This window comes from Ceratotherium simum, chromosome X (assembly GCF_057802395.1).
Source record: "Ceratotherium simum simum isolate JZ-2026a chromosome X, ASM5780239v1, whole genome shotgun sequence".
In the NCBI taxonomy this organism is placed as follows: Eukaryota; Metazoa; Chordata; class Mammalia; order Perissodactyla; family Rhinocerotidae; genus Ceratotherium; species Ceratotherium simum.
In genome coordinates this window covers 127,143,713-127,287,891 of record NC_141940.1, presented here as the reverse complement: position 1 = coordinate 127,287,891, position 144,179 = coordinate 127,143,713, and the positions used below count along the sequence as shown (strand labels likewise).

The 144,179-nt window shown below is 43.0% G+C and overlaps 1 protein-coding gene across 1 annotated transcript; it reads right to left on the bottom strand.

The window, feature by feature from the left end:
• Positions 1–30,325: 30,325 nt before the first annotated feature.
• LOC147912036 (cAMP-dependent protein kinase catalytic subunit PRKX) lies at positions 30,326–134,416 on the bottom strand. Its single transcript, XM_087426690.1, has 9 exons — positions 133,887–134,416; positions 101,137–101,305; positions 82,684–82,947; positions 61,087–61,206; positions 54,344–54,439; positions 49,677–49,734; positions 39,980–40,057; positions 36,996–37,144; positions 30,326–34,782 (listed from the first exon to the last, which is right to left on the bottom strand). Exons 1-8 carry the CDS (start codon positions 134,050–134,052, stop codon positions 37,019–37,021), a joined length of 1,077 nt encoding a protein of 358 aa, XP_087282816.1. The 5' UTR covers positions 134,053–134,416; the 3' UTR covers positions 30,326–34,782; positions 36,996–37,018.
• Positions 134,417–144,179: the final 9,763 nt, after the last annotated feature.

Genomic DNA, 144,179 nt, shown 5'->3' with positions numbered 1-144,179 from the left:
CAAGGCAGACATATGCAGAGACTGGGATGCTTTGGGGGAATTTTATTTATATTGCCTCATGGCGTGGGGTCACAATTTTTTGTCTCTGGTCCAACAGCTCTCTCCATTGGTGTATATAGAAAGCACCATATGTAGACTTACTTTTCATCTCCTATTCTGTGTTCTCCTTAATTTGTTCAATTCCTACTGTCTGATTGGAGGCATCGTGACTTAATTTTCCTAAAAACTCATCACCAGATTTCAATCCTATATGTCTTTTAAATATCTCCCTATGCCAGGAAAAAAAAAAGGTTAAAATTATCACTTAGATTATTTATACGTTTTTGAAATGTTTTAATGAGGTTACATACGATAATATGACTGTAAGGAAAATCAGTGCATCATGTAAAACTGAATCTTATGCAGAGTGAAGAAAAAAAAAGTGGGGACATTTTGTGCAATGCAGGGAGTCAAAATCTGATTTTCCCCTAAAAGAAAGAAAGTTGGGAAATTCTTTTTCCCAAGTTTAGAAACCATTCAAACTTCATGAGTTTGCTGTTTTGATAATAATTTAAATGTCTTCCAGATTTCTACTCTCAGAAAAAAAAATATGTCTTCATACTTTCAGTGAAGAAAGATCAAAATAGTATATTAAATACTCTCAGAAGACTTCTTGTACATATAAAAAATATTCAGTGAGTTAATATAAAATAAATCAGAAACAGATAGACTGGCTCTCCCTTAGATTGTACAAGCATTAAGCATTCTGAAGATCAGGGATAAAAACTAGAAGAACAATGGAAAAATATAGAGTGCCCAAAGAGAAACATTTAAAAATCTTGATTACGGGTCAGTCTCGCTACTCGCAATAAATGTCAAAGTGTTACATACAAACAAATAGCATCATGTCTTTGTTCTTTCCACAATGTAGACTCTTAACCATGTACATTTTCAGTGCTTTGTTGGAAAATCCAAGGAAGGGGTAATGTTTGAGTAACCACTATGGATTAGGCATCAACCCATTTTACCATACCTAAGCCAAGTGATACACAAACAAAATCCTGTCTAAAACAGAAAAATTCCTTTCACTGTGTCCAACTTCCCTTATTCTAAGGGAATTCCCTTCAGAAACCCAAGCTGACCTTGGCCCAGGTCCACAACTTAGCCACTTAGGAGGAATACGCCCTTGCAGGAATGTTCTCCAGCTAAAACTAGCTACCACCACCCACAGGCTCCCCATTACCCTCATGTCACTTCTAGCCCCACAGAACCAATGGTGAACTCCTCCTCCATGTTAGAATTAATTATAAAGGTGGACGTGAGAGCTTCCAGATTTCAATGAAATAAGCTATTTGTTAGTTAAGGACCTATTTCAGTTATCATTGCTGTGTAATAAAGAACCCCAATACTTAGTAGCTAAAAACAACCACCATTTTATTTGCTCGTGTTTCTAAGGGTCAGAAATTAAGACTGGGCTCAACTAGGTGGTCCTGTTGGTTTTGCCTTGTCATGTGGCAGCAGTCAACCAGCAGTTTAATGGAGGATGGATGGATGACCCAAATTGGAGCCTACTCACATGCCTGGCCATTGGTGTTGGTGTCTGCTGGACCTCTCTCTCATGACCGCTGACCTCAAGGAAGGTACCCTGGCTTCTTCACCTGGTGGTCTCAGGGATCCAGGCTGATGGACAGGCCCACCCAGTAGGCATGTGAGTGAATCTACTTTAGACTATCCAGACCATCCAGATGATGGCAGCTGCATGAGTGACCCCAGAGCAGACCAACAGAAGGACGTCCCAGCAGAGCCCAGCCCAAGTTGCCCGATTCACAGAATAATGAGCAAATTCAATGGTTGTGATATTGAAGCATAAAACTTAGAGTTGATTTTATATGCAGCAACAGAGAACTGACCCAGAAACTAATACCTAGAGGAGGAGGCTGTTGCTATAATGAAGGCTTAAAACATACCGTATTGGCTTTGAAACTGCTTGGTGAACAGAGGTTGTAATCCTGGAAGCTAGAAAAAAAATTGGCTACCTGTGGTATATTGTGTTGAAAGATCAAAACTGTAGCCTGCAGTAACTTGGAAGATAAAGTTGTGACTAATAATCTTGGCTTTGGAGAGGTAGTGTTTTTCAACGTGGCCATTATTGACATTTGGGGTCAGAAAATTCTGTCATAGGGTGCTGTCACATGCATTGGAGGATTTTTAGCAACATTCTTGGCTTCTGTGCAGTAGACTGAGTCCTACCTGAATTGTTGACCCACAGAGCCATGAGTGTATAACATTTATGTCATTTTAACCTACTACATTTTGGGACAATTTGTTACATGGCAAAACATGACTGAAACAGCCTCTTGCATTGTTACAGGAAGAGACTCTGCTCATAGAGGTTCTTTTTCCAGCTACAATCAAGGGCCTTGGTTCATTCCATTAATATTTTCAGTGTATTCCATGGGATAAATATGACATTCAATAACCTTAGTTGACTTTGATGACAATTCTATGAGACAGATACCACCTTTATATGAGCAAACTGGTGGTAAGGGAATTTAAGTAACCAGCCCATGGTCACCAGTATAGGAAGCTATATTAGTTTCTGAGGGTTGCCATAACAAATTGCCATAAACTTGGTAACTTTAAACAACACACAGTTATCCTCTTGCAATTCTGGATGTCAGAAGTCCAAGATAGTTCTCACTGGGTTGAAATCAGGTGTAGGCCTGGCTGTTCATTCTGTAGGCTCCAGGAGAGAAGTCATTTCCATGCCTTTTCCAACTTCTAGAGGCCACCTGCGTTCCTTGGCTCATGGACCCTTACTTCGTCTTCAAAGGCAGCAATGGTGGGTTGAGTCCTTGTCACATCTCATCACTCTGATCTCATCTGCTGCTTCTATCTTCCGCTTTCAAGAACCCTTGTGATTACATTGGGACCACCTGGATAATCCAGGCTCGTCTCCCTATTTTAAGGGTCAGCTGATTAGCAAACTTAACTCCAACTGCAACTTTAACTCCCCTCTGCCCTACAACCAAATATATTCACAGGTTTTGGGGATTGGGATGTGGACATGTCTGGTGGGGAAACCATCATTCCACCTACCACAAGAGCAAAAGAACTGAACAAACTCCAAAGGCAGACCACGAGCTGTGTTATTTATTGCCAGGCACTGATAGGGGCAGGGATGTAGGTCAGAGAAGAACTAGGAGAACCAACTGTGCATATCTCTTCCCACCTCCCTTTTCCTCAGGCTGGTGTCTTGGAATGGCTATGGTGGAGGAAGTATTTACACAAGGGAAATTGGTAGATGCTTTCTGTCCTGGCTCCCTAGCACCTACTGAGAGTAGGTGCTAACATTTATCAGCATGCTACTGGATGTGATACAGAACAGGAGAGCAATACAGTGTTATGGGGGAAAGGACTTCTCAGAAAAGCAGAAGATGCCAAAGAAACTCAAGGGAGGCTGCTAGCCCTGTCTGTGAAGGTTTTGTGGAAGAATTACACTTAAGTCAAGAGCTGAAGGAGGGGAAGGAGTTAAACAATGGACGGATGTGTTGAGAGAGGAGGTGAGAACATGGCGGCACTTTTGGAGAATGCTCCTTGGTTCAGATTGACAGAAGTGGCCAGTAGAATACGTAGCTGGAGAGTAAATGAGGATCAGGAAGAGAAGAGCTACATTAGCCCTCTTTAGGAATTTGGGATTAATGAGCTGAAAGTTTGAGTTTTCATCATGGTGACCTGAGTGTACATGTTTAATAAAAACTCATTTAAACTCCATGGTAGACCAAGTGTCCTGTGAAAAGGAGGGAAAAGAAATCCAGGGTAGTTGACTAAGGCTTGTGGGTTTTCCATTAAAGTTTGGGCACTCTAATCAGGCCAACTCTATTAAATTCACAATTGTCATGAATACTAAGGCTGTATGGTTCCCCACGAAGAATTCGATTTTGCTCGAGACTTATATACACACATACATATATATTCTTGTCTGGATTTTAGTCTACATTTTGGTAAATCTTTTTCTTGACCATGAGATGCATTATGCCACAAAAAGGGAGAAAAATCCCATAAATAAACCCAACACAAAACCCACACGGCTCTTGAAAGAGAAAGGAGAAGGAATGTTTTGTTTTTTGTCAATATAAAGAGGGACTTCTTTACAGGAGGCTAGTCAGAGGCTATCAAGGAAAGAGCCTCCACGTGGCAGAGGAAATATCATCAGGGAGGAATCTCTCGGCTGCCCCACACAATATCCCGTGTCTGTGCTCATGTATTGGGAGGGCATGTGTATGTTTCACGGATTAGGTCATCCCTCTACACAGCTGAACCTACGTTTTTGGCCATAAACAGGTTCCCCATAAGCTTCAATCATTCGAATTTGAATTTCTGCAGTGGAAGCAAATGTTTAAAATGTAAGTGCGAAAGGATGCTCCATCTGGGCACCATGTGTCTAGAAGAATGACTGTTCTTAGATATGGGTTATGTCATCAATGGCTTCAGTGGGTGTAACTTTCACGGTTGTCCTATTATTTGTGTACACGTGGGGTTCACAGTCTAGTGGAGAAAGAAGGCAGAGTGGGTACTAGAAGCTGGCAGGTGATGTTGGAGACATACAAAATGGGAACTAGAGAGGAGGTTTCTTGGGACGGGAACCCAAGAAATGTCTATGGAGGAATACACATTTATGCCCAGTGTTGAAAAAATGGGTTTTATCTGTACACAAAGACATGGAGAGTCAATAGGATGAGTAAAATCATGTTGTGAATGAAGTAAGGCATGAGGCAGGTACCTGGAAAAGCAAACCATTTAATTTGCATGTTGTAGAGGGTAGGTGACTGGAATAATAAGTCAATAATAATAATAATAATAAAATAATATAGGAAGGGATCCGTTTTCGAGGACTTTGTTACTAAAACTAAGAGATGCATACTTGATTCTGTTGAAAACCAGAAGCCACTGAAGAATATTGATCAAAACTTTAACATGACCCTGTGAACTTCTAATACAGGGTTTTTAAATATTAATTCTACACTGGATACTAACATATTGTGGGTGGGGTTTTTCTTTGTTTTGTGTTTTACCTCTATTGAGATCGTCTTTGATGCTGGAGACCCCATTTGAAGGAGATATGAGCTTACAGCACAGTCAAGTCCACATAAAAGTTTTCGGTAAGCATCGTCATTATGACACTGTGATGTTCCAAGCATTTTAGGATTTATGCATATATTCCTGGACAGAATTAGGGAAAAGATGACTTGGCCCAAGATTCTTTCCAGTCCTATTGTTCTATCAAGGTAAGCAAATATATTCAATTCTGTTTAGGGCAAACCAAATTTCAAATGAGGTATTCACAACTCAAGCTCTCACCAGTTTTAGTGAAAGTCGCTACCATACCTTGCAAGAGGCTTGGCCGTATGTCTGCTGAATAGCCTTCGTTACGTGGATCCATGAGTCCAGGCAACTGTAGCAAAAATGTGGGCTGCTCCTCTTTTGTCTGATGTTGCACACTTTGAATCGTGACAAAACGGCAGTGTATGTTCTCTTCGAGCTGGGAAGAACACATGTGGTTGCGCCGTTCTGATTTCCACTGGCTTAATGTAATGACTCTCATATGTTAATGTCTCAAGCATCCGAGCTGGATGGTTTAGCACATCATATATGAAAACTGGGCAATAAAATGAGAGATCGTGCTAAAGGAAAACAACGGTATTCCAGACAAATCTTCTTATACCTATATAAAACCCTGTTCTAGTCCATTATTCCTCTAGAAACCCATACCCTAGATATTTGTTTGTGTAGACTGATCATGTTACAATCAGCCCCAAAGGCACACTCTATGCACGAGATAAGCAAAAGGGCAATTGATAATTGCCTTTTTAAATACATTTTTAATATTTAAAATATTTAAAAGTCTTCCCCAAGTGTAACCTTCTTGAAAGAAGTGAGACGTGCACAGCGATTGTAAACTCATTAACACCTTCCATCTGGAAAACCAGCACTACTAATAATGGGTTTATTACAAACTGCCTCTTGAAATATTTTAGTGAATTTTACTTCTCGTACAGATGATATCTAGCAATGCACGTTTCTCTCTGCAGATGAGAATCCATATCTCCCAGAGCGGTGAATGGATTCAAGTTTTTTGTGTGATCTGGAGCCTCCTGCAGCCTCGGATGAAGACTCCCGTGGGCTTCATGCTCTGAGGCTGCAGCTGATGGGGAAACAGATGGTGTGACTCTAGCCATCCTTAGGAAAATAAAATAGCTGCAAACAACACAAAGCAGAGTTAGGGGAATATTTGAAATCAGTGTGAGATACAGGGTCTTTCTCTTTCCACGTGGCCTTTGTCCTTTCTCGAGACTAGTTTATAATCAAGTCAGCATGCTGCGTTTCTCTGGACGAACCACACCCAAGATTTGCAAATTGATGACCATCACCCAGTGGTTTGCAAAGGACAGCTGTCTGCGGTTCAAGGAATCAACCACATTTACATGTGTGTAATCATTTTATTGGGGATTCATCCATGCAGCTGGTTTTCTCAAGGTTACGGATCAGTCTTTATGTCAATGTCCTAGCCGCAGAGGTCACCGAAGGCGACACTCAAAATTACATTTATATTAGATCAGTTTGGAGGGAAGAAGAATATTCTTCCAAAAAATTTTTTTGGTTTCACTCTTTCTTCAGCTAATTGTCTTTGTTTAAGTAATTTCCTCCCTCATTTTTGTTAACATCAGCAACTTTTTACCCAGAAGGATCTCATCAAAAACATGCCTTATTTTCTCTCCAGTACAAGAGCCAAGCACAGTTTTTTCCTGTTTGTTTTGTCTGTTATTTACTTTTCAAGAAAACTGCATCTCTAAGTTGAACTAAGAGACAAATAATTATGGAGTCTTACCATACCTTGGGCATAAGTGTGAAATAAATGTAACAATAGAAATTCACATGATTTATAATACATATAGGGAGACATTCCTATAAAAGTATCAACCAACTTCCAGGTAAAATTTTAGGAAGCACGAGATTGGGTATATAAGTCCACAGATCCACAAAGGATTGCATTGGGCAGAATGCAACAACTTCACCAAAATGCCAAAGAACTTATAGCATTCAGAATTTGGCAGATCGAAACAAAATGAAGGTGGTATGGGCAAGTTGTGAGGAAGGACCAACCACTAGGTGACCACTCAGACACCCAAAGGCTGGAATAGTGGTACAGTGGTCCACCTTTATCCCTGGGGGATACATTCCAAGACACCCAATGGATGGCTGAAACCTCAGATAGTACTGAACCCTATATATACTATGTTTTTTCCTATACCTACATACTTATGATAAAGTTAATTTTATAAATTAGGCACAGTAAGAGATTAACAACAATAACTTCTCTTTGTTATATCTGAATTGCCAGCATCACTACTCTTGCATTTTGGGGTCATTATTAAGTAAAATAAGAGTGACTTGAACACAAGTACTGAGATACTGCAACAGTTGATTTGATAACCAAGGTGGCTACTAAATGACTAACGGCGGGTGGCGCCTACAGTGTGGATCTGTAGATTCACATCCCAGGCAGGATGGAGCAGGATGGCGAGAGATTTCATCACGCCTCTCAGAATGGCAAGCAATTTAAAACTTACAAATTGTTTATTTCTGGAATTTTCCATTTAATATTTTTGGACCTGTGGTTAACTGCGGGTAACCTAAACCTCAGAAAGTAAAACCGTGAATAAGGAACACCTACTGTATATACTTTCTGAGTGAAGACAACACCAGCTAAGCTTCCTTTTCAACCAATTCTGTAAACACACAAAAAAAACACTGCCTATCCAACGAAGGCAGTTAGGACTCCTGAAACACAGGAAATGGCTGTTTCTGAAACATATCTATTCAAAAGCATGAGAAATATTCTGAAATCAAGATGGAGTGCACAGACATGAAAACCTAGATTGACGAAGGTGAATGTTCTTAGGAGGCGACACATCTCAGATCATGCCCTGCAGAATATCAAGTCCGAGAAGCAGAAGACAACCTCAGGAAATGCAAAGCTCAAAGGAAAATTTTAATGCTGTGAAATGGTAATAGATTTGTCATCGTCGTTTTGTTTTAATACAGAGAAGAGATCCAGCTCACCCACAGAAGAGGATTCATCAAGAAGACAGGCCTGTCCAACCAAAAGAAATAACAGAAGAAAGCATAAAAGAAAACTTTTCTGAGTCGATAGAAGACCAGAGTCAACAGACAAAAGAAGACTATTGAATTTAAAGAAAAAACAAATAAATGAGCCATTAATTCTGAACCTTGACTCAAATGACAAAAATAACTATGATGGAAAGGCTATTGACACAGCATATTTGAAATTATAAAATAACAAGCAGAGCCTAATATACAATGTTGTATTGATAAAATTTGGATGGTGAATGGAAATGGTTGAAAGTCTGCACACTCGAACTCCCACTGGGTCCAGCAGGTAAGTTTGTGACTGAGGCAGGTTGGTGAATGAAATTGCAGGTGTGAACGTTAAGACCTGGAGTTGCCTAAGTCACGATGAACAGGTTCCAAACAAGAGTTCTTGTGTTGGGATGCTGACCGGAGGTGCCATAATTTTTTGACAATATAATTATAATTTACAAGATGATAATGATATATAATTAAATTTATAATTTATATAATTATATTTATAATTTATAATTTATATAATTATATTTATAATTTATAATTATAATTTCTAGACTCCAAAAAATTTTACTCAATTAAAAATTAAGCACCACATTATCGTCTGGAAAGTCCTGTTTCACCCACACACTACTGGGTTATAAGCTCTAACTCTACCCTTGTCTCCCCCAAGCCCCACAAAACCGGCAAATGCTCAGTCCTCTTCCCCAACCCCATCCCTCAACTTGGCTTTTTTCTTCTGTTCTCTATGCGTCGTATGTTTTCTCTCTTTTTGGCTTCTTCCATCCGGATTCCTGTCTCCCACCTGAATGCATAAGCCCAAGGCTAGCAGAGTGAAGAGAGAAGTGAAGAAAGATATATCCAAGATTTGTATCCCAGTGTCTATGTTAGGAAATGCATGTGAAAGGGGCAAACATACTTTGCCCAATAAGTAAAAGAATTTGCGAGTTTTTGCCCGACAACATGAGATGACAACAGTCCTGGAAAGGGAAGAAGGTACATGGGAAAAAGCCTTAATAGGGTGACCAGGAGCCCCTCAGTGTTCCAGGTCTTAAGGAGGAAGAGGGAGAGAGAGATTCCTCTTGGTGCAGATGGCTAAGGGATTTTACAGTGAGTCTGATGTTCAAACTTGACTTGTCTACTCTACTCTGACTGTGTCACTAACAAATCTGTGGTGTCTGTAGCACACACAGCTTTGATGGGGAAGGAATAAAGAGGAAAAGGAGGAACGATGAAGCCAGGGCTCTGTGCACAGATCATACAAAGCAGGAAGGACAGAGTGGTGGAGCCAAGAGCAGAAATTTGGGGAAGACGGGTCTTGGAGCATATAAGCACCACCACTGCCAACTTGCGCCTCCAGATATCCTCAGAAATATTGAGAAGGATGTGAAGAGTCCTGGTTGTAATGGAAACACTTAAGTTATTCTATTTGGGTTTCCAAGGGAAAGATGACCTCAAATATTTGGAGAGCTGGAAGCATTCAGGCGACACTTCCCAATACCTATGCGATGAAGTCCCTTCTTGGGCGCTGTGGATGGCTCAGATATGATCCCAAGAATTTTGTAAGATGCTCAAGACTTTACTCACCTCTTCATCCACCTCCCTCTCTCACACCATCTTGCTTTCCTCTCAATTAGTCATCCTGAATGGGAGCGATTGTGCCCCCCTCCTTTCCAGGGGACAGGGGGCAATGTCTGGAGATATTTTTGGTTGTCACAACTGGGGATGCTACTGGCTTCTAGTGAGTAAAGTCCAGGGATGTTGCTCAACACCCTACAGTGCACAGGACAGTCTCCCACAACAAAGAATGATCCAGTCCCCAAATGTTGAGTCAAGATGGAGAGACCCTGAACTAAATCCATCATGTTGTCTTAACCTCCAACCTTTGCTTGGTTCTTCCTGTCTTCCTCATCCTGTGTGTTTCCCTGGCTAAATTCTAGTTATTCATATATTTTTGTTGTGGACGTTCTTACCCGGACCTCCATACCAAGAATTGAGTTGACTGTCTTTCTTACTCCCAATCGCCATCACCCATGGCAAGCCCCATCACTTGTTAATGCGTGTCATTCCCCTTCCCCCAGATCCCTGCTCTCAATCCTGACAACCCACGTCCCCCAGTGCAATCTGTTTGACATATGTCCTTAACTATGCCTGTGACTTGTCAACTAATTGTGTTGCCTTGTGACGATGCTTTTATTTATATACATAGTATTTCGCTATAAATCTCATTCTGTTTCTGAATATCTTTCACTCAACAAAATGTTTCTAAGACCCAATCGATATTGCTGAATATCCAACTATTCTGCTGTATATCTGTCCCCGGTATGCATCTGCCACATCTTACAAGCTTTAGGTGACAATGACTATCTAAGTGGACCTTGATTTCCCAAAGCCATGTGAAATATCCTGGATGTGTCACCTTACACACTTCTGTAAGAATTTCTCTAGGACTTAAACCCACAAGGGATATTGTTGGGCCATGAGATGTCCATGATGTATTTAGTGAAAATCTCAATTCTGTCTAGAAGACTCTTCAGAATGTCAGCCCTGACGCTGATCACCACTATCAGGGCAGGAAAGCTCCCATCTTCTCCTACTCTTGAGAACACCAAGTATATTCCACTTTATAGAACTTGCAATACTGATGCACACAAAAATGTCTCTCATTGTTGCTTTCATTTGCGTTCTCTGATCATTAACTAGTTATTTGTGAATGGGCTTCCTCTCTTTTGCATTGCCTATTCATATACTTTGCCCATTATTTTCTATAGAGTTTCCATTGTTTCCTCCTAACTGCAGGAGTCCCATCTATATTCTAGATAAGAATTCCTTTTTTGTATATTTGGATATTACTGCTGCCATCCTCTCAACCACCCATTAAACTTTATCCACGATGCCCTTCACAGAAAGCCTTAATTTTGATGGAGTGAAATTTCTCTATTTTTTGCCTATGACTTTTGCTTTTAGGATCGTATTTAAAAAATCTGTGCCCATTCCTAGACCAGAAAGATATTCTCCTTCATTTTCTTTGACTGGCCTTATCATGTAATCATTAACACTTGAGTCTTTCATCCGTCCAGACATCATCTTTGTAGGCGGTGATAAACTGGAGACCAGCTTTATTTTCCTTCATACAGTGAATTAGTTTCCCCAACACCATCTTCTAAACAATTCTTCCCTTTCCTTATTAATGTGTGATGTCCTGTTTCTCATACACGAAAGACCATATCGAGAAGGCACTAATTTGGGAAACCCCACTCTATTCCATTTTTCTTTTGCCATCTTCACAACCATCAATTCCCTTGCCTCATTTGGCATTTAAGTGCACTATAATATCCCCACTCTTTGTTCTTTCTCCCATGACAGACTTAGCTTTCTTCAGATTTACTTTTTTCATGTATCTTTTAGAACTAGTTTAACCATTGTTCAAAAAATGGGTATCTTAATTGATAGTGTATTGAATACACATTACTTTTCCAGAGAACGCTCTTCTTTATCATAGCCTGGGGTCCCCCAAAAGGAGAGTGGGAGACAAAAGCCGTGTGTAGGTAAGTTATTGAAGGATGTGGTCCCAGGGATCAGAAGTGAAGACCAGGGAGGGACAAAGGGAAGGAGGAAGCCCCAGTCTAAGGATGTGTTATCTGGTGCCTGTCACCGTGACTGCACCTTGAGGTGGAACGTTCTGCAGAGCTTACTGGTTTCTGCCATTGACTGTATTATTTTCTTCCAAGGTTTGGGTATTACCTCCTTCTTTGTGTCTCACCCCACTCCATCTGGTCTCCTAGATGATGCTTTAGTTGTAGCACACACCCAACCCAAACCAGGAGTGGGGAGTTGGCAGTTTTAACTCCTACATTACTTCTTCCCACAAATTCCCCAAAGTCGCCAAGCACTGTACACGTGTTCCCATGAAAAGTCCTGAGGTCTCCTCTCTTCTCCAATGAGGCATACCCTTCTTCCTATAACCAAGCACTTGAAATCTCTACGGAAATGCTCTCCCCCCCCCACCACCACCAAAGTGCACTCAAGAGCCAATCACCATCATTTCTCTTTCTTCCCAGACGACTCTATTAATTCTGAGTTTCTTGACTGTCATTTTGCTGGACCACAACTGTTGTATTCTTACACAGACAAGAGCCTTTCATACTATTTTGTACTGTAGAGCCACACACATGCACAAACTGAAATGTGCAATATACGTGTTGTTATGAAAATAGGAATTAAACCTGACTTTGTCGAGTTTCTTTAAATCGTTTTGAGACTATACCATCTCTTCCACCAATATATGTATGTGTGGTGTGCTCTCTCTCTTACACCACATATTTCAAAAAAGGGTAGGGATGTAATATTTTTATTATCTTCCTCTGAAATTAGGGCGGGGTCAACCCTCCCGCATCCACAGCTCACGTCTTCTCCTCTGTGTGACTCATTGATTCCGCCTGTTTTCTCTTGTGCTTACACCAGTCTCTAACACACAGTTCTCTCCGTCTCTAGCATCCGAAACCACCTGGTCATCTCTTAATGCCCCTCTCATCTCCATCCTTCCTTCCTCCTTGACCTGTGCTGATGGGCCTCATAATAACTCAGTTCTGTGCTACGGCTCATGGCCCCATCTGCAAATAAAGTATCTTAACATTTTTGTAAATTTATATAAAAAAAAATTGACACAGGTGATCATCAGTTGGAAGGACTTTGATGTGAACATGGAGCCTACAACTGGATTCAAGGTGTTGAAATCTTGAATCCATAAAGGGAAGTTCTCTCAGTGGTCACACAAGCTTTTACCACTAGCAAATTTACGTGATGTGTCCTTCTGTACATCCTCTGGATTCTGGCAGGTTTTGGTCCTTCATCATCATTTTCACAGGACTCTGGATACGTCTCACAAATATTCATCTCCTGACCATTTTTTTAAGAGCAGAAAGGCAGGCAACAGACAATAGGAAGGCATATGATGGTTTGCCTTTTCTCTTTTCTAGGATCTCAATAAAAAATCAGTTGTCCTCAAAGTCCTGTGGATGCATACATTTTTATTTGTTGCAACTATTTCACCTGCAAAACAAATTTCACACACACATTCCACATAATGTCGTAACCAGCACTAATTGCACGCCAGCTGTGTTTGCGGTGACTGTGCTGGGTGCTTGTTTCAGGGAAAAGCAACTTTAGTTAAAGCTGGCCTGCCTTTGCCATGTTGGCCAAACTTGGATTAAATTTAGACTTTTGCTTTGTAGGTCATTGTTTTACCGAAATACAACGTCACAGAGAATGGAAAGCCATTGAATTTATTAATTCAATATGCTTTCCTTCTCCCAGAGAAATAAACTTCACCTGTATAAACATTAGATGGTCAGGAAAGAACTGTTTACTTATTATTATAAAGCCCGAAAGACAGTAGGAAGTGAATCTTGTGTTTATTTTTCAACACAAAATAATATTTAAATCCACTGTAATGGCAGGATGAGAAGGGAGAATCTAAACTGATGTGAATAGAATAAAACTTTTACTAAAATTGCACAGATGTATCATTCAGTAGTTACTCTACATAATGGCGAAATCATTAGAGTTTCTCATGTGTAATGTTGTATATTTGCAGAGCATGGGGTCAATGACTGGCCAGCCCTGACACAAGTACAAGTCCAATATATCTTTTTCTCTCCAACATTAAGAGCTTTGCCAACTCCAGGACAAAAGTTGATCTGGAGGAGAATATTTCATTGTTAGCAAAGGACTATTAGGACATCTTGGGCAGATTTACGTATGGAGTCATTCTTTGGGCAATTTCAAAGTACAATTTCTTTTTCTGCCAATCCCCTCTCTGTAATGAGTGAGAGGCTTATTCTCTTATTTGCTAAGAGTTGTTTTCTTTAAGTCAACACTATTTAGACTTCTTTTTGAGTATAAAAACATATGGAGATCACTAGATGGTTATTCATCTGTCACAATTTGTGACAGCGTCCTTTACACCCGGCTGCCGGTTCAGCAAATGAAAACACAGGTTGCCCGCTAGTACAAGTATGTCCCCAATTCACGTGGGACATACTTATATTTTTAAAAGTTATTCACTATTTACCCAGAATTCAAATTTAACTGGGCGTGCTGTATTTTATCTGGCAACCCTACCTTTACGAGCTGAAACTATAGCTTTCTTTTTCCTTGTAAGTGCAGACGGAACTATAATAAAACCGTTTTGGTCTTGAGGAAAGAGTGCATCATTGTCCTTGTGAGGATACTTTTGGAAGTCAGACATTATGTTTACTTAACCCTATTCTCACTCTGCAACAGCAGTAATTTGCTAAGGGGGGTATCCGTAGCATTGCGAGTCCATGCCAATCACGTGTCCTCGTGGAATATGACCAAGCCATATTCACGAATTATTCACGAATCTGCTATTTCTCATTGGAGACACTTCTGAATAATTAAATGAATAATTTAATGTGAATAATTAAATGTCCTCAGCCATTTAAATTCTCCGGGATAGAGCCCACAAGGTGAGAACTGGCAAAAATAAGTCTCTGGAGGCCTCCAATGGCTGTCCCATGAGTTTGTACTCAAGTCATGCTCTACTTTCCTGATATCTCCATTCTCAAGACATCCCTGATTCCTATTCCTCCAGCAACTCCTTTAGGAGCTCGCATAAGCCATTCCCTGACAAGAACAGGCTCAGAGCACCACTGGTTCTATCACAGAAAGATAAACTGATGCGAGACTCAAACAGACCAGAGCTTAAAAACCAAGTTGGTCCCATCCTCGCCGTTTGAAATTGGGAGACTGCTTTTCATTCTCTGTGATTGGATAAAGGGAATCGCCCAGCTTGCAATAGTGTCATGAGTATGTAGACATTTTCAGTGGGGGTGATGCTGTATGAGTACCAGGCACTGAACAGGCGTTCAAGGGTCACGTCCTTTTCAGAGAGGGAGCCAGTTAATGGGGAGGATGCAAACAGGCAGAGCCTTGTTGGGAGTCTGGGCACTGCTGAGGCTGTGCACTCTGCAAGAAATCCTAGATTCCAGCAAACTTGGTAGACTTGAGCTGGAAACAAATGCTAACCTAGAAAACAAGCCCGATAATAGCCCGTACCTGAGAGGTTCCTGGGGGATGACGTGAGAGGGAAGAATTTAGAAAAGCTCCTGGCCCCCGGTGACCTTGGTTGTCACTGCTACCCATTCATAGCGGAGAAGGAGGATGTGAGGAAGAAAAGAGGCCCGAGGCCAGCTTGACACAAGACAGGAGAAAACAGAGTCACATCAGTCGTTCTGAGTGTTCTTCTTGGGTCCACACAGAAATTAAATTACTTTCAGTTTACTCCTGTGGTAGATCAAGGAAATGCAATAGACACTTCTAAGGTTCTCACCGAAAAAGGAGAAAGTTGCTTTTGTCGTTAGAATGGCAAGTTTTCTAGAAGTGTCTCCAACGAGAAATAGTAGATTCATGAATAATACAGGAGAAATGAGCCTTCTGTGTCCTGCTTGACATTCTTATGTAATAATATGGGTGTGTGCATCTGTGTGCTCTGTGTTACTTGCTAAGCATTTAATTGCTAATGGAAGAAATACAATTCCTGCCTTTATGGATCCCCAAAACACTGGAAAAACTAACGTTAAATAGATGTTATGAATAATTATAGGATCTATTGGAGATGTTGAAATTATTTATTTACCTCATGTTGTCCTAGCAGCCTGGACGTCCCTTCAATCAGCCCATTCCTGGCAATAGCCAACACTTTTACAATTAACTACAATGACTGACTAAGACCAGCCCCGTCTATGGGTGACACATACACAGTGTGTTCTTTTCATAATTATGGTTCTGGTCTCTGTGCTTGATCTCTGGTCTTTTTTCTTTTTTATCCATTGTTGTTCAAACCAAGGAATATGGAAGGACAGAATTTCATTTAGGAATGTTTTACCCAATCAAAGACGATGAACACAACCGTGGAATGTTTTGAAAAGCGCTTGGCATATTCCTTATGCTGGTAAATACTCTTTTGAAGTTGTGTTAATTGTCTATTAAGTGTTTGTTAAATTGCTTAATTGGACTCGGCTTAAAAAAAAAATGTTTTCTTACTTACTTTCCAATGCTACATATAGCATTCCAATTAAACACTGACATTCCTGCATCTCAGTCAAGTTGTCTAGGTAATATTAACTCAGGATGTGAGTTCACAGTTTTTGTTTTTTTTTTTACACTGGATCCCTTATTTGGAGGAAGTATGGAATTCAGAATATGTTGAAACCCAAACCAATCTCAATTTTTAACTCAAATCTCTGTTGCGTGGCCCAACCGATTTGGAAATAAGAACCCATCTTTTAAATACGTGAGTGAAGACTTGCCATGGAATTGAAATGTATTTTAGAAATAAAAGCTGCCTTCAACTTCCAGGACTTTCTGAAATGAATTAAAACATATGAGTTTGTCAGATGCCATGGCACCAAATTAAAACCCCAAAATAGATTCTAAAACACTCTGGCATGAGGCATTTATGAAATAATAAGCAGAATTTACATCTGATAGCCCTATTAAAAAAAGAAATCACGAAAGCATATAATAATAATTCTCCCTTTAGTGAGCCAAAAAACAGTGTAATCATTCCTGGTAACTTGTAATTACCTGGTTATACAGCAAAATGTTGCTAAACTTACCCTTCTACTTGGAATCCATAATTATTTGGACTGAATTTTTGAATAATAGTAATTTTCCAATTATTCTGATTTAAGAGGAGTCCCATATCTATTTCTATAAGTTGTAATTTATCCTTTTCTCAATTCTTTCCTTTAGCACGTGTGATTATAATGCCTAACACATGTTTGTCTCTCCCCAGTGAGGATGACGGGGCTGTAAATAGTAAGTCTTCCATCTAATTCTGCGATCATCAAACAAATGAGTAGTGAAAGTAAATTCATGTGATATTTATGAATGCACAAGGTGTAACTGCCTAAGGTGGGGGCCACAGAGGTGAAAGAGATTTGGTATCTCCCCATAAGGAGTTTTCAGTCTAAGACAAAGACCCCTCACCCTCAGCTTGAGACAGTCTGGCCTGACTGTGGCAAAGGATGCACAGAAGGTAAGATGCTCTTTCGAGGAGACGAGAGGTTACATCGGGAAATGCTACATAGAAAGTTTTCTACTCAGATGGCCACACACGGGCAGAGCTGTGGGTCGAAGTCCTAACCACCGAAGGAAAGAGAGAACCACAGGTTCAAACACAGAGATGTGAAATGAGGCTCTTAGATGGATACAGTCTTTTAAATTCTGGTGGTAATATTTAATTTGGGGTTGTCATCAAAACTCACACAATGGAGTGCCATTGAGTGGATTCTGACTCCTAGCGCCCCTGTGGACAGCAGACTGGAACCCTGCCCCACCTTTCTGGGCCAACCTCTCCCGTTCCAGAACTCTATCAGACAATGCTCTACTGTTATTCATAGGGTTTTCGGGGCCAACTTTTTTGGAAGTGGGTGGCCAGATCCTTCTTCCTGGTCTGTCTTAGTCTGGAAGCTCCGCTGAACCCTGTCCACCACGGGGGACCCTGCTGGTGTTTGAAATCCCAGTGGCATAGCTTTCAGCATCACAGCAATGTGCAGCCGCCACCGTGTGACAATGACAGACGGGGGGTGTGGTTCCCTGACCAGGAAACGAACCCTGGCTGTGGGGGGTGACAGCACTGGATCTTAACCACTAGATCACCAGGGCTGGACAGTTGATGAACAAAAGGAAATAAATCAAAAGCTTCTATTTACCACCTCCCTTGGCTGTTATCTTTTCAACGTATGTTTCTAGACCTTTTTTATGGATTTAGGTCCATAAATGTATGCTGAAAAATGTATAGTTTCCCAAGGGGTGTCATTTTTACCCCAAAAGGAGTCACACTATAGCCATTATTTTGCAAGTTGCTTTTCACATGTCGATGTGTCTTGGAGACTTTCCTTTGACCCAAAATAGAGGTCTTCTAGGTTTTTTTTTTTTACCCTCCAACTCCTACAGCTTATTCCATATATTGGATACACAGTGGTTAATTTTCAAATCCTGCCCTAATTTTATGATTATTTCTCCCGCTAATTTTTTCGTGTCTCAGTTATGAGTTTATTTATTAGTAATTTTTTTTTGTTGCTGTTGTTGAGAAAGATTAGCCCTGAGCTAGCATCCGATGCCAATCCTCCACTTTTTGCTAAGGAAGATCGGCCCTGGGCTAATAACATCTGTGCCCATCTTCCTCTATTTTGTATGTGGGATGGCACCATGGCATGGCTTGATAAGTGGTGTGTAGGCCCACACCCAGGATCCAAACCTGCAAACCCTGGGCCACTGAGGCAGAATGCACAAACTTAACCACTACGCCACCAGGCCGGCCCCTATTTCTTAGTACTTTTAATACAGAAGAGTAAAATCAACCAAACTATCTGATAATCCCACCACACGGAAATTTTTGTTGTGATTTTTTTCAATAGGTAATATATGCCCATGGCAAGAAAACTCAAACAATACGGACATTATCTCTTTATCGTACGTGTTTAGCAAATATAAATCAATAAGAAAAAGTAACCAACCAAAGGGGCCAATAATATAATTATCCCACACATTTAAAAGCAACACATAGAAAATGACATATAACACGATGGTTAATTTGGTTCATTTAAAAATGCAAATCAAGGTGAAAGAATAGTTTAAAAATGCAGGGGGGCCAGCCTGGTGGTGCAAGCAGTTACGTGTGCACACTCTGCTGCAGCGGCCCGGGGTTTGCTGGTTCAGATCCCAGCTATGAACCTACACGTCACTTATGAAGCCATGCCGTGGTGGCATCCCACATGTAAAGTAGAGGAAGATGGGCACAGATGCTAGTCCAGGGCCAATCTTCCTCAGGAAAAAAAAAAAAAGGCAAATCAAGGTGAAATAGTTTTTATCTACATAATCGGCAAAAGAAAATTTAAGTGTAATAATATGATAGCAAATATCTGAGAAAAAGTCTGTTTTTTAATGACTGATTGGGTGGAAACAAGACAAATATTTTCTGGAAGTAGAGTTGCCAATCTGCACCAAAATTTAAAAAGTAGCAAGTTTAGAGGAGGAGAGATGGAGATTGAGGCACTTTAAAATTTTCTGTTTATATGTTAACATCTAAAGTTAAAATACTGGAGGTGGGGAGATAATTGCTGATGCTTCCCTGTCCCTCCAAGGACACTAAACTAACCCAGGAGTCTTCCTTCTTTGAATATTCCTCCTAGACACGCCAACAGCTGGCTTCTTCCAGCTCTCGAAAAGGAACTGCTAAAAATTTTGAAGAATTTTGTGAGCCAGTTGTTAAATTGCTGACAGCTTGAAATCAGTCATGGTGGGAGTAAGTATTTGCACAACGGAAATTGGCAAAAGCTAAAAGTCAGGGCTTTATTCTACCTGGGACAATGGGTCTACCAGCACACCACAGCCTAAGAGCTTCCAAATCTGTGTACCGCTACCGCAGAATTGTATATTCTCTTAGAGTTCGAAAAAATGACGGCAGCATGATATTTAAGGGATTCCTTAGATGTTGCAAGCCACACAATCCCTCTAGGAAAAATCCTGAACCACCAAAAGGTTCTGAAAGTCAGCTAGAAGACTCTGTAGCCTAAATGTAAATTTAGGAGACACATGCCTTCCACTCTCAGCTTTCACTGAAACACAGAGCAAGAGGATAAACCTGAGAATAGGAACATTCTCAATGTAGCAATATAACAATATGCAATCTCCCTATTGTTCAGAATAATTGGCAAGAAGGACAATAATGTATTTCAAGACATCTGCAATTTACTCTCAAATGTTGTAGAATGACTGTAGCTCTCCATCTGCTAATGTAGATTTGAAGGTTTCACACAGACTGTAAAACAAAATATAAAGTGGGTGCAACTGAAAAATGAAATTTATAAGAGTTTTATTTGGCATTAATAACCTAAAACAACATTAGAACGCCCCTGACTGTGGGATCAGTGGCTATGTTCAGAAGTTGAAGGAATGGGGAAACAGGATTTATCATGATTTCTTTCTAACTTTTGCTCCAAAACACGACTCCTCTTGACTGCAAGGATTTCTAGCAAAGAGAAGCTCACTATTGGGTTCGTTACCGGTGCGGAGGACAGACAGACTCACGGAACCAAAGAGAGAATCTAGAAGGAAACTCAGGTGTATGGAGAAGCTAGAAGGTGGAGAAGTTGGGATCTCAGTCAGCAGGGAAAAGATGGACCATTCAATGAACAATTGGGAAAAGCGATCCATTAAAAAGAAATCCCTACCACATTGCACAGATCAATAAGTGACAAAGGGTTTGGCATTTTGAATTAAAAATAAATAAGCAAAACCCGAAAACATGTTGAGCATCACACCATTTTGGTGAAATCCTGGCTAAGTGACATCCAACTGCCAGAAAACATAAATTCCACTACATTAAAATTTTTGCAATGCATTACATATGTGTTATTACATACATGTATTCAATACATAAAAATACATAAGCATTTTGAGTAAAATTATACATAATATATAAAAATATATGTATATTAATATAACATATAAAAATATATTATTATATAAATTGTTACTTTATATATTAAATTATATGTATACATATAAGATTGGAAGAAAAAATGAGATGAACTGGAAAATATTTGCAATATGTAGGGAGTTGAATTATGGAATAGTTTTCTGCCCTGACTGTGGTGTGGTTACACAAATCTATACAGGTGATAACGTCGGTAGTGCCGTATAGTATTCTAGTGTATAGTACTATACACCAAAGAGAAAAGAGGTGCATTTAAAAAATGAGGGAAACCAAATAAAGTCTACAGTTTCCATAATCGTATTGTACCAACATCAATTTTCTGGTTTTGAAAATGTACTACAGTACGTAAAATGCTACCATTGTTGACATGGGTGAAGGGCATGCAGAAACTCATCCTCATGGTTTTGACTTCCTAATTCTTAAATTATTTCTAAGGAAATAATTGTAAATCTCTACAGTATTTCTGGATTGCAACAGGCAATATCTGATCATAAATCAATTGTGCAAATCCTTTGATCCAGCAATTCCTTTTCTAGAAACTGATTTTGTACACACACACCAGATACAGACCCTCCCACACAGACCCACGCAAATATGCAACCACACACACATATACTTGCACTGGTATCTTACATAGCATTGTTCATAACGTACAAAATGTAAAAAACTTAATTCTCTCATTTTAGGCAAGGAATAAATATGTTACCCTGCACCTTATCCATAAATTAGAATATCATACCATCATTGCAAATGAAAATGCAGTAAGTCTACGCATACTGGCAAGGAGTCATTAATCACATAGTTTTATATGAAGAATGCACCTTCCATGTACTAAGGATTGTTTTAGGCACCAGGGAAACAACACTGAACAAAACCGAAGACCAAATTCCCTGCCTGCGTGGAGTTTGCATCCTACTGGGGAGAGATACACAACAAAAATAAATAAATAAATAAGAGTGGATAACCCATTAGAAAGTGCTTGATGCTAGGCAGAAAAATACATTAGGGAAGGAGGTGGAGAATATTAGCAAGAATGAATGGAAATTTTAAATACAGTGCAGCAGGGAGCCCTCACTGAGAAGATATTTGAGCAAAGACTTTAAAGATGGTGAAGGAGAAAAGAATGCTGGTATCTAGAAGAGAAGAAAGAGCCAGTGCAAAGGCCCTGAGGCAAGAGCTCGTGTGGTATGTTCTAAATCAGCAGAGGCCGGGCATTTGGAGCTGAGTGAGCAGGGGAAACTAGGAGAGAGAATCAGACATAACAGAGGACAGCTTTCTAGACATTGCAATGATATTCTTTTTCTTCTGGGTACAACATGGAGCCACTCCATGGTTTTGAGCAGAAAGAGACCCACAGGAACAGCGGCCATCACTATTAGGAAAATGAATAAACTGGAGTGGAGGGCAGCTAAGGAACTTGCCCGCCATCTTGGCCCCAGGTAGACGCAGAACCCGAACTGCAGTCCAGGTCTCTGACTAATTGTCCAGGATTCTTTCCATGACCCATGACGTCTCTTTCTGTTTATGATTCACCACCCTGCTCTCTTAAATACTTCCAGCTTTGCAAAAGATCAAAAGTTGACATGGTGACATTTAGAGGAACTTCCAAGACGGAATCAGAGAAACAAAATAAAACCCATCCAAAAAAATCTCCTTTGCATGTCCAATGCAAAATGAAGACTCTGTACAGAGATCTTCAATACCTCTTTTCTCCCTACTGAATTCTTTGCTCAGAGGCACCTTTTGTCTACCTTGGTGGCCCTCTGGTTGGAAGAATTGGTTTGCAATTTTTTCTACCCAGTGTCTCTAATTCCATAAAAGTAAATGCCTACAAGACCTCATATACTCCTGGTGTGTTGGCATGACATGTCCTAGTTTTCAAATTGTGAGGATGACTCTGTCGATTCAAGATACTCCTTTGGCACAAAGATCAACCTTGTTGCCAAAGTTTAAAGGAAGCTTGTCATTGAAGTCTTGGTTCTCTCCTTGCATTGCTTTCTGTGATAGTGACCCTTAAAAGATCTCCAACATCAAAATATTCTTTAAGACAGTGGTTTTCAACTGGGGGTGATTTTACCCTCAGGGGACATTTGACAATGTCTGGGGACATTTTTGGATGTCACTATTTGGGGGGGAGGGAGATGCTACTTGCACGAAGTGGGAAGAGACCAGGGATGCTGCTCAACATCATAGAGCGCACAGGACAGCCCCCACCACTGAGAATGGTCCAGCCCCAAATGTCAGTAGTGCTGAGGTTGAGAAACCTTGGACCTGAGCATGAGAGACTCTATCTATGTATATACATATATATTTATCTATCTATCCATCTATCTGTCTATCTTCATCCATCCATCCATCCATGTATCCATCCATCCATCTGTCCATCCATCATCTATTTACTATCTGTCTGTCTATCTATCATCTATCCATTTATCATCTATATCTATATCTATTTATCATCTATCTATCTATCTGTCTATCTGCTCGTCTAGCTACCTACCTACGACAGCGGTTTCCAATTAAAGATAATTTTGCCCTCCAGGGATGTTTATCATTGTCTGCAGGCATTTTTAGATGCCGTGATTGGGGAGCGGATGCTTCTGGCCTCTGTTGTGTGGAGACCAGGGCTGCTTCTCAACATGCTACAGTGCATCAGAGAATGATCTGGCCCCAAAAGTTAACAGTGCCAAAGTTGAGAAAGCCTGTTTAAAGGATAGAATTTGAATATTAAGGTTATTTATGCCATTATATACATAGGAGTCACTTGATTGTTTTGTTTGAAATATTTCCTTTTTATGTTGGTTGTGCAAGGTCCATGTTTTTCCCTGTCGGGAGAAACTGAAGCATGAGCAAAGCCAGGCTCTTGGTGTAACAAAGACCCACATGGAAACCAGCTGTGTAGCTAGGGGCTGCCCTTAACCAGGTAAGCTATTGGCAGATCTGGAGGTAAAGGGTAAAATGAGGTAACTCCAGGGTTTCTTTATAAGAATACTGTAGACTTCTCATTAGCCAAGAGTATTTTATAAATGTGGAAGTGGCTTAGCGAAAACAATAGAAAAACTGCATCTATAGTTTTATATATTTTAACACAATTGTAAAAGCTACATAACAATGATCAAAGTAGATACTGATAGTAGCATGAATTTATACGTGATTCAGTAGGTTTTATTTCTGTGCTAAGTTTAAGACTTATTTTCATTGTTTCAAATATTACGATATTTACCATGTTAATTAAATATTACAAGAGTTAAATATTACAATGTTTAAAACTCTGTTAAATAATTAACTTATTCTAAATAGTTAATATTACAAATTTGAGGGATTAACTGGAAAGAAGATAAAGATTTTTGTCAAGTTGGTTATCAACATTTATTTTGCCTGGGTACAAAGAGTAAATCTACTCTTTAGGGAGCCTAGAATGAGGATGATTCATCCTTATTTAAGAATATTTTTAAAAGAGCAGAAAACAAAGCAGACTTTCAGTGAAGACCAATGGATAGAAAATGTCGGGGAAAAGCCAAATTGGATCAAAGAAAGAAAATAAAAGTATGGGAGAGAGACATAAGGAGATGGTTAAGATGTCAGGTCTTCCACCTGACAAGGACACCCTGGATTCTGAAGTCACAAAAGCTAAACTTCTGATTTGAAATCGTTAAACAGTTAGGAATCTCTTCCTCCTTTGAAAAGAGAACACTCAAATGCATCAAGAACTACAAACAAACGTCAATCCAGATCATCAATGGGAATTGGAAAAGTCTTGTGTAGGGGCCGGCTGCCTAGTCATCAGCTGCCAAGAGCTGACAAAGATCTTCCACCACCGTTAGGGATGGTGGGAAGTCCATCCAACTGGCACCCCAAAGCAGATTGTAAAAGAATCATGGCCGTTTACAGTGTGAATGGCAATTTTGACCCGACAGTGGTAAAAAAGCAACCCCCAAAAAAACTGGACCAACTTTTTGTCAGAGTATGAATTTACAGAGACCGTGTACGAGGGCTGGAGAAAAGAAAACATCACTCACAGAATGACAGACCATTAATAAACGTCCTGTGAAATGCACAGATCAGCCAGGAGCCCAGTGTGCGCCATGTTGAACAATCAATGGAAAAGAAAAAAAATGGATCCAAGTTTTTAATTCACAGATGTCATGGGAAAGAGAGCAACAGGTTTCTTCTCCACCCTGGCTGGCATTTAATCCCCCGTGAAATCGCCAATACTGAGCTCTGATTTAATGTGGAAAAGTAGAGATCCAGTGCAATCATCTACAGCTTTCTTGCAAAAGTGTTTTTCAAACACTTAGCAAGGTCCAAGAGTGTGTCATGCGTTCAATTTTGTGGGTCCCTACTAGTATTAAAAAAATAATTTGAAATAAAACAGTGCTCTTTTTAAACATTAATAAAATCAAATTTGAGAACACTATTTCTACACTATTAATATTGTAAAGTTAGGATTACTTATTCAACTTTAGTTTCATGTGTGTGTGAGTTCTGGATGGTTCTGCCAGATGTGTCAAATACATTTGTCACTGTGACCACAGTAAGAGGTTAAGAAACATGGCTTAGAGGATCTCTGGTTAAGCCCCAATTATTTTCAAGACTCTATTCTGAAAGAAGCATGAATGTCCCATATTAGCTCTCCAGGGGCCACTTCCCTTAGGAAAAGAGTTGGGTTGGAAATGAGAAAGAAACCCAGGAGAACGAACGGGGATCTCAACATCTGCTCACAATGAAAAGGACACTTTGGGCATTAGGATGTATTTTTCACAGTGCCAATCTTCCTCCCAGCCTTTCAGACATTTTGGTCTTTATTTATCGATTCAACAAAAATAAGCCCAGTGGAGAAAAATGCCAAAAAACTCAGATCTCTGAGGACCAGATCACCTTTGCTCGCTTCCCACTTACTGGAGTGACCTCACCTTTTAAACTTTGCCTTTTGTGGGTCTTTTTTTTCTTTTTCCAAGGCACTGGTTTTAAACAGCCTGCGCACAAATTCTGATTCATTACAGAGAATTGTTTTTCGGCCAGTGGCTTTCCGAGACATCGTCCCCAAGGGGACTATAAAAGCTGAATATGCAGCAGGCTGGAAGCCAGACGTTTATAAGTAGATACGAAAGCCTGAGTCTATTCTCTGTCATGTCCTTGAGAGCCACAACGTTGCAGATGAAATGCCAGACCCAGGCGGGCAGGTCCCTGCCTTCTCTGATTTTCGTAGCTGGAGCTGCCAGGCGCTGAGAGGAGAGAAAAGTGGGGAGTCGCTGTTCCCTGGGGATAAAGTTTCAGTTTTGCAAGATGAATAAGTTCTGGAGATCTGCTGTGGAACGTTGTGCCTATAATTGACAAAACTGTACTGTGCACTTAAAATTTTGTTGAGGGTAGATTTCACGTTATGTGTCTTCTACCTCAATTAAAAAAAAAATAGTGCATCTGAGCTTGTAGCTTCACAGGTTTATAAAATGGTTTCTTGCATTTACTTCCGGAAGGCAACTTGCCTATTAAAATAAATCTGACTCTCAAAAGGGTTGCTTGATGGAGGTTTAAGTAGATCATGGTTTTCTGTCTTAAAACAAAGCAAAACATCAAATCTCAAATTCTCTTTTATCAATACATTCACTGCAGGTTTTCAGCATTTGACAGTTTTGCCCAGGATCCTATGTCTCCTTCAGAACAGCGAGAATCTGATTCTCAGTTTCTTCAATGAACATCTTAATATTTTTATTATTGAAACATCATGTAGTGCATTGGAATGAGCAGGAACCCGATGGAGTTTAAATCTCACCTTCATGTTAAGTATGAGACCTTGTGTGAATAACTTAGTCTTTCTCAGTCTCAATTTTGCTACCTTTAAAGTGGGCAGATATCTTATTTCACAGTATTTTTAAGTATTAAATGATAATGTGTACCCAGAAGTGGAATTGCTGGATCATATGGTAGTTCTTTTTTTAATTTTTTAAGGAACCTCCATATTGTTTTCCACAGTGGCTGCACCAATTTACATTCCCACCAACAGTGTATGAGAGTTCCCTTTTCTCCACATCCTCACCAGCATTTGTTATCTCTTATGTTCTTAATGATAGCCATTCTAACAAGTGTGAGGTGCTATCTCATTGTGGTTTTGATTTGTATTGATTTGAGATATCTGCACCCCCATGTTCATTACAGCACTATGCACAATAGCCAAGATATGGAAACGACCTAAGTGTCCATAAATAAATGGATAAAAAAGATGTAGTATATATATACATATACTTTTTTTATATATTGTATATATACAATATATATTATATATATATATATATATACACATACAATGGAATATTATTCAGCCATAAAAAAGAAGGAAATTCTGCGATTTGCAACAACATGGATGGACCTTGAGGGCATTATGCTAAGTAAAATAAGTCAGACAGAGAAAGACAAGGACTGTATGATCTCACTTAATGTGTGGAATCTAAAAAAAGCTGAACTCATAAAAAAAGAGTCAAATAGTGGTTACCAGGGGCTGGAGACGGGGAGATAGGAGAGATATTGTTTAAGGTACAAACTTGCAACTGGTAGTTAAATAAGTCCTGGAGATCTAATGCACAGTATAGCGAATGCAGACAACAATAATGAATTATAATTATCAAACTTGCTAGGAGACTAGATCTTTATTATTCCCAGCACAAAAAAGAAACGATAATTACGTGACCTGATAGAGGCACTAGGTCATGCTACAAGGGCAATTAGACTGCAACATATCAATGTATGAAATCAACATGTTGTACATCTTAAACTTACACAATGTTATATGTCAAATATATTACAATTTAAAAAACGATAACCTATAAAAGTATGCACTTCATGGTCCCTCATGTAGGGGGCGCTCCAAAGACAGAGATGCCTGGCAGAAAAACCAACACACAGATGACTGGAACAGAATTGAGAGTCCAGAAGTAAAACCACACATCCATGGACAGCTAATCTTTGACAAAGGAGCCAAGAACATACAACGGAGAAAGGAAAGTCTCTTCAACAAACAGTGTTGGGAAAACTGGACAGCCACGTGCAAAAGAATGAAAGTAGACTACTATCTTACACCATACAAAACATTAACTCAAAATGGATTAAAGACTTGAATGTAAGACCTGAAACCATAAAACTCTCAGAAGAAAATGTAGGCAGTACACTCTTTGAAATTGGTCTTAGTAGCATCTTTTTGAATACCATGCCTATTCAGGCAAGGGAAATAAAAGAAAAAAATAAACAAATGGGACTACATCAGACTAGAAAGCTTCTGCAAGGCAAAGGAAAACATGAGCAAAATGAAAAGACAACTCATCAACTGGGAGAAAATATTTGCAACTCATATATCTGACAAGGGGTTAATTTCAAAAATGTATAAAGAACTCATATAACTCAACAACAAAAAAACAAACAATTGGATCAAAAAATGGGCAGAGAATATGAACAGACATTTTTCCAAAGAAGATATACAGATGGCCAATAGGCACATGGAAAGATGTTCAGCATCACTAATCATCAGGGAAAGCCAAAGAAGATATACAGATGGCCAATAGGCACATGAAAAGATGTTCAACATCACTAATCATCAGGGAAAGGCAATTCAAAACTACAATGAGATATCACCTTACAGCGGTCAGAATGGGTATAATTAACAAGACAAAAAATAACAAATATTGGAGAGAACGTGGAGAAAAGAGAACCCACATACACTGCTGCTGGCAATGCAAACTGGTGCAGCCACTGTGGAGAACAATATGGAGGTTTCCCAAAAAATTAACAATAAAAGTACCATATAATTCAGCTATCCCACTACTGGATATTCATCCCAAGAACATGAAATCAACAATTCAAAGAGACTTACTTACCCCTATGTTCATCTCAGCATTATTCATAATAGCCAAGACGTGGAAGCAATCCAAGTGCCCATCAGTGGATGAATGGATAAAGAGGATGTGGTATATATATACAATGGAATATTACTCAGCCATAGAAAGACAAAATCATGCCATTTGGGACAACACGGATGGACCTTGAGGGTACTATGTTAAGCTAAATAAGTCACATGGAGAAAGACAGTTACCATATGATTTCACTCATATGTGGAAGATAAACAAACACATAGATAAGGAGAACAGATTAGTGGTTACCAGAGGGGAAGGGGGTGGGGGGAGGGCGAAAGGGGTAAAGGGGCACATATGTATGGTGATGGATGGAAACTAGAGTTTTGGTGGTGACCACAATGCAGTCTGTACAGAAGCCTAAATATAGTTATGTACACCTGAAATCACACAATGTTATAAACCAATGTGACCTCAATAAAAATAAATAAATAAAAACAAAGAGATGACTTCCTCTGTAGGCAACCTCCGAAATAGCCTCAGATTGAGACCACAGGGGTACACCTATATTTTTCCTTAACTTTCTTGGGACAAGGTTATCGAATCCTTCTAACAAGAATTCAAAATGACCTTGGCTTCCAGGAAAGTAAGAGATTGCCATGAACATAGTGTGGTTAGAAAAAATAACAAAGAAAAAAAAAAAATCAATGAAAGCATCCAACAGGGTTGAGAAGAGGGAAGAATTTAGCTCCTCTGCACCACACACCCCTGGGTAATCTCTATCAGTGAGATTACCCAGTGACCAGGGTGATTTTACTTCCTCCTTCAAGAACTCTTGCCTCGTCTTACACAAAACATGCATGCACACCCGCGCACACATACAAACTCCTTCTCCCAAGCCAGAATGTCACCCCCTAAGCGTGGGGCAGCCCCCGCTCGGAAGGTTTGCAACCAGTCCCTAAGTTGCCATGCTGGCCTGTGGGGAAGTTCGCAAGGGATTTGTACGAGGAGGGGTGGACAAGCTTGGTCACCAGGTAAACAGCCTCCTAGGTGACCCTCTGTCTGGTATGATGTTCTAGCACCCAACTGTAGCAGGTGCTATAGGAGCATCATAAATTACACACAGATTGACTTCAGTGATGAAGGCAGAATGTTTTTAGCAAACTGCAAAAGTGACTTGGAAAGTTGGGTGTCAAGCTGTGTGAGTAATGACAATGAGCAATCCAATATTTTATTTACTGATAACGATGATGATGGCACATTTTTAACAAGTTGCAAAGTCACCCTCAGGCCTAGATTAGAAGTTGGCAAAGCATGGTCTGAGGGCCAAGCCCGGCCTTCCAACCTGTTATTATAAATAAAACTTTATTGGAGCACAGCTATACTCATTCATTTCCATAATGTCTAGGAGTGCTTTTGCACTCTGTGCAACAGACACTGTGTGTCATGTAATGCTGAACATATTTACTATCTGGCCTTTTGCAGAAAATGATACAATAATACTGTAACATATATTTGGAAGTTGCTAAGAGAGTAGAATTTAAAAGTTCTCATCCCAAGAAAAATAAATTGTAACTATGTGTGGTGATGGATGTTAACTAGACATTAGGTGATCATTTCACAATGTATACAAATATCGAATCATTGTTGTATACATGAAACTAATATCAAGTTATATGTCAATTAAACCTCGATAAAGAAATAAATTAAGTTGAAAAAAAAGAAAAAGAAAAAGACTGCCAACTGTTGGACTAGATGGAAGCAGAAAAGCTACAGCTTGTCCTGCGACAGAAGAAGCAGACCAGAATCAAACTTCTTAAAAGATAAAAAGTTTTATTAAACAAACCTGGAATCAACAGTCTTATTACATAAATTAGACAGCAGTAAAATTTTCCTAGAGTATATATACAAGTCACAGTGATTTTCTTTGTGCAAGGAATTGACAGGATTAGAAACAGGCTTTTTTTCATTTTCCACGTGAGAAGCTGGGATCACCCCGCAGGGACCCGTCGCAGGGGCGCATCACACCTGCAAAGGCACTCCATCTCGTGTCTGCGCCTCTGACAGCAGTCACGGGCCTTAGAAGTGCGCGGGCAACCCGGCCAGGGCGCCCACTGCATGGTGCAAAAAGGAAGGAAGCTACGACCGCTCTGCAGAGCTGAAAGACAGTCTCCTGAGGACAAGGAAAGACTGTGTGTCCAACGGCTTCAGATCCCTTCTGAATGACTTTTACTTAAATAATAGAGGCGTCCACCACGGACGATCAAACAGAAGCTCAAGAGAATGTCTTAAAACACAATAATTTATAGGAAACCGTTACAGAGTATTACTCTTTTATTAAGCAAGACTGTTCCCTCGGACGCAAGCCCACAGGATCTGCAAAGCAAACTTGACATGAAGACGTTATGCTTGGCGAAAACACCCCACACGCGCTCCACCTCCACTAAGACACACACGCATGCACACACATACCCCGAACAAACTACCTAAATACATTATTAACACAACTGTTCATGTGCTTTTCTTCTTGTTTTTGGTAAGTGGACATCATCCACTCAAGCTGAACTAATTAATCAGAAACGGACACATGGTACAATACACAGAACTTGCTCAATGCGTGTAAAATACACGCTAGATAGATGGACCACCGAGAAAAGAACAACCCAGCGTCTCTACAGATCTCTACAATTGGAGCAATCAAGGGCTTCTCTGATGGCGTTAATCTGGGGATGCAAAACCAACTGGATGGAAAAAAAAAAAAATCCAACCAAGTTCTTTTGCTGCACTAGTAGCTGGAGTGAGGATTTTGATGTCTTAATGGAATTTGATGTAGCCTGAAGCGCTCACCTGGGTCGGCAACCCTCGGTGCCCACAGAGTGGTGCATGGGGGTCTGTAGTTAACAGCGTTGAGCCATATTTTCACAGTTAAAGTGGTCCAAGATCTAGAGGCAACTTAGGTCAACATAGCAATGGCAAATGCATTCCACATCACTCAACTGTTTAGCGCTACTGGTGATTCAGTCATCGGTAACAAGTTAGACATTAAGCATAGATGTACAGCATGAAACAACACGTACTAGACACTGATAAACATGCTCCATGGGCATGGGTGGGAAGTGGAGTTTTAAAGCATCGTGATGGCGTGAAGTGGGCACTCGTTAACTTGTTGCTGGGGCTCCTTGCGCATTCTGTCGTGTCGACAGCAGAAGTCACGATTTGCCCATTGTTGCAACAGATACGTTTACACTGAGCAAGATTTTGACTTCTATTGTGGAGGTACTAGAAGTCGGCCAATGCAAACATATGATGTGCTATATGACCAGGGTGATTTTATTTCCTTCTTAGCTCTATGGAGGCATATCAAAGCAGGCTGTGACATTCCCCTAGGAAAACATGACCCACCTCAATATACTTCTTCTATGCAAAATATGTATTTCCTAAAGATTTTTTAAACAGTGTTCTTATTTAAGAAAACACTGCCAACTCACAAAATTGCGTAAAACCAAATAAATCTATGATTTTTTGGATCTGAATTTTGTGATTATTTCCATGAATTTTCTTCAAAACTTTGCACATTGATTATATTTGATCAGATACATGAAAATTTCAGAATGCCCCCACTGAGTAAACTGTTTTTCAGTTATATGTATGAGTGTTTCGTGTGTTTAGGACTCATTTTGACTAAACCAGTCTTTGCATTATGTCACACCATTTAATTTACAGCCCAGCAACAGGCAGTTAACACGTGGCATGTGCCACTGTGGATACTGAAATGGGCATGACTGTCGAAGGTGAATTTAACACCAACAGGTATTCTTGCAATTCTTTTTAATTTTTAATTTGTTTTGTATGGCTGATGGCTGATGACAATGTTTTTAAGGATTACATTAATATAATAATGCATTCAAACGTTTGTTTTTCCTGCATATTTGTTCAAAATTAAGGCAATGCATGTCATGCTTTCTTGATGCTATTTTCATCTCATATTAAATTATGGACAGTAAGAATTAAACCTAAAAATATACATATGGCTCAATGTGTCTATGCATAATTTTTTATTGTGTTCAAGAAGGTGTTTCATTTATTTTTTATATTTTTAAGCAGAAGCCTCCAAAATAATAATAAAAATAATAACTTAACTTTATAGTCAGAGGACATGAAACTTGTTTTTTCCTTCTGGGTCCATAGCTCAGTGCACAAAGCCACTTTGCCGACTTAACCTTCTAACATTCAATGATGAAATCATTCAGAAATTGCATGCTAAGTTTTTAGTCAGTTTTGGCTCTCCACTTAATCCAAACAGAACTGAAAAGTACAGACTGAATACAGTTCTGTTGGAACGTTTATCCAGAGCGCCCTTTGAAAATAATTTTTCACGGAGTTACTCATTGTGAAGAATGTAGTTTAACAATCTTGTCCTCACTCTCCCCTACTGAGTTGATTTCTATCTGAAGAACAGGTCATTTACGAGAAGGGAGGGGAAATATTTAGCATCTTCATTTTCACTGTCTTTTAAAGCTTTTTTAGGTGTGCAATTCTCTTCATTTCACCTTCAGTACACACAGCCCTTGCCTTCTGATTTGTGAGCAGAATCTGGCCAAATCTGATAGGCACGGAAAAACAACATCGGAGGCAAAGAACCTGTCAGGTGACTCAAGAAAAGCTGAGCTGCAGAGGCTGAGGGGTACCCAGCCTTCTTTCTTTCTCCCTGCACCGGTTCTCACCAACACACCCCCAGGGCATACTCTGCCCTCATCCCGGCTGCCCAAGGAGGTGGACCTTTCTGGGAAGAGGATGAGAGAAAAGTGAGGGTGCAGAAGGAGGTATTGGAGGTCTGTACGAGTGTATCACTGAAGGCTCTAGAAACCAACTTCTTAAATGCACAGACCTCCATGGGGAGGTCACGGTTGGGACCTATGACCACATACACAACAGATTTGCACAATTCTGTTTTTCGAGCTGAGTCAGGGTCAAGAGAGAATGGGCAGCCCGTTTAGACTGGACAGCAAGGTTTAGAATCAGGAAGGAGAAGCGTAAGAGAGAAGGAAGTGAATTCTGGGCAGTACAGACTCTAAGGATCTCTATGCATGCCCTGTTTCTGCAAAGTCCGCTATTTAGCAACACACCCCTCGTGGCCCACTCTGCATCTGGCTTTCATTAAGTCAGTTCTACAGGGAAGACACTGCAGAGGACTGTACCTTCATGACGAGGTCTAAAGAGCAGAAAATCTCACCCACCAATAATTCTGCAGAGGCCCATCTGATTGATGAGACGAGAGTGTGTTTAGATGGACTCAAACGGAACATTTACAAGGAGAAATGAAACTGAGCAGAAACAAGTGAGGTTAATTTTTACTACTCTGAACGCTTACATCCTAGAGGGCATCTGCTTCTTACTTTTCCCAAAACGAAAGGTGAAAGAAAACCTTTGCATGAAGGTGGTCCGTGCGACTGAGCCAGTATCGAAAAGCATTTGTTAGCTTTGGGAGGTGCGTTTTGTTCAAGAGATTTAAAGTGGAATTTGAATAGGTAGCCACGTCCTTCTCGAGTACAAAATTTTTGAATGTGCTACACAAAATTTCTTGAATGCATTACATTCTTTGAACAACTTTAATGGTCACTGGCTCATCTTGGACTAAAATGCAAATCCACGTCTCCTTCCCTTTCCTTCTGGTTTCACGACCTAAAATGACCAGATATGAAGCACTAAAGATATCGGATGTGGACCCCCACAAGACATTTTCCTCACAAGTAACTATAAAATGCAGATAAGAGGATAAAAAAAATCCACACATCATCTTTTTTAGATTTTGTCCCCAAAAGAACAGATTCTTGAGAAAAGATTTGAAAAATAAAAACCGTAGGCTCTGCAAAGTATGAACATTTACATCACTGTACAATTTCTGTGCCCCAGTCACATCTTTTTACACACGCACCCACATACGCACGCACACACAATCTGTGGTTATAACTGAACACGTTCAGTTCAAACTTATAAAGTTAAGTCTATGAGAAATACCAAGACATCACAGTAGGAACACACACTAGAAGGTCAGATAAAATCTACAACCAAACAATTTTTCATAATTTCCTACTGTGTAGTCGATTTCCAGTTGCTTAAATAATGCAGGGTCCACGAATTTCTCCGATCTCTTTATATACATCCGGGCGTAGATAAATGTGGAAATGTCCTCATCACATCATGAAGATGTCTCTTCAGGTCTCCTTATGTGCAGCTCCTTGTCCCAGGCAGGCTCAAATCTTCCTGTTTCTGGCATGACATAAGACAAAGGATTTTGTTAGTTTTTAAATAAGGGGGTATATTTTGTAATCACCATAACATACAGAAAGCAAACTTCCCTTTGAAATTCTTCTCGCAAAGATCCACAAGGCTGAATTCTAAGTGGGGGAGATGACTAATAAAAACAACTGAACTGTACTTTCAAGGCAGGTTTCAAATGTTATTGATGTCCTCATCCACAGAATTATCCATCCTCATTCACGCGAAGAAGGGAGATTAACTGCAAAGCAAGACTGGATCCCTGTTTCAGTGTGCTTCACTGAAGAACCTACAGCTAGACCCAGTGTTTTATTATGAAGCAGACTAAACAGCAAAGTACAGTGAGTCTTCCCCGCCAGCTGTTGTAACATTCTCCTCCACATGCTGAAAAGCACACATGGGCATTCAAAGATCAACGGTTAAGTCATACAGTTATCCATCTGCTCTGGAGTGCAGTAATGAAGTCGAACTCGTTTCTCATCTATGGGAGAAGATTTTGCTTCATGAAGAAATATCTTCTTGCTTGGAATCGTCATATCTAATCCCTCTTGGCTGAAAACGCCAGACCTTTGTGCCACTTCACGTGACGATTACTGTCAGTGAAATCACTGAGACAGGTTGAAATATTAATGTGTCTGGTTCTTCGAAGATGAGAGCAAAATCCAATCAGTTGAATGAATAGAAAGCAATGGGATCATGAAATGACCTCTTGATTTCCAGGGGTTCATCAATAATAACATCCAACAGCGCCCCCACCATTGGCCAAAGTACATTAAAAATGATTCCACAGCAAAAATCCCATTTACATACACTTTTCCAAGACAATACAGTGCTCTGAGAAAGGTTATTCCTATCTGTGGAATCTCCTTATATGCTAGCTGGTGCAGTTTTTGTGAAAAAAACTATTTATTCACTGAGGATAAGAAAAAATCCATCGGATGGCAGCTGTTTCTTTTAAGTAAATTCCGCACTTTCTATATTAGAAAAAAAGCTCTCTTCTTTTGGCTTATCAAGAAAGGGTTCTTCACTATAAAACAAACCAAGTCTTTTAATTACTTAAAGATTGCTGGACAAAAATAATTCATAAAATGTTATGGGCAAATTCGACAAAATAGAAGCAACTGAGCAGACCAGGAAAAAAAAAGTGAACAGACTCAGGAATATTTTATGATTTTTAAAACCCGCAACTGGAATTCACTAGCATTGAAGAAGCTGGAACAGCTAAAGACACTCTTCATTTTAAGAAAACCAGTCACCATCATAAAAGCGATCATCGTGTTGAAAGATTAAAATACGTCAAGAAGACATGATACTTTCTCATGAATATGGCCATCTATTGCCCTATTATTTTTTTCCTCTATCATTTTAACTTTTCTCCACTGTTCATCTCGGTATTTCCATAGAAACGGCAGCAGAGACTGGAGGTTTCTCATGGGCGATGTGAGTCCCTCCCTCCCAGGTCTCAGCAATGGTGTCCGTTGCCAATGGTGTTGACGAGACAACTATTTTTCCCATACCCATAATTGCCATCGGTGAAATAAAAATGGGAAAAATAAGATATGTCAAGGAGACATCTCATTGGCAATATTTGTGACCAAGCAAGTTAGAATTGGAGAGTTAACTGAAAGACCTTTACTACCCATATTAAAAAAAAAAAAACTAGACCTTCAAAGTCATAGAGTCACAGACTCTATAGTCAGAGTCACAGACCTTTAAAGGTTCAAAAAATAACAGACTCAAAGTCAATTGTTTTAAATCTCAGTTAAGCCTAGCAAATTCCATATGACATGTTCTCCAGTGAGAAAAGGAGACCCAAAAACTTGTTGAAAATACTTGTTAAGTGTTCTGAGGGAGCTGGTCTGGAACTCATGGTTTCTAGAATGCAAGAATTCAGGATTTCTCACCAAAAAAGCTGTCTCTCTCCAATGTTTAGGTGCACATGGATCTCTATTTAGACATACTGGTTCTGTCCCTGTAGATTTGTTTGGGGACTGGGATGCTGGACACGATGCTGAGTAACACACACCTTGAGTAACACACCCTGGGGTGTTTATTATGCCGACACGTGGAAGGACTGTGTTGTGCTCTGCTCCACAGGTTGTGTCCGAACGGTGAGGGAAGCACCACTCAGTCAACACAACATCCCCTTGACGTGGGGTCATGCCAACCTCACCGGTTTTTAATTACTAAAAATAAGCATATACCTTCCGGATGTGGATTCCTGTCCTCAGAAATTTTTGAAGACTTCCAAATCTTTCGGTGACACCGGAGGGGCCGTGTTCCAGTCATTCTCAGGATAAGCTTCGAAGTTGGAGGTATCGCCCTCGCCGCATACTTTGGGCACGATGGGGGGCTACAAGATCGACCAAAACACAAAGGCACAGTTAGAAAGGAACAGTTCACACATGGATAGTACGTACATCCCTCTACCTCTGTGACTTCACATAAAAATTAAAATGAGTTAAAAAAAAAACACAACACAAAGTTGTCTTTTCTTTATAAACATTGAGCTTGGAATTAAGATATTGCAAATGAGGCATCAACCATCGGGAGGAAGAAGGTACTCAGAACTTGCCTCTTAAATTCCAAAATTGAGAACCACATGGATTGCTTGTTACATGCAGATTCCCAGGCCTGCCCCAGTTTGACCAATTATGATGTAGCTGGTCCAGGCTCCAGACTTTGGAAAATTCCAGAAAGATGGAAAGAGAACCAGACTTAGGTTTTAGTATCACCAACGCCAAGCCTCAATCCTGTGTCAATAAAATGAGGCCACTGGGATTGATAGGGCTCAGCAAACATTTCCCGTAAAGGACAAGTTAGTAAGTATTTCTGCGTGACTACTTAACTCTGTCATTGCAGTGGGAAAGCAGCCATAGACAATACGTAAATGAATGGGTGTAGCCGTGTGCCAATAAAACTTTATTTATAAAAACAAGTGAGGGGCCGGATTTGGCCCTTAGGTTGTACTGTGCTGACTCCTGGATAGATTACTGCTCTAGCCACGTCCAACCCAAAGATTCTGGAATGCACACAGATACCAACTAGTTTTCTCTAATCCTATGAAACTGCTAGGTTTTGTTGAGAGCCTTCAACGTGTGTGGTGAACACCATGCTTCTCCCCAGCCCTGCAGGACTGATCACACCCTGGGTGTTTCAACAATAAGAGACTTGAGGCTCAGTGATGCTAGAATCCTCAAGTCAAGTCTAGGACAAGAACCTAGATGAGGCAGCTGGAGAATCCTGATGGAGAACTGGCATGTAAGTGGATTCCAAAGGGAGCATTTTAACTTCTGTGTTGACATGAAATGGGTCAAGTTTAAGTTAGAAATAACCTACGTTAAAAAAAAGAGAACCCTGCTTGTCACTACCGCATGATAGGATTAATCAACAATTACAGTGTGTGCACCAAAGTGCAAACAGCATCGAGAGGTCAGGAGGAACCTTGAGTCTCAGAGTCTCAGAAACATAAAAGAACTTCAGGCAAAGGGTGTCGAGTTCTGAGTCGACCCAGAAATATCACACCATGAAGCCGACGTAGTGAAGTGTGTGCTTTATACACATTCAAGACAATTTCTGTCACAAAATGGTCCAACCCACGTGTGAACATATCTTACGTTGGTTCCATAAAAGATTTACAAAGATTTTAAATAGTCACAGAGTAACTTTAATGCTGTCATTTCCTTCTTTCTTTATGCTTCCATCCAATAAATGACCTACATCTATAAACTAGGAACTATGAGTGAAGAGAATGGGCAAGATTCTGGCCTTCAGGAAATTTCCAGCTCAATCGATGGCTCTAGTGCAGTATCTCCATCTTGGCTACATGTTGAGATCACCTGGTGAACTTTGAAAAAGTTACAACAATGAAACTACACAGAGCCACCTCTTTTCAACCATCACTTTGCCAAAAACGCAGAAGTTGTACAGCTCACTGCCCTCGAGGCTGTGGGGAAAGAGGCACAAAACTCTCGAAATTCTCAAAATTTGAATTCTCAAAATTCAAATTTTCATCCTCAAAATATTTCCCCTGCAATTGCAAAAGGATGCCATTTCTAGGGAGGAATATTTTGCAAAATTACCGAAATTTCAAACGCATCTATTTTGACCCAATGATCTCATTTCTGGAAACTCATGTTCACACAAATGGAATGTATGAGATTATTCTTTGTGGCAGAAGATTGGAAACAACCAAGTGTCCATCAGATGAGGTCTGGTTAAATGAACTATGGTAGAGACACATGAAGGAGTATCATGTAGTTTACAAAGAGTGAGAAAGCTATTCAGGTTTGTGGAAAGATCTCCAGGTTACATTGTGAAATGAAAAAGGCAAGACTGGAATGCTGCATGTATGACTCTAGGTTTTGGGTAACAAAGAAGAGAAAAGAAGAATATGTCTATCCATATGGGTTTATACCAGCCTAAAGAAACTCTGGAAGGATACACAGAAAAATCTAATAAAAGTGGGTACCTATAGGTGGCTGGGAGGGGACAGAGCAAAAGAGAATGAGACTTGGCAATGCATAACTTTTAATATGGATTTGGTTTTTGAACAATGTGAATACATTCCCTACTCAATTTTTTAAATAAGTCAATTTAATACAATGAAATACTTAAACGTTAAAAGCATTGACATTGGTGGTCTGGGCTGACTCCTATAGTCTGGGCTAGAGCCTGGGTATCAGCATTTTTAAAGTCTCTCCATCAACTTTAAAGTGTGCAGGTGAGAACACAGCTATTGAGGACTCCTGTCAAAAACACATTCAGTTCAAAGAAAGAGGAGCCACAGAATATTCTCCCTCTAATGTACCACCATCACTGCGTAATATGTGTAAGTGCTAGACACATACTCTACCTGTGTTATTTCACATATTGTCCCCCATTAGAAAGCGGGCGGGTGAGACTCATCATGGTCACAGAGCTACTGGGGGATGGAGCCAGGTCTCAAAAAGTCTGATTGCAAAAGCTGGGGTCTTACCCCACGTGTAGGTTCCTCTTTAGCACTAAGATATCCATTGAATAGGGACTTTGGCTTATTAACAATTTGAGATGACTGGCTGTATTGTACAAATTAATTATGTATCGACCATAAACCAAGGAATGAGTCACAGCGTCAGAGTCTGCCTCAGTGAATGAGAGCTCAAGGATGCCGGGTTAGCTAAGAGTTGCCCATCTGCATGTGCTGTACCTTCAGTTTCCTTTGGGGGACAACCTCCCAGTCCACAGATCGGAACCACCGATGTCGTTTCACGTCGTCTGCTCCATTCTTCAAAAGAAAGATGCATCATCAGTGCACAGAATTTTGACAGGACAGGAGAGAAAGTATTCTGAAGAATCTCTACATTTTTTAGTATAGAAACAAACAAAAGTTTGCTGTGTTTTGAGTAATTGTCCGTGGAGTGTGAGCTATTAGGAAAAACTGTAAATGAGGTTGTTTGTGTTTTGGTTGCCTTCCTTTATCGTAGAAACAAATCCAGTCATTACGCTCATGCACATACTACTCTGGACCCGAAACCAAAGTATAAGTACAGTTCAGACCCTAAACATGGAATCAGACAGATACATAGTAATTCCTGAGTTTGTCATTTGTTTTCATCTTGACAATTTCCTTTGATATTTATTACCCTCACCTTATAGACATAGAAACTGAGGCTCACTGAATGATGTAATTTGCTCAGTGTTGTCCAGCAAACAGGTCACATGACTAGGACTCAAACTAAGGAAGCCCAACTTCAGAGATCTTAACAACCACCCAACATGACGTGCCAATTCACAATGTGTACTAAGGTCTGTCTACTTTGATCTCAAGTACGGTGCCAATGGCCAGTGGGCAGAGATCACTGCCATCAGGACCTCTGAAAAACCCCCCCAAGTTTTTGGCCTTCAACTGCATACTTCTGCCTTTTTATGGCACATGTAACTTTTTTTTTTTTTTTTTTTGGTGAAGAAGATTGGCCCTCAGCTAAAATCTGTTGTCAATCCTCCTCTTTTTGCCAAGAAAGACCGGTCCCTGAGCTAACATCTGTACTCATCTTCCTCTATTTTGTATATGCGATGCCGCCACAACATGGCTTGATGAGCGGTGTGTAGGTCTGCGCTGGGATCTGAAGCTGCGTACCCCGGGCCACTGAAGCGGAGCACGCTAACTTAACCACTGCGCCACTGGGCCAGTCTCTGTAGCAAGTTTTTTAAATCAATTACATGTGGGCAGGTAGAAGATAGAAACGTGTGACCTCTGTGATACAGGACCCAGTGCATCAGAATTTAACATTAAGTTTTTATAATGTGTATCAGTTCATATTTTTTAAAGTTTTTAAAGTTTTTATCCTCGACAAAGAAAATTATCAGTTACCATATCCATGAGAGGAAAGAAACAGTGAGGTCAGTTTTTTCTACTTTTTCCCAATCCTATTATTTTGACAACTCTTTTTCTTTTCTTATTGGAAAAAAATATTTTTCATCCACATCTAAGTTGAACAACAAATATCTGTTGATCATTACTCTGAGGGATGCTGAGAGAAGGCAAATAAGACTTGAAGTTTACTATGAAATAGATCAAATTCTAGTATGGATACTAAGGTATTATGATATCTAAATATCTAGATGTCTAGATAGGATGCATAGATGGATGGATGGATGGATGGATAGATGGATAGATAGAGAGATGACAGATAAATGGATAGACAGATGATAGATAGATAGGTGATAGATGGATAGACAGATGATAGATAGATACACAGATGAAAACACAGAGAGATGATAGATAGATGATAGATGGATAGGTAGATAGACAGTTGATAGATAGATGGATAGATAGATGATAGATGGACAGAAAGATGATAGATATATAGATAGATAGATGATAGGTAGATAGATAGATAGAGAGATGATAGGTAGGCAGATAGAAGATAGGTAGGTAGGTAGGTAGGTAGGTAGATAGATAGATTCAACAAATATGAGAGGAAACGAAAGAGAAAGTAAGTGGTAGAAATTTTCCAAGCATGGAAGACAGAGCAGTGTCCATGAGGATGAAAGAGTTAAACACAATGGGTATGCTTCAGAAGAAAAAGGAGAAAGACTCCAAATGAACAAGCACCGAGAGGAGAAAAACAGCAAGCTGTGCTAGTAAAAGGCATATGGAGGGGGTGGTTAACCCATCACAGATGGTGTTGAGAGTTGATCATGAATCCAGTGAATCGTAAGGTGAGAAATGCAGGCTGGAGAGGAATCTGGAGGCTGCTGAATGCCAACTTAGGGCTCTTGGGCTCTCCACTACCAACAACAGACCCTTTTTCATAGAGAAGTGAGAGAACTGACGGCAAAAGCCAATGATGGGGGTGTTTGCAAAGAGGAAGCTGCAACCACCACCCAGGATGCAGGGACACACCCTGACCACGGATGGCGACACAGCACAGAAGGGAGAGACGGTCAGCCTTGGCAAAAGAACAGATGTCCACGTAGGCTGTACCTGCCGCCCACTGCTTACTACTCGGGAACATATTTTCATTTTAATTAGGCAGTTCTTTAGCCTCTTTCAGCCAATGTCCACATCAGGAAGCCCTACCCACACCCTAAGTCCTAGCTTGTATGTTTGTGAGTGTTTTTTCCAGATTCCCTTGATTGGAAAAGCTTGTTCTTCCCCACCCAGGATGCCTAGAGCAGTCACTGAGCTACTCCCAGCCAATTCTACATGTGGGTCATCTGCATTGTCCCTGAAGGCCTGGCAAGGAACACTGCTCACTGCTACATGTTTGTGACATTAAAACCGGACTTGTCCACTTACACGAAGAGCTGTGGTGAGGACAATTCCAGACCATGCCCCAGGATGGACAGGCTCAGATGAAACCCTGTGGGCACCCAATGCCCTATTTCTACGCATCCTTCTCCACAAATCCCAACTTCTCTAAGTGGACCAGCTCATCTCCCCAGGGGTAAAGGTATCCAAAGAAGAGTAGAGGGCTGCCCTCTGGGAGCAGGTTACGTGAGCCAGCCTTCTCCACGTCTGTTTGGTTGTGTGTGATAAATGAATCATTCAACACTGGAATGGTCAACAGAGCTTCATTTTTATAGGATCTTCCATTGGAAGCCAACACATAAAAGTGGATAGGTAAAGTATTAAGCCTAAAACTAACAGTGGGCTCAAAAAGAGTTTTTGGCACACAGAACATCCTGTAGTTAAGTTTTCTGCAAAATGTCCACATGAAAGAATTAATTATTTTCTTTGTTCCTTATATGAAATAAACACAAATATCGAATCATTATGTTGTACATGTCCCCTAATATCATGTTATATGTCAATTATCCTCGATAAAAAAAAAGGATGACAGTGTTCTCCTTGAAAAAAACAAACAAAAAAGGCAATACTGAAAGAAAATGCAAGTAACAAATCAAGAGTGATGACATAAAATTGTAGCAGCTGAGAGAAGCAGAGAAAACACAATTCATCTCTATGGGTTTTGGGTTCTTTATTTGAGTAGGTGTGGTGAGGGTGTCTTTCCAAAATCCCATAATCCCAGTGTAATCGTGAGACAAACATTCGACAAATCTCAATCGAGTGGAATTCTACAAAATAAGCGACCAGTCCTCAAACTATCAAGGGCTTCAGAAACATGGAAACTCTGAAAAAATGGCGAAGACGAACCTAACGAGACCTAAAGGATGATTAAATGCAACATGGGGCATGGGATGGGATCCTTGGACAGAAAAAAAAGAGATTAGAGAAAGTTTAAGGACAAAGAAATAAAGGATGAACTTGAGTTAATAATGATGTGTCCATACTGGTTCATGAACAGTGCCAGAGGTCCCACACTAAAGACGTTCATCATAAGGGAAACTGGTGTGAGCATATGACAGCTCTCTGTACTATCTTCTCAATTTTTCTCCACATCTAAAACTCTTCTGAAAAATAAAGCCTATTAAAAAACTAAGGACAAAAGAACCAGAAAATAAGTGACAAAACAGCAACATTAAGCCCTCATATATCAATAATTACCCTAAATGTAAATGGATTGAACTCTCCAGTCAAAAGATACAGAATGGCAGGATGGAATAAAAAGTAAGACCCAACAATATGCTGCCTCCAGGAAACACATCTCAGCATTAAAGACAAGCACAGGCTCAGAGTGAAAGGATGGAAGACAATACTCCAAGCTAATGGCAAACAAAAGAGAGCAGGTGTTGCCATACTCATATCAGACAAAGTAGACTTCAAGATAAAACAGGTTAAGAAAGACAAAGAAGGGAAATATATAATGATAACAGGGACACTCCATCAAGAAGACATATCACTTATAAATATATATGCACCCAACATAGGAGCACCAATATACATAAAGCAACTATTAACAAACCTAAAAGGAGACATTAACAACAACACAATAATAGTAGGGGATCTTAATACCCCACTTACATCAATGGATAGATCATCCAGACAAAAAGTCAATAAAGAAACAGTAGACTTAAATGAAAAACTGGACGAGATGGACCTAGTAGACATATACAGAGCACTCCATCCAAAAACAGCTGACTACACATTCTTCTCAAGCACGCATGGAACATTCCCAAGGATAGGCCATATGTTGGGAAACAAAGCAAGCCTCAATAAATTTAAGAAGATTGAAATCATAACAAGCATCTTTTCGGATCATAATGCTATGAAACTGGAAATGAACCATGAAAAAAAAACTGGGAAAGTGACAAAAATGTGGAGATTAAACAACATGCTACTGAAGAACCAATGGATCATTGATGAAATTAAAGGAGAAATCAAAAACTATCTGGAAACAAACGAAAATGAAAATATGCCATACCAAACCATATGGGATGCAGCAAAAGCAGTCCTGAGAGGGAAACTCATAGCAATACAGGCCCACCTTAACAGACAAGAAAAAGCCCAAATAAGCAACCTTAAATTATACCTAACAGAACTAGAAAAAGAAGAAGAAACAAAGCCCAAAGTCAGCAGAAGGAGAGAAATAATAAAAATCAGAGCAGAAATAAATGAAACTGAGACCAAAAAAAACAGTAGAAAGGATTAATGAAACAAAGAGTTGGTTCTTTGAGAAGATAAACAAAATTGACAAACCCTTAGCCAGACTTACTAAGAAAAAGAGAAAATGCTCAAGTAAATAAAATTAGAAATGAAAGAGGAGAAATTACAACAGATACCACGGAAATACAGAGGATTATAAGAGAATAATATGAGAAATTATATGCCAACAAATTGGACAATCTAGAAGAAATGGATAAATTCTTAGACTCATACAACCTCCCAAAACTGAACCAAGAAGAAATGGAGAATCTGAATAGACCAATCACAAGTAAAGAGATTGAAACAGTAATCAAAAACCTCCCAAAAAATAAAAGTCCAGGACCAGATGGCTTCTCCAGTGAATTTTACCAAACATTCAAAGAAGATTTAATACCCATCCTTCTCAAACTATTCCAAAAAATAGAGGAAGATGGAACACTTCCTAAATCATTCTACGAGGCCAACATCACCCTGATACCAAAACCAGACAAAGACAATACAAAGAAAGAAAATTACAGGCCAATATAGCTGATGAACATAAATGCAAAAATCCCCAACAAAATATTGGCAAACCAAATACAGCAATACATTAAAAAGATCCTACACCATGGTCAAGTGGGATTTATACCAGGGACACAGGGATGGTTCAACATCCGCAAATCAATCAACGTGATACATCACGTCAACAAAACAAAGAATAAAAACCACATGATCATCTCAATAGACACAGAGAAGGCATTTGACAAGATACAACATCCATTTATGATAAAAACTCTCAACAAAATGGGAATAGAAGGAAAGTACCTCAACATAATAAAGGCTACTTATGACAAACCCACAGCCAACATCACACTCAACGGGGAAAGACTGAAAGCCATTCCTCTGAGAACAGGAACGAGGCAGGGCTGCCCACTCTCACCACTCCTGTTCAACATAGTACTGGAGGTTTTGGCCAGAGCAATTAGGCAAGAGAAAGGAATAAAAGGAATCCAAATAGGTAATGAAGAAGTGAAACTCTCACTGTTTGCAGATGACATGATTGTATATATAGAAAACCCTAAAGAATCTGTTGGAAAATTATTAGAAATAATCAACAACTACAGCAAAGCTGCAGGGTACAAAATCAATCTACAAAAATCAGTTGCATTTCTGTATGCTAATAATGAACTAACAGAAAGAGAGCTCAAAAAGATAATACGATTTACAATTGCATCAAAAAGAATAAAATACCCAGGAATAAATCTTACCAAGGAGGTGAATGACCTATACAATGAGAACTACAAGACATTATTGAAAGAAATCGATGATGACATAAAGAAATGGAAAAATATCTCATGCACATGGATTGGAAGAATAAACATAGTTAAAATGTCTATAGCACCTAAAGCAATCTACAGATTCAATGCAATCCCAATCAGAATCCCAATGACATTCTTCACAGAAATAGAAAAAAGAATACTAAAATTCATATGGGGCAACAAAAGACCCTGAATAGTTAAAGCAATCCTAAGAAAAAAGAACAAAGCTGGAGGCATCACAATCCCTGACTTCAAAACATACTACAAAGCAATAGTAATCAAAACAGCATGGTACTGGTACAAAAAGAGACACACAGATCAGTGGAACAGAATTAAAGCCCAGAAATAAAACCACACATGTACGGACAGCTAATTTTCGACAAAGGTGCTAAGAACATACAATGGAGAAAGGAAAGTCTCTTCAATAAATGGTGTTGGGAAAACTGGACAGCCACATGCAAAAGAATGAAAGTGGACCATGTGCTATCACCATTCACAAAAATTAACTCAAAATGGATCAAAGACCTGAAGGTGAGACCTGAAACTATAAAACTCACAGAAGAAAATATAGGCAACACACCATTTGACATTGGTCATAAAGGAATCTTTTCGGATGACATGCCTACCCAGACTAGGGAAACTAAAGAAAAAGTAAACAAGTGGAATTTTATCAGATTAAAGAGCTTCTATAAGACAAACGAAACCAGAATCAAGATGAACAGATAACCAACCAGCTGGGAGAGAATATTTGCAAAACATACATCTGACAAGGGGTTGATCTCCATAATATATAAAGAACTCACACAACTGAACAACAAAAAAACAAACAACCCGATTAAAAAATGGGCAGAGGAAATGAAGAGACACTTCTCCAAGGAAGATATACAGATGGCCAATAGGCACATGAAAAGATGCTCAACATCACTAATCATCAGGGAAATGCAAATCAAAACAACATTAAGATATCACCTCACGCCCATTAGAATGGCTATAAGCACCAAGACAAAAAATAACAAATGTTGGAGAGGATGTGGAGAAACAGGAACCCTCATACACAGCTGGTGGGAATACAAACTGGTGCAGCCTCTATGGAAAACGGTATGGAGATTCCTCAAAGAATTAAAAATAGAAATACCCTATGATCCAGCTATCCCACTACTGGGAATCTATCCAACGCACCTGAAATCAACAATTCAATGAGATTTATGCACCCCTATGTTCACTGCAGCATTATACACTATAGCCAAGAAGTGGAAGCAATCTAAGTGTCCCTCGACTGACGATTGGATTAAGAAATTGTGGTATATATATACAATGGAATACTACTCAGCCATAAAAAAAGACAAAATGGTCCCATTTGCAACAACATAGATGGGCCTGGAGCGTATTATGTTAAGTGAAATAAGCCAGAAAGAGAAAGACAAACACTGTATGATCTCACTCATATGTGGAATATAAACCAACACATGGACAGAGAAAACTGGACTGTGGTTACCAGGGGCAAGGGGGGTGGGCTGTGGGCACAAGGGGTGAAGGGAGACATATATATGGTGGTAGACAAACAAAAATGTACAACCCCAAATTTCACAATGTTAAAAACTATTAGAACATCAATTAAAAAAAATTATTAAACCAGAAAAAAAAAAGAACCTAAGGTGACGGAAGTGGGGGGGGGGGGGCTTCTGGTCTTGGAGGCTCCCCCATGCTACAATTCCACAGCCCTTATCATGCACGCTCTGACATGCCATAGAGATGTGATGTTGCTGGATTCTTGGCTCTTCAAGTTACAGACTCGCTATAACAGCTCTTATTGATGACATGATTTCTAATGAGGCAATGTAAAGAAATGAAATGGCAAGTCATGTCAGCAAGGTTCTATCTTTAGGCCTACCTGTGGGTCTCTCCAATAATTTTCACCCTATTTGTCATAAAATGTCAGTAACGGGTGAACACCTGATCCGTATCATAAATGTGTTTCCTTCACCAGTAATGTCCAGTAAGTTAGTTTTCAATCCCCTCCTTAGAGACCTGAACATATTAGTCCATGAATAATGTGAAGGACAAATCTGGCCACTGTTATGGACTGAACTGTGCCCGCCCCCCAGCAAAGACACGTTGAAGTCCTAATCCCCAGTACTCATGAATGTGACTTTATTTGGAAATAGGGTCTTTGCAGATGTAAACAAGTTAAGATGAGGTCACTGGGTTCAAAATCCACTGACAGTGTCCTCATCAGAGACAGAAGAGGAGACACAGACACAGAGGAGAAGCCACGTGGAGACGGAGGCAGAGATGGAGGGAGGCGGCCACCAGCCCAGGGACGCCTGGAGCCCCAGAAGCTGGAAGAGGCAGGAAGGACCCTCCCCTGGAGCCTCCGGAGGGAGCGCGGCCCTGCGACCCATTCATCTCAGACGTCTGGTCTCCAGGACTGGGGGAGGGTGATGAACTCCTGTTGTTTTAATCTCTCAGTTTGTGGACCTTTGTTACAGCAGTTACAGGAAACAAATACACCCACATAAACAGAGATGCTCAAGAGATCTGTGGGAACCAACTCTTGTCCATGGGTCTATGTGTCTCTCAAGATTGCAACAGACAGGGTCAGTGCACTGGTCCATGTGTGAGTCCCTCCACGAAGGTCCAGAACTAGAAATAGCGAAGATGTCCATGGATTCTCTCAAATTCAAGGGTGCCAAAACAGAACCAAAACGTGTATAAGATACCACACCATTTAGGCAACAATTGGTCCCTCAAATATATTTCCCTTCACATGAAAAGTTTATGAAAACCATACATGTACAACTTCTAAAACAATGATTAATTCACACACAAACATGTATACCACGTTTATAGCAGCACTATCATGATAGCTAAAAGGTGGAAACAACCCAAATGTGCATCAAGAGATGAATGGTAAACAGGATGTGGTCCATCCATACAATGGAATATTAGTCATGAAAAGGAACGAAGCACTGACACAGGCTACAACATGGATGAACCTTGAAAACATCATCCTGAATGAAAAGAACTCAGATGCGAAGGGTCACATACTGTAGGATTCATTTATACGAAGGCTCAGAATAAGGAAATATACAGAGACAGAAAATAGTTAGTGGTTGCTTAGGGCAAGGAAGGATGTAAAGATAGGGGAGCCACAGTTTAAGGGTATGGGGTATCTTTTTGAGGTAATGAAAATGTTCTTTAAAATTGACTGTGGTGATGATTGCACACTCTGCAAATACATTAAAAACCACTAGACTGTACACTTTAAATGGGTAAATTGTATGGTACCTGAATTATATCTCAATAATGCCGATTAAAAAAATAAGAACAAATAAACAAAATCATGACTAATAACTTCTGCATCTCTGTGGAGTCATTTGCTCGTTTGGAGAGAAGAGGAGACGGGATGTAGACCCAGTTTGATTCTGCATGCCCAGGAACCCAGACTTCAAATTTGGCCAACGACTAAACACGAATGTTTTTGTTGGTATCTATAAATATAAATGATAAGAACTTATAAAGGATACAACTTACTATATATGGACACACTCACTGACCTTCATGTTCCCCAATCTTCTTGTTCTGTCAACCACAAGCAGTTTCTTAATGAGGTCTCTAGACGGCGGAAGGAGGCAAAAATATGTTGATATGGACGCGAGCAAAGACAGCATGTCAACCACGATATTATCTACCCACTATGCACGCATCTGGCCAGCGGTTCAATTTTCATTTGGGCTAAACATTTTCTGGCACTTTCTTACCGTTATTGGTTCCTAAATAATTTTTGCAGTGCTGGGCTGTGCACACACAGGCACTGAGCTAAGGGGAAAAGGTTGATTAAATCGACAGAAAAGGGGGTTTTGAATACCCGCATGAGAAAATATGTGCCTGCCCTGGGGACTGTGATGTTTCACTTAAAATATACCCATCAGGCTGTCCCTGCCAAACAGAAGACTTCTGCTTTTACCAAAATAAACGGTCACGCTCTGCCCTGTGGGTTTACTTATTTATGGGATTCTTGTTTTACAATGCTCGCGTTCCCGTTAAGCGCACAAATTATTGCGATTCTTTTAAAGTCTGCTGGTACACATAAACTATCCTCCTAAATAACAGACCCTGTCCGAATACAGCAAGGCAGTCCAATCAGGATGGGAAGTTCAAGGTAAGTTTTAAGACTTCCAGAGGATACACTAGTTCTAAGAGGAGCAGTTGAGGAAGTAAAAAGTATAAGAAGTGGATGTGTGTGTTCATATATAACAGGTAGACTCCATTATGTATGATAATGTCCAGGCATTTCAAGCTTATATGGATGTCCCCCAGGACAGTCAACAACCTGTTACCAAGCTTTAAGCATTTAAGTTTCCTGACGTAAATTATGCCCCGGGGTGAGGAGCACAAACCCAGACTCAGGCCATGCCCTGGGCTCTGTGACCAGCCGGGAAGGCTCAATGAGTCCTTTGACAACCCCAGCCCACGGAGGTAAATATGAGGGTCCAGGGACCCAAGGTCCCTCACGCCGAGACTGTGACTCAACCAGGTTCCTAATGATCTCAAACTTCGGCAAGAAACAGCTGTAACCACAGAGTTTCCCAACGCTACGCATCCTGAAGAAGGATGGGAGAACTTCCAGACTTCCCAGCATCTCTGTCTCTAAGTGAAAATCTGAGAACATTGGCTCACCCAAGACTTGGATTTTGTATCCGTCTAATATGGAGACAAGACTCTTGAGCAGGTCACAGGAATATACGAGCACTGAAAAATTAGATACCTTGCCAGTACTCGTTGAGTTTCTCCTTCATTATTTTGACATTCCAAAAAACAAAGCAAGATCACCAAACACCATCCTCCCAAAACAACCCTAAATAAATGCGGTTTTTTCCTTCTTTTTCCCTATTATTTACCCAGGAGTGCATATACTTAAAGTTGCCTATAGTGGGGTTATAGAAGAATGAAGGTTTGTTTAAAATACAAAATCAAATCCATGCAAAACAGCTCGGTCCTGAAAGCAAAGGGTGCAGATGAGAAGGGGCCACTCAATATGGCAGAGCCATATAGGAACTCTGGAAGTGTCTGGGACTGCGAGAGGGTGCCTCGATCCTGGGACAGGCTCTGTGTCCACCGACAATCCCTTGATTCACTGTGTCTGAAATTCTAAATCTTATTTCCTTTCCTGGTGCCGGCTGGCTTCTCTCTGATCAGATGCTTTCAGACAGGAGAAACACTCGTAAATATTAGTTCTACCAAGTTGGCAACAAGCCCCAAAGCTTTTTTTTTCCTTTTCAATTATGTATATTTCTATAAGGAATCTTAAGTCTCAATCCAAAGAGACATGTTCCTACGCAACAAGTTGACGTGGTCAAATGCGGAGGTTGTGCGAACCGGCATAAGAAGTTAAGAAACTGAGAGTCAAAATTCTACCATCACGGCCACCCAATGACAGTAATTTGGATAAGAAATGACTCACGAGGGTCCTGCTTCTCAGCCAACTCATTAAGATCTAGCCAATAATGGAAAGAAGTGATGTTTAAACTCAATCACCATTTGCAATCATCAATTGCATCAAAGGGTCCCAGGTTCCTGCTCTTGCTGAGCCCCCACAATGGAGATATGGGGGTTCCGGGACTGGAGGGAGGGACCTGGGGATGCTCAGAGGAGGAGGACTTCAGACCAAAGGATTCCAGGGCAGCCATTGCTGGCTGTCTCTTCAAAATAAACAATGAGAAAAAGCAGGGGACGTGGCTGAAGACCAGACTTAACATAAGCTTATGTTTGTTCTATTTCTGTAATATCCTCCTTTCCACAAGACGTTGGAAACCTACTCAATAAGTTCATATGACTGCTCTGAGCCTTTCATATCACGGACTGAATAAATGACGTAAGATTGTATGGATCGTCCCTTCTCTGGGGAAACTTCTCCTGGAAGAGTTTAAGTCATTGCTCACAAGAAAAAGGGGAATAAATCTGATGAGCTTCTGAATTGCCTAAGACCTTTAGGAGAACTTCAGGACCTACAGGAGAAAGAAGCTGATTTCAAGAATGCAAGAGACAGAGGGTCCACGCTTATTTCACCTGAAGCAAGTGCACCAATGGCAACACCTAAGTCACTCCCACCACGGACGGCGTACCGCCAATGGGTGTCTGAGCCACGGCAGCAGATGTTCACACCCCACAGATTTACCCAGAATTCCAGGAGGTCTAAGGTCACCATCAACTGGCACATCTGCCAATGGGTGTAAGCAGATTTGAATCCAATCTAATCATTGGCGAATTGTTGATAAATATATAACTCCATTTTAAAAGCGTTTTGCTGTCCATTTGAAATAATGGCACTCAATTCTATGGAATTTGGACTCTGGGAGAGAAATCCTGTACAATATTTTTCGTTTCCTTCTAGAGCAAGTAAACTTTTGAGTGTTGTATCTCCCTTCACACTTCAACTGTCTTACCATTCACTGGATAGGGTGTCCCTTCTAGATGTCTTATTTTATTTTACTTTTTTGGTGAGGAAGATTGGCCCTGAGGCAACATCTGTTGCCCATCTTCCTCTTTTTGCTTGAGGAAGATTGTCCCTGAGCTAACATCTGTGCCAATCTTCCTCTGTTTTGTACGTGGTTGGCCACCACAGCATGGCTGATGAGCGGTGTGTAGGTCCACGCCTGGGATCTGAACCTGTGAATCCTGGGCCGCCAAAGTGGAGCACACAAACTTAACCACTATGCCACCGGGCCGGTCCCTAGATGACTTATTTTTCAAATGGAGCCTCCTTTTCTTGCTAAAATCTTTGAAAACCTGCCTGGTGTGTCAAACACAACACAAGCCAAGAGAAATACTGTCTTCTGTTCGGACTGAGAATCTCTGGTTAGGGTGAGGTACATTCACCACTAAGAAAAGCAACTTGATGCAGCCAATGGACCCAGTAGCTGATCCACAGTCGTGAAATAAGTTTTCCCTGAACCCAATTTCCACGGGATACTTTTAAAAAATTAGCAATAAAGGGGCCGGCCCAGTGGTGTAGTGGTTAAGTTTGCAAGTTCGGACGCTGGGCGCGGATCTACACACCGCTCATCAAGACATGCTGTGGCAGGCGTCCCACATACACTGGCAACAGATGTTAGCTCAGGGCTAATCTTCCTCACCAAAAAAAAAAAAAAAAAAAAAAAAAAAATTAGCAAGAAAAGTTTAGTTCTCAATTAAACGCATTTAATTCCATTTTGTGACCCTATCAACTCATCTGGAAAATACACAGAAACAACTAGAATTCAGGACTCATTATGGTGGAAAATGGCTAAAAGGTGACCAGATGGATAAAGGGATCTGGAAAACCAAAAACATTCTTATATTTTTTGAAGATTTTTATTTATTTATTTTATTTTTTATTTTATTTATTTATTTTTTTTTTGTGAGGGAGATCAGCCCTGAGCTAACATCCATGCTAAGCCTCCTCTTTTTGCTGAGGAAGACCGGCTCTGAGCTAACATCTATTGCCAATCCTCCTCCTCCTTTTATTTCCCCAAAGCCACAGTAAATAGTTGTATGTCATAGTTGCACATCCTTCTAGATGTTGTATGTGGGACGCCGCCTCAGCATGGCCGGAGAAGCCGTGCATCGGTGCGCGCCCGGGATCGGAACCTGGGCCGACGGTAGCGGAGCGCGTGCACTTAACCGCTAAGCCACGGGGCCGGCCCCATTCTTATATTTTTTAAAACTTGTTTTTTTTCCCCCATTGCCACAAATTTAAAGAAATGCATACTCAAGGTTACAAAGATTGAAGCAATGCAAAAGTTCTTGAAGCAACATGCTCATCACTCAAAATTTTAGCATGATAAAAGACTTTAAGAATGAGAATAATTTAAGCAGAAGAGAAGAGATAAATTCTGCTAAACTCATCAACACTTCTGCCAACTGCAAATCCTCCAGGAGGCGGATCTTTCTTGTGAAATACCACAATGGCTCTCTTACTAAATATGACAACAAACGCCTTTATTTGCTAATTGTAAATACCATTTATCTCAAAGGGCAGAACTATGACCAGGAGTCATTACAAGATTAAGAATCATTAAAATAGAAAATGAAAATCTTTTCCCCTTTTGCGGAAAAGATGACTTCCCAAAAGCGCTTGAGCACAGCCCATTGAAGGTGGCATCCTGCTCAGCTGACGCTCTGACCATGATTTTAAATGCTTTAAAGAAAAATACACCGAATGACAAGGGAAAGGTTTACTTACTTTACACTGAAATCCAAATGTCTGGGGAAATCTATTTTGCCTGCAAGAATTTTTTGATAAATGCCAAATGGGTTGTCATCAAAAAACGGAGGGAACCTGTTAGAAAAAGAAACATCCCTTTTTAGTGGACAGCAAGTACAGAAAAATCCCTACTTCGTCACAATCACTATTTCTGCTGGACAAGGGCAGATCATAATTTATTTCACACACGCGCACTTTCTTCACACACTGGAGTCATCGGGATCTTGGGACTCCAAGAAGGGATGGTTCTGAGAGGCGCCCAAGTGCAGAGGAAGGTCCAGCAGGGAGGAGGCAAGGACCACGAGACCATTTGACCAACTATTGTGGTTGCTTGTACGAAATTAAAAATGTCACCCGTACTAGACCATGAGTAAATGTCTTTGTATTCTTCACCTGGGTCACACTTAGGGACAAGAGTGACAGCAAGGCTGGTTTCCAGCTCTAGCCTTTAGGCAACAAAACTGTAGCCCAGGATTTGGCAAACTGGCCCCCAGCTTGGTTTTGTAAATAAAGTTTTATTGGCACACAGCCACACCTATTTGCTTGCTGTCTGTGGCAGTGTTACCAGAAGTAAAGATTGTATGCCTGATACAGAGTGTCAACAGACCTGTCTTTTCTAAGATGTGGAAATGGAAAAGATAATCTGAAATAAGCTAGAGAGGAAATATACTTAAAAGTGCAAAGACCAAGAAAAATCTAGAAGTTAACCAACAAATATATACTAGATACTTACATGTCCCTAAGCACAAGTTATATTCTTGATATTTCCTCATTTGCCCAAGGCAAAGACCCTCAACCCAAAAGCATACCCTCTAATTAGCTTTTTTAGAACTAGATCTTCTAATTCAGTGAAACAAGCCATGGAAATATCTTATAAAATGTTGCTTTCTAATGATATCCTCATTGATGATGGCAAATTAGAAGGAACAAAAATAATTCTGTTGATTCCAAATCAATTCCTGATGTTTTTAAAGAAAAACTGAGCACAGTGCGTGGATTGGTGGCCTCCAAAAAGATGTATCCATGTTCTTACCCCACAACCTGTGAATGGGACCAAATTTTAGAAAGAGTCTTTGCAGATGTGATTAAGTGAAGGTTGCAGATGAGGGCGTCCTGGATGAGGGTGGCCCTAAATCCAATGACAGTGTCCTCATCAGAGACAGAAGAGGAGACACAGACACAGAGGAGAAGCCACGTGGAGACAGAGGCAGAGACGGAGGGAGGCAGCCACCAGCCCAGAGACGCCTGGAGCCCCAGAAGCTGGAAGAGGCAGGAAGGACCCTCCCCTGGAGCCTCCGGAGGGAGCGCGGCCCTTCATCTCAGACGTCTGGTCTCCAGGATGGGGGGGTGGATACATTCCTGTTATTTTAAGCCCCCACGTTTGTGGCAATTTGTTATGGCAGCCCCAGGAAACCAATACATAGAATATCCACATTATCTCTCCAAATATATTAAGGAGAAGTGAGGGTAGAAAAATATAAAAAAATAAAAAACAGAAATATGAGGTACAAACGTAGAAATTAATGAGAAAGCTGAAGAAGAGGCAGGTTGATTGGAAAAATGGAAGATATTAAATAAATGCAAATGCATAGCTGTGTGCAAATGGCATAAAATACCTTTTTCTCTTAACTGACATTTCAGTTTTTCAGTTTTACACTTTGGCATGAATAGAGACACAGTGCTGAGAAGGCTATAGCTGTATCTCTTGGAGCCATTGGTTATTAAGGTCTGATAACTATTTGGCCATGTGTGCTTCTAGAGTTACGAGCTACCATGTCTTGAGAAACGACCCAGGCCAGGCTCAGAAGTAAAGCCCTGCACGTCGACACTCATCCAGTCCTCGCCAACCGTGAACGCCTTCGAGTTAATAACTCCCACATCAGCCCTTCCTCCTCTGCCAGACGCTTTCTCCAACAATGTTTGGGGGAGTCATATTCCTCTTTCTTGGGTGGTGGCCCCGAGCACATTCAGCTGTGTGACTGCATTGGGGAAATGTCCACGTTCCGCAATGGAACACTAAGCACCAGGAGAAAATGTGTCATGCATATCTAAGGTCATTTATGGAGAATATTAAATGAAGTATTCTTGGGAAGCTGGCACTACATGACAATATCATGGGAAAGGTATGTGAGCAGTAGTTTAAGGAGTGGAAAAAATCATAAATGAGCACTAACAGTTCTTGCCCAAAGGAAAAAGCATGGAGAATATGTATCTGAGAACTAGTACTCCCATAGCATATGCAAAGCGCTCTAAGAAATCCTCAAATCTCTCTCCATAACCCTACAGAATAGTTCCAATTCTTACTAAACAGGCAATGAGTGCTCATGAAATGGAATTGGGCATTAGAGGCAACTTAAATACCTATGGTGAGAGGTACTTGGAAGGATAATCTGCTCATTGGCATGAAGGCAGACTCAAGAATTTCATCTTAAGAATTCATGCCAATTCTGTCATGTTCTCCATCACCTACTCATGATCATTTTTATATAACCATCCTCCCCACCTAAATCTTCCAGTGAAATGGATTGTCCAGACGGAGGCACCATAGTTGTGACTTCATGCTCCTCATCAGACTCACAGAGACGCCCGTGAGAAAAATACGGGCGTCTTAACCCTGTCACTTAAACCATCAGTCAATGCTTTATCTGCCCACGTCTTTAACAGAGGGCTGGCCTGCAAAGGCAGGTACCTTGGAAATGGGCTCAAGGAAAAGAGGAAAAAGTTTTTGGAGAGAGAAGAGAAGGGGAGGCTGTTATAATGTCACCGTGTATTGACTTCTTTCTCCAAGATCCCTTGCCCTGATAGACTCATGTGAAACATAAATATGTCTTCCTCAGAAAAAGTGGCAAAAAACATGAGCCGGGCTATGCACGGGTTGGGGCAATGTATAGAGAAAGAAAGAGTCCCAGGGGCACCCTGTCTGAGGCAGGAGAGCTACGACTCTCAATGTGTGGTCCCAGGGAACCCCAGGGTTCCTCAAGAACTTGTGAGGTCCTTTTTCTGACTACAAATCTGAATGTGGTTGCATTCTCTTCATATATCTCAATCAAAACAACATATCATAGCAGACGGGGTGCAGAAGAAGAGGAAAATCCAGGCGCCCTTGATTAGGCTAGGCATTAAGGAGATTACCACAAACATAAAACAAGGCTGTTCTTCTCTCTAGATATTTTTAATTCTAGGAAGCATAGTTATTTTTCACTAAAAATTCTATTTATATTAATCTTTCGTAAGTTTATTATTTTACATAAATTAACATATATATTTTTTCATTTCGCTTTTAACTTTAAATGAATAAACATTGACAGATACAACCCACATAAACAAAAGCTCTTTGGGGTTGATGATAAGTTTTAGAAATGTAATAACTTTTTGGATAGATGGTTGCTGAAAACTTTTAGGGTCCTTGGGCAAGAATGTTTGCGAACCACCACACCGCAGTTAATGTTCCACATGGATGAGACTCCAAACACAAATTCCATTTTCCATGGAAATATATCTGTGCAATTCAATCTATCTCCAGAGAGATAGATGTAAAAGGAGATGATGTAAGAAATCAGAGCTGAGTTTGGTGTTACTGAGAAAGCCCATGAGTGATTCTGTTCCAGAATGTACCATACATATTTGATCTGACCTAAACACTTCTCACTCAATGAAAACAAAATCCCAATTATGTTATGATCTCATATCAAAATCACATGGAAGGTTTTACCCAACAAACGGTTTTTCTTGTACGCCATAAAAGATTTAAACGACCCATTAAAGCAATAAACAAACAGAGTCCCGCTTCATCCTGCTAAGGATGTGAATACAGAAAATGGAAATCTAACAAGCAAGCTGGAGACAGGAGGTCTTTAAACAAAAGGCCATCTCCACCTTCTGCACAGCAACTCCCTCCTGTTGGCCACCAGGAGAAGTCTCTGGGCTCAAGGGGCCAAGAAGAGCAGATTGGATCAAGTGATGTCATGCAACCAACTCACACAACCAGATGGTTGCAGATCCTGCAAAGTGCAATGAAGAAAACAGAAGGAGTGGTGGTGGGGCAGAGAGTGGGCAGGAGGGACAGGGGAGGGCTGGTGGTCACGTTACAGGTGAGCTTGCAACAGAGCAACAGAAGAGACGGGGCTAGCAGAGGGGCTACGCCCTGCAGGAGCCTGGCAGATAGGAGAACTGAGTAATGCCTCCTGGCATGTGTGAGAGGCAAGCAGGACGGCCAGCGATCCCAGGAGAGGGGCCAGACCACTGTTTGAGGTGGGTAGATCTCATACAGACCACCTCAGAGCCTCACAGAATAAGGAGCTCTGGTTCCTTCCACTAGAGGGCTGCAAAACAGGAGCGACCTGGCCTGGCTGGTGTGGGTACAGGACCCCTCCAGCTGCTTCCAGGAAAAGGTGCCACGGGCAGGAGAGGGTGCAGCTGGAGGAGACAGTGAGGAAACTCAGGAGTGGACCAGATGAGAGCTGAGGCTGGCCAGACCGCAGGGAGAGCCAAGCAATGCCCAGGAGCAGTCGGCCAGGTTTGCAGCGTGTGCCAGGACTGATCTCTCTCAAGAAACCCACCCAGAAAACCGTGACTGTCTCCAGCTGCAAATGTGGAAGGTGGAAATGTGCTCACCGTGAACAAATAGCTCACTGCATCATATGAGATGCAAAGGTCAGATTACTGTGCTTTGGGTTAGGAGAGGGTATTCATTATTTATCATCAATTATTCTAATAATAGAGCCTAATAATACACCAGATTCTAATTATATTATTTTCTATTCTATTGCATTCTAATATTCTAATATATTCTCATGTTATATTCTAATAATATTTAAATAATCCCAATAATTATTTATAAATAATAATTCTAATATAATAATCCTAATATATCCTAATATTACATTCTAACTCTAGTCTATTCTAATAATTTTCTATCATTTCCTATCAATATTATGTTCTAATAGTATATTATATTCTAATATTGTATTTACTAATAATATTCTGTATTATTCTATTCTATAATATTCTATTCTACCCTAATAAAACAGAGAAAGCACATGACACATGAACCTCACTCTATTTAAAATCACCGGATGCGGGGATTCAATTCTCCTCAGGCAATGCTGCCCTCTTGTGCTCAAATAATATTACGGAAAGAAAATGTGCTGCTGGCATCTGAGCACAAGCTGATCACTGTGGTGCATAAATAGTTATGGATTGACTCTATGTGTAATTTATTTTAAACTTTGCCTTGCTTAGGACTTCCTGGGCTGGGGTGTATATTAAGAAATCTGATTCTATGTGAATTGCTTGAGACGTCTGAGTAAAGAGTAACAGAAAATTCAAAAGAATAGATAAACAGACGATAGATTGATAGATGGATACAGATAGATGATAGATAATACACAGATTGATTGATAACAGATAAATAGAGATAACAGATGGATAAATCATAGATAGATGGATGATAGATGATAAACAGATAGAGATAGATAGATATAGATGATAGATTGATAGATGACAGATAGAGGATAGATATAAATGACAGATAAGTGCATAGAAAGATGATAGGTAAGTAGATAGAAAGATGATAGAGATAATAGATAGATGGATAGATAGATGGATGACAGACAAACACATAAACAGAGGTTTTCATACATTCTACTCTGGCTGGCCACACTCTGAATGCAGAAAAATGCCTCTTTCCATCTTTCTTTCCACCTGAAATCAGGGAAGGTTTCTGGGTCAAAAGCTCTGGACTTGCCTTGCAGGCAATCAGACAGGTGTGGAACAGGGTCCAGCTTCTGCTGTAACTGGGAGTCAACTCAGAGTGTGTGCAAGACTCACGAGCAGGAAACACACAAGCCAAAGAAAGACAACCAAAGGGAAGAGGAGAGAGGGTGGAAGGAGGCAGAGGCAGCACGCCCGAGGGCCCCTGGCAGCTGTCCTGGCACCTCGCGGCCAGCTGCCTGTCAGCCACACCATCAGAGAGAAGATCCTAAAGGGAAGAATAGTTCCTCGTGGGTGCACACATACATAGCTCCCTTCTTTCTAGAGGCTGTCATTGGTAAATTGTCATACTGCTTCATCACCTCAGGAAATTCCAGACCAGAGAACACATATGGAAGATCATAATAATAGGACAAGGATGAACTCCAACCCCAAGATTTCTAAGAGGGGGATGTTTGCTTTACATTTCTGTGAGGGGAACATCAGACCTGTCTCATGCATCAGCCAGACTTGAATATTTAACATGACAACACCTTGACCAATGGGCGACCTCTTTAGTATCTGGACGTGGAGAAGATCTGACCTTCCAAATTTCCTCCAATGCAAGTTTGGGATTTCAGGAAAGCACACACTCTTTTCTTCCTGGCACACTGCTCGTTCATAACATCCTAAAACGTATTTGATTTATTTTTCTTTATGCAACACGTACAGTATTCAGCTCTGCGCATTACTCCAAAAAGAGTCCGTGCAGCAGACTAATATTATATTCGAGGAAGACAAGGACATTTAGAGACAGGGTAAGGATCTCTGCAGACATGCACTGTTGTTTCTGCAAGAAGCCTGTGTTTTCACTCTTATGAAAGCCAGCTCAATTTGCATTGCCCTGGGACCACACCCCAAGTATTTGCAACCTGCATGCACATCCTAGGGGTGAACAGAGGCGAGTCAAGACAGCAGGGGAGGGAAGTGCTGGGGAGTGACTGCAGATTCTCCACGGAAGCCCTACTCACCCTGAGAGCATCTCGAATATCAGGATGCCGAGCGCCCACCAGTCCACGGCTCTCCCGTGGCCTTTGCTCTGGATGACTTCAGGGGCCAGGTACTCGGGGGTTCCACAAAGGGTCCACGTCCTGTGGACAGAGAAGGGAATCCAGAAAACTCAGCTTTGCTTGCGGAACACATTGCTCTTACAAGAGCTGAATGTTACAGTAACTTAGCTGATCCAAATGATGCCCATCTCCCACCCCATGGATACACTGTACCGGATAAAGATGGTAACATTGTCTTAGCTGACTTGTTCCTGTAGAAACACTCATTAACTCAAATAGAATCTAAGTCACGGTCTTGTTATCAATGCTGTGCATTGTTTTGTTACTTACCGTTGCTACTCAGAAGCAAAAAATCTACAGGACCTGTCTTCCTATAAAATGACATTCAAGAATTCACTCATCAACCCCATCTCAGTGTGCCCCCTAAGAACCCGCTCGTCGGCTGGTTGTGCGTAAATAAGCTCATATATAAGGACAGAGCGTAAATAAGCTCTGTCCTATGAGGGGGAGTTCACAGCTACTGCTAGTTCTCTTCTCTACCTGCTCTTCACAAGGTTTGAAGTGTTTCCAATGCTATTGTGGGTTTGCTGTCATTTTAGCTTCATTGGTGGCTTTTGGAAACCCTTAGGTTAAGGGACACTGGGATATTTGGAGTTTTAAATGGGGCGGAGAGCTTTGGAAAGGATTTTCTCCGCAGATGAGTTGACACTTGCAAAAATTTAGCTTCTAGCCCCACCTAGAGGACAGCTGGCTGGAAGCAAGGCATTCTGACCAGCCGGGCTGGACTGCACTGCACGGATGGTGGAGCTTTCTGGTTGTTTGGTTTGTTTCTTTATTCTGGCCATCTCTTCCTATGCTGCCTCAGATGTCTCTTTTTCACAACAGGTGGGAGAAGAAGTTCCTTTATTTTTCTCCTTAGAAGAGAACTCTCTTTAGACTTAAAAAGAGCCAAAATGTTTCACTAAAATCTATAGATTTGTAAAGTTTCTGCTGACATCCCTAAATTTGATGCTCTATGGAAAATGCAAGACCAATTTTCTCAATTTTCTCCTAATTTTCCTCAAAAAATTAATAATAGAACTACCATATGATTCAGCAATCCCACTTGTGGACATATATCCAAAGGAAATGAAAACAGGATCTCAAAGACACATCTGTACCCCATCTTCACTGCAGCATCATTCAGAATAACCAAGATATGGAAACAACCTAAGTGTCCATGGATGGATGAATGGATAAAAATGTGGGATATATACACAGTGGAATACTATTCAGCCATGAGAAAGAAGGAGATCCTGCCATTGGGAACAACATGGATGGACCTAGAGGACATTACCCATGGTGAGATAAGTCAGACCAAGAAAGACAGATACTGTATGATTTCACTTATATGTAGAATCTAAAATAGTAACACTTATATAAACAGAGGTAGAAATAGGCTGGGGGAGGAGGAAATGGCGATATGTTGGTCCAAGGGTACAAACTTTCAGTTATAAGATGAATTAGTTATGGGAATCTAATGTACAGCAAGGTGACTATAGTTAATAATACTGTGTTGTATACTTAAAATTTGCTAAGAGAGTTGATTTTAAATGTTCTAACCGAGGAGAGGAGTCAAGATGGCGGCGTAAGCAGACTCGGAACTCACCTCCTCCCATGGACACAGCTAATTTACAACTACTCGTGGAAAAATTACCCCTGAGACAGAACTGAAAACTGGATGAGAGGAGCTCCTGCAACAACGGACGATCCTAACTGGGGTAGAAGAGGCAGAGACTCCCTTCAGGAGAGGAAAAGCGCCGCCTTCACAAGCCGCCAGCTTCACGGCCGCCGGGAGCAGCTCACAGGTACGCAGCCTCCCTGGAGGCACGGGGCCCTGAGCCGGGGAGCGCCCCCGCTGTGGGCATATTGTGGACCCAGCACAATCGAGACCAGTGCCATAATATCTGACTGTGCCTGCTACTAAAACACTGGGGAGCACCCCCAGAAAACCCAGTTCACAAAGAAACTAAAACTGGCTCTTAAAGGGCCCGTGCGCAAACTCACCCGTTTCAGGAAGCACCCTAAAGTCACCAGAACGAAAGGTGTACAGTGCTTTGGTGACAAGAGACTCACCTAATAGGCCATGAGTGCATCTCGGTGAGGGGTGAGACCTCTCCAGGGACTGGGACATTGGCGGCGGCCATTGTTGTGGCCCGATGTGCATGTGCTGACACAGACGCCATTGGAGTTCTCCCTGAGGCCTGCTAGCCCAGGGTCTGCCCCACCCGCTAGAGCACCGATTTAATCCAGCTCAGCCAGGGCAGGCAGCCCACACTAGAGACTGTCCCCACCCAACAACATGCCCTCAGGCAACGTGTGGGCCTGCATAGATTGGTGACTGGATTCTCTGCAGCCTGGCAACTGAGCCGACTTGAGCGGGGCAGGGTGTGCACAAGGAGCGGGTGGAGAGTGTGGGGCGGTGGCAGAGTGTGTGGGGCTCCCGCCGGGGAGAGACTGGGTCCGCTTGGGGAGGTCGGGGCGCTCACACGGGGCAGGACTGTGTTGACTGTGTGTGTGGACCTGTGGGCGGCAGGGCTTCTCAGCCACAGAAGACTTGTACTTCTCAAAGACCCACATAGGAGGTTTGCCCCACCTTCCAAAGCCTGAAACAATTGGGTGCTCCCGTGCCTGAGGCCAGCCCCACCCAGCTGCAATCCTCAGAGAGCTGACAAGAGACTTAAAGGCTGGAGGCTTATAGCAATTGTAAGGTCCTGAGCCTAACAACCTGCCACGCTGGGGGCCTACTCACTTAAAAGAAATACTGCAACACAAATGTGGTATTAGAACTTACAGCCAACTGTACTGGGGCTCCCCACACCTGATAAAGAGACTGAAGGGCCCACAACAACTACAAGCAGCTGAGCATTACAACAGCTGGCCAGGAGCATAACTCAGCCTCCCTGGGCGCCTACAGGGAGAGCAAACAGGCCACAGCAGAAGGATACACGTAGCCCACATAGGGGTCACCCCAGGAACATTGAGAACTGAGGGAAGCACACTGGAAGCCTCCTAAGGCAGCACTTACATAAGGTCACCTATCCAAGAGCAGGAGACGTAGCTGACCTACCTAATACGTAGACACAAGCACAGGGAAAGAGGCAAAATGAAGAGGCAAAAGAATACATTCCAAGTAAGGGAACAGGACAAAACCCCAGAAAAGGAACTAAGTGAAACAGAAATGAGCAACCTACCCGACAGAGAGTTCAAACAAAGAGTGTTAAGGATGCTCACTGATCTGGGGAGAAGAATAGATGAACTCAGTGAGAACGTCAACAAAGAAATGGAAGATATAAAAAAGAACCAATCAGAAATGAAGAATACAATACTGGAAATGAAAAATTCATTAGAGGGACTCAAAAGCAGAGTAGAGGATACAGAAGAAGGGATCTGTGAGCTGGATGAAAGACTAGAAGAAATTACCCGAGGTGAACAGGTAAAAGAGAAAAGAATTAAAAAGACTGAGGACAGTCTAAGGGACCTCTGGGACAACATCAAGCGCACTAACATCCGTGTTATAGGTGTCCCGGAAGGAGAAGAGCGAGACAAGGGGTCAGAGAATCTATTTCAAGAAATAATAGATGAAAACTTCCCTAACCTAAGGAAGGAAACAGACATCCAGGTACAGGAAGCACAGAGAGCCCCAAACAAGATAAACCCAAAGAGGCCCACACCAAGACACATCATAATCAAAATGTCCAGAATTAAAGATAAAGAGAGAATCCTAAAAGCCGCAAGAGAATGTCAAGTTACGTACAAAGGAAACCCCATAAGGCTATCAGCTGACTTCTCTGCAGAAACCTTACAGGCTAGAAGAGAATGGCACGATATATTTAAAGTGCTAAAAGGAAAAAACTTACAGCCAAGAATACTCTACCCAGCAAGGTTATCATTCAAAATGGAAGGAGAGATCAAAATTTTCCCAGATAAGCAAAAATTAAAGGAGTTTGTCACCAAGAAACCAGTGCTACAAGAAATGTTAAAGGGACTGATTTAAGGGGAAAAGAAAAGACCACAAATAGGAAAAATTATCTGTTTCCATGATTAGAACATAATGGATACAAATGCACAACAAAGAGGTTAGATATGATATCAAAAACATGAGGGAGGAGGGGAGTTAAAGAGTAGAGCTTTCAGACAGAGGTCAAACTTAAGTGACCATCAATTCTGTATAGAAGAAGAAAGGAACAGAGAAGGACTACTAAAACACTGAGAAAAAAAAAAGTTAAAAAATGGCAGTAAGTACATACTTATCAATAGCTACTTGAAACGTCAATGGACTAAATGCTCCAATTAAAAGGCATAGGGTGGCTGACTGGATAAAAAAACAAGACCCATATATATGCTGCACACAAGAGACACACTTCAGACCTAAAGACACTCACAAACTGAAAGTGAAGGGATGGAAAAAGATACTCCACGCAAATGGCAATGAAAAGAAAGCTGGGGTAGCAATACTTATATCAGACAAAATAGACTTTAAAACAAAAACTGTAAAAAGAGACAAAGAAGGGCATTACATAATGATCAAGGGAACAATCCAACAAGAGGATATAACACTTGTAAATATCTACGCACCCAATGTAGGTGCACCTAAATATATAAAGCAATTACTAACAGACATAAAAACAGAAGTAGACAGTAACACAATAATAGTAGGGGACTTTAACACTCCACTTACACCAACGGATAGATCATCCAAACAGAAGATCAATAAGGAAACATTGGCCTTAAACGACACACTACAACAGATGGACCTAGTAGATATATACAGAGCATTCCATCCAAAAACCGAAGAATACACGTTTTTTTCAAAGGCACATGGAACATTCTCCAGGATTGCTCACATATTAGGCCACAAAACAAGTCTCCATAAATTTAAGAAGATTGAAATAATACCAAACATCTTTTCTGACCACAACGGTATGAAACTAGAAATCAACTATAGGAAGAAAATCAGAAAAGCCACAAATACGTGGAGATTAAACAAAATGCTACTGAACAACGACTGGGTTAACGAAGAAATCAACGGAGAAATAAAAAAATACCTGGAGACAAATGAAAATGAAAATACGACATGCCAGAATTTATGGGATACAGCAAAAGCGGTTCTAAGAGGGAAGTTTATAGCGATACAGGCCTATCTCAACTAACAAGAAAAATCTCAAATAAACAATCTAACAATGCACCTAAAGGAAGTGGAAAAAGAAGAAAAAACAAAGCCCAAAATCAGTAGAAGAAGGGAAATAATAAAAATCAGAGCAGAAATAAATGAAATAGAGACCAAAAAAACGATAGAAAAAATTAATAACACCAAGAGCTGGTTCTTTGAAAAGATCAACAAAATAGACAAACCTTTAGCTAGACTCACCAAGAAAAAAAGAGAGAAGGCACAAATAAGTAAAATCAGAAATGAAAGAGGTGAGGTTACAACAGACACCTCAGAAATACAAAAGATGGGCCGGCCCCGTGGCTTAGTGGTTAAGTGCGCGCGCTCCACTGCTGGCGACCCGGGTTCGGATCCCGGGCTTGCACCGACGCGCTGCTTCTCCGGCCATGCTGAGGCCGCGTCCCACATACAGCAACTAGAAGGATGTGCAGCTATGACACACAACTATCTACTGGGGCTTTGGGGAAAAATAAATAAATAAAATCTTTAAAAAAAAAAAAAAAAAAAGAAATACAAAAGATTATAAGAGAATACTATGAAAAGCTATATGCCAACCAATTCGACAATCTGGAAGAAATGGATAAATTCTTAGAATCATACAACCTTCCAAAACTGGATCAAGAAGAAGTAGAGAATTTGAATAGACCAATCACCAGTAAGGAGATCGAAACAGTAATCACAAACCTCCCCAAAAATAAAAGTCCAGGACCAGACGGCTTCCCTGGTGAATTCTACCAAACATTCAAAGAAGACTTAATACCTATCCTTCTCAAACTCTTCCAAAAAATTGAGGATGGGGGGAAGCTCCCTACCTCATTCTATGAAGCTGACATTACCCTGATCCCAAAACCAGACAAGGACAACACAAAAAAAGAAAATTACAGGCCAATATCACTGATGAACATCGATGCGAAAATCCTTAACAAAATACTAGCAAATCGCATACAACAATACGTTAAAAAGATTATACACCATGATCAAGTGGGATTTATTCCAGGGATGCAGGGATGGTTTAACATTCGCAAATCAATCAACGTAATACACCACATTAATAAAATGAAGAATAAAAATCACATGGTCATCTCAATAGATGCAGAGAAAGCATTTGACAAGATACAGCATCCATTTATGATAAAAACTCTGAATAAAATGGGTATAGAAGGAAAGTACCTCAACATAATAAAGACCATATATGAGAAACCCACAGCTAATATCATCCTCAATGGTGAAAAACTGAAAGCCATCCCTCTAAGAACAGGAACCAGACAAGGATGCCCACTGTCACCACTGCTATTTAACATAGTACTGGAAGTCCTAGCCAGAGCAATCAGGCAAGAGAAAGAAATAAAAGGGATCCAAATTGGAAAAGAAGAAGTGAAACTGTCACTATTTGCAGATGACATGATTTTATATATAGAAAACCCTAAAGAATCCACCAGAAAACTTTTAGAAGTAATAAACGAATATGGTAAAGTTGCAGGATACAAAATCAACATACAAAAATCAGTTGCATTTCTGTATGCTAACAACGAAGTAGCAGAAAGAGAAATTAAGAATACCATCCCATTTACAATTGCAACAAAAAGAATAAAATACCTAGGAATAAACTTAACCAAAGAGGTGAAAGATCTGTACACCGAAAACTATAAAACATTTCTGAAAGAAATTGAAGAAGACACAAAGAAATGGAAAGATATTCCATGCTCTTGGATTGGAAGAATTAACGTAGTTAAGATGTCCATACTTCCTAAAGCCATCTATAGATTCAATGCAATCCCTATCAAAGTTCCAACAACATTTTTCACAGAAATAGAACAAAGAATTCTAAAATTTATATGGAACAACAAAAGACCCCGAATAGCTAAAGGAATCCTGAGAAAAAAGAACAAAGCTGGAGGTATCACACTCCCTGATTTCAAAATATACTACAAAGCTGTAGTAACCAAAACAGCATGGTACTGGCACAAAAACAGACACACAGATCAATGGAATAGAATTGAAAGCCCAGAAATAAACCCACACATCTATGGACAGCTAATCTTTGACAAAGGAGCCAAGAACATACAATGGGGAAAAGAAAGTCTCTTCAACAAATGGTGTTGGGAAAACTGGATAGCCATATGCAAAAAAATGAAAGTAGATCCTTACCTTACACCATACACAAAAATTAACTCCAAATGGATTAAAGACTTGAATGTAAGACCTGAAACTGTGAAACTTCTAGAAGAAAACATAGGCAGTACGCTCTTCGACATCAGTCTTAGCAACATCTTCTCAAACACCACGTCTGACCGGGCAAGAGAAACAATAGAAAAAATAAACAAATGGGACTACATCAAACTAAAAAGCTTCTGCACAGCAAAGGAAACCATCAACAAAACGAAAAGACAACCTAACAATTGGGAGAAGATATTTGCAAACCATACTTCTGATAAGGGCTTAATCTCCAAAATATATAAAGAACTCATGCATCTTACCAACAAAAAAACTACCAACCCAATTAAAAAATGGGCAAAGGACCTGAACAGACATTTCTCCAAAGAAGATATACAGATGGCCAACAAACACATGAAAAGATGTTCAAAATCATTAACTATCAGGGAAATGCAAATCAAAACTACAATGAGATATCACCTGACGCCTGTCAGAATGGCTATAATTAACAAGACAGGAAACAACATGTGTTGGAGAGGATGTGGAGAGAAGGGAACTCTCATACACTGCTGGTGGGAGTGCAAACTGGTGCAGCCACTATGGAAAACAGTATGGAGATTCCTCAAAAAATCAAGGATAGAACTACCATATGATCCAGCCATCCCACTGCTGGGTATTTATCCAAAGAACTTGAAAACACCAATTTGTAAAGGTACATGCACCCATGTGTTCATTGCAGTGTTATTCACAATAGCCAAGGCTTGGAAGCAACCTAAGTGCCCATCAAGGGACGAATGGATAAAGAAGCTGTGGTATATATACACAATGGAATACTACTCAGCCATAAGAAACGATGAAATCCAGCCATTTGTGACATCGTGGATGGACATTGAGGGTATAATGCAAAGTGAAATAAGTCAGAGGGAGAAGGTCAAATACCGCATGATTTCCTTCATTAAGTAGTAGATAATAACAACAATAAACAAACACATAGGGACAGAGATTGGATTGGTGGTTACCAGAGAGGAAGGGGGGAGGGAGGAGGGTGAAAGGGATAATTCGGTACATGTGTGTGGTGATGGGTTGTAATTAGTATTTTGGTGGTGAACATGATGTAATCTATGCAGAAATAGAAGTACAATGATGTACACCTGAAATTTTTACAATGTTATAAACCAATGTTACTGCAATAAACAAAAAATTAAAAAAAAAAAAAAATAAAGATAAACAGATTTCAGATAACATGTCCTGCAGAGCAAGCCGTAATTAGGGGCTCAAGTAGACAACCTGAGATTTGATTCGGCTCTGGATGAAAAATCCTCTATGTTGGTTTTATTAAGTGACAGAGACAGAGCCACACAGGGACGAGAGCCGACTGACAATGGAGGTAGAGATTGGAGCGATGGAGCTATAAGCCGCGGAACACCAAGGATTGCCAGCAACACTGGAAGCTGGAGAGGGGCACGGAATGGATGCTACCTCAGAGCCTCCAGAAGGAATGAACCCTGCTGACACCTTGATTTCAGACTTCTGGCCTCCAGAGCTGTGAGAGAATAAATGTCTGATCATTTGTTCATTCATTCAAGAAATATTTATTGAGTGGCTGCCAAATGTCTGGAACTGTTATAGGTGCTGGAAAAACATCAGTAAGAGCAAGCACCTGGCTACCCGGAGCTCAGAGTCCAGCGGAGGAGACAGACAAGTTACACACGCAATAAACACTCTAGACTGTCAGCTGGTGACAAGCCCCGTGGAGAAAACCAAGCAGGCTATCAGGAGGGACTATGGTAGGGCTGCTGTTCCTGACAGAGGGCTCAGCGAAGTCCTCTCAGAGGAGATGGCCGTCAGAGACCTGAGTGAGTGAGGGAAGGAAAGTTCCAGGCAGATGGAAGGGCACAGGCAAAGTGAAGCAGGAGCCTGCCTGGCGCCTAGAGCTGTCAGTCTCAGACTTCTCCATCTCGGGTCTCCTGACATTCTTTAAAATTATTGCTGACCCCAAAATGCTTTTGTTTTTGTGAGTTATATCTATTGCTATCTACCACTTAGGAATGGAAACTGAGACATTAAAAAATATGTATGACAACTTATTAATCATAAACATTGTACGTCAACATAAAAAATAACATATTTTTGATGAAAAATAAATATTTTCTAAAACAAACAAAAAAAAATGTTCTAACCATCAAAAAGAGAATGGAAACTATGTGAAGTAATGGATGTGTTAATTAACTTGATTGTGGTGATCATCTTACAATGTATAGTAAATCATCAAATTATACACCTTTAAAAAAAAAATCACATTGTACAACCTAAATATATATGATTTTTATTTGTCAATAATACCTCAATAAAGCTGGAAAAAAAAAGGCGAGGAGATTAGCACACAGAGGGAACCATGTGAAGACACGGAGAAGACGGTCTACAAACCCAGAAAGTCCAGAGGCAGAGAGGAATGGAACAGATCCTTCTCCAGAGCCTTCGGGGGGGAGCCTGGCCCTGCCAATACCTTGACTTCAGACTTCTGGCCTCCACAACTGTGAGATCATCACATAATGTTCTTCTAAGCTCCTGAGTTTATGGTCCTTTGTTATGGTAGCCCCAGGAAACGAGCATGTCCCCCCATACGAGGTCACATCACGTGGCCACTCAGATGGTTCAAGTTTACTTCTAAGCTCCTGGGGTCTTCACCCTCCATCGTGTGAGTTATAAATTGTGTTGTGTCATGGAGTACAAGCTAAATGATGGCAGGAGAGGAACAACATTTGAAAATACAACTAGCGGTCAAGAAAATTGGGATGATGATGTCGTTTGTCTCTTCAAGCACTTAGAGCACCCACTCGCCTACTAAGACTTTGATAGATGATGCTACGTCACTAAGATGGGAGGTGACAGGTCAGAGAGGGGGTGTGATGGGCTTTCCTGTGAGTAAGAACTTAGGGTCATCTTTGTGACTTTTCGTCCTTATGAGCAAGAAGAAAAAGCGTCAAAGGGAAGAGACAATCACTTCTCACCCGTTACAAAGGCTATTATCAAAAAAACAGGAAACAACAAGTGTTGGTGAGGATGTAGGTAAGTGGTACCCTTGTGCACTGTTGGTGGGAATGTGAAATGGTGCAGCCTCTGTGGAAAATTGTGTGGAGGTTCCTCAGAAAATTAAACATAGAATCACCCTATGACCCAGCAATTCTACTCCTAGGTATACACCCAAAAGAAATGAAAGCAAGAACTTGAAGATATATTTTCACGCCCATGTTCATAGCAGCATTATTCTCAAGAGCCAAAAGGTGGACACCAACCCAAGTGTCCATCAATGGATGAATGGATAAAGAAAATCTGGTCTGTCCACACAATGGGATATTTATTCAGCCTTGAAAAGGAGGGAAAATTCTGACACCTGCTGCAACATGCATGAACCTTGAGGACATTATGCTCAGTGAAATAAGCCAGTCACAAAAGGACAAATACCATAAGATTCCAGTCATATGAGATCCCTAGAGGAGTCCAATCCACAGAGACAGAAAGTAGATGGTGGTGCCTGGGGCTGGGGAAGAGGAGATGGAGAGTTAGTGCTTAATGGAGACAGAGTTTCAGTTTGGGAAGATGAGAAAGTTCTGGAGATGGATGGTGGTCATGGTTGCACAACAATGTGAATGTACTTAATGACACTGCTCTGTGCACTTAAAAATGGTGAAGATGGTAAATTTTATGTGATGTATATTTTGCCACAATTAAAATTTTAACAAGCGCAGAAACAGAAGAGGCTAAGGGAGCAGAGTGTCCCCCATAGAAGGGAGATGCAGGAAGTGTCTAATGAACAAAGTCAAGGTAAGGTGACAAGGAATTGGGCAGAGGCTGGACAAAGGGCAGCTTTGGAAAGGACCCGGGAATCTGTAACCCTAGAGAGAGAGCTGAGTCTGAGCCGTATCCAGTTGGCGCTCTACTGCCAGGTAGAATGTCGCTCTCCACTTAGCAATTCCAACCTCAAGCTCACCTCCAGACCACGTCTGCCCGTCTTGCCAAGGGTTGCGCTTGTGTTTGGTGCCTGCCTGCAGACAGGCAGAAAGGAGTGGTACCTCAGGAGAGGACACAATATAGATACTTTGCAAAGGACTCTTCCAAAAAAAGATGCAATGACAGAAGCATTGATAGAAGAAACTCTACTTTGCAGGTTTAATGTAGAGAAAACAAAAAGTGAGTTCAATACAGTCTGCAAATGGATATGCCTGTCCACTCTCTCCCTCTCTTTGCACATTACCAAGCATGCACTAGCCTGTTTTATAAGCAGCGCATCTTGTCCCAGCTCTCCCAGGTCTAGTGGCGTGATGGGGATCTAGGGTTAGGCTCCTCAGCTCCTCCCAAGAACCCACCCCAAGGTCCTCTTGGGTCTCTTTTTGCTTCCCTTCCCCATGACACCTCCCTATGCTCAACCTGCAACTCTTTTTTCACCCAACAGACTCTCTCCTATTTCCCTATAACCCCTTGTGATCAAAACAAACTGACTGCCACTCAAATTTCAAATCCTAGTGAAGGAGTGGGGCCATGTTACACTGGCTCAGATAGAGATTTTGCAGTCCCTGGAACAGGCAGTCGGCAACTGGCCAGGAATGAAGGTATGGCAGGCAGGAAGGTACCGCAGGTGGCAGCGAATAGAAGAAAAGAAAGGAGGGGTTCTTCTCACACAGAGTAAAGTGGGAGGGGCTCACTCTTTCTCCTGGTCTTTTCAAGTTAGAGCCAATCACGGTACACAGAACCACCTGGTGGTCCAATGAGGAGCTTGTCCTTCTCTAAAGTCTCAAGACTGAGTTCAAGGCAGACTATTTTAGAAACATCGCTTCTCCCGCCATGCCCAACTGAGTCAACCTTGGTTGCTCGGGCTCATGACACTATAATTCTGCAGAACAATCAACTTATTGGCCCATTAATGGTGGATTTCCAGCCTGATAGCACATCCAAGGTCGCCTGAAGGCCGCCTGGCAGCGTAGCTCTTAGCTGATTTCAAGACCAGGTAGAGGTGACAGCAGGTAATTGTATACGCATCAGGTGCAGCGTCTCCACTTACATTTGGAAAGTGAGTCTCTTTTTGGCTCCATCCTAGTAAGGGGCACAGATCTGTGTAAATTTCCAGTTTCTAAGTAGCCACAGGTAGGCTGACACCTCCTTAGAGTAAAAGCTTCCTGAAAAAAGCCCCAACGCTTCTTCGATGTACAGAGGCATCAAGTGCTATAAAGAGCTTCAGACTGCAGTAAATATGCTAAGACAAGACAGAGAGCCCTGGACGTTATTCTGAGACTGCTGGTCCAGGCTGTGAATTATTCATGCCTCTGGTCTTATCTCTTTTCGCTCACTTGGCTCTTGGAGAGGGCAAGGTGACACCCATTGTTCTCAGTTTTCTCACTGTTATCAGTTCCACTATGGCGGGGTGTAGGACGGTGTGTTAACCAAAAATAGACAAGATGCTCTGTAAAGTACAGAGTCAAATGCTTATGTATTCTTAATCCCCCACTGCCTTCCATGGTGTCTGTACTGGGGTGAAGTGTGTTCCCCAAAATTCCCAAACCCCTGTGCTTGTAAATGGGATCTGATTTGGAAATAGGGTCTTGCAGATGTAATCAAGATGAGGTCATACTGGGTTAAGACAGAACTAATCCAATGACTGCTGTCCTTGTAAGAAGAGGAAGAGAGAAATCTCTCTCCACCACATGAGAACTCAGTGAGAATAAGGCCATCTAAAAGCCAGGAAGAGAGTCTTCACCAGGAACCGAATCACCAAGCACCCTGATCTTGGACTTCCAGCCTCCAGAATTGTGAGAAACAAATTTCTAATAAGGTCATCAATCCCATCAGATTAGGACTCCACTCTCATGACCTCATTTCACCTTAACTACCTCCTAAAAGCACTATCTCCAAATATAGTCACAATAAGGGTTAGAGTTTCAACACGTGAATTTTGGAGGGACACAACTCAGTCTATAACAATGGTAGTGACGGTGATAACGATAATGATGGTGATGCTGATGATGGTGATGATGATGATGATGGTGATCACAAGGATAATGATTATGATATGATGATGGTGATGGTGTTGAAAAGGTGGTGATAATGATAACTGGTGAAAGTAATGATGATGATGGTGAGGGTAATGATGGTGATGATGATGGTGATGGTGACTGTGATTATCATGATGATAATGATGATGATTATGATAATGGTGATGATGCTGATAGAGATGATGGTGATGAAGATGATAATGATAATGATGGTGATGGGGATGAAAAAGTCAGAAGCACCTCATATCTTCTCAGTGCTTACTATGTGCCAGGAATGGTTCTAAGGAAATACTTTCCAATGAGCAGATGCATCCATTCTTACCAACAACCCTATGGGCTAGGAACTATTCTCCTCATTTCACAGATGGGCAAAGCAGGCACACAGAGGCAATAACAACACGCCCAATCTCACAGCTTGGCAGTGTCATGGGTCCAATAGAGGCAAGTATCGCCAGAGCCACCCTTCAGTCCTAACCACTGCTTTGTGTTGCTTCCATGAATAGAGGGTGATGGTAACAGAAAGAGGTTTGACCTGGAAGTGGGAAGGTGCTACCACTTGGAAGTTGTGGGAACGTGGGCAGGTTATTTCACCTCTCAGAGCCTCAGATTCCGCATCTGTAAAATGAAGAGGTGGGGCTGGATGAATTCTAAAATATTGTGTGTGAAAGAGAGAGAGAGACAGACACACAGCGACGGCTTCAGGGATCCTTCACATTTCCCAGGCCCATGTGTCTATGTAGCCTTTGGGGAGTAAACCATAGTATTTCCTGACACACCAACACAAGAGGAGACAAGCCCCTGGCAACCGCTATTCTACTTTCTGTCTCTACAACTCAACAACTTTAGGTACCTCCTATAAGTAAATTCACAGAACATTTGGCCTTTTGTGTCTGGCATCTTTCACTTAGCATAATGTTTTCAAGGTTTGTTGATGTTGTAGCATGTGTCAGTATTTTATTACTTTGCATAGCTGAATAATCTTCCCTGATATGAATATATGTTCTGGCCAATTTTAATCAGCTCACAAAGCAGATGGTCTAGTTCACGGATGGACAAAGTTTGTCTGTAAATAGCCAGAGAGTAAATATTGTCAACATGGCGGGCCATCTGGTCTCTGTCGCACACACATAACTCTGCTATTGTAGCATGAGAGCTGCCATAGACAGAGTGTCAACAAACAATGCAAATGTGTTTCAATAAAACTTTATTTATAAAACACAAGTGGTGGGCCAGATCCCGCCGGCCATAGTCTGCCGAGCCCTGGTGTAGTGGAAGAATTAGACAGAGGGAGAGGAACGGATTTCAAAGCCTGGCTTTAATCCAACACTCTGATACCTGAGATACATCTCAGTCCTGTACCGTTTCTGTTTTCACATGCATGAAACGAAGGCCTTCGTCAGTTTCATGACTTAACTTGTTCATTCTCTATATTCCTAAATAAAGGATTTAAAAACATTAGAACCCACATCTCGGGCTAGCACATCTCAACCACAGTGTCACCTACAGAAGTCACCTCTGTGTGGTATTGCGAGCACTTGTTGCTGTGAATAAATTACACGGTTAAACAAGATTTTCAGGGTAAGCAAAGAGATACAAGAATAATTCATAAAAATTAAGTGAAAACCCATAGGCTTAAATATGATGTGGAAAATTTGGACTCATCATTTACTTTTCTCTTAAAAAAAAAATGTATTCTTTAACTCTGTCCACTAAGAATTCCTAGAAGCAATGAAACCCCAGTAGCAAAGAGCACCCAAGTGCACGCAGCCTGGTCTCCAAATACTGTTTCCCACCCAAGTGTCTAGGCCTCCTTGAAGAAGTGGCTGATTCCGGGGTGGAAGGAGGAGGACATATGAAAGCTTGGGCTTCTTCCAGTGAATGAACACAAGGAAAGCCAATGGGATGCTGACAAAAGGGTACAGGAGGCAGCTTGAGGGGATTCCTACACAGAAGGGACTGTTTTTTTTTTTTAATTGACACAAATTCCCATAACATACAATTAATCATTTTGAAGTGAGCAATTCAGGGGCATTTAGCACATTCACAATGTTCTGCACCCAGTACCTCTATTTAGTTCCAAAACATTTCATCAACCCAAAAGGAAACCCTGCACCCATTAAGCAGTCACTCCCTGCTAAGATGGGGTCAATATAAGCATCCAAAAAGAAAAAAAAAAGATTGTTTTGGATGAAAATGCATGAGATCATGTTTTTTGAGTGGAGAGGATTATTTTTAAAAAATGCATTGGCAGCATTTGAGGTCACTAAGGTCCCAGGTCACGATTTTGAAAACGCTTAAATAAAGTGAAAGAAGGAAGCATGCCTCCTGCCCTCTCGTCAAGGGCGGTATTTCAAAGTTACCCAGTGGTTGATGAGGGAAAGTGGTTCTTTATAGAAGAGTTCCAGCTGTGAAATGCAGAAGGGATGACCGAGCCAGAACATCACCATTTTGCCATCTCTCCTGGAATGCCAGAGCAAGGCAACCGCCATCGGTGGACCCAGAATCCACAGTTCCAACGTTGACGGGAGCAAGAGTGGACAGTTGGGAGGAAGGTTGGGCTGGTATCACCTGGACCCACAGAGCAACCATCTTCACTCCACTTACAGCAGGACAAGAGGTGTTACGTGCTTCTTGCCAGGACGGAAAAGCCACAACAAGAATACAGCACCAGCCATTTCTCAAAGAGAAAAAGGAAAGAAAGGAAGAAAGAGAGGGTTGGAGAGAGGGAAGAAGAATCCAATGACGCTGCTTCTAATGCAGTCCACAGATCTAACCACTGGTTTACAAGACATCCAGGGGACAGAAGAACAAAGAAAGTGACACCATGAAGAAGCAATCTGCCCAATCTAGACTGTGGGGCTTCCCACGGGGCAAATGGCCCAGTTCATTTGACAAATAAATGGCAGAAAGGAAAAAAAGTTGGAAGGTGCACTTTATGGATTAAATGGAGCTAAGAGACAAATCAGCCAAAGGCAGTGTGGAAACCTTGGTTAAATCCTCATTTTTGAGATATTTTGGGGAAATTTAATTTTGACTGGGTGTTAGATGATAGTAAGGATTTTTTTATTGAAATTTCTAAGATGTGATAATGGTATTGTAGTTGTTTTTTTAAAGTTCATAATCTGTTAGTGACAGGATGGTGGGTACTTCCTTTAAAATAATTCAAGAAACACAAATGGGAGAAAGGGTAAAAAGATCAAATTAGGTGGCAAGGCTTTGATGCCTAATGTTGGGGACACCAAGAGTAACTATCCTCTCTACTTTTCTCTCTGCTTGGAAATATGAAGTAACAATTGTAAAAGATTAGGTTCCATATTATCCTCAGCAAGATGCCAAAAATAAAAATCTAAGGGATGGTACTGAATTTAACATTTGAATTTAAATAGCTACAATAGAATAACCAAGAAAGAGCTGTTGCAGAGAAAGAATACCATATCTGAGAAGGTATCTTCTGTATTTTACTTATAAAATCAAATTAAATGTATCAGTAGCTTCTTTTGATCATTTCAAAAAATCAAGAATAATTCTAGTTCATCTCTAAATCTTTTAGGCGGGCTATGTGCATAATGTAAAATATGTTTGTAAAATAGTTTCATACAGCAATAAGAAATATCACTATAAGAAAACATGAGTTTTGTAAGATCAAGTTAGAAGAGAAAAACATCAGGGCTGGCCTGGTGGCGTAGTGGTTAAGTTCGCATGCTCTGCTTCGGCAGCCCAGGGTTCGCGGGTTCAGATCCCAGGCACAGACTGATGCGCTACTCATCAAGCCATGCTGTGGCGGCGTCCCACATACAAAATAGAGGAAGACTGGCATACATGTTAGCTCAGGGACAATCTTCCTCAAGTGAAAAGAGAAGGATTGGTGACAGATGGGCCAATCTTCCTCACCACAAAAAAAACAGAGAGAGAGAGAGAAAAACACTGTCTGTCACTGACAATCTAGGAAAAGCCTCATAAATCGAGTCACTATGAGCAAACGAGCATAAGATTCATAAAGTGAGGAGAGTACTTAATTACAACAAGCTTAAATACATTGTACCCCATGCTATAAAAAAATATGAGAAACACACTTCCCTCAATTATATGTTCAAAAATATTATTCGAGATGAAGTCGCTCTGTTTTGTTCCATCTATGCTGTAGTGATCCCTGGAGACTTTGGTGAATTGCTTTCCATTTTTATTCAAAAGTCATGGTTGGTGTGTGAATCCTGAACCAGAGGAGGGTCCGTGTGTATGTGCCTACGAGCACCGCCTCCCCAAGGCTGGCCCAGAAGACAGGGACTTCATTTAACAAGCCGAGAATGTCAAACAAAAAGGAGAAAAAAAGACCAAAAAAATATTTTTGCAAGCTACACTACCCACGACTAGAAAGACAAAGCTCTTTGTAAAAGCGATATATCAAGATGGTAACGAGGCTGTCTTTTCTGAGATTCAACACATTAAGTAAATTAATTGCTTGACGTTATATACTAAACTGCCTTCATCCAGTTAATCTTAAATGGACATAATGGATTAACTGGATAGAAACATGGTTTGCCAAACTTATAATCAAGTGAATATGTTAAACATTTTATTTCTGGAATCAGACTTCCAAATAAAATGATTAAAAAAAAAATAAATACAGGGTATACTATATATATATATATATATATATATATATATTTTTTTTTTTTTTTTAATATGCTGTGTATATACCACATGCTGCCAATAGGGGGTGGCACCAATGTGATAAACCAACTTTTTTAAAAAAAGTGAGGTCTTTTCTCTGTAAAAGCACGTCATTTTTATATGCTTTATTCTTAGAAATGGAATAGATGAACTTCTACAGGGGAAAATCACATTAAATTTTACAGCATTACAAAATGTTCACAGGAGGCCCCTTTCTAAAGACCATCAGAAAGACGAGTCATTTAGTGTGAAACTGCTCCCAAACCAAGTTTCCCCGCAATGCAAATGTTTCCACAACGTGGGGAATGTAGTCTTCATCTTACTCAACCCCATCTCTTTGAGTAATGGGACAGTATGGTGTATTTTCTAGGTCTGCCAGTTCAATGTGGAGCCACTAGCCACATGCAACTACCGAATACTTAAAACGTACTGAGGATCTGAAATTTTAATCTGATTTTAATTAATTTAAATTTGCATTTAAAAATCGATACTCAATGCAGTTACTGAAAGACTATTCAGTATTTTTGGAAAGCCTGGGCTTGTGACTCTGATTCTCCAAATGCAAATGTTATGGACTCTAAAGAAAGATCAAGTATGTATTTCTGATGAAAATTGAGTGCCTTAATTGAGATGCCCTGTGAGAACACAGTGCACACGCGATTTCAAACACAGCAAAAATTCACGTAAACTCACTCAACTTTTATAATGATATATGTTGAAATGATCATATTTGGGATTTATCAAATAACATAGACTTTACTATTAAAATGATCTACACCTGTTTTCTTTTTTAAAACATGGCTACAGGAAAACTTTAACACGTGAGGTCTGTGTTCTATTTCTGTCGGATGGCGCTGCTCTAGATAAAGAGAAATTTTAGGAACATAAATTACGATAATTGTCCAGAGGACCAGGACACACATCTTTGTCCCTCTAAATGGAATATTTTACGACTGCAGCTGTGACGATATTAGAAATAATATAGTCTGGTCTCTCTCGGGCTCTGTCGGGGTGTGCCTCTCTTTAACATCTAATTGTACTAGGCGACTTGGTGGGCACTGGGGCTAAGGGAAAAAGAAAGCTTACATTGTATTAGGGCATAAAAATAACAACAACAAAAACCACAGCAAAACAACCCCAAAACAAAACAAAACAAAACAACCTAGAAAAGTAATGTGTGATGTGAAGGAGAAAAAGAGCCGACAGAAAATGAGGAAGTTCCATCACCCACCTCCATTAGCCAGCTCCCTCTTACTCCCTTCTTTGGACTAAAAATCTACAGTTGCGATCAAAACCAAACCTTTAGACTCCAAGAGAAGACCCCAGTGCTTCAGGCGAGGGGTCCTATACTCCCGGCTTAATTGCATGGGATCTAAATTTTAAGCATTTTTCCTGTATTCTTTTTTTTTTGCTGAGGAAGACTAGCTCTGAGCTAACATCTATTGCCAATCCTCCTCCTTTTTGTCCCCCAAAGCCCCAGTAGATAGTTGTATGTCATAGTTGCACATCCTTCTAGTTGCTGTATGTGGGATGCGGCCTCAGCATGGCTGGAGAAGCGGTGCGTCGGTGCACACCTGGGATCCGAACCCGGGCCGCCCGTAGCGGAGCGCACGCACTTAACCACTAAGCCATGGGGCCGGCCCTTTTCCTGTATTCTTTATGGTAAACGCTGCATTGTTCTTAATGGAGGGAATATGCTCTCTATACATCACAGCAGTAAAAGACCATGAAAATGAAACACATAGGGTTTTGCAAATACATTAGCCTCACTTATGCTAATGTTGTACTTTTATACGTTATGTAGTGTATAATTACAGTCACGTGCCGCCTCACGACGTTTTGATCAATGGTGGACCACATATATGATGGTGGTTCTATAAGATTAGTAGTGGGCTATACAATCTAGGTTTGTGTGAGTGCACTCTATGATGTGCTCACAACAAAATCACCTAATGATGCATTTCCTAGAACGTGTCCCCGTGCTTAAGCAATGCATGACTATATACACATTAGCTGTAAACATTCTTCCCAGTTAAAGAGAGCATTCTGGATCACTGGAATGAATTAAGCTTAAAGGTATTTTAAACTAACTATGTAAGATTTTATTTTATATAATTCTTCTTAATATCAACTCTCTGGTGCTAACCATGTTGAGAACATTTGTCCCTGCAATTCCACTTTAAGAAATGTACATTATGCAGGGCTGGCCCCGTGGTGCAGTGGTTAACTTCAGCACGCTCCGCTTCGGCAGCCCAGGGTTTGCAGGTTTGGATCCCTGGTGCAGACCTACACACCACTCATCAAGCCATGCTATGGGGGCGTCCCATACACAAAATAGAGGAAGATGGGCAAGGATGTTAGCTCAGGGCCAATCTTCCTCACAAAAAAAAAAAAAAGAAGAAGAAGAAGAAGAAAGAAATATACATTATAGAATTAATCTGAAGCATAAATAAATATTTATGCCTAGTGTATGTCCTATACCTTTATTTACATAGCAAAACACTGAAACTAAGAATCTATTTGTTCAGCAAGGACTTTTTTGGTGTTTTGTTATCATCGGAAATAAAAAGCAAGACATAAATTTTTTTACAAAACTAAAGATGACCTAAATATGTTTAAATGTATAATCCTTTCTTGTCAAAGACGGTGAATTAAACAAATTCACCTCTGCTCCCTCCCAAAAGACAATGAAGACTGATAAAAAGTGTAACCCACAAGGATTAAGAAGGAACAAGGAGACAACAGCGGCACAATTTTGGAAGCTGCCCGGGAGATGGACCAGGAAAACTGGCTGCGCAGCCCTGAGAGTTGGAAGTGGTGGTCTGTTGCGAGTCCTGGACTCAGAATACACACGTGTATAAGTCTGATAAAAAGAGAAGCTAACTTACATCACCTCACACCTGTCAGAAGGGCTATCATCAAAAAGACAAGAGATAACAAGTGTTGGCGAGGATGTGGAGAAAAGGGTACCCTTGTACACCGTTGGTGGGAATGTAAATCGGCACAACCACTACGGAAAATAGTTTGGGGGTTCCTCAAAAAATTTAAAATAGAACTACCATATGATCCAGCAATCCCACTTCTGGGTATCTATCCAAAGGAAATGAAATTAGGATCTTGAAGCAGTATCTGTACCCTCATGTTCACTGCAGCATTATTGACCATAAACAAGACATGAAAACAGCCTATGAGTCCATTGACAAATGAAGGGATAAAGAAAAAGTGGCATATATATACAATGGAATATTATTCAGCCATAAAAAAGAAGGAAATCATGCCATTTGTGACAACAATGGACAGACCTGGAAGGCATTATGCTAAGTGAGATGAGTCGGACAGAGAAAGACAAATAGTTTATGATCTCACTTATATGCAGAATCTAAAAAAAAATACGAACTTATAGAACCAAAGAGGAGAATGGTGGTTGTTAGAGGCAGGGAATGGGGCTGGGGGAAATGGGTGAGAATGGTCACTTACTTGTCTACCAGTTTCTTAGCGAACCCAAAGTCGGTGAGTTTGATGTGCCCATCTCTATCCAGCAGTATGTTTTCCGGCTTCAAGTCCCGGTAGACAATCTCCTTCGAGTGCAGGTACTCAATGGCGCAGATGATCTCTGCGGAGTAGAAGAGCCCGGTGTTGCTGGAGAAGCGCCCGCGGTTCCGCAGGTAGCTGAAGAGCTCGCCGCCCGGCACAAACTCCATCAGCATGTAGAGGAAGCGCTCATCATGGTACGTCCAGAACCTGTGGGAGACCACCGCATGCGTGAAGGCTGCGCCATGGCTGGACATTAAGATCCAGGCATGGAGAGGTGTTAAGACATGGGCATAGATGGACATTAAGATCTGGGTATAGACAGATGTTAAGATATGGGCATAGATGGACATTAAGATCTGGGTATAGACAAATTGTAGATGTGGGCATAGATGGACATTAAGATCCAGGTATAGACAGATGTTAAGATATGGGCATAGACAGACATTAAAGTATGGGTGTAGACAGACGTTAGATGTGGGCATAGACAGACATTAAGATCCGGGTATAGACAGATGTCAGATATGGACATAGATGGACATTAAGATCCCAGTATAGACAGATGTTAGATGTGGCATAGATGGACATTAAGATCCAGGTATAGGTAGATGTTGACGTGTGTATAGACAGAAATTAAGATCATAGTATAGATAGACATTAAGATATTCATTTAGATGGACAGATGCTAAGATATGCCTATGGACAGATGTTAAGATTCGATACAGACAGATGTTATGGGTATAGACATGTTAAGACATGCATATAGGTAGAGGTTAAGACTCAGGTACAGACGGATGTTAAGATATGGATATAGGCCCCGTGGCTTGGTGGTTAAGTGAGCGCGCTCCACTGCTGGCGACCCGAGTTCGGATCCCGGGCTCCCACCGGCGCGCTGCTTCTCCGGCCATGCTGAGGCCGCGTCCCCCATACAGCAACTAGAAGGATGTGCAGCTATGACACACAACTATCTACTGGGGCTTTGGGGGAAAAAATAAATAAATAAAACCTTTAAAAAAAAAAAAAGATATGGATATGATACATGTTGAGATATCGGTATCCTGTGAAATGTGCAAAGGTCCCAGAAGTGATAAGAATAAATATCACGTTCTGATAACAAACTGGCTAATAGCTTACTATGGGCTGAATTGTGTCCCCAAAATTCATATGTTGAAGCCCTAACCCCCAGGACCTCAGAACATGACTGTATTAGGAGATGGGTCTTTAAAGAGGTGATGAAGGTCAAGTGAGGTGATTAGGGTGGGTCCTGATCCAATAGGACTGGGGTCCTTATGAGAAGAGGAGATGAGGACACAGACACGCATAGAGGGACGACCACGTGAGGACACGGGGAGAAGATGGCCATCTACACGCCAAGCAGAGAGGCCTCGGGAGAATCCAGTCCTGCCCACACCTGGATCTCAGACTTCCAGCCTCCAGGACTGGGAGACAATAAATGTCTGTTGTTTCAGCCTGTAAATACAGTCTGTGGTATTTGTTAGGACAGCCCGAGCAAACTGATACACAGTGGGCAGCTCTCCAGGGATCACACCCAATTCAGTCACCCCAGTTCTGTAATCAAGACTGGAAATTTACAGTAAATTAATGGATTCCCTTCCAAACACCTGCCGGGAAAAGGTGGCCATTAAAAAAGTCCCAAGTAAGAGATTTCTAAGCAATTATGGGTAGGAGATTGCCCGAGAGAGGCAGAAGAGATGCATCCTCCTTGCAAAGGCGTTGATGAGCTCTCTGAATGGAAAAAAGGCAGCAGCGAGGAATTTAGGAGGAAGGAAGAGTGTGGATGAGAGAAGAGAGGAGATGCTGAGTCCCATCTGTATTTTAGAAATCTTGGCAAAATGAACAAAAAAACAAGTCCGTTCTTGGGAGATCAGCAGTGATGGAGAAAGAATGTTTTCCCATAAAGAAGACGTGGGGAAAAGAGAAATGAGCTCCGGAACTAAGGACTAGGTTTTCGAGAGGATTTAGGAAGTATGAGGATGCCTATGATAGAATAAGCATATGTGAGGTCACCCAATGAAAGCCACCCTGCAAGATCGGGGACCCACAGGATGACGCTAAGCAAGATCACGCTATGGGTGTCAATGCTGCATTGGTCTCTCTTGCGTCTTCTCAGATCATGACGGTAGGACTCGTGCTTCCCTCCAAAGCTGATCCCAATGGGCTGTGTCCATCTGGGCTTCACCGAAAACAAAATGATGCCCAAGAAACCAGCCATCCTCAGAGGAGGATGCTCAGGGCACCATCTACCAGAGTGTCTTGCCTGCTGGGATGGGCCATTCCAATGAAATAAAGTAAAACAAAGACAAAGCATTTGGGGAGACAGCTTGCAATGACCTAAAGATTAACTCAAAGGAAAATACAGAGAAGCACTCATGTGCAGTGGTCAGGACAACGTGAATTAATGCAAATAAATCTAAAAATGTGGCTGTAGAGAGGAATGAAGCCCCATCATAGACACAATAAACTTTTCGAATCCAAAGGAGAGCATTTTAATAAGGAAAAAAAAAAGACAGCACATTGCTCTGACTTTCAAATGAGTGTTTATTTTGCTAATCACAATGTTCATTTGTATTAGTGAAGTATGGGTCACATATACAAACGGGTTTTTCACTAAATGCATTTAAACGTGCAGACCCTTTGCATTAAGGATGCAGTTGGGAGAAAATACCTATGCAGAAAGAGGGGTTGCCTAAATGCCGTCCTTTCTCCATGTTGCTACCAGATTTCTGCCCCTCAGCAGCAGGACTGCCCAAGGATACCATCTTCAGGGAGAGCACCATCGGTGACTAGCAGGCATTTCCTTTCTTCCGTTCCTGAAAGCTGTGCATCTGTCTCCTGTTTCCTCTTCTCACTTCTTGCAGCTCAGAGGCTCAAGATTTGCGGTGCGGAGGCATGAAAGGACAGAGGCAGCAGGAAAAGTGTTTTGTGGGTTTTCACTGCTGCCGTTACTTTCTGGAGAAAGCTACAGTTAGAAAGACTAACCAGACACCTGCTTTCCTTATATCATTTCAAGTCGAGATGAGCCATTTCTTTGGACCACATCCCCTATTCCCTGCCAGACAAGGCAGGGACATTGTGACGCTTCAATATAAGCGCACAGTATTTCACACGCATGACAGCCACACTGGGCTGTGTGGGTGAGCTTAGAACCCCAGGACGATTTCACTGTTCTGGTGGGAAATATGGTCTAGGGTCCGAATGGCAGCTGGCTGGGGAACTTGTACACTGAACCTCTACGTAAGCTGGTGACTTGCTGGATTTCTTTGGGGCAGGGTGGATGGCAAATTTAGCTAGAATTCACTAGGACAGACCTGCAGTTCTGGGATTTGGGAGAATCATTGAGTCCTTGAAAAGACGTTAAATGGTCAAAACTATCCAAACAGCACTACCATTTTCTACAACTGTGGATTTGGTTGAAAAGTTAGGAGAATGAATACAACCCCATCTCCCCACACTCAAATATGTAAGCACAACATATTCATGCACACACACTCCACAAGCATGCACTCACACACCCCTCATTGATTAGGATGCACCCGTTCTTTGGATATATCCTGTAATCACTCCTATTGATCCATGACCAGGATAATAATCTGCCCATATCCTTTCTCAGTTCTTGAAAACAATGCACCACAATGTCCCAATGCAACCCAATTCCACCCTTCAAGGGCATCAGAGATAATTAACAATGGGAGATTAGAACAGAGCCAAGAGAGGGTTAGCAGTTAAGGAAAGACAGAAAGAACTTTCGGGATTAAGCAACCAAGTGGAGTACAACAGTATGGATGGAGACCGGGAGATTCTGGCAGGAGCAGTGGGTCAAAGATCTCAGATTCGGTCACCTGTGTTCCAGCTGAGTCACAACTTCATCCATCCATACTGATCAATATCCACCCATATTGATCCATCATCCACAGTGATCAATAGAGGAAAAGAGTTAGCAACCAGTGTCTACTATTCTGCTCCCAAGTCCAACGTTTAGGTTTTCTCGCCACACTACCAAGCAGTTCTGCAACACCAGCTGGGTGTCCTACAGGTCAACTCAATTCTGACACTATCTACCTGGAGATGGCATCAGATCCCACAGGTAAAGGGCTGAGTCCCACAAGACTGCTCCCCACTTCAGGTGCCCATCGCAAGTCCAGGTTGTCACCGGTGCTTCTGACTAACCAGCTATAGATCACAAGTTTCCACGACACTCTCTTTGGGTTCCAATAACTTCCTAGAGCAATGACAGAACTCAAAGAAACCTTTTACTTACTAGATTACCGGCTTATTATAAAAAGAGATAACCCAGGAACAGCCAGATGGAAGCGATGCAGATGGAAAGGTATGGGAACAAGGCATGGAGTTTCCACGCCCTCTCCCGGTATACCACTCTCCCCAAATCTCCACATGTTCACCAACCCAGAAACTCTTTGAACCCCATCCTTTCAGGTTTTTATGGAGGCTTCATCACACAGGCAAGATTGATGCAACCATTGGCCATTGGTGACTGAACTCAGTCTCCATCCCTCTCCCCTCCCCAGAGGTCATCTAGTAGGACTGAAAGTTCCAACCCTTTAATCACAGGGTTCGTTCCCCTGGCAACCAGTCCCTATCTTTAGGAAAGGTCCAAAAGTCACCTCATTAACATAACAAAGACACCTTTATGGCTCTTATCACAGGAAATTCCAAGGATCTTAGGATCTCTTTGCCAGGAACTGGGAGAAGAACCAAATACATATTCCTTACTACAGACCACAGTATCACAGTCACCAACGTCAAAGACAAGTGATTGAGTGGAGAGAACTATACTGACGTATAAAGATGTATGAAGATATGTTTGTTCCACAAATATGTTGATAAAATCAAACAAAACGTCATGCCTAAGATGTAATGCCTGAAAAAGGCACTACATATTAAGTGGGCTGTCATTTTTACCTACACACATCACACTCATGTGCAATCGGTCATCAGCATCCTTGAGAAGGAATAGCTTTCATAAAGGTACTGCATAACGAGTAAACTACAGCTATGAAAAAAAATCCTGGAAGGTCCTTGTTCCTCTGTCCTTCTCCAAATCACTGAAGTCACAAAAATACCATAAGTAAGAAAAAAAAAATTCCTCTGAGACCTCTTTCCTTCAAATCTCCATCATAAGACTTTTCTTATATGGAGAGAATTGTCAAGAGTTGGGTGTTACTGATAAGAACCAAAATACTCAAAGAGATACCAACTTTACTACCCCCAAAATGTTTACAATCATTAAGTCATCATTTGGGGCTTGTAGGGTGATAGGGTGAAGTGTAGGTGGCCACAAATGAATTACAATCTGAGTCTAGAAAATTAGAAACAGGATGAATTGCAACAGCCAATCTGTTGGTCAAATAATTCTCACTGATGGCAGGACTCCATCCTTTGCAAGGAGTCTATCAAAAATAAGTCTGAGGGCAGAAAGGGATGTGAGGGTTTATCACACGTGATAGGAGAAAAAGAGGCATGTTCTGGATCGGAAATTCATTGTGTGCATTATTAGTTTTACTCAGCAACATCAATCAAGAACTCATAAACCACGTTCTTTCTCGACCTCCACAACTCATTGCTCCTTTCTTCATTTAGTGCATAACTTTGAGGAAGGACCCACTCTGTGCCAGGTAACGTCCTGTCTTGGACATATGGAAATAACGGAAAGGGTAGATCCTATTTAGACTATCATGAGCCTTGTGGGCTAGCAGGGGAGCTAGATCTAAACATTAAACACAGGATGGCTGGGCAGAGTCAAGGCCAGAGCGGGTGGAAGGCAGGATCTGGAGGCACAACGCATTGCCGCTCAAAGGAGGCTGGAGAGGGATGTACCAGAAGGTTGGAAACTGAGGCACCAGCCAGACTCTGGAGTCCTGGAGACATGGCAGAGAGCCTGCATTCTGTCATATGCATGAAGGAAAACTACTGATGAGATGTGAAAGCAAACAATGGCAGTCTGATTTTCACGTCACAAAAAAGCCCCAGCCTGCTGCAATCAGGAGTGATCAGCTCTGAGGAGGCCACACAGAAGACAGCGAGGGGACGTGGATGAACTAAAGTGGCTTCTGTGAAGATGCCATTGTGGATGGATTTGGAGATGTGGTTTAGAGTAAGAAAGGGCAGGCCCCCGGCCAGGGTGAATACAGAGGCAGAGAAAAGGAAATCAAAAATGGCGCCTGGGTGGCACTCAGGAGCTGGAAGAGCCAGTTGGGAAGTCGAAAGGAGGAACTGACTTGGGGTAGGGGAAAAGGAAGAAGGTCAAGAACTCATGTTTGGACAGAAGGACACTGAACGGCCTGTGAGGCATCTTAGCAGAATGGACCAGGAGCGAACTGGACGCAATAGTGTAGCTCAGAGGGCAGCAGGTGTGAGCGAGAAGCATAGCTTCTTGGGGCTAAAACACAGAGCAAGCGTGATCATGGTCCATATGAGCTCGATTTTGGGAGCAGGTGCAGACACACACACACATCTGCCCCTCTACCAACATCCACTCCCCAGTCCTTTGCAACTCCACCTGCATGGCCCCGCTTCTCTCCAAGGAAAAGGGGGGTTACCTGGCCTCACCTTTGGCCAGCCTTCACCGCTGGCCGTGCATCTCAGAATGTCTCCCCACAAAACTGCCCAAGAGGGATCTCCATGAAGTTGAGGTGAAAATAGGAAGAGGCCAAAAAATGTGTATCATATGCTATAACCATGCCAAACCTCATGTGTGTGCATGCACAGACCTCTTTCAGTACAGAAAAAGACAGAAGGATCCATATCAGACTGACACGTGGTTACCTGGCGATGAGGGAGGGTGGGAGGAAGAAGGACAAGTGTGCGAGGTGAGCCGAAAAAGAAAAACAAACAGGAAAGAGAATTAGATGCTGAAAATGCACTCGAGCAGCTAAAAGCAGGGACTCTAACAGACATTTGCACACCATGTTCACAGCAGCGTTATTCACAGTAGCCAAAAGGTGGAAGCAACCCCAGTGTCCATCCATGGATGAATGGATAAGCAAAAGCTCGTCCATCCATAGGGCGGAATATGATTCAGGCTCAAAAAGGAAGGAGATGCTGGCACGTGCTACAACAATGCATGAACCTTGCGGACATGATGCCCAGTGAAATAAGCCAGTCACAAAAAGACAAATACTGGAAGATTCCACTTAGAAGAGGTCCCTCTGGGAGTCCAATCCATAGAGACAGAAAGTAGATGGCAGATGCCAGGGGCCGGGGGAGGGGGAATGGGGAGATGTTGTTCAATGGGTATAAAGTTTCAGTTTGGGAAGATGAATAGTTCCGGAGATGGATGGTGGGGACGGTTGCACCACAATGTGAATGTGTTTAATGCCACAAAACTGTGCATTTCAGTTGAGACGGTAAATTTTATGTTAGGTACATTTTATCCCAATTACAGAATTAAAATTAAAAAATGTATTCAAGCGTACGTGTTAACCTATGAATCTATGAATAGCGAAAAAACAGCTGTAGTTTATGATGACTAGGAATGCTGAAGTTGGAAACCTCCAAGTCTGGCCCCACCACCTGTGCAGGGAACCTCAGCTCAGAGCAGCTATCTCTAGCTCAAAGGAGCACTTTCTATTTTTAAAGTAGATTGTTGACTTTTGTTTGCAAAGTCTGTAAGGAAGGCTCCTACGCTAAGGCGTTTTAATTAACACACAAGTCAGCCTCATTCACTTGCAGATGCCTAACTTCAAGTTGGTCATAATTTCTCCAGATGCTGCAACAAAGCTGGACTTTTCCCATTAAAAGATGAAAACGAAAAACCACCAAGTGTCACCCTATCTCCTCTAACCCCATCTCTCCGTGCAATCTGAGGCTCTGGAATGTTTCTTCTACTTTTCGACCTGGCTCCGTGGTAACCAACCCTCCCCCAAGGTGACCTTGGTATGTTCCATCCCCTACCCATGGTCTCTCTGCTCCTGTCCCCAAGGCTCCCCCACCCTCGATGGCTCCACCTGATGGCTCTCGGCCAATGACTGCTCTCTCTCTGTCTCCGGCGCTGGGCTCTCTTCCAAGACAGCTGCCTACTGGTCCTGTGCACTTGAAATATCCCCAACTGGAATCCCTTCTCTCTCCCGTCCAACTCCCAGGCGTGCGGCACCCCAAATACACAGCTGCGCAAGCCAGGAAGGGTGTGACCTTCTCCTTCCTTGCACTCCAGTTCCCACCTGAATGCACGGGGGAGCCCTGTATCCCACATACCCGGGCTCATGGAGTTCCTGTGCACGTGGCACCTGCTGTCTAACCACCCCAGAGGTGCCCTTGCTGGGCCCATTTCTCATCTCCTTCTCCTCTGAATTGCCCACCACTATCGATGCTGCCATCCCCACCCATGTCCAGAGTTGGGTCCATAGCTGGACGCAGGTTCCTCCCTACGTCCTAGCCCCCAGGTGCCCTGTGGCCGCTATGCCACTCGCCATCTGGAAGGACTCCCCCCACCTGCCCGCCAACCAATCCCTTCTCTGTCCACAAAATTCTGCTTATGTGTCCACCTCGTCCTAACTCCACATTCTTGCCCCATAGAGCTGAAGATTCCCGCGTTATCTACAATGCCTGTATCTAGCAGAGCCTCCTTGGGGACTTCATATTTACACTCTATGGGGACAACTTAAACCCCCCTTTTATAAGCGTCCACCTTGCCCCCCCAAAACTCAAATGTACATTTCATCATTTTCAGACAAAGAAGAGGCACGGGGATTTGGCAGGTGGCTGCCTTCCTTCTGTCACATCTTGCAGGCAATGATGAAAAACAAAGCACGGCTGTTTCTGGATTTTTGCTTTTAAAATTCAAATGGAGAGAAGACAAGGAAAGTTGGAGAACAGTGGTCTTTCCTCCTTCACTACCAGGGAAACAAAGGAATGGTTTAAACCAACCACCCATCCATGAACCGATGGAGACTGAGACCAGACCCAAGCCTCTGGACACAAACAAAGATCTTTCCTTGAAGCTAAGGGCACATCCACACTAGATTAAGGCACAAATTCCTCTAAGTGGAGATACAAGCTGTCATTTCATCAATAGCAAGACGGATGTGCCCTGTGGGTGACAGACTTCCGAGATCTTTCTTCCCAGATCTGTAGGAGAAAGCAAACACTGCTGGCTGACCGAACTCACTAGCCTGGCTCTGCTAAGGTGCAATGAGTCTCTGGCCCAGGGAGCACTGTGGGGTCCACAGACTGATCATCATGATGAAACAATGGAACTCCAGGCTCAAGGGCTGGGTCAGGAAAGGAAGAATGGGACCCCACACCCACTTAACTCTACCTGTGCCTGCACTGCAGGTGTTTCCAACTGGGGCAATTCCATCCCCCCAAGGTGGACACCTGGCAACATCTGGAGACATATTCAGTTGTTACAACTGGGAGAGGAGACGCTACTGGCATCTGGTGGGTACACACCAAGGATGCTGCTCAACATCCTACAGTACACAGGACGGCCCCACCACAGAGAATGACCCCCAACGTCCCAAATGTCAGGAGTGCTGTGGTTGAGAAACCCTGAAGGTGAAACCTCATCGGAGTAGAAGTCCAAGACTTGACTCTGGTAATAGGAGCTAGAGAAGGATGGAGACTTCCAGCCATCCGATCCGTTCTTCCCCATCTTGGATGGGGATCAAGTCAGCATTACAATCGGTCCACTAAGAATGGCAGCCCAGCATCAGCCCTGATAAAGGATGATCACTCTCCATGACTCTTATCATTTGTATCGGGAGCTTGTCTGATTCTACCTCATGGCAGGGAGCAAAGTGTATCTGTAACATGCCAAGAGGCGCAATCCCCAAGACTGATGCTCGGCAACTGGTCACAGAGGTCTAACTTCATCAACATTCAGAGAAAACCACACCACCACCACCATCACCCAGCAAGACAGAGAGTAAAATCACTAGGCTCTACTTTTAAAGTCTTTTAACTGGTCCCAGTGTAGGAGGGACTGTGGGGGACCCTGTAGAGTAAGCGAAAGCTTCAGTGTACCTGACTGCCAAAGAATGGCTACCACCTGGCAAGAGCTGATTCGAAGCAAAGTCTCTGTGAAGGAGTCCCTCCCACCCACTCGCAAAAGCATGGGTTGGATAAAGGATTCCCAACTCCGTCTCCAAAGTTCACAAAAGCAAACTCTAACATTTAAAAAGAGAAATAAGTCACTGGAAAAGAAAAACAACTCTAGGTCCTTCAGAACAACGGCAACAATCAATAAGGACAATCAAGAAGAGATGTGGCACGTTCTTATAGTGACCAAAAAAAAAAACCCTGGCGTCATTATGACAGATCAGCAATAAGAGAGGATGAGAGAGGAGAGGGGGATGAAAGCAGAAGTGGAATATGACCGAGGAGGAGGAGGAGGACGATGCAAGACGACACAAGGAGATTCTTAGGACAGCTGATCCTCTGATCAAAGGCCATTGCCCCTTCCAGACCAAGTCATGGATGAGAAGGCAATGAAGGGATCACCTCTTCAAACAATGGTAGATTTAAGAGAACTTGAAAGACAACTCCCAGAGAAAGAAAACCAGGAGAAGAAACAAGGATAAAATTCACCAGTCATGTGAAAACTACAAGAAAATGTTGAGGAATATACACAAGCTTCGACCGGAAAACTTCTCTTTAAGGCTGTAGATTGGAGCAAAGTCTACAGTGGCATTGCTGGTCAAGCCATTACTTGGAATCTGGCCTCCCTGGTTCCAGTCAATATGTCGTCCTTGCTTTGTCATCCAGCCTGGTACTTCTGCTGTCTTCATGATGGAATGGCTCTGGTCTCCATCTCAAGCTTTCTGGCTTTTGCCCATTGTGATGGTTAATTTTATATGTCAACTTGACTAGGCCCGGGTGCCCAGTTGTTTGGTCAAACACTAATCTAGATGTTTCTGTGAAGCTATTTTTTTAGCGGTGATTAACATCTACCATCAACCGACTATAAGAGAAGCAGATGATCCTCCAAAATATGGGCGGGCTTCATATAATCAGTCAAATGCCTTAAGAGCAAAAAGTGAGGTTTCCTGAAGAAGAGGGAAGTTTGTCTCTAGATCTGACTGCCATATAGAAATTCTGCCTCAGTTTCTAGCTTGCTGGGCTGTTCTGCAGATTTTAGATTCAAGACTGCAACATCAACTCCTACCTGAATTTCCAGCCACCCGGCCTGCCCCACAGATTTCAGACTTGCCAGCCCCTACAAACACATCAGTCCATTCCTTAAAACCTCTCTCCCTCTTGTTTCTTTGGAGAACCCTACCTAACACACCCTGGATGCTCCCTCCCCCTGGCCCTGCACCCACCCCATAGCAACATTATTTAATTCCACTAATTCAATATCCTTGAATTTAAATGCCTGCCGTGGGCTGGGCACCTTTCTAGGCACAAACAGAAAGAGATCCTGACTTTGCGGGTTTGTATTCTAGCAGGAGAGAAGCCAACTTAGATAAATATACTAGGTCAGGAATGTTCTAGTATGTAGGAAGGGAGAGATGCAATGAAAAACAGAAGGAAATGGAGAGCTGAAGGAGAGACCAAAGGTGAGGGGCTAGGGGTGGCTACTCTGCAGGTGTCAGCCTGCGGTACCTCCCTTGGGCTCCTCAGGAAATGCACCACCCTCTCTCGCTCCAGTGCCCCCAACATACCCCCTATAGGAACTATACTACATATTTCTACTTGCATGTACTTCTCTTCCCTCGACTGTCATTTTGGAAGGCAAAGATGGTTTAACCACCTTAGTAACTTCACACCCCAGCAGCTGCTCAGTGATGGTAAGTGGGTGGGTACCCACTAGCTATTTAACAATGCTGAATTCTGTGCTTGCTCACACAGGTATGAAGAGGGTTAGCCTGCGACCCAACAGCAAAATATAATAACTAGGCAATACGCTATGTGCCCTCCCATTTCTTACATGATCATTGACTTCTATCAAGTTAAAATAAATTTTTTTATGCCAGCTACTCCCTGGCTTAATTTGATTTCCTTGAATTAAGGATTTCATTGGAATTCTATTTCAAACACAAGTATTTGAGAGTATTGCTGCAGGAATATAAGAGAAATCTAGTGGAGGCTTGCACGTCCCAGCCGAGGTCTGGCCGGAAGCTTCTTCTTAGAGCAAACAGCTGAGCTGGAAAGAAGATCTGGGACTGGTCTGGGATGTAGACCTGGGAAGGTCTAGAAGGAAGCATTGGGACTGGCCAGAGAAAGGGAGTGGAGGAGCAGATGGCGAGCTCTCCAACGTGAACAGGATGGTGAGAATGGAGAAGTACGATGGCGGAGCATGCAGAAGCTGGAAGTTGGCAGAGGATAATTATCCTGCAGTCCCGGGACCTGCTTCTGTTGGTCAAGAGTCACAGAAGTGTTTTTGGCTGAGACACATGATCAAATTTTAATTTTAGGTTACTCTCATGGTACCGCAGAAGGAGAACTTAGAGACACTATTTGGAAAGGTATGTTAACCACCCCGACAAGAGATGACAGATCCTGAACCAGGGCAGAGGGAGGGATATTTAAGGTGCCTTGGAAATTCAGCACATGAATGGATGACTGAAAGCTTCTTCCACATGTAGGAACAGGCAGCAGCCTCAGGCTAGCCTGGTCTCGCTGTCCAACTGACTGGTTTACCCATAATGAGGTGTCTCCCCAAGCAAAGATGGTGGCAAATTCCCCTGCCATGGGGTCAATGAACCTGAAGCCAGGATGTCGTTCATTCCTGGCTCCCCAGCTCAGATGCCACATACAAATCAGAGTCTCATTAGATCTGATTCTTACTCATCATGCAGGAAAAATAATTCTCCAGTTTTGTGTCTTCCTGGATATGGACTAACTGGACTTCTGGTCTACCTATGAACTCTTTGTGAACTGGGAGAACTGAGTTAGTGGGAGTCTATCTCTGAAGTGTGGTGGTTCTCAACAGGAGAACCCTCGTGACCCCCAGGGTACACTCAGCAATGTCTGGAGACATTTTTGGTTGTCACAATGAAGGGAGAGGTGCAACTTGCATCCAGAGGGTGGAGACCAGGGATGCTGCTAAATATTCAACAATGCACAGAGCAGCTGCCAGCAAAAAGAATTATCTGGCCCCAAATGTCAACAGTGCTTAAGTACAGAAACCCTGAATTAGAATGAGATTCTGTCTATATCTATCTATCTACCTACATACCTATCATCTATCCATCTTATCTATCATCTATCTGTCTATTAATCATCTATGATCTATTAATCATCTATCTACCTAACTACCTATCTCTATCACCTATCTATCTATCTATCTATCTATCTATCTATCTATCTATCTCTCTATCTATCTCTCTATCATATCTCTTTCTATTCATGGAAGTGGTTTGCAATCAAGGACAGTTTCATTCCTCTGGAGATTTCTGACAATGTCTAGAAACATTTATGGCTGTCGCCACTGAGGGGGGTGAGGTGTGCAACTGGCATTGAATGCGTAGAGACCATGGATGCTGCTAAACGTCCTACACTACGTAGAACAGCCCCCACCACAAAGAATTACCTGCCCCAGATGTCAATAGTGCTGAGGCTGAGAAACCCTGCTCTGGATCCAAACAACCCTATGATGCCACCAATTTCCATCTGGATAAAGGGTGAGGAGTAGACATGAGATGATGATCTTTGGGCAGACTGCAAGCCTTTCTCCCTTTCTCTCTTCTCCACCCTGGCCAGTGAGTTACTCAGTTCTTCTAAAATTCTCTCTCCGTTGGCTGAGCTGGGCTTTGGAAACAACACCATCACTGAACAGAATGTGTTCCCTAATGTGCATTTAATGAACGACCTGGCGTAGTGTCAAAAATACAACCAGCAGCAGTTCAAAGACTGAACTCTGATAATGCCACCGGGGAACTTGCCAAATCATTTGAGTGGAACTCCAAACTCCACTCTTGGTTCAGCTTGACACCTGGCAACTTCAGCATTCCACGTGGTTTCAAGAAACGCAAGCACGATGAGCTCGATGTTTCTGGATAGTATGGAAAGCAGATGTTAGATGAGGTGACTCTCATTCACAAGACAAACTGTACAGCTGGGGGGATTAAATACATTCTTCACTAATGGTCTTTTCCAACGAAAACGCATTCCTCATCATGTGGTCCTAGACACCTTCTGGCTCCCATCCACGGGTCTGGCTGGATACAGTGTGCTCGCCCATGTCATGTACAGGGAACTTTGAGAGCCTGATCAAACTAGGGCAACTTTAAACACAGTTTTTAAGCACACCAGGTCCCTCAAGTGACAATGCACAGAAAAAAACAAATGCTATAAGTACATTATAACAAGCCCCCCATGCACTGAGACATCCACTCTTCTCAGCAAGTCACTAAGTAGGTGTTACAGGCTAAAGTGTGTCCCCATAAAATTCACATGTTGAAGTCCTAACCACTGGGACCTCAGAATGTGACTGTATTTGGAGATGGGTCTTTAAAGAGGTGACGAAGGTAAAATGAGGTCATTAGGGTGGGTCCTGATCCAATAGGACTGGTGTCCTTACAAGAAGAGGAGATGAGGACACAGACATGCACAGAGGGACGACCACGGGGAGAAGACTGCATCTACATGCCAAGGAGAGAGGCCTCAGGAAGAACCAGCCCTGCCCACATCTGGATCTCAGACTTCCATCCTCCAGGACTGTGATAAATAAATGTCTGCTGTTTAAGCCCCCAGTCTGTGGTCCTTTGTTATGGCAGCCCGAGAACACTAATAGAGAGGGCAAACTAATTTTCATAATTTTTGGATAAAGGTCACCTGGAAATTTATATCCCTACCCTATTAATTCTTTCAAGGATCCACTGTTGATGATAATTTCCCTAGATCCTAAGCCTTTCCTGAGAGCCATGGACACCAGAGAGCATCTTGTCTGATGTGCTATCTCAGTGCTGTGGGGAAACAAATATTGATCAAAATCCATGGAGAGATTTTATTTATTTTTTTATTTTTTAAATTTTATTTATTTATTTTTCCCCCAAAGCCCCAGTAGATAGTTGTCTGTCATAGCTGCACATCCTTCCAGTTGCCGTATGTGGGACGCGGCCTCAGCATGGCCGGAGGAGCGGTGCGTCGGTGCGCGCCCGGGATCCAAACCCGGGCCACCAGCAGCGGAGCGCGCGCACTTAACCGCTAAGCCACGGGGCGGCCCCCCATGGAGAGATTTTAAATGAGCTCCTGCCACATTTTCCCAAAACTTGTGAGTATACTCTCCCTGAGAAGACTATCTGAATGTTCCTTCAATTCCACATAGACCAAATGACCAGGAAAAATTCCTGCCCCCCCCAGCCACACCCCCAGTTGAACATAACATACAAAAAGACTACATTAGATTGTGATCTGTACCCCGTGAGCTGCACAGGCAACAGGAAAATCAACATAGCATCCAGCTACCAGGGTGTAGAGAAATCGCACTGCTTTTTAAAAGAGAAAAATGAACCAATTTGGATAACCTGGGTCCAATTCTATTCCATCAAAATTAGAACGTACAGACTGTGTGATATAAGCAACTTAGATATTAACTGAAGACAAGGAACAGCAAAATACAGAATCCGTGTCCCTTTGGGACTCAGGAATCTACCACACATGATAACAAAAACTGCTGCTTAGTGTCCCGGAAAGAAAAAAGCAGACTCATCTGACTGAAGCTCTGTTTTGCAATGTCTCCCTTTCCCTGTCCATTTTTAACTTCTAAAACCTCAAGGATTCTATCCCAGAAACTCTGACTTATATACTCCACCCACCCCCACATCCATGGGGCTCTTTCTTGGGAGTTGAGATTTTTGAATTGTAAAGCATCTCCAAAGCCTATCACGTAGGCTGGTTCCCCACTCTAGGAGTTGAGAGGTATGTATGAGTCTCCTGGGGCTGCCAAAACAAAGTACAATAAACTAGGTGGCTTAAGACAACATAAAATCATTTTCTCTCAGTCCTGGAGTCCAGAAGTCTGAGATCAAGGTGTAAGCAGGGCCATACTCCCCACAGAGGCTCCAGGGGAGGGTCCTCCCTGCCTCTTCCAGCTTCTGGGAGCTCCAGGCATCTCCTGGCTTGTGGCCACATCCCTTCCATCTCTGCCTCCATCTTCACATGGCTTTTCCTCTGTGCCTCTGTACCTTCACAAGGCGTTCCCTTCTCTGTGTGTGTCTGTCTTCATGTCTCTTCTTCTCTTCTTATAGGGACATCTATCATAACGGACGAAGAACTCACCTGACTCCTCTAGCACCTGAACTTACATCTGAATTACATCTGCAAGGACCCAATTTCCAATAAGGTCACATTCACAGGTACTGGGGGTGAGAACTTCAACATATCTTTTTGGAGGGGACACAATTCACCCCACAACAAGGTGGAATTCCCAGAATTGGAAGCCCTCACCCAAGATTCCATGCACACCCTACATCACCCTAAGGATGCCTGAGGGATGTGCCTGCACCCCAGAAAAGATGCAATGAGGTGAAGTAGACAGGGTAGTGTCCCCACTTTCCCCTCCCAGTCCTGGAGAGACCTCCTCCCCAGTGGTTTCTTCACTGTTCTCGAAACTGTGTCTTCTCAACAACAATGTCTAAGACTTTTTGTTTTCACCATTAATTCCATTTGCTTCTCTTTTATGTTCTCCTAATTTCACTGCAAACACGTAACGGATCATGCCACTTGGTTTTCAGAGGCAAACCAGAATCCAGCTGCCTGGTGCATTGTCTTCCTTGGAAAATTCAGCTACAAAGCACCCTCTGGGACACACTCTGTGTTTTGGCTTTGAGACTTCCTGTATTTGGTAAAAGCCCAAGACCATTCACCTAAATCACATGAGAACAATTTGGCAATATTATAAAGGAGTCCATGTCTCCTTTGGAAAATATTTATTTAAAACCCTCACAAGCTAAACTCCCTTCCCAGAATCACGATTTTAGGTCATAGAAGAGAAATAACCAGAAGCTTCTCTTCATTCCAGAAGAAGATCTATACCCATTAGTTTTGTAACCATCATTCTACCACTGGCCAAGTGGAGACTCAGACCTGATGAGTGAGGGGTGGTGACGCCGCAATGTGCCGGCTACTTTTGTTTCCACGACTTAAAAGCATGAGACTCTATCGACCCCTCCACATCGGCACAAGATCCTTTTAGCTCCATAAAAAGAAAGTAACACAGAAAGTCAACCGCTTCCTTTCTCCCCGTCATGAAACGGGCAACCTGTCGCTATTCTCGGTAAGACGCCGTTTTGGGCTGGAGGATATTGCTCCGGCAGCTTTTAGTTTAGAGATGAACTTCCCTGCAGTGGGGTACACGCCAGATGCTTCGAGACCATGGCGAGGGCACCTGTCTCCGTGTGCAGGCAGGGGTGTGGGAGAAGAAAGGCAGGTATCCTTCAGGTGGGAGGGGTGCTGGATGAGGAGACTCAGAGGAAGGAGGCACTGCATGGGACAGGTGGCCCCAGAGTGACAACGTGGACGGCACCTCCTACCTTCTACTGCGGTGGCTTTCCATGATTGGACAATGGAGGGAAAGAGACAGAGCCGGAGGGAAAGCCAGAGCCCACGATGAGCCTTTTCTAGGATCTAAGTCGCTGAGGCTTTACTCTGGGCACCTTGGGAATCCCCTGTGCATTTGTAATAAGAGACACAGATCACTGGAGAGGTTTGTGGGGAGGACCAGCATGGCTGTAAAGTGGAGAAGGGATGCCTTGAAGGGAAGCAAGGCTAGGAGGGCAAGAACTGTCGGGAGGCCAGTGCAGAAAGGCAGGGCAGAGAGAGAGGCCCCCGAACAGGCAAGGGCTGTGCAGGAGGGACTGAGAAGGACGGTGCATGGAACTGGGTGGAAGGCACCCATGGATGGGGAGAGAGAGCCATCACTGGACATGTGCATCTCTAGCATGGAGTGGGAAATGGTCTTCCCCTACTCTAGCAAATGGCATGGGGGAAGAGGCATTTATTGGTGCAATGTTGAGCATCTTCAACTGGAGGGGTCTGTGGAGCATTTGGATGGAGATCTCTACTAGTCATCTGGAAACCCATGGAAACACCTGAGGGGATGTAGCTGAGCAGGTGACAGATGACTGAACAGGCTCTCCAGGCAGCTGATGAGGCTGACCCTGATGGGAGGAGGGGAACAGAGGCTCGAGCGGGGACATCCACACCCCTGCAGATATTAGGCGGGCGAGCAAGGCCCTGGGGCAGGCAGTTGTAGAAACAGAGCCTTTCTCGGCGGACATGACCGGGATGACATTCAGCAGCCCTTGCAGAATCCCATCTGCAAGATCAGAAGCTGAGACATCTCAGAAGGTTCTCACCCTGGTCTGAGGCTTTGCATAAACCCCATGTCCTCATTCCACCCCACCGGGGTCCCAGGGAGGAGGGCGAGGTCCAAGAGAAGGAGGCGGGAGAGACCCGGGAGTGGGGGGCACTCACAGCTTGACCAGGAACGGGTGGCTGACTTCCTTCAGCACCGACTTCTCGTTGTGCACGTGCTGCTCCTGCTTCAAGCGGATCACGTCCGGGATGCTCATCACCTTCAGGGCGAAGAAATGCTTGGCCGTCTTCTCCTTGACCAGCTGCACACGGCCGAACGTCCCCGTGCCTAGAAGGGGAGAGCAAACGAGGCTGTATGGGGACCGGAAGAGAATCGTGGGCTTTAGCAACTGAACACCCTAGGACACGTCTGGTGAGTGTTTGCTGAGGAGCTCCAGTCTGGAATGCTCAATTGAATGTAAGTGTTACACACACACGTAGACAGAGAGGATCATCTGTCAAATGATCAAATGTTCTTCAATTGGGGGAGAAAGCTGCCCATTGTTTCCGCAAATGAGTCATCCTGGAGAACACACGCATGCACACACACAAGGAGAGGCAGAATGGGAAAGTACGGTAAATGCATTCCTTCCACAGGTCTTCTTCTCTTCAGGTTTTCTAGATCAAGACGGGAGTATGAGGCACACGACCCTCCTCACGAAGCCTCTTTAACAGACTCATGCCCGCTAAATGCACTTAGTCTTTATTTTAAGATCTGCACAGATTGGAATAAACTGATAGAGATGTGAATAGAAAGAGGGGGAAATTAAAAACACTGCAGCCACTACAAATATGAAAGGAAATCAAACCCTCTTTTGTACCCTGCAGGGACATTTTCAACCCAAATGCTTCCTCTTCCTCCCCTTCCATCTCCTTCCAGCCCCTCTTGGTCCTCTGAGCCTCACCGTGGGGCATGGTGCACACCTTCTACCCCTCACACAAGCTGGTGATCACCTGATGCAACTATGAGATCAAAGAGCCAAAAGAATTTTATTTATCGATGGCCAGGGGAGAGGTCAAGTTGGCGGCAGAAACATGGAAATCTGTACGTGTGAGGCCCTGGGTGCCTGGCACTCAGGAAGCTTATCAATGGTCGCTGTCTTTTTTGTCACTGACTGTCTAGAAAATAATGCAGAGGAAGGGGTCTTCTTTGCGAGCATGAGGATGTAGAAAATGGTCAACTAACAGGGCTCTCTGGTTGGAAAAATGGCGATCAACCTGATGAGAAAGGAGAAGGAATTCAAGGATGGCTTGAGAAGGAGAAAGACCTCCAATGCAACCACACAACCACAGATTTCCTGTTTTTCTTGCATAGAGTTTGGAAAGCCATGTATTGCATATGGCAGCATGAAAAGAGGAAAGTTATACTTAAGCAATGCAATTTTTTTAGCACTGTCTGTCAATTAAAATTCCCAAGCTATAAAATAAATCTATTGCTAATGGACTAGGGCAGGGCATGATAAGTAACTTTGGTTTTTAAATGAAGTTTCTGACAATGAATATTTTATTATAGCAGAAGCAGAAAGGGATCTACAGAAACAAAGACAAGAAATTGTTGTGTAAGAAGCAAATGAAGAGCGATAAGATGTTTTTAAACAATATTCTCATCAAAAGATAATTTAAAGTAAAAATAGAATTTTATTAGTGGAAGGCAGTATCATGTTGATAAAATTATGTGGAATCAGGTCAAAATAGAGAGGCATGTAGGGAAAGGGCTTTGAGGAAAGTGAATGGATACAGTTGAGGTGTTTTTATGTGGACACTGATGTTTCCACTGGGTAAAGTGCACACACGTGGTAATTAGGAACAGTGGCATCTAGTCTACAATTTGCTTTTGATTTGATCTATGAACTCAGACAAACAAAGTAACCCTTTTTGGCCTCATATTGTTCATCTCTCTGATAGGACAGGTAGAAACGAAACATATAAAAGTCTTGCCACACTCTGAGATTCTAATAATGAAAAGAAGGCTATGTTCCTTGATCTTTCTGCCTCTCCGGTCCCATTCTTCTTAATCATCTCTCTCTACTGCCCATAATGAGGAGCCCATTCATTACTGGATCGTATTTACTAGATAATACTTTGTCTTTTCAGCACCTGCATTTGACCCTCAGCTGAGAGTTCTCTATGCCTACATGAAAGATAACAGAGCTATGAGTCAACAGATTTTTTTTACATTTCTGTCTGCAATGTCTTTCAAGCATTCTCTGAGCTGTGTGAGGTGTAAACACACAGAACTCAAGACAGGTGACCTGTGCACTGCAGGGGATGCCTGTGTTACCCTGGGAGATGAGGGAAGTCCCTCAACTCCACAACCAGATCACAGGACTACGTAGGTCAACAGCCTTGTTCAAGGCAGACAAAACCGATGCTGTAATTTTTAAGTTGATCACCTTAAATGTGCCAAAGACAACATTAATGGTGTTGGAAGTGAGTCATTATTGCAGTGGAAAGAAAAAGGCAAATTGAGCTTTTTCCTGCTTGGTGTTGGCAGGCTCTTCAACCTACATCCCCAGCTCTCAATATCTCCCTTTAGAATGTAGAAAAGCCTTTTTTTTTTTTTAGCTTTGCTGCAGGTTATGGACAGCCGCATGACTCACCTCTGCCCAATATGACATAAAGAAGAGTTGTTTTCATTTGCGACAACATGGATGGACTTTGAAGGCATTACGCTAAGTAAAATCAGACAAATACTGAATGGTCTCACTTATACGTGGAATCTAAAATGACCAAACTCATAGATATAGAAAACAAACTGGTGGTTACCGGAGGTGGGGGTGGTAGGTGAGTGAAATGGGCGAAGGGGGTCAAAAGATACAAACTTCCAGTTATAAGATAAATAAGTCCTGGGGATGTAATGGACACCATGGCGACTATAGTTAATAATACTGTATTGCATAGTTGAAAGTTGCTAAGACAGTAGATCTTAAATGTTCTCACCACAAGAAAAAAAATTTGTAACTATGTATGGTGATGGATGTTAACTAGAGTTATTGTGGTGATCATTTTGCAATATATACATATATCGAATGACTATGTTGTACACCTGAAAACTAATACAATTCTATATGTCAATTATATCTCAATAAAACTGGAAAAAAAAATTTTTTAAAAAGCGGTCAAGTGTTTCTAGGCCAGATTTTTCCTCCCTGATAAGAGAGACCCTCAAGAGAAACCCTCCCTCTCCCCACCCGGGTGACCCCCTCTTTCCCACCCTAGGCTGAGTAGTCGTGTGAGGCAGAGAAAGGGAATTTATTCAGGATTCAAATCTTACCTGGAGGTTGTTTCCACAGTTAAAACTCTAAGGTGAAAATCAAGTATGGGTTCTTCACTCCTTTCCCTACAATTCCTAAGTCTAAAAGGTTCTGAAACCCCAAGTGCCTTCATAAACTGATCCAGCCACAAAACTGGACCTGACTTAATAAGAAACTATTCAGGCTTGACTTCCCCCTCCTTGGGTGAATATCCATTCATTGCACTACAGAAAGTCACATGTTAACACAAAAGCGTTGCCCAGTCTCTATTGAGGCTGTCCTGTGATAACCGGCACCCACATCTGATTATTGTCCCCAATTCTGCAAATTTCCAAATTCCAAAGCTCAGCTGGCCTGTGGGTTTCAGACAGTCAGAATCACCCATAGCAATCTCGTCAGAAGGCATGGCCACTTGTAAGGCGGGCACATCCTTTCCACTGTGGTTTATCCTCCAACATGACAAGAGGTCTTTGCTTCTCCAGCTGAGTTTCCAGGTGAGGAAGGTGGTTCCAATGTATGGAGCATTCTGTGTCTGTGATTCTGGTCTTTAACTGCTGGGGTGGGAAAATCTCAGGTCTCCCCTCTCCCTGGGAGGCAATTCTTCATCTTTTCAAAGCCTTTGCCATTCTCTCCATTCTGTCTGCACGCTCCACCATCTCTCTCTCCCTCCTCCTCCACCTCCATCCATCCTCCAAAACCCTCATGTCAGATTCACATACAAACTCAGGTAGCTTTCCGTCTGGGGGCTGGGGAGGAGAGGTAAGACCTCCTCACTCCAAATAGCTTGCAGACATGGTAAAATTCCAGCCCACCCAGAAAAAAGCCATAGTGTGTTCTGAGGTACTTCTAAATACAGACACGCAAAACTATGCACACACACACATACATCACAGTCAGCGAAAACTGACTGCCTTCATCCTGATTGTTCAGACAACCCTGCAGAACTAGCATATTAACGGGATCGCCGTGACCACAACATGGAATCCCCTAAAAGGCTCCCTCTTTTCTCAGAAGTCACAGCTGGGGAAAAAAACCATCCACAGAGGGAGGTGTGAGAAAGTGCAGAAAATGCAGTTCTCATGGTCATAACAGACTGGCTTCCCCTCTTTCTCACCCCGAAAACCCTGCAACCTGACCTGAGAGACAGAGGTCACAGGGGATGGAGGAGAAAGTGCTTTTGCTTCAGACTCGCAGGTAAAGGAGCACCCCTCCTTATTTTGTCTTGGAAAGCCCATAACGCAAAAGAAGCCCATGTAAAGGGGAGAAACTCGGATTTAAGTTTGCAGGGGTTATGTTTTTTTTAAGTTTGCTGGAACTTAAAACAGTTTGGAAAAGTCTATATTGAAGAGAAACAATGAGAATAGTGTGGAATGCCAAGTGGTTGCAAAAAGAAAAAACAGACAACTCTGGATTTTATTCTGGGGTCCCTGGACCACAGGGAGCAATGACAGAAGTGACAGGGAGGCCACATCCTTAGCTCTGCCTCCTGCTCTGGTCTCCTCCCTTCTCACCTCAGCACGTTCTAAAGAGAAGATGCACTAATGGTCCAAAATGCCAGAAAGCCGACACCATCCATCTGTGCCCCGCTCAACCTCTCCGCTGTAAGGGGGACATCTCACAGCTGGCCTGGCTCTCTTTGAGTCACCTAAATGCAGTCATTCTAACTCTCCTCCCAATTTTTCTGGGTTGAATTGTGTTCCCCCAAAAAGATATGTTTAATTCCTAAGCCCTGGGGCCTGTAAATGGGACCTTATTTGGAAATGGGGTCTTTGCAGAGGAAGTTAAGGAAAGGATGGAGAGGAGCTCATCCTGGATGAGGGTGGCCCTAAATCCAATCGCGAGTGTCCTTATAAGAGACAGAAGAAGAGAGACACAGACACAGAGGAGAAGCCACGTGGAGATGGAGGCAGAGACGGGAGGGAGGCGGCCACCAGCCCAGGGACGCCTGGAGCCCCAGAAGCTGGAAGAGGCAGGAAGGACCCTCCCCTGGAGCCTGTGGAGGGAGCGCGGCCCTACGACCCCTTCATCTCAAAAGTCTCGTCTCCAGGAATGGGGGAGGATGAGTGTCTATTGTTTCAAGATACCCATTTTGGTGGTAATTTGCTTTGTTATCCCTGAGGTACAAATTCAGCCTAGCAGGGCTGAGGATTCTTCTAGCTTCCTTGTTATTTGATCATCGAATACGATTATGTTCATGCTTTTGCATACAGAATCCATCAGGGCTTTTAAGTGTTACCTTCCTCTTGTTTGAGGATATGCTTGGAAATGAAAACTTACATTTTTCAAATGCCCCAACAGGGCTCCCATCAAGTCTGATACATTTATGTGGTCTGGGAAATTTAAAGACCAAGTTTGAGGACACCACAGACATTCGACTGTCCTTGTCCCGAGAATGGATGATGAGAAACTCAAAGAAAACAATTAGAATTCATAAAAATAAAAGCCAGTCTGTTCTGAAAAACTGATGAACTTTCCAAAAGCTTATCAACATTAGCATGGAAACAGTGTCTCTGCCCCAAGCGAATAAGAAAATGATGCCTGATCATAGTAACATTTTCTGGACAAAGGGGAACATGGCTGGTTTTCTGGTGGGTCAGCGGTGGGGTAAGACCGTCAGCCATCTTCACCAGGACCACGCCCCTGAGACAAACAGTTTCTTCTGGAGTCTCCAAGAGGAGAAGTTTCAACAAAAAGGCAGCCAAATTGCAGATTCCTTTTTATTAACTGCATTTGCAGTTCATTTTTGAATTACTGCAAAGTGAAAAGATTTCTCAGCATTTTGTGAATTTACACACACATAAAATCCTCAACTGAAAATGTAGATAATTAAATTTATTGTTCTGACACAAAGGTCTTGCTTCCCAATGACTGCTGTTTCATCACCGAGGCTGCAGCAAGCCAATGAAATATGCGACACCCCTGTATCTTTTCCTAGACACCCTTGACACACCTTAACCTTGAAGAATCACACTGCTCTATCATGAATTTCCATTGTGGAGACTGTTAACGACATTATTTTACGCACTTTCTTTTTGTGCTTTACGGACAAATGGCCCCATAATGGTGTCTCCATTCTTTGATGATGAAACGGGTAGAATTAAGCCACCTGAGGAAATGTTTCAGAAGATACACTATTTTACAAATTAAGGAAAAAAACAAATAACAGGATAACTATAACAGCTTGCGGATATTACCATCAAGACTAAAATTAGCAGAGATTTGTTAAGTGTGTGAATGTGTTAAATATGTGGAACTCAAATCGCTATAAATAAGAACTGTATTTCCTGTGTTCTGCTGAGAATTAGGGAATTTAACCATTAATTTAACCTGAAGACAAATCCTCTTTTCGTTCTTCCTGTTTCAGAGATTTAGAAATAGTCACCCTCCCTGAAAATGACTGAGCTGATGCTTTTAAGGGTTTCCTATAAATAAAATGAATTCTCACCCACACAGCTAAGGGAGGAGTTATTAGATTACAAATACCATTCTTAAACACACACACATCTTCAAGCCTGAGTCCATCCCAGGAATGAAGGAATTCTGAACAGGAGACGCCAAGACTGTGGGGATGTGTTTGGGGATCTCAGATGTCAAGGTGTGTTTTTTCCTATTTGTGTGCCTAATCCACCAATGGAAACATCAGCTTCATCCTTCTAATCCATTCTTTACCCAAAGAGCTCAAAAACAAGCCCCTCGGGGCACAACCATGCTCCCCAGGGCCGTCCTGAACACCTGTGTCTGAGTATCCTTCCCTCGGAAAGGGACCTGCTTCCCTGGGAAGGGCATCCCTGTGGAGCCTGGACAATTGAGTCTGGGCGTCTTCCACAGGCGGACTCTGCTCAAGGAGCTTCTCAAGGCCTCCCACACGGGGTTAATACCCCCAGTGCCTTCATGTGCTCTCCCTAATTTGACGTTTGCGTGGTAGAGCGTGGTGTCCAGGATACAACGTTGTAGCTGATGACAACACAGACCACATGACCCCGGTCATCCAGGTTTCTTTTCGAGAAACTTAAGTTCTTTTCTTTGTTTACTATTCTCTCCTTCTTCTTTCCTTCCTTCCTTCCCTCCCTGCTTTCCTTCCATCCTTTCTGAAGGAAAGTTCCTCAAAAAATTAAAACTACAACTACCATATGATCCAGCAATCCTACTTCTGGGTAGATACTCAAGGGAAACAAAATCACTATCTTGAAGAGATATCTGCACCCTCATGTTCACTGCAGCATTATTCATAATAGCTAAGACATGGAAACAACCTAAGTGTCCATGTATGGATGAATGGATAAAGAAAAAAAAAATATATATATATATACACACACAATAGAATATTATTCAGCCATGAAAAATAAAGAAATGTTGCCACTTGCAACAACATGGATGGACTTAGAGGACATTATGCTAAGTGAAATAAGTCAAAGAAAGACAAACCCTACGATGTCACTTATATGTGGAATCTAACAACAACAAAAAAAACCTCAGAAAAATACATCAGATTTGTGATTACCAGAGGCAGGGGAGGAGTGGGGAGGAATTGGATGAAGGTGGTCAAAGAGACAAGCTTCCAGTTATAAGATAAATTAGTCCTGGGGATGCAATGTACAGCATGGTGACTATAGTTAACACTGCTGTATGGTACATTTGAAAGCTGCTAACAGAGAAAATCCTGAAAGTTCTCATCACAAGGAAAAAAAAATTTTTTTGTAACTATACGAGGTGATGGATGTTAACTGAAGTTATTGTAATCATTTCGCAATGTATATAAGTAAAGTCATTATGCTGTACACCTTAAACTTTTACAGCACTGTGTCAATTATATCTCAATAAAACTAAAAAAAATCTTTACCCTGACAGAGTTTAAATAAAATAACACACAGAAAGCACATCACAGAGCATCTCAATCATGTAATAAATAAATTCTCCTTAAGTGTAAAAAAAAAAAAATGTCAGCTACACAGACGTTCTATGTGGTGGTAGTTATGCAACTCTGTACATCTGTCAACAGATCACTGAAGCGTTCACTGAAAATGGGGGAATTTTCTGGTATGTAAATTATATACCTCAATAACATTGACCCAAAAGAAAAAAAAAAAAAATAGGCTGAGAGAGATTAAAAAACAAAAAGTAAGCTCCATTAAAAAGAGCTGGTACTGGTTAATTTTCCTTATTTTTCAGAGCACTGGATACAGACATCCATGAACTGTTGACTGAAAAAGCAGAGCTAACCTTGTGGGGAAAGGATCCCAGGCCAGGTCAAGGGGACTGGGGACAAAAATTTACCACCACAGGGAGATAGAGGAGAGCAGTTTCAATTCCCACTTCATCCCACTGACCCCAAGGTCTGACACTTGCAAAAAATAAGTCTTAAGAAGTTTCCACAAACATGCAATTGAAGAGGTGTCGTTTGAAAAGGATGCTATGAGCTCAACCTTCTGAGGCAGATTCTCTTCACTGGGACTCTATTATCCCAGAATGGCAGTCAATGTGGCAAATTACCTAACAAAAGACTACGCGTGCCATTGAATTTGAGCAACTAGAAACGCCCGGCATGTACAAAGAGCTCTTTCTTCAATAACCACAGGAAAAATGTTACTGTAAATTTTAGCCACAAGAAAAACACTCCAATCCACATATCAGTTTGCAAAGCATCAGGGGCTGCCATGTTTTTCATGCACATTGGAAATGAATGGTAGCTCATGGCAGTGCGTTCTGTGGATCAAGGGCCGTGTTTTATACAAACGTTGAGCACCTATTAGTTGGATGAATGTGTGGATGAATGAATCCATGGATAAACCAATAAACAAGCCCACATAATCAACATAGCAGCAGAATACCCCTGGCCTAAAGCAACGGAGGTCCCTTTTGCAAACATGGGCAAAGCTAGAGAAACCCACACACAGACTGAGAGCCTGTGGGGTGGCATGCCACGTTGGAAGCAGGAATGAAGGTAGGCAGGAGCTGAGTTCTGCACACACAATGCTTCTGCATCCAACGTGTCCCCAAACCAGTCATGCAGTGCCGTCTCCTGAGCCAACACCCTGGATGGGATTGTCAAATCAGACACGTGATTCAAAGACTGTACACAACAGTGAGTTTCATCGAGATTTTCAAGGACACAAGCAATCTAATCAAGAGATCCAGACAAAATGGGTCAAAGACCTGAACAGACCCTTGACCAAAAGAGATATACAGATGGCAAATAAGCATATGAAAAGATGCTCCACATCATATGTCATCAGGGAAATGCAAATTAAAACAAGAATGAGATACCACTGCACACCTACTAGGATAGCCTATAGAGACGGAAAGACACATGATAGATATAGAGAGACAGACAGAGATATAAATAATACAGACAGACAAAGACAGAGAGAAAGATGATAGGTAGAAAGATAGATAGATAGATAGACAGATAGATAGACAGGTAAATAACAGATAGATGATAGATACATAGATAAAGATGATAAACAGTTTTTTCAACCTCCCACTACCGACACTCATTTGGGGCCACATGACTCTCCGTGGCAGGGGCCATCCTGTGCACTGTAGGATGTTGGCAGCATCCCTGGTCTCCACCCATGCTCCTTCCTCATACTTCTACATGGGTAGGGTATGTTAAGCTACATAGGTTAATACAGGAAGTATATCTTGAAGAATGTCAACCAGAAACCTTTTGAGAGTTCCAGTGACCCCACCCAAGGAGCTACGGAGAGGTCTGTCTGGACAAAGAATCATACACATTTGTCCTGTTTCCCACCGTGGCCCCTGATGCAGCAATTCTGAAAGATAAAGACTCGAAGAAGATGACACTCCCTTAATTCACTGAGCACCTCTGAAGCAATTCAGCAGACATATAAAGTGGGGCTGGTACACAGCCGGAGGGCTCTCAAGGTCCGCTGAGACACCTGGCCATCCAGAGAAATCTGAGGGGCCCCTTCCAACACCCTCCCACCAGTGGAGGCTACACGTCCGGGTGTTAGCAATCACTCTCCTTTACCTGGGACACCTGGCTGCAAGCTCTCAGGAATCAATTCAAAGCTCCATCCAACTACGGCCAAGGTGCATCTCCTTAACTGCTCAGACTGGTTCAATTAGTTTGGAAATGTTTAAAGCAACAACAAAAAGAATATGCAATTCCTCAGGAGGCTTAAAGTAAGCAATATTAATTATTAAAATGTCAGTCCTCTCTTCGTAGTGATATTTGCTTCTATATATTGAAAGGACGTTTGTAGAAAAATAAAAGACAGTGATGAAAAGGTATACCTGGGGTCGACAGCAAGGGCAGGTTGTGAATAGATCAGGGACAAAAAGACAGATGCATTTCACTGTATAATTTTCTTAATTTTTTTATCTGTGAACTATAGAAATATTTTATCTAGATAATAGTTAAATTTATGTTAAATTGATGAAGTAAAAGGAACTGATAGAAAAGATTATAAACTAAAATATATGAAATAATAAAAGTCCAAAGCATGCGATTTCTCTTTAAAAAGTCGATGTTTGTAATGATTGCTGCAAACAAGTACAGTCAAACTTCTGTGCTACGGAAAAACCCTTTAAAAGGCATTTTTAAAAGAATGTGTGGTAACTGTGATTAAAATCAAAGCCACAGAACTGGACACTTTAAAAGGGTGAATCTTCTGGTATGTGAGTTTTATCTCAATAAGCCAAACTTACAAAAGAGTATGTGTGTTTTGCATAATCTTAAGAAGATACATTCTTTTCAACTTGGACTATTTATTCAAAGATCAGCTGAAAAAACTGGCCCCAATTCAGCTCAGCGCTGGGTGGGAGGCGTTAGCTCTGAGTTCGCTAGTCTAGACAGCTTTTTGTTTTTGTTTAAACAAGTAACTCCCTCAAAATTTCGCTGAGTCAAGCCACATTCAATTCCACACTGTCCTCTTTCAAAAGATAAAAATAGAACACACATTTTAGAACTACAACTCTCGTACTTACAACACAGTAAATTATACTCTTTCCTAGCAAAGATACAAAACGTATAATTACGAAAGATAAAAGAAACACGGGAAGTTCCCACCCCTACCCCCACAACACTAACAAATGTGATGCAAGGGAAATGCCTGGCATTCCTGGCTCAGCTTTAGGGTCCATATAAACACCTATCTGTAGCTTAGGGTGGCACGTGGGTGAGTCTTCACCAAGAACAAAGGATGCTCTTGATGCGTTCGAGGTTAAAGACGCATCCCTAAACTGCATCCAGGATGGGATACAAAAATTACAAAAAAATGTATTACCCTTTAGATCAGGGTTTCTCAAGCTCAGTGCTATTGAGATTTGGGGCTGGATAATTCTCTGATGCATCCCTGCTACTACCCACTGGACGCCAGGAGCACCACATCCTCCCCCAGCTGAGACAACCAAAAATGTCTACAGACACTGCCAAGTGTCCCCTGGGGGACAGAAGCACACTTGGTTGAGAACCACTGCCATAGAGACAGATAGGCAGAGAATGAGAGACAGAGAGAATGGATAGATGGATAGATGGATGGATAAATGATGGATGGATGGATGGATGGATGGATGGATTGATAGATAGGCAGAGAGAGATAGATGGATAGATGGATAGATAAATATAATGGATGGATGGACAGATGATAGATTAGATAGACAGACACATAGATAGATAGATGATACATAGATGATAGACAAGTTAGGTAGATGATAGACAGAGTCTCTCATGCTAATGCAAACTTTTCTCAACCTCAGCACTACTGACATTTGGGGCTGGATGACACTCTGTGGGGGGCTGTCCTGTACATCATAAGATGTTGAGCAGCATCCCTGGTTTCCACCCACCAGATGCCAGATCACTCCTCCCCACCCCCTTGTCACAACCAACAGTCTCCAGACATGGCCAAGTGTCCAGTGGGGGCAGAATCACCCCCAGTTGAGAATCACTGCCTTAGAACAAGCACTGCCCAATAGAACTTTCTATGGCGACAGAAATATTCTACATCTGTGCTGTCCAACACAGTAGCCACAGACTTACAGGTGGCTACTGAGGATCTGATATGTGGCTCCTGAGAATGAGCAACTGCAAATTGTATTTAATGTGGCTAGTGGCTACCGTATTGGACAGCTTTAGTTTCTACCATTCACTCAGCTCAAACTCAATTCTTTCACAAAGTGTCAACTGCCAATTTGGAAATGTTTAGAAAACTCCGTCTTTGACAACAAATGGTTTATGCGGTTGTGACTACAATACAGCTCGCTAAACAAAAACCAAGTCAATATAAAGAAGTTAGGCATTCCTCCACCACTATTGATAGCTTACTGTGTGCCGGGCGCTCCACATGACTCTGAGACAGCAAGGATGCACACAAGGCTTGTCTGTGTGTTCATTTAGTTTAGTTACAGTCGGGCCGGAAAGCAGACAGTAAACATTAATTATCATAGCTAGAATAACTCTGATGAGCTCATTATCGGTTTAATGAGCTTGTTTAGGCTTGATGCCTTCAGAAGACAGGTGTCCGGAGGAACCTAAGGATGGACCTCACGTTGGTCTAAGGGTCAGGAAAGAGATTTGCGTTTGAGGAAGCAAAGTTTCAAATGGAAATTGGAGGGTGGTGCAGACTGGAGGATAAAGGCTCGTTTGTAGGGTGTGTGGGAAGAAATTATGCATGGGTGAGGCTAGGGCCACAGAGAGAACTGAGATTCACGAGGCTGGAGGAAGCACGGCAAGAGAAGGGAGGGATTTTGCAGTCCTTCCATGGAGTTCTTGATGCAACAGCCTACAGGAAGTCACATGGCTGACAGCAGGGAAGTTCCTGTGCGGATCTGAGTTCTGTACGCTTTTGTTTTGTTTTAAAGATTTCCCTGTGGTTGGAGAAGCCAGTGGGAAGGGCAGGACGAACAGTGTGGAGGCCAGGGTACAAATCAGGACGGAGGCCACAAATGAGGGCGATAAGCGGGGGTTGGTGGGGAGATGCGTAGCCAAGAGGGATCTCTAAGGAGAAGGAAAAATTGGATGTGAAGATGGATTGGATTGAGCTGGGAGGGGGAGGGTGGGGATGACTGCAGGGTAGGCTTTAGGCATCAGAGTGGTTAGGATGACAACCACAAAGACAGGAATCCTTGGCAGGTGCACAAGGGGTCTGTTGAGTTGATTTGTTTGGGGGAAGAAAGTGACAAAGTTCCATGTTGGACCCTGTGGCCACGCTGAAGCTGAGGGGTGTAGTGGATAGAAATGTGTCCCCCCAAAATGTATGGCCATGTCCTAACCCCTAGTACCTGTGACTGTCATGTTATTTGGAAATAGGTTCTTTGCAGATGTAATCAGATTAGGGATCTCAAGATGAGATCATCCTGGATTAGGGTGACCTTAAATACAGTGACAGGTGTCCTCATAACAAGAGGAAAGACACAGACACAGAGGAGAAGCCACGTGGAGATGGAGGCAGAGATGGGAGGGAAGCGGCCACCAGCCCAGGGACGCCTGGAGCCCCAGAAGCTGGAAGAGGCAGAAAGGGCCCTCCCCTGGAGCCTCCGGAGGGAGCGCGACCCTGCCCACACCTTGATCTCAGACTTCTGGTCCAGAACTGGGAGGGAATGAATTTCTGCTGTTGCACGCCCCCAGGTTTGTAGTGGTTTGTTACGAGAGCCACAGAAAGCTAATAGAAGGGCCTACTGGATGTCCAGGGAGAGATGGACCCCCCAACAGTCATTGCCTTGGAGATTCGCCTTCCAACACTCAAGAGAAAAGTCTAGATTCAAGCCACACATTTGCCAACCAGCAGCTCCAAGATAATATCTTAAGTCACAAACATCGATGAGATCACCCTATTGATCTTTGAAAACTCTTTTTTAATGTTTTATGTTTTCAGCAAAGCTCTTTCATTAAAGCTGTTTCTGTTTCTCTCTTATTGCAACATCCTATTTTTGCTGAAGGAGACAGTATCTTCTCAAACTTCTCTGAAAACATGACTCAAAGCAAGCCTTATTTTTGTAATTTCTTCTAAGTTCCCCTTTTGGTTTAATCTTGTCTTAGGTTCCCTGAATTATCTGCTTTTTCGGGGATCCCACGTCTTTGCTTATCTTGACGTCTCGCCCAGTAAAACCCACAGATCAACACGGGGTCCGTGGCCTTTTCCTCTTTGAGAATGAGACGCTCGAGAGGTCCACTCAGTTTCCACGCGTGAGAGAGGCTGGGGACTCTCGGGGTGAAAGAATTAGGAGAACTTTACCCTGGAGTGGCACCTCCCACTTCCTTCCATTCTTTACAAAGAAAACTTTGTTTTAATTCTGAGCACCGTGCTCCCATGCTCAACCCAGGGGATACGGAGTCCTCAGAACAGAGGCCCTCTCCTGCTGCGACCTCCTCCTCGTCTCTTTAACATGTTGCCACCAGCTTTGAGTTCTCCAGAAGCTGGAGGCAATTTCTAACCTGCACATCACCCCTCCATTCCCTTCTTGATGTGTGTCTGTATCTGTTTCATCCCTGTGTTCCTGAAAATAAACTGGATTAACAGTCTAATACAAACTCGGGAGAGGTGGGCTATGAGGTATGTGTGGGTGTGTGCAGCCTGCTACATGAAATCAGAAGTCTTTGGCAATATTTACAATGGTGAGAGACTAGAACACCATATATATATATACATATATATACATATATATATATATATATACATACACACACACACACACACACACATACAGTCACGTCTTGCTTAATGACAGGGATATGTTCTGAGAAGTGTGTCATTAGGTGGTTTCGTCGTTGTGTGAACATCATAGAGTGTACTTAAACAAACCTAGATGGAATAGCCTACTACATGCCTAGGCTCTATGGTACTAATCTCATGGGACCATCATCATCTGTGCGGTCCGTTGTTGACCGAAACATTGTGATGTGGCACATGACTGTATATAAAATAAGCTATAATTGTCACTATATCTTCTCAAGAAAGTCCATTGCTCTGTTGACCAGATCTGCCCAATCAGTGAAGATGGTTTGCTCACTGGAAGCGTTTTGCTATGAAATCCTCAAGTAACCCTTAGAATATATATCACATAGACATAAAAGAGATACTATAAAGGGGTCAGTTTGGGACCCGGCCTGACAGATGTTTAGAAAATAGCAGTTGATATGAAGCACTTCTGAAAAATATATGTATGCTTCTGGGCATTTAATTATGTGAGGAAAAGGAGGTTTCATTGACATGTAATTTATCTCAGGTGTCATAATGAATCAGGGGACAGCAGAGAATATTATTAAAAAGCTGTTTCCATTGCTTTCAATACCAATGTCTGAAAAATCACTTAAAAACTATCCAGATCTGGTGGCATCCAGTAAGGACTGATTTCTGACTTTATTTACTCATATTATTGTAAAGATTCTTAAATGTCTAAGGCTGTGCTGTCCAAGGAATTAGTCACCAACCATACATGGCTATTTAAAGTTAAATGAAGTGAAGTTAAATTAAATAGAGAAGTCAGTGTCTCAGTCGGACACATTAGCCACTTGAGGCTGGGGTGTACCACAGGTAATAGAATGTGGTCATCATGGCACCAAATTCCATTGGATAGTGCTGCTCTAAGGAATCAAAGAACAGAAGAAGTTTGCTACCATAGCTTCACCAAAAGAGACAGATGAGTCAAAACCTAGTCATACCAACTTGGCGAACTAGTCATGCAAACCTGTTGAGTCTACATGGTAGCCTGGCTCATTGGCATAGTAGTCACAGCTCAATCAACCATACTGCTCCAAAGCTATTGAGAATTATTCTTATTTCGCGTGTGAGAGGGTTAGGACTGAACTCTAAACTTATTCTTGCTAATAGAAAACAGTATTAAAATTGTGTGACAATATTAATTTTATAATATTTAGGCCATTCACAGGATACTTAATGAAAAGCCTAGATCCTGCTGAACGACACTTGGAAACATCCCCCGTTGACCAACTGTTGAGTTCTCCCACCAGGAGAATCCTCAGTCTTCTAAAGCCCCCAGACCCCAATCATTGCCCCTCTTCCTTCTTGCTGATGAGATTTCTAAGAGCAAACTTCACTCTTCAATTCTTCACACTGGCCTAAGGCTTAGTACTCTTGTGAGGGCAACCAATACTCAGCAACACACTGATTTTTCCAGTGTCCAGCTGAACAGATATTGAGCCAGAGTACCTACTCTGCCCTAGGTTTACGGAGTGATACAGAGTGATGTAGATATAGACATGGGCCTCCTTCCTCCCTCTCACTGTCCACTAAACAGTTCCCCATGCATTGAGTCAAACAGAACTGGAACCAAGAAATCTCCCTGTCCCACTGCCTTAATTCAGACACATGCTCACTTAGACGGAAGACAAATCTTCCTGGTCATTCCCTCCAATCTGTTCTACATCATCCTGCTTCAACCATCTTTCCTTGCGTTGACACATGCATGGCGTTCTTTTGCTTAAAAAAAACCCTGCAAACTTCTACACCAGTATTACAGACACCCATCATTTGGATCTAACATACCTTTGCATCCTTCTGTCTCCCACACACCTCCATTCCCATTGGATCTCTGAATTCTCCCCAAAAGCTGTGTGCTTCCTCCCTCCATCTCCTCTCAATTACATTTACCCAAATTGTACCCAGCGCTAAATATCTGCTACTAAATCCCTAGTTCCTTCTTGGCACCTTGATGACAGTCCTTGTCAACATTCAACCTTTTTATTTCTTTACTGTTTTTTTCTATTAGTAAGCTTCTTGAAAACGTGAACTACGTCCTATCTATCTGTTTCTGTCCCCCACGTAACTGCTGCAGTTCCTTGAGCACAGTAGGTGTTGACAACCATTTTCCAAACAGGCTAAGCGACGCCTTTGCTAAGTTACTCCAAACTTAAGTTGTGATGGAGCGTCCACACTTTGGAGAACAAAGTGGTGGAATTAGTAGGACTAAATTTCAAAGTGACCACTTCAGTTGGGTGCACTAAGATGAAAAAAAAGAATTCAGGACGCAGTCTTCTGACACAATGAGGCATTTCATTTTCCAAAGACTGGCTAGATACAGGAATTGTCATTGATCAATCATTGTCATCACGGATGATAAGTCAAGATCACCATAGACCTGGTCGTTCCTTTAAAACGGCAGTTCTCAAATTCTTTGTTCTCAGACTTCTTTAACACTCTAGAAACGAATCAAGTACCCTTAGGAGCATTTGTGTGTGTGTGTGTAGCTTGCATCTAGAGATAGTAACCATATTAGCAAGTCAAACAGAAATATGTAAAACACAAGAGCAAGCAAGGACACATTCCACTGGGTGTCAGAGAGATGATATCACCACACTTCAGGTCGCCTCTGGAAACTCCACCACACACTCATGTGAGAAGGAGAGAGAAAAAGCACAGAATGTCTTAGACTTATTACAAAAGTAGCTGTGACCTCATGGACTCCCCGTAAAGTTCTCAGGGAACCCCATGGTTCCCAGGACCCCACTTTGAGAACCACTTTGATCTCAACTACGAGCTGACTATAGCAACCCACCCTGTAACCAACAAGCTCTTTCAAGAGGCACTTCGTCCCGCCTCTTAAATAGAGTATTTCGAGTGTGCCACCATTCTCCAAACGTGACAAAGTATTTTTAGTATCTTTCAGTGTATGCTCTACAAAGGAGACATATTTTTAGTTTGTGAGATTTTACAATCTGCCCTTTTCATTCTCGCTTTGTACTTATTTCGCTATCATTTAAGAGCCCAGCACACTCAATAGGGGCATTCTGAAAGTCTTGAATGCGTTAACATGTATTCTGATATATCTCAACCAGATGTATAACCGCCTTCCATTGAAAATGTTTCTAATGGTTCCCGCTTCAAACCACAAGCTTTTCTCCAGGATCAAAGGCGTCATTTAAGAATGTGACTAGAACTCGCTTTCCACAGACAATCTTCCTCCACCATCTTCCTCCCTGTCCTCAGGGATACCCAATTCCCTAAAGACTAAGGACCTCCTACATCATCCCCCAGTAGGGTCTGGGAGAGAGGGCCTTGAGGTACCCAAGAGTAATCTTCAAAATGTCCCCTGTGCCCCTGGATTGGGGTAAGAATCCATCATTCATCTTTGTATGATGCAGGTGAACCATATCCTGGGAAAGCACACAAAATCCAAACATTTACCAAGAAAATAACAAATGAGTCCATCTCCTAGCTCTCGTGCCTGACTCTTGCTGGAACAAGCGAGCGTGTTATTTACCCCAGGCACATGGTTATACAAGCCCGATCACGGAGGATCAGTGCAAAGTCAGGGCATGCCAAAGACCTGTTTCAAGGGGAAACTACACACCATCTGTTGGGAAGGGAATTTCAATTATCAGCAAAAACTAAAGTCACTAAAAAGACAATGTCGAAATTCCTCAAGAGTCTTGATAAAAGACACTTGCTCTGTCTTGATCGCCCTCCTGTCAAATTTGCCTTCCAGCAAACATCAACAACCAAAATAATCCCTTTTGCACTACTGTATTATTCCTTTGCTGAATCATGAATTTCATAATAATCTTGCTTTCTGCTTTCTTATCATTGCATGGTTTCTTCTGATTAATTGTAGTCTTTTCTGTGCTTCAAATCAAGCAGCCTGGAAACCTAACGTCATACATAGCACTCTTTCTGGAACACAGACATTCCAAAGGAACAATTTACAAACCACCTGTTGGAGGAGAGCAGGGGTCTACCTGAGGAAGACCTGTTCAGCTCACTCGCCAAGGACGCCTGGCAGGAAGCTTTGGAATAGGAGATTGCTTGCTCATACAACGTGGCGGCCAGTCTCAGGTTTAATCAGAATATTTGCCTAATTCCAAAGAATCATAGCGTTGTCAACTGCCAGAAGGGCTGTCACTCAATCAGCCAAAAACCTTTCAATGTATATGGGTGTGTGCACACCTGTGTATGTTCCAGTAACTATGGTGTGTGCACATGTACCACGCACTTCTGAGGGTATGTAGAAAAACGCACCATGAAACAAGTGACCAACAAAATAGAGATGCAGGTTTTCACCTTCACAAAGGTAGAAAACCTCCACCTGATAATCCAGACCACACACCCGCCCACCCATTAAACCTTCCCACCGACGGCTTTGACAATAACATCCCAGGTTCTCGAAGGCTCTTCTAAAGCCAGCGTCTAGACTGCACTCAATACAGGATGCTGTGATTACACTGTTATTTCACTTTTTCTTTCAAAGGAAGAGAAGCGCCCAGAACTCACAGCAGCTGTCCTGAAATGCATTGCGTTTAGGGACGTGCTTTTGGAGCAGGTGGCCGCCGACTTGTTTTCTTCGAGCTTATTTCTGTGGCTTGTTGGGTGGGGAAGCAGCTGGGCGTCCTGAGGACATGAAGGAGGAAGCCGGAACTAAACCAGCACCAGCTGGAGAGAGAAACTTGAACCCACGAGAAAGCACAGCTCAATAAGAAGGTCAACGAGCTGCAAGCTACGAGACACACCAGACTCTTCACCACCAAGAACAGGAGATGCATGACTGGGCTGCCCTGAAGATGGTTGGAATACGTGAAAATATGGCGTCTTCTCAGCGGTTTCCCTGGATTCTAATTCCACTTCTTCCACGGCTCTCTGTGACACTCAAAACAGTAGCCCAGCATCTCAATCGAAATAAAAGTTCAGGAAACTACAGAGAGAAGAGTAACATAAATATAAAGCAAGCAGAAGAGACAGAGCAAAAGTGAGAGCAGAAATCAATGAAATTGAAAACAAGAAATCAATAGAGAGGAAAAAAATCAAGAAACTAGACACCAGTTCTTTGAAAAGATCAATACAATGGATATACCAGAATCTGTTATTGAAATAAAATGCTGAACTGTTTAAGGATGAATAAAGAAAAGGCTTCATAAGGGGAATCTCTTCCAACAACAACTATTTATAGTCAAAGACCCAGGTAATGGCCAGCCCTACGGGTCTAGTGGTTAAGATCTAGCGCTCTTACCGCCATGGCCACAGCCGGAGTTCATGTCCTGCTGGGTCAAGGAACCACACCCCGAATCTGTCAGTTGTCATACTGTGGCAGTGGCAGCTGCGTATTGCTGTGATGCTGAAAGCTATGCCACCAGCATTTCAAACACCAGCAGGGTCACTCATGGTGGGCAGGTTTCAGCAGAGCTTCCAGAACAGACAGACTAGGAAGAAGGACCTGGCCATCCACTTCTGAAAGAACTGGCCATGAAAACCCTACGCATAGCAGTAGAGCATTGTCTGATAGAGGCCGGAAGGGGAGAGGATGGTGCAAAAAGACCAGGCAGGGTTCCCTCTGCTGTCCACAGGGTCACCAGGAGTCGGAATCCACTTGACGGTACTAACAATGACAAAAATCCACGTAACACTCTAGACATTATTGATTTTTTTACACAAATTATTTTTTTTTCTTAATGTGTGATGCCAAATGGAAGCCACTTCCCATGAAGAGGAATTCTAGAGGGTTTGCCTTCTCAATATCGTCTCAATTTTGACACTGTCACTCCAAGCTGGATTTTTCAATCTGTGCGGAAAGATTTCTTTTGGAGTTGTCCCCAAACATAAGCTGGCTCAGTGGCCCTGTCTCTCACCCCCTAATTGCAAGCCCCCAACACAAACATACACACCCAGGCATGCATGCTTGGGGCACACCCAGAGTCCCACCTCTGTCTGCCCATCCACATGCAGACTCCAGGTGCCCTGAGCATGACAAAGGACTTCTTTCCGATGAGCCCAAGCTCTCGCCAGCCACACCCAGCCCCACATTTGCACAGCCCTTTGTTCTGTGAAGTGGCTCCCCAGACAAGGATCCAACAGGTGTAGTCACCAACAAAATTCAATGTCAACCATTTTCAAAGAAATTTCTGGAGGTTGTCCTCCAAATCTGCTTGATGAGATGCCTCATCTAAAATGTGTCCAGACTAAGGACCTCAAGAGAATCAATACAGTGCCTTCCTACGAGCCGTGCTCAATACATTGTAGCATCAGTTGCAATCATCTGTAGGAACTTGTGCATTTGAGCAGGGATTTTGCGAGACCATTTCTTTTTTCTGTTACCTGGTGGAAAAACCAGGATGAATTTTCCAATGGTTAAGTGGAGTAACCAAGGCCAGTGCAAGAGAGATGGAGCCAAAGGTGGATCTTCTTATCAAACATGGAACTATCCAGTGGGCGGGGCCCCTGAAGCTCAGGGTCTAACCTTGACAATCTTCCTGGATTGAGCAGGATGGCAAGGTCCAAGCGGGTGTTGGGGAGGCCACTGGAGCACGTGACATCAGATAAAAGGCTGGAAGCACCACCCAGAGGTGTCCTACAGGAAACTCCTTCACGAGGAGAAGGCTGACTCACAGGGCTGTGGGCAGCCTCCCACAGGAAGAATCTCCACTACGTCCTTACACCGCAGGGGAGCAGGACCCAGCCGTGCTGGAGGAGGAAGGAATGAATCTGCATCCTGGAATGCACACCTCCCCTCCAACCCACTTTCATCACCGATATAGGGTGTCCCAATGGAGCGAGCCTCCAGAAAATTATGGTGATTTAATGGAGGAATCGCTGGACAACTTCAAATGCAGTGAGTGGCTATTTATCACATTTTCTCCTATTTAAATGTAATCTAGACACCAACTGGACTTTGACTTAAGTGCCCTAATGGTGAAGCAAAGGAGGTAGCCTTCTGTTCACCCAACCCAGCGCAGAATCCAAGACTCCACCCATGAAATGCAGGGAAAAAAACGCTCCTGGAATTAGGAGCTGCTTAGAAGCCTTCACAGTGTTGGTTTTATTATTTTTCCAAGAGGGAACCTTGGAAAAATGAGCCTGCCAAGTTTACCAAAAAAAAAAAAAAAAATGTATTCACCCATATTATCAAATAAATCAACACACTGAAGACTCCCCGAGAACAAGCCTCCCTCTGCCTCCTTCATCTCCCTCCTCCAGGTGGATGCAAGCTCTGCTTCTGGGATTCCGTGTAGCTACCCCGGAAAGAGCTGGTCTCACATGGCTCAGAGCTGCATGTCTGAAAGTGCATCCTGGGACAGACTCAAGCTCCTAGAAGGTAAGGCTATGCCATCTCATCTTCCAATAATTCTGTCACTGAGGCTCATTAGAACTGGTTCTGCTTGCCCAGCACAGTGGAGGGGCCCCACAGAGGTGACAATTAGTCCTTGTACACAGTTCCAGCCAGGCAGAAGACAGCATAGACGTGAGAGCCTCAATTAACTCAATTAATCCCTTCCCCAGCAGGCACACACACATATACAGATTTACGGCCACATTCGTTGCGCATCGGAGCTAGCATTTGTCTTCCTGGGCGGTAATGCAAGAGCTTTCTACTGTGACTGTGGTTTCTCCATTCGTGGAAGTCAATGCAGCTGGACAAGAATGAGGCCAGGCTGGAGGGCAGCTGCCCACTCCACCACCCACTCTCAAGTGGGGCCAATTTTAAGGCGAGGCGTACACAGTGCATAGACAAATCTCTGTGATAGACAGAAAAATGCCCTTCCTCCAAAGATGTCCTGGTCCTGATCCCCAGAACCAGTGAATATGTTAGTTTACATGGCAAAGGAGGAATTGAGTTTCAAAGTGCTAATTACAGATGCTAATTGGTTGACCTCAGATAGGGAGATGATCCTGGGTTACCTGGGTGAGTCCAATGAATCACAAGGCTCCTTATAAGTGGAAGAGAGAGACAGGAGAGAACCAGAGAGATGGCAGCATGAGAAGGATTTGACCCAACATTGCTGGCCTAGAAGATGGAGGAAGATATCATAAGCCAAAGAGTGTGGGCAGCTTCTAGAAGCTGGAACAATCAAAGAAACGCATTCTCCCCTGGAGCCTCCAGAAGGGGTTCAGCCCTGCCCACACCTTAATTGTAACCCAGTGATATCCACTTCAGACTCCTAACCTGCCGAACTGTAGAATAAGAAATGCATGTTGTTCTAAGCCACTAAGTTTGGGGTAATTTGTTACAGTAGCCATAGGAGACGAACATGGTGTGAAAGACCATAAGAAAGATCACAGCAGGAGACCGAAGAAAGATGACCTTGTGATAGGCTCCTTTGGGGTCCTGCCCTGCCCCTGACTCTCTAACTCAGGAGCTGGAACAAGGAGGTGCCCCGTACAGCAGAGGGGTGAATGCTCCTGGCACATGCATGACAGGTCTACTGAACGGAGCAAGCCCCAAATCCATGCAAAGACCACCACCATCCGTCCTGGAAAATGAGATGAGCCTGGGCTGTTGCAAAATGGTGATGATGATGATGATGATATGATGATGATATGATGATGATGATGATGATGATGATGATGATGATGATGATGATGGTGGTGATGATAATGCTTGCCTTGGTGAGATGTGCTTACTTCCCGGGTGATGCAGGAAGGACCACAGCCATCAGTGCTCATGGCCACAGCTCAGGGTCATTCTATGGAGGAAAAGTGAAGCCTCCCGCTCATCCTCAAGGGATGGAACACAACACAACACTCACTACACACATATGCACACAACTGCCAAGCCGATTGGGAGAAGCACCTCTCTGGGCATCAGAGTTCAGCAGGCTGACCTCAGAGAGCTCAGTGGCCCCAGTGAGGGACTGTCTCCACCACTCACAGGGTCTCTCTCTTCACTGAGACCTCCCTGAGGATGATGTGTGAGAGACGGGAGGGATCTAGAGTCAAGTCTGCAAGCATCATGAAACCACTCATTTAATGAACACGGAGGTGGGAGCTGGGCTGGCAGAGAGGGATGGCTTCTGTCGCAATCACTCACTCGGGAACCTGAGCTTCAACCCCGAACACTGTGTTGGTTCTTAAATGCGTTGACCACTGTTCATGAGCAGTGATGGAAAGACCTACAGGGGATGGCAGAGACCAGCCTCCAGCAGAGAAAGAATAAGGAAGGTGGGTCATAAAAAGGAATGAGGTGCAGATATGCCCTACAACATGGATGAATCCTGAAGACATTACACTGAGTGAAAAAAGCCAGACACAAAAAGATTAAAACTGTGTGATACTATTGATATGAAATCTCTAGAAGAGGTGAATTCATCAAGAAAGTAAGGAGATCAGAGGTTACCAGGAGCTGGGGAAGCAGGAATGGGGAGTGACCACTTAATGGGTGTGGGGTTTCTGTCTGGGGTGATGGAAAAGTTTTGGAAATAGATAGTGGTGATGGTTGTACAACAGTGTGAATGAATTAATGCCACTGAATCGTACGCTTTAAAAATGGTTAAAATGGAGAATTTCACGTTATATGTATTTTACCATAATAAAAACAATTCTTAAAAAGAAGAAGAATGCTGGTGGAACTTCTTGACCACTCATAGTGGTCACTAAAGGTGACCTTCCAGGAAACCTTTATGTGACAGGAGTTACAAATGACCAGGACAGAAAGAAAGGAGAGTGGTGGAGAGTGATGCACAAAAGAAAGGCAGGTAGAGCTGATGCCAGGACCAAGCAGGGAGATGGTCTTCAAACTATTACCACAGTCTTCTGCCCTTTGTCACAAAAGAATCCTACTTCCTGCCCTCAAAGCCGATCAGCCAAATCTACGTGGGGTGATGGTAAACTTCTGCATTATGGGAACTCTAAGGGGACTGAGGTATCATTTGGTGCATTAAAAGTTGCACGGCTATAATGGGCTGAATTGTGTCCTCCCCTCAAAAAATGTTCATGTTGAAGTCCCAATCCCCAGAACCTCAGAATGTGACTGTATTTGGAGATGGGTCTTTAAAGAGGTGATTAAGGTAAAATGAGGTCATTAGAGTGGGTTCTGATCCAATAGGACTGGTGTCCTTATAAGAAGAGGAGATGAGGACACAGACACGCACAGAGGGAAGACCATGTGAGGACACAGGGGGAAGACGGTGTCTAGATGCCAAGGAGAGAGGCCTCAGGAGAAACCAGCCCTGCCCATAACTTGATCTCAAACTTCCAGCCTCCAGAACTGCGAGAAATAAATGTTGTTTAAGCCACCTAATCTGTGGTACTTTGTTTCTCTAAGCAAACTAACAGAACAGGATAAACAGAATGTGGTCCACCCATTACAATGGAATATTATTCAGCCATGAAAAGGGTGAAGCACTGACACACAATACTGCATGGTGAACTTTGAAAACATTATGCTCAGTGAAAGAAACCAGACAGAGAAGTCCATATACTGTATGATCCCATTTATATGAAATGTCCACAATAAGCAAATCCAAAGACACAGGAATTGGATTAGTGGTGCCAGGGACTGAGGGAGAGGGATGGGGAGTGACTGCTTAATGTTACAGAGTGTCCTCTTCAGGTGATGCAAATGCTTTGGAAGTAGAGAGAAGGGATGGTTGCACAATATTGCACATTTGCTAAATGCTACTGAATTGTTCACTTGAAAATAATTTTATGTTGTACGAATTTCATAAAACAAGTTTCATGAGTGTCAGAAGTGATGGTGGTCGTGATGGTGATGAAGATGATGGAGATGGTTGGATGCGGGACAGGCAGAGTGCCACCTCCTCTTTCCCATGTTAGCATGCCCCTACGTCTCCACAACCTGCCGTCACCCCAATCCTGGTGACCCACTCTGCTGCTCTCCCCCAGAGTTCTGGCGGCATTCTAACAACCCACCGAATGGACGTAACACGCTCAGTTCACGTTGTCTGCCTCTTGCCCTGGAATGTAAACTCCAAGACGCAGGGACCCCCGTCTATTGGGTTCCCGATGATCTCCCACATCCAGAGCACAGGCTGGCACTTACGGGGTGCTCAGTGATCTGGTGAGTAGGCAGACCCACCATCCTGGGTTGCCCGGGACCCAGGAGTTTCCTAAGATGGAGAACTTTCAGTGCACTCCGGGAAGGTCCCAGCCAGATAGGGACAGGCCAACCAACCGATGTGTGGGTGAATACATGAATGGATGATGGCGCTACGGGTGGCTGCCCTTTATGGCGCCCAAGCCATGCCAAGCACCACAATAAATCATTAGCTCCTCTGCCCACAGAAACTCTGCGATGTCATCATAAGCCACGTTCTCTTGACGGCAAAGAAGGTTTGAGAGAAGGAACACATTCTGCCCAAAGATACCCAGCTAGCAGACAGCCCCGGAGATGGTTTTTGCCTCCAGTACGATGCCTCTCATTCCAGGGGAAGCAAGACATACACACTGGGAGGGGATGAAAGACGGAAGGGAGGCAATAACTCCAATGCCATCTACAGTTGACACGTGGTGCAGAGAAGGGGGACCCCAGATGCATCAGCCAGCCTCATCGTGGGGATCCTTGTGAAATCAACGGAGATGACTGTACTCTGCCCAGCACACTGTTTATGAGCTCGAAACTTTATTATCCAGTACTATTCTCTTCTTCCCAGCAAGAAACAGGGTACGTAGAGTTCCAAAGAAAAGAGGAAAAAATTTCAAATGGCAGTGAATGTGGTGACACATTGTGGTTGTTTGAAAAAAGCCTGGGAGGATACAGAGAAAGCCCCAGGGTGACGCTCCCATAAAGACTGAAAGCGGTTTCCTGAGAATTCTGAGTTATGTTTCTCCCAAAAAGAACACAGGTTAGAGGCTGCTCGTGAGCCCACGGAGGGCAAGGCGGAGCCGACACTTCCATCTGTGTCATATGGTGCCTCTGCCCTTTTCTTCTGGTGGCAAAGGTGGCCTCCCTGGTGGTCCCCAACTGTGTTGGGACCCATCCCAGAACCAGGTATGAGAACACCATCAGGGTGCCATGTCCCCATCCACATGGGTGACCCAAGTACAGCCAGGGAGGGCTGTCCCCAAACAGAGGGAGAGAGGTGTCCTCCGCTAGGGGTTCCAGGATGTGACAAAGTGAGCCTACTCCTGGGGCAGCCACCTTCACCCCAAAGGCAGGAGTTTGGGAGAAGGAAGGCAGGGCAACATGTAAGAAGGAGCTAACCGAATGTTATGGATTGAATGTGGTGTCCCCCCAAAACCCATATGTTCAAGCCCTAACACACAATGGAATGGTATTTGGAGGTGGGCCCTTTGGGAGGTAATTAGGATTAGATGAGTCACAAGGGCAGAGTCCCCATGATAGGATTAGTGTCCTTTTAAGAGTCACAAGAGAACTTGCTTCCTGTCTCTGCTCTCCGCCTTGAGGAGACAGCCATCTGCAACCCAGGAGAGATCTCTCACCAGAAGGTGACCATGCTGTCACCTTGGTCTCAGACTTCTAGCCTCCAGAACTGTGAAAAATAAGTTTGCGTTGTTTATAAGCCACCCAATTTACGGTATTTTGTTATGGCAGCCCAAATGGACTAAGACACCAAGGTCAGGACTGATTCAAGATGGCACCCCTTGGGCTGGCAATGTGGGAAGCCAGCTCTAGTCCTGGATTAACAAAGGGGAGTGACAAGATGAGGTGGACACTGTGTGTAGGTCTCACCCCTCTGCTCTTTGGGGGGACGATGGAGGGTGAAGAGAGCAGGAGAGGAAGTGGGAGAAGGAGCAAGTTCTCGGCTCTGCCCCATCCAGCTCTGCGGATGACTTTCCTCAACCAGTGAGCTGTGGATGCCTCATCCTCTGAAATGAACACATGGCTCTCCCGAGTTAACCACATTCACAGGCTATCTAGGATGAGGTCACTCGTGGAAAACAGTGTCCAACTCGTAACCGGATGTGGTCCACCTCCAAGGATTTGGGGAAACTTACTCATGGACCTAACGTAAGGCAGCTCTGCAATCCTCTTTGGCAGGTGTTGTTAGTTGTCTGGGGCTCCCACAAGCCTGTGGTGGCTTAAAACTGCAGGAATTCATCCTCTCCCAGTTCTGGAGAACAGGAGTCTGAGATGAAGGTGTGGCAGGGCCGCACTCCCTCCAGAGACTCCAGGGGAGAGTCCTTCCTGCCTCTTCCAGCTTCTGGGGCTCCAGGCATCACTGAGCTTGTGGCCACATCCCTCCCATCTCTGCCTCCGTCTTCCTGTGGTTTCTCCTCTGTGTCTGTGTCTCTTCTCTTCTGTGCCTCTAATAAGGACATCTGTCATTGGATTTAGGGCCACCCTCATCCAGGATGCCCTCATCTCAAGCCTTCACTAATTACATCTGTAGAGAGTCTATTTCCAAATAAGGTCCCATTCTGAGGTTCTGAGAGGTCATGAATTTTGGGGGACACTATTCACCCTAGGACAGCAAGTTCTGTGTGCATATATCTGTGACCTGTTTCCTCATCACTCTCTCTCGCGCTCTGCACGTTTCTACTCCTAGTTTGTCCTCCTCTGGTCTTTCCCATCCCAGATTTTCTTCCCACAGGCCCATTTTCCTCCTCTCCTCTGGAGCAGGGAGCTATTGGCTCTGGATCTCCTCACCTTCTCTTCACATTGGCTCCTCATCCCCTTGGAGACGGAAAGTGAGAAAGACGAGTCTGTAAAATGAAGAGGAACATAGAACAGGCAAATCCATAGAGACAGGAAGTAGAGTGGCAGTTGCCAGGGACTAGGGGATGCGGATACAGGAATGATTGCTTCATAGGTAAGGGGTCTCCTTTCGGGGTGACGAAAATGTCCCAGAACCAGACAGAGATGATAGCTGCATAACTTTGTGAATGTACAAAATGCCACTGGACGGTTCCCTTTAAAATGGTTCCTTTTATATTATGTGAATTTCACCTCAATTTTTAAAAAATGAAGAGAACAACCTGCAACACTTGGAAATGTTCTTTTTCTAAAATTTTATTTAATTCTTCAAGTTCCTGTGATGCTCTTACATTGCAACTGTCATGCACGGACACTCACCAGTTTACTCTAACGCGCCCACGCAAGATGAAGAGAATGAAGGGTGGAGACAATTTTCTGTGTATTGTTAAGCAATAAAAAACACTATCGACAATGGCTTATGTCAACACCACCCATATGATGATTCATTTACGTGCACAGTAATACCTCACTGGTTCAGATCCCACTCCTTCTGGAGGTGTGCCGGTGTGATGGTGCAGGAGTAAAATGAGAGTCAAGGTCAGAGGGAGTGAAATTAAGGCAGGGGAACCAAGATGGCAGGAGAAAATCCTATCGGTATGGAGGAAAATGACTGTAAGTGCTTTAGAGAGAACCATCTATAATTAATTATTCATTAAGGAAGGCCTCCTAGATCTTGAGAAAACACAACATTCGCATCGTGTGATGTGTAGTAGTTAAAAAATAAAAAGCGTCAAGCATGAGCGAGTTGTCTGTGTTGAGGGAATGAGTTCTGTGCCTTGATTTGGGGGTGCTGGCTGCCCCAATGGACGCACGAGACAAAACTACATAGAACCATACAGGCACCCACACTCACAAACACAAAGTGCTCATGAAAACTGAGGAGCACTGAACAGGGTCTGTGGTCTCTTATAGGATTGTACACATGCTGACATCCTGGTTTTGATATTGTGACACAGCTACAGACGATGTCACCATGGGGGGAAGCTTCGCAAAGGACGCTTGGGACTCCAGGGGATTTTTGGAATCCCCTGTGAACCTATAATTATTTCCAAATAAGTATTTTTTAATGGCACCATTGTTCACGCTCAAGGAAAGAAATCAAGCTTGTTGATATGGACCCGAAATGCAGAAAGTGGTGTTGCAAACCATTTCTTCTCTGTTGAGCAGTGTGGCCACTCTGAGCCCGAGTTTCTCAATCTATGAAATCACAGTTTAGCCCAGATGTGCCCCAAAGTCTCTTCTGTGCTCTAAAAAAAAATGCCATCATCAGATTTTTCACCAACACAAGCTGACCTTTCTTCCAAACTATCTGAATTTGTGGAGAACTGGTCGACCTAGAATGTTGACAAATTCCCATGGGGCTAGTTTATGCAAAAGCACAAAATAAGAGCCTCTGAGACCAAATGATGACCGACGTTCCACCTTATTCTATCACCAGGCTGTCGTGCCCGCCCCGTGAACGTGGCCGTCTGTTTCTACCTGGGTCTGGGGTTCACGGTGTCTCCCCCAACAGTCCTGGCATCTCCATAGCTACTGCAGGGTTTGCTAAATTACAGAATTGCACATGTGTTCACCTGCTGCAGTCTACCTGTGCTGAAATGTGAACATCCTCACAACATCAACGTCCTCACCATGTCCTCAGCGAGCATGAGCCAGCGATTCTGCCCCATGCAAGACGGAGGGATGAAAAACACAACAGCATGTTGGTGAGGAAAAGAGTAACTCACTCACATGAGAAGAGGTCAGACCAGATGAAAATACATGCACATCTTCATGGGGAAGGACTTAGCACGACCTTCAGGGAGGAGTCCAGCAGTGTCTCTTCATCCCGACTCATTCTAGAAGGTTCCGAAGGGCGGGGATTGTGATAAGTAAAGAAAGGTTAAAGAAAGGTTTGGGGGTTTTTTGCTTCTTGTTTGTTTGCCTGTGGGTTGGTTTTATGTCGTGGAGAACAGCATTGCTCAGCTGGACAACTGCATACAGACACCTTCAGACAATTCAGAACCCCTGTGGTTGCCTGTTTGGGGTGGGAATGGGGGCAAGGAGCCGTTAATAAGGAACATCTTTTCCTGAGTTGGAAGCTTAGGAAGAAGAGAATTCAGGCCCACCCTGACTGGGTTGTAACTGCAGGTACAGGGGTCACCTAGCCCCTCACTATGCCTTATGAAATCATCTAACACACTGCTGCAGATTGTGGCTCAGAGACATGATCGTGATGGTTCCGAAAGGCTTGGGATTTTGTAAAGCTTATTCTTAGTCTCCAAGGTTAATCATGCTCAGATTAATCTTTATCCACTATTAAACAAAAGGGGTTCAGGTAAAAGACTGCAGAAAATGTCACCAAAGCTTTGAAGCAACACACACACACACACACACACACACGCCTGGGTCTGTCACACACATCTGGGTCCCTGCTCCACTCCTAGTCCAACATCCCGAATATGGGTAACCAGGCTCTCCCTTCACACCCTTGGAACCCACAGGAAGTTATCCTTTAAGAACAAGCATCCTCTTCATTAAGAGCGGCAAAGACGACTCAATCAAAAAAGAGAGCTCACTTCCTCACTCCTCCCACTCTGCCCAGCCTGGCCCTCTTGGTCCCCAGAGGCGGCAACATTCTATTTTTAAGGATGAGATAACTCTCTGGGCACCCTACACCCACGTGGCAGCGCCCACAGGGCCCCCACGTGACTGCCGACACCAGAATCTGTCAGGTCTGCAGCCCACCCGCCTGCCCTCACCCCGCTGTCCTGGCCTCCACCCGGGGAACCTCCGCACAGGGAACCTTTCACAATAGGCCCATCCGTGTGCCCAAACGAAATACAATTACTGGTGCTGTGTGCCAAGGGACGGCGGGAGCTCCACCAGCTTTGCATTGTTTAACTGTGCTTTTACCTGTAACTGCGCTGGCCTGGGTTTCTGTCCCACCCTACTGTCCTGTGAAACACTGCCACCTTTTACATCAGCCCAGCAGAGCTTCCCAGAGGGAGGGAGGGAGACAGGGAGATAGGACACAGAGAGGGAGAGAAAGAGAGATGTCACGAGACAGAGACGGAGAGGAGGAGGAGAGCATTGAGAGGGAGAGAAGCAAGAGAGACAAGGAGGGTGCCCCCCATGCTCTGCTTCCCAAACCAGGTTTCCCAGGGACCCCTTCCTCACAGCCATCTACACAAGTGCAGGGAGGCCACTGAAGGAAAAGAGAGGGGCCCTTCTCGGCTGGCAGTTTCAATGCCACTCTGGCTGTTTCTGTTGGTCTTATGAAGCCGTGAGTCACGACCTGGAGCCCACTGCTTCCAGCTTCCTCCTTTCCAAAATGAGGGGGACACCCAAGAAAGTACCTGAACACCCCTGCCCCACAGTCATACGCGGCATGGCCTGCTCCCCGTTTATCTTCCTGACAAGCAACAGGTTGGCACAACCCCCTTAGCAACCAAGAGTCACTTAGAAGCCACAGGCTGGCTTGTCCCCACAGCTGGAATCCAGCACTGACATGGGATTAGGATCTTCTGACCCACGCAGAGTGGTCCCACAAACCAGCGCGTTTGGGGATCCAGGTGCCCAGTGAACTGGAAACCTATATTTCCAGCCGCCCGGTTGGGGTTAAGTTCAACGATAGAGGACAAAGGAAATAAGTGTCTGATAAAACAATGCTAAATTTGGGATGAACAAGATGAAAAGCATGCACGGTGTCAGGAAATGCGTAGCTCATCTCCAGCCACCACCTCCGGCCCCCATAAAGCCACGGGACACCTGTCCCCTCCACCCCCACCCCCCGGGTTATGTCTAATGTCCACACGGGAGCATCCTGCCGCTGGGCAGAGAGGAAGGCTGGCCAAGGTGCGGTCTGCAGGTGCCTTCAGGGCCGCCGCCTCTGTCCCTGGAGGTCCCCGCCTGGGAGGACGCTCGAGGTCCCCAAAGTGAGGTGACCACCAGGAAGTTTTGTGACGTCGGGGGGGCCCAGTCACCAGGGCGGTTTTGGGGAGTAGATCTAAATAAGGAGCTTTTAGAGGCGCAGGGCAGGGTGCCGGCAGGTGGGGAAGCTCCCGGGGGCCGGGGAGACGCCCTCCAACTCTCGGCGCGCCTGGTGGCGAGGGTGCAGGGGTAGCCCAGCGCGGGGACCCCGAGCAGGCCGGGCCGGGCAGGGCCCTCCCTGGGAGGTGGCCGGACGACGGCACACGGGCCCTTTGTCTGACGCCAGCGTCCCGGGTGGCGCCGAGCGCCCCTGCGGGCCGGGTCCCCGCGCGTCCTACTCACCCACGGTGGCCACCGTGTCGAAGTCCTGCAGGCGGTAAGCGGGCGGCTCGGGCGAAGGCGCCTCGGGGCTGGGGCACTTCGCGGGCGCCCCGTCGGGGGTCTCTCCCGGGCTCTCCCCGGGGCTGGGGTCCGCCGCGGCCGCCTTGGCCAGCCCGGGCGCCTCCATGGGGGCGCGCTCAAGTCCGGGGCGCCGGGCCGGGCCGGGGGGCACGGGGGACCGGGCTTCCCGGGACGCAGCCTCGGAGGGCGGCGCGGCGGCGGCGGCATCAGCAGCGCCTTCCCATGCGCGCCCCTCGCCTCCCGGAGCGCGGCCCGGCGCGGCTGGCGGAGCGGTGGGGACAATGGCGGGGCGCGGGGCGGCGCTCACTGCAGCAGCAGCAGCAGCAGCTGGTGGGAGTAGCCGGCGGCCTCGCGGGGCGGGCACGGCGGGCCGGGCGGAGGCGGGGGCGGCGGCGCGGCCTCGGCGGGGGGCGCGGCCCGGGCTGGCGGGGGCGAGGCGGGGTCCCGGCCGCGGGCTCCCGGCTCCCTGTTCATTCCTCGTGTCCCGGGTCCGCCGCCACCGGCGCCGGCGCTGCGTGCGAGCTAATGGGGGGCCGGGCGGAAGCGGCCTGGGCGGGGCCGCGCGCTCTCCCCGCCCGCCCCGGCGCCGGCCCGGACACGGCCAGCCGAGCTAGGGGTGTCGCTGTGGCCGCCGCGCTCCGCCCGCGCCCTGGAAGCGCCAGGCGGGGGCGTGGGGGCTGCCCCAGCCCCAGCCACAGAGGAGGCGGGCGGCCTCGGGGAGGGTGGGGTCCCCGCCGAGCTCCCCCAGGGGACGCGCGGGCAGGCCATCGTGCTTGCTGCGCCCCAGCCCGGAAGGTTGGGAGGCGGGACCGGGACCGGCTGGGGACGGGGAGGGCGTGGTTCCAACAAAAGTAAAGTTAAAAAATAAAACTGAACCTAGGACGCTTCGTCGACTGCGCGGTGCCCACGAATCCCCGCAGGCGGGTGCCAGGTCTGGCGAATAAACACACAACCCATGTCAGCTTCCTGGTTTCGCTGCTGGACGATCGTGATGCAAGATGCTGCCTCTGGGGGAGGCGCGGAGGGGCGCGCGGGACCTCCCCGTGTGTTTCTTTGCAGCTTCCTGTGAATCTGTGATTATTTTAGAAGAACCATTTGGGAAAAAAAAAAAATGAGAGATTTCAGAGAGAGAACCACCAAAGACAGCGCATGCAACCCGATGGGTCACTGTTTTAAACACACCAGGGACTACCGAAAAAAAGAAATGCTGGATGCCCAGATACGTTGGAATTTCAGATGCACGATGATAGCTTTTCTTTCCCCTAGTGTAGTTTTTCTTCCCCCTAGTGTATGTCCCAAGCTATGTTTGGGTATAGGTATACGACGAAATGACTACAGTAGTGTGTATCGGAAATTCTAATGTAATTGGACCTATTGTATTTTAACTGGCCACTCTTTCCCCCGGGCATCTGGTTAAAATGCACACTGGGGTGCAGAGGGCTTGCAAGCTGCGGTCCTGCCCATTCCCCAGGGCTGACCAGTCTGCGAGTCCACGGACCACACTTTGAGCAGCAGAAAGGGACTCTGCCTGCCACCTTGCTTGAAAGAATCTCAACCATTCCGCCCTTGGAGGGAGTGTCTTGACCCTCAGTCTTAGAGTCGGAGTGCGGGCGATCTCTCGCAGAGCCCAGGCCTCGTCTAAGTCAGCACTTCAGAACTGCCATGTTTTACAGGGACCAGGCCAGGCCTGCCTGGCTAGGCCAACGGGAAGGGGACGACAAGAAATCAGAATCCGGCCCTGGGTGTGGTTTTCTGGCCCCCGGGCAGCCAGCCTCCCCCACCAGCACCGCCCCCCGCCCCGAGCCTTCATCTGCACATTGTGGGTGGCATTTTCCCTGGGCGTGACGCCTGCTGGTTGCCAAATCTTGAGCTGGAATGCGAAAAATGCGCACCAGGAGCGGGCCGCGTGCGCCCGTGCGCCTGGTTAGAGCAAGGACCGGTCCCGGCGCTGCAGCCACCAGGCCTTGCCTGGGCCCAGAGGCTCCGGGCGACCCAGGACCGTCCCCCGCGGGACAAGTGTGCGTCTCCGCCCAGAGCGCGCGCCCTCTCCACCCGGATTCGACCTCGTGACTGAGATGCTGCTAGCTAATTAGGGTCGGTGGTGAAGACTAGGGTTTCACACCCAATTAAGGACATGCCTTTCCCTTCTAATTGCGCCCGGGCACAGAAAAGTAACAGAATAACTTTCAGAATTAAAGACTGGTTTTGCAGACTTGATGTGGCCATCCGTCTCCCGCCCTGAACTTGGCCACATACCGAACCTCTCTTGGGCGGGTTTTGCAACACCTTGCTGTACAAAGCAGCTCTCATCTGGGAGGATCATAAAAATTCTTCAGAAACCACAGCATGTTACTTGAAAGACAAAAAAGGAAAATCTTCGTAAGCTAGGCATTAAAGGGTCATTGCTGCCTTTATGATTCGGCCTTATGTTGTGGCAGAGTGAGGAAGCTCTGAATTCTGTCATCCAGAAGGAATGAGTTCCCACCTCCACCCGAATGAACTATAAATCCAACACAACAGTCGGGGTAGGTGTTGTTAAAGGCAAGGGAAACAAGGATGGTAGTCTGTGAAGGCAGCGGGACACTTGTTTTAGAATATATGTATATATTTGATATATGTCTGTATATGCGTGTGTATATATGTATATATTTATGTGTGTATATATATGTTAAAATAAAAAAGTGTTCAGCTGCCTTCACAAACTTTACAACTTATACATATATTAGATATGATATATTACATGTTATATATTATATTCTCATGTATTCTATAATATATATATTCTGATATATTTTATAATATGTGTTCTAATATATTTTATAATATATATTCTAAAAGAAGTGTCCTGCTGCCTTCACAGACTTTACAATTTGTACATATAGACATATAATATTTATATATGTATATATTCTGAGTTAAGTGTATCTATATATATTGCCACTCACTCATGGAAATAGCTACTTTGGAAATATGCATGGCATGGTTTGATACTTTGTTAATTGACCAAGCCTAGAAGAGGTCTTCCCAGGGCTTCTGGAAAGAAGTCGTCCAAGCCATACAGGAATCAGTTCGAATCTAGATGGCGCCACTGATGGAAATTTTGTATCATTCGTTGCCTGAAGACATACCACTTAGGCCTCGATCTTAGAAGTTAGGCAGAAAATTCCGATGGTTGTTTAGTTGCAGAAGAACAGTTTCAGATTTCAGTAGATAGATTTCACCAGAATTCAGATAAAACCTTTTACTGAGTGCTGTGTAGTGGGAACGTAATAGGTCATTTCTCATGCTCAGTGCATTTGTTTCCATTTTCTCAGAGGAGCTGTTGCACAGCCATTCGTGGGGCCTCGGATGTCTTCGCTTAGGAACATTTTCCTCTCAAGGAGTGATTCAAGTGTTTGTAAGCACTCACTGTGGGTAGGTTTGCAATCCTCTGCTTCTCATCTCTCCCTCATGACGGGATGACCCCGTGGGGGTTTGTGTTGGTTTCCTGTGTTGGGGATTCATGATAACCTAGTTGGTTGGCTACGTTCTATTGCAATCCTTGGCCCTTCTGCCTCTGCAGGTGGAGCCAGGCCAGTCACGACTAACCAAAGATGATGCAACTTATTTGATAATTATGATAAGGATAACCACAGTAATCAGACACTTGTTCCAGTCCGAGCCCTGCTGAATCATCACCGCTCACGAAGAGTCTCTGCAGCCTCCCCCAGTGCCGTATTTCGGCGCCTGGCTTTCTGGAGATGTTTCACACCAATGGGTCCCCTTTTCAAGCAACTCCAATTTCACTTGTTGGAGAAGTGTTCCGACCCAATGTATGTTTTCAAGCTAGGTGCAGCCAACGTGGAAATGCCCTCTCTGGTGATGACAATGAATTTTTCACCTTGGAGATATCACACCCAGTTCCCTGGCTAGGGAGATCCTGAATTCCAAATGGGCTTAAAGCAACAAATTCATCCAAGGTGGAATCCTGGATTCCACCTTCTAAATCCTGGATTTAGATTTATGTAAAATCAATCATGGGCCAGCCCCGTGGCCTAGCGGTTAAGTGCGTGTGCTCCGATGCTGGCGGCCCGGGTTCGGATCCCGGGCGTGCATCCACAGGCCGCTTCTCTAGCCATGCTGAGGCCACGTCCCACATACAGCAACTAGAAGGACGTGCAGCTATGACATACAACTATCTACTGGGGCTTTGGGGGGAAAATAAATAAATAAATAAAATTATAAAAAAAAAAATCTATCAATCATCAATAATTAAAACAAAACCCTAAGCCTCTCTCTACCAACTGAAGTTCAAAGATCTGAAAATGTGGCACTCTGGGTGCTCTTATTCATGAATGGAGCGCTGACTTATAAAAATAATGCTTGTAAACTTGTCTATGTATTCTGAGGCTTTTCTTGAGTGATTTTGAAGAAAACCCTATAGGAAGCCACTGAGCATAGTAACATGGTCTGGGCTAGACCAGCCTGTGATCACAATATGCTGAGTTTACTCCTCACCCAAGATATGCGTGAGAGTTTTTACTTCTCAGATGCTGGAGGGGTTTATGGAAAATCTACGCTGTGGTACTGAAGTCTCAAAGGTGAATAATGCTTCCTGAAATGTAAACACGTGTGCTGGAAAGAGCCATCCTTCATCTAAAAGGGAAGTTGGTGTTACATGACTTTGTGGTTGCTGTTTGACTGGATTTCTGAGCTTAAACTTTAAAGGTCCTATTTGACCCAAAAAATAATGGTGGTGGTTAGTAAGTAAGCAAGTTAGTAAGGAAGATGACTTAAGAGGAAGTCCACCAAGGGCATCCGTCTTTCTTTTCCATGATATGTCAATGAGGTTTCCTTTGTATGCCAATAATCTCAACATGAGAAAGCAAGTAAGTAGATTGAAACCATGAGCCAAGTGACTTGCATTCTAAAATCTACAGAACTGACTTTATCACTTGGATCAGATAATTTTTATTCTCCTTTTTGCTCATATGCTAGTGTCTGAAGCTTTTAAGGAACACAAAGTACAGCATAGTAACACGAGAACAATTATGTCAAATACAGTTGTATATGTCTCCAGGTGTCATAAATAATATACTGGTATCAACGGTTATCTGTTTTGGATTAAAAGCTAATTTAGATTCTCACCTTGTACCATATTAAAAAATAGCACAAAGACCTCACAAGAAAAGTAAAATAAATTCCATGAGTATTAGAGTTAAGAGCGTGTGTGTGTGGGGGGGGGGGTGTCAAACTTAAAATAGTAGGACAAGAAGAAAAGAGTGTGGCCCGTTCAAATCCCCAGATGGCTGTGGAAGGACATTCTAGACTTGATAGAGATAGAACCACAGGGGTCAATAGATGAATAGATCTGACTACTTGAAAATATAAATTATGGAAATATAAATGACAGAAAAACATATTGACAACAAGCATGCATAGTGCCTAAGAAAAGGACATAAACCAGACTGATATACAGTCAAAGGGCATTCATTAATGGACAGTGAACCCCAAAAAAGGGCATAGCCAGGGGTCATTCACCTAGGGAGAAAAAAATGTTAAAATAACTAATAATCAAAAGAAGTACAACTAAGACCAACGTGGCAGCTGTATTTTTAAATCTACCTAACATGAGAAAGATGAGATGTTCCATGCTGATGAGAGAATTCTTACACACTTTTGGTTGTAATGTCCATTAGTAGAAACACTTATGGTGTTAGAAATGATCATGTGTTTTGGTCTCTTAGTGCTAAATGTGGGAATTTATTTCTGAAAATTAAATTTTTGAGTTCATCAAAGCTTCATGATCAGAGTTACGTATGATTACAGGCTGAATTATGTCCCCCCAAAAGTCACATGTTGAAGCCTTAACATCCAGAAACTCAGAATGTGGCTGTATTTGGAGATGGGTCTTTAAGAGGTGAGGAAGGTAAAATGAGGTCATTAGGATGGGTTCTAATCCAACAGGATTGGTGTCCTTATAAGAAGAGGAGATGAGGACACAGACACACACAGAGGGAAGAGCATGTGAGGACACGGGGAGAAGACGGCATCTACACACCAAGGAGAGAGGCCTCAGGAGGAACCAGCCCTGCCCACACCCGGATCTCAGACTTCCAGCCTCCAGAACTGGGAGAAAATACATGTCTGTTGTTTAAGCCGCCTCGTCTGTGGAATTCTGTTATGGTGGCCCTAGCAGACTCATACACCGGTTATTCAAGGAAATTTTTGTTATAGAGATAGCTTCAACATCCAAAAATAGGAGAATGTATGCTTTTATGCTGGCTTGTTCATGTGAGAAAATCTTCAAACTCTTCATAAATAGTAAAGCAAATAGGAACATTATGATTAAATTTTAATATAGGCAGTAGTCCAAATTTTATAACACACTCTGATCTTCGCTATATAAAAAAATGACCCCAAAACGGTAGGACAATGTCAAAAAGGTTGTGTCTAGATTATGAGACTCCTTAAGATTTTTTTCAAGATTCTACAAATGTTCTTGTAATGAGGAAAACAGACTTCAGAACACACAACAAATGATTTCACAGGAGATACAAATGGGGAGATTTGGAAACCAGTTTCTACGAAGTGATGGATTGGGGTAGAGTTATCTCAGTCCTTGCTAAGAAGCTGTGGTTCTGTAGTTTATCTTAATGTCCGAGAGAGAGATAAGAAAACATTTATCGAGTCTTATCCAAGAACCAAATTGTTTTGGTTTGTCATCAGTACTTACCAGTACAAGACTAATAAGGGGGAAACTTGAAAACTGCTGAAGGACGTAAGGAAGATGTGACTGAGTAGAAATCTGTGCCCTGACCTTGTAGAAAAACATTTGCTACTGTTGTTCTTCCTTTATGGATGATTAACCTCAGCATCATCCCCATAAAGCCTGTGTTGGAACTTGACAACGTGAAGTTAAAGCTCATCTGGAGGGAAAAACGTGAGAGGCAGGATTCTAAAATGCTGAAAAAGAAGACTGGTAATGAGGTGGGAACTAGCTTCCCTCATGATAAAGCTGGGTTTTTAAAAATAGGTTGGAACTGGAGAGGAAAGAGATTGAGGAATGCATTACTATGGAGTCTGAAATGCACATTCCGTGTTACCGTGGGGGAGAGGACACAGCTTACCCAATAAATGTTATTCAGACAACTGCTCGGTGATTTAAATTAAAACAAAGCAGAATTCCTCCTTTACTCCTTATGTCAAAGCAAATTCTTCATGTGTCAAAATGCATGTGTGAAAATAAAACTATGGAGTCTTAGATGGAAATATGGACTTTTAAGATATAATAAGAATAACTATATTTATATAAAACATAGAATTTATATTATATATAATTTATATATAAAATATATATAAATTTGGGAAGGTTTTCTAAGAAACCATAAAGTAAAGGCTTATCTGTGGTTATATTGCCTAGGAAAAATATATACGTTTTTATGTACATATGTGTATATATATATGTAATTTTATATATACTATATATAGTATTACAATACAATACAATATAACAATATAATACAGTGTAGACATATATACATATATAGTAGACAAATATATAAACATATATACATACAGAGTACATATAAACATATATATACAAACCTAAACATATATACAAACCCACATGTATACAGTTTATACATATTTATGTTTGTGCATGTATGTATGTATATGTACATGTCTTCATCGTCATTTGAAATATGCATAATTTAAAAGTCCGTAAGCTCATTTAAAAGACACATGTTATGGTGAAAACATACTTGCCACCCTCAATCCCATAAACGCCTTACACATTGACCTCCTACTGTTTCTGACCTGGCCCGAGGTCCTTTCCCATGTTTTGTCACTTCAGTCCTGACGGCGTCTAGGAGTTGGCACTATTCTTATTGCTACTCGGAAGGGGGGACATCAGGAGCTTGAGTTGTTTTCCCCCAGCAGGTCCTCAGGGACTCCAGAGCCTGCTCCAAGAAAGACGCTCAACCTCTCGCAATGGAGAAGACGCAGGTTAGCCAAAGCTGGGTGCCTTGTCCCCCCTGAACGATGGGCATGAGACGGCATCCCAAATAGCTTGGCTTTCGGGGTAACAGGCCCTGCCTCTCTCTGCAGGTCAGAGTATCAAGGGGTGCAGCCTTTAGGGAGGACAATCAGGAAGTGGCTGTGAGATCTTCCCATGCACCTGCTGGCTATGAGTGGCTGTGCGATCCGTGCCCAGGGGCATGAAAGTGTCTGGGGAAGACGGTCCATTGCAGCAGAGAAATCACCATGACTGGTAACAGCAGTCCGTGTCCACCAAAGGGGTAGGGGAATCCCTACCAAGTGCCAGGCACTCCCGAGTGAGCATTGGATAAAGCAGAGGTTGTGAGACAGAGATTCCCCGCGGATGGGGCTCAGATCCAAGGGTGGGAGATGGACAGCCAGCACTAAGAGTGGATGAGAGGATGTGAACTATGGAGGGAAAAGAAGAAATAGCAATGTGAGAGGGCCAGAGGGAGGAGAGTAATTATCTATATTCACTATTTATATAATTATAGGTATGTAAGTATATATTAACATTTTATCTCATATAATACACGTGTGTGCATATCTACGTAGGTATGTGTATATATATATTAAGTCTTCCAGAGGGGGCGGGATTGGAAGGAGGGAAGGAGTGAACTTCAGAGGTCTGGGGATGTGAGGGAGAGAGTGTGGACTTTGCCTTTTACTCCAAGTAGGATGGCCGGATTGCGCAACTAAAAAGACAGGACACCGAGTTAAATGTGAATTTCAGATAAACAACGTATGTGTATTTTTCAGTATAAAGTATGTCCCCATATAATATTTGGGACATACTTATACTAAATGCCCAGTTGAATTTGAATTTCAGGTAAACCATTAATAATTTTTTTTCAGTATAAGTATGCCCCATGCCGTCTTTTGGACATATTTATACCAAATGCCCAGTAGACTTTGAATTTCAGATAAACCATGAGTGGTACCTTTAGTATAAGTCTTCCCATGCAATATGTGGGACCTACTTAGACTAAAAAATCTTTCAGGGTTTATCTGAAATCCGAATTTAGCTGGCATCCTGTACTTTGCTCGGCAAACCTAACTCAGCAAATTGCAGCAGTATTGTCAAATTCTGAGCTGAAATGTGATCTGCTCTGCTCAATTTTAAAAGGGTCCCTCTGCCTGCTGAGTTGAGAATAAGCTTCAAGGACCTACAAGAGCACTTAGAACCACCTGGAACTTTAGAAACCCTACAATTCCCTGGGCCCCACCAGAGACCAGCTAAACCAAGTCTCAGGGGATGGGAATCCAGGCGTAGATATTTTTATCTTTTCCTCAGCTGATTCTGACGCACAGAGAATGCTGATGTCCCTGGTGGGAGGCTGTTGGAGTTATGAGGAGAGAAATAATGGTGGTAAAATAAATTAGTGAATGCCAGGGCAGCAAAACTATTCTATATGATCCTGTAATGGTAGATATATGATGTGGTGCCTCTGAGCAAACCCATAGAATATGCAACACCAGCAGTGAACCCTAATGCAAACTATGGACTTTGGGTGATAATGAAGTATCAAGACCGGGTCACCAGTTGTAACAAATGTACCACATTGATGCAAGATGTTCATAAAAGGGACATGGTGTAATGGGAAAAGGGGAATGTGGGAACCATCTGTACTTTCTGTTTAATGTTGTTGTTGTTGTGTTGAGGAAGATTCTCCCTGAGCTAACATCTGTTGCCAATCCTCCTTTTTTTACTTGAGGAGGATTTGCCCTGAGCTAACATCTGTGCCAATCTTCCTCTACTTTGTCTGTGGGTCACTGCCACAGCATGGCTGACGAGTGGTGTAGGTTTGCACCCAGGATCCGAACCCACGAACCTGGGCTGCTGAAGTGGAATGCGCCAAACTTAACCACTATACCATGGGGCCAGCCTCCTGTTTAATTTTTCCTTAAATCTAAAACTGCTCTAAGAAATAAAGTCTATTTAGTTTACAAAATAAATCGATGCATACCTTTACAACAGACTATTATGTAGCCATTTAAAAAATAAATGAAAATGATCTCTATATGTATATTTGTAGGAAAAAATCTTAAAACACTATCAATAAGGAACAACTTATAGGATCTAGTTGTGTAATATATGAGCATCTATGATTCTGTGATTCATATGTGATGTTCACAGAAAATCCTGAATGGATCCTGGAAAACAGGGCTTTGCTATGAGGAGGGTCAGTCAATTTAGGGCGGTGGTGGGGA

Excerpts from the sequence above, each read along its gene's own strand:
- LOC147912036 (XM_087426690.1), bottom strand. The coding sequence starts at position 134,052 with ATGGAGGCGCCCGGGCTGGCCAAGGCGGCCGCGGCGGACCCCAGCCCC. Across the intron at positions 101,306-133,886 it reads CGACACGGTGGCCACCGTGG|GCACGGGGACGTTCGGCCGT; the intron begins GTGAGTAGGACG and ends CTCCCCTTCTAG. Across the intron at positions 49,735-54,343 it reads CATTTGGATTTCAGTGTAAA|AGACCTCATTAAGAAACTGC; the intron begins GTAAGTAAACCT and ends TCCGCCGTCTAG.